Raw genomic sequence first — 143,282 nt, forward strand, 5'->3', positions numbered from 1 at the left:
CCATTTATATCGCAAAAAAAAAAAATCGCAGAGGCAATCAAATACCATCAAAAGAAAGCTCTATTTGTGGGAAGAAAAGGACGCAAATTTCGTTTGGGTGCAATATTGCATGACCGCGCAATTACCAGTTAAAGCAGCGCAGTGCGAAATTGGAAAAAGACCTCTGGTCCTTAAGGTGTTTATTGGTCCGGGGCTGAAGTGGTTAAAAAAAAAAAAAAACCACAGTAAAGTTAGCCCTATTTTTGCATAATGTGAAAGATGAAGTTACACCGAGTAAATAGATACCTAACATGTCACTCTTCAAAATTGCACACGCTTGTGGAGTGGCGCCAAACGTCGCTACTTAAAAATCCCCATAGGCGACGATTTAATTTTTTTTTACTGGTTATATGTTTTGAGTTACAGAGGAGGTCTAGGGCTAGAATTATTGCTCTCGCTCTAACTTTCGCAGCGATACCTCACGTGTGGTTTGAACACCGTTTTCATATGTGGGCGGGACTTACGTATGCGTTCGCTTCTGCATGTGAGCACATGGGGACAGGGGCGCTTTAAAAAAAAATTTTTTTTTTTCTTGTTCATTTTACTTTATTTATTTTAGTTTGACATTTTTTTCCCTAAAAATACATTTTTTGATCACTTTTATTCCTATTACAAGGAATGTAAACTTCCCTTGTAATAGGAATATGGCATGACAGGTCCTCTTTACAGTGAGATATGGGGTCAATAAGACCCCGCATCTCACCTCTAAGCTGGGAAGCCTGAAAAAAAAAAAAAAAAAAAGATTCTGGATTTGATCGTATTGGCGAGTCGGTAGAAGCACTCGGAGGGCGGCGGGAGGGGGGGGGGGGGGGTGTCTATGGCTGGGTATTGCAGGGTATCACCGACTATGGCTGGGTATCTCAGAGTATGGCGTTGCAGAGTATTGCATTGCAGGATATTGGAGGGTGTTGCAGAGCATTGCAGAGTGTTGCACGGTATTGGCGGGTGTTGCAGAGCATTGGCGGGTGTTGCAGAGCGTTGCAGGGTATTGCAGGGTAATGCAGTGTAATGCAGAGTATTGCAGAGTAATGGAAGGGTATTGCAGAGTATTGGCAGGGAATTGAGGGGTTAATTTTCAGTGAGCAGCGATGTGGGCACTGCAGATGCAGCCCACATCGCTGCTGACACCGATCTCTTCCCCCTCTGCTGTTCCGATCGGTACAGAGAGGGGGAGGGAGGAACCGGCGTCATAACATGACGCCGGTTTGTTTACAAGTGATCACTCCGTCATTTGACGGAGCGATCACGTGGTAAACGGCTGACCTGGCGGTCACGGATGCTCTCGAGTGCGCGCCCCAGGGGGCGCGCGAGAGCGGGATTCTGGGAGGACGTCATATGACGGCCTCCCAGAGTTAAGAAACCGCCCTCTCCCTCTCTCTCCCCCTCTCTCCCTCTCTCTCCCTCTCTCCCTCTCTCCCTCTCCCTCCCCCTTCTGGGATGACAGACATGCAGACCAATTTGATGTAATGTGCGACATATGGTCTGAGCACTGACAGGATGACCCACCCCTTAAACCTCTGCAGCAACCATATTTCTATTTCCCAAAGACAACCTCTGGCTATGGCGCTGAACATGTGTGCTCAACTTCTTTGGTCGACTATGGCGAGGCCTGTCCTGTTAAACCACTGTATGGTCTTGCCAATTGTGCTGCAGCTCAGTTTCAGGGGCTTGGCAATCTTATTGCCTAAGCCATCTTTATGTAAAGCAACAAATATATATATATATATATATATATTTATTTTTTCAGATCTTCAGAGTTCTTTGCCATGAGGTGCCATGTTAAACTTCCAGTGACCAATACGAGAGTGAAAGCAATAACACTACATTTAACACACCTGAGACCCTGTAACACTAATGAGTTACAGGACACCGGGGAGGGGAAAATTACCTATTGGGCCCAATTTGGACATTTTCACTTAGGGGTGTATTCACTTTTGTTGCCAATTTACTTTCCTTCACTTTACGTTGTAGCAAAGTGCAATTTCTTCAGTATTGTCACATGAAAAGATATAATAAAATATTTACAAAAATGTGAGGGGTGTACTCACTTTTGTGAGATACTGTGTATCCTATACTATATATAAATCCACTGCCTGCACTGTATATATATATATATATATATATATATATAGTCTACACTGTATATATAAACGTCCACTAGATAACGTGCTCTCAATTTCCACGTTAGTATAACACGATATGCGTCCGCCGTGTAAGCAGCCTTATATAGTGTGGGGCGTGGACTTAGCCCACTGAGCCATGAATGGCTAATCAAAGGCATCCTGCCTTTGGCCAATCATGGCTTTCACAGCAGAGCATGCTGTGATTGGCCAAAGCTTGCAGGTCAGGTGCATGGTTTGACCAATCAGCAGCCATAAACCCCTGATGACATTACATATATAACAAAACGATCACAGAGACGATGCGCAGATGCTTTTTGAATTGATGACTGTTTGAAGGAAAGCACTGGCTATAGTGGAGAGATTTACAGTCAGCAGCATTTTTGTTTTATATGTATGTGCATTGATTTTAAAATAAAGCAGTTGAGACCATACTACACCATGAGGAGTCTCCGTGTTTTTTTTTTTTTGTTATTTTTAACTGTGGATTCATCCATCCAATCTTAGATGGTGAGCTGGATCATCTTGTCACAATAAGGGGAACACATGGAGGATGGTGGGGGAACATTTCTAGATTTCCATTTGAGGATCAGAGATCCCAATAAGCGCTGAATGATCTTCCTAAATAAGGTGGTCTGGTAAGCCCCCATGTGATTTATGGCAAAGGTGTCACAGCAGTGAATGTCTGAGCATTGCATCTTCAGGATCGATATATCCAGTTTGGAACACTGGCATGCATGAACTGTTTGCACAGGAGCACTTTAGTGATTAATTTATGAACGTTGCACTTTATGAATATAATATATGTTGCACTTTTTCAAAAGGACATTTTTGCTTTGAATAATATTTTGATTGGATTTTCTGTTCAATTCAAATGTTTTGTCATACATAGTGTTTTGCACATGGTAATTTTATTTAACGCTGCACTTTTAGGACATACATACGGTATTTAGGTTTTAGTGCACAGCTGCTCTATTTATTTTTGATAACACTAGTGAGGATGTTTTTCTACATAGCAGCCATCAATGCACTGTGATCATGCAGTGCATTATGGGGTGCTCGGCGGCGCTTGAATTTGCAAACGCCCCATATGTTTGTTTTTGGGCGTTCGCAAATTGCGAACAAACACCCGATGTTCAAGTCGAACTTGCATTCATCTCAAACATCAGGACCATCCCTACTATTAGATGTAGTGATGATATCACTGTTTAAAGTTTGCATTGTTTAGGGTAATGTGATCAAGCTCTTATATGATTTTATATGGTATATATTTTGTGTATATTTACAATAAAGGGTCAGTTCCAGTTTGCACCTATGCTAGTATCACCTCATTTTTGGGTGCTATTCCCAGCTATAATACCTTGTTCCTATGTTCCAGAGTGAAGGAAGCTGTATCTTGGCTCCAGCATAAAACAAACACTCTGCTTTTTCCATTGGGGGGTGATTACCTCACTGCTGACCTCTGAGCGAAGCTTTACATTGACATCCCTCTTCCTGCCTGTGCCTTCAGAGACCCGGAACCGGAAGTCTCGGCACACAGGGATGACACAGTTCCGCCGGAAATGATGCGTCGGTGTCCCGACCCCCACCGCTAACAGCGCAGAGAACAGGGGAAGACACAGACCTGCCACACTGCTCTCAGGGGGAACTGACACCATCCTGACCTTGGCCACCTCGGCACTAATAATACCTTGTTCCTATGTTCCAGAGTGAAGGAAGCTGTATCTTGGTGGAGGCACTCCAGCATAACACAGAAACACTCTGCTTTTTCCATTGGGGGGTGATTACCTCACTGTTGACCTCTGAGCGAAGCTTTACATTGACATTATCATGCCCACTGGAGAAAGCAGGGAATTTCTGTGTTATGCCGGATGACTTTGCTGGATCGCATGTTTGTGGACAATATAATTTCTCTTATATTCATCGACCGACACAGCTCCTCTCGGTAACAAATGGGTTGTTAGCCTTATCACTAGGAGAATACTAGGCATTGGTTGTAATACAACACTCAGAACTCTTGGTTCCGCCCAGGGGGGTGGTCCCTTGGGTAACAACCCTCCCGTCTGCAGACAGACCTCAGTTTTATTTTGCCTAGTCAAGGAGAAGGACCTAGGAACCCTGCGGGCCCATCGGTCCGTGCTTTTTTTATGCAGAAGGTTGGCTTTTTGCGCAAGATGAATGATCCTGTGATCTGCTATCAACAGCCGGCTGGGTGAGAGGCTGGATACCCTTATCCTTGTAGTCTCCCCAGTCCAGCCATCGAGCATGTGCAGGCCGCAGCTACGCGTCGGTAGGCCACGACGAAACCTCAGTTCCAGAGGTGGTCGGTGAGCTTTTATGCTCTGGGGCATACATATGAGTGGGCTACTGATGTCTGCGTCACAGTATGCTGGGCCAGCAGGTACCCTGTACTGGTCAGTAAGAAATTCTGCAATGGAATGTCTCCCAGCTCTTCAGGACTGGTAAGTACAGCTCTCCCTGCCTCAGTAGGGCTGAGCAGTTGTGCATTCCCTGGTGGGGGTTCAGTCGGCTCAGGGCCTCTGGTCGACGGAAGAATCCAAGTTGCTGATCAATCTGCTCGAATTGAGAGTGATCAGGCTGTGCCCCTCCACATGGTCAATGAGACTGCAAGGGCGTCCGATCAGGATCCAGTCAGACAACGCAACGGCTGTGGCATACGTCAATCACCAAGTGGGAACAAGAAGCTCAGCCGCTGCACGGGAGGTCGCTCACATACTTCGGTGGGCAGAGCGACACGTACCGGCCCTGTCGGCCATTTACATCCCGGGAGTGTAGAACTGGCAGGCGGACTATTTGAGTCGACAGATGCTGGACCCAGGAGAATGGGCATTGCATCCGGAGACATTCAGATTACTGTGCCTGAGGTGGGGCACACCAGACGTGGATCTGCTGGCCTCCCTTCTCAATCGAAAGGTGCCAAGATTCGTGTCCAGGACAAGAGATCCCTGGGCCGACGCATCAGATGCGCTGGTGGCTCCGTGGGATCAGTACCAGCTGATCTACGCCTTTCCTCCACTGAAACTGTTACCACGTCTGCTTCGCAGAGTGGAAGCCGAGGAAATCCCGGTGATACTGGTTGCCCCAGATTGGCCTCAGCGTCCCTGGTATGCAGACCTGGTGCGTCTGGCGACAGACGCTCCCTGAGGACTGCCGCTGCGAGAGGACCTTCTGTCTCAAGATCCGATTCTCCATCCTGCTTTACCATTGCTGGCTTTAATGGCATGGCTATTGAGAGCCAGGTGTTGAGGAACCGGTGTCTGTTGGACTCTGTGATCCCAACTGTTGAGAGCATGGACATTTTCTTCTCGGAAGATATACTATCGTACCTGGAAGGCCTACATCTCCATGTGTGAGGAGAAAGGATGGCATCCGCGCTCTTTTTCCATATCCAGGATCCTGCTGTTTCTTCAGAAATTGGCATTAAGCACCATTAAAGGGAAAATTTCAGCCTTAGCTGTCTTTTTTTTTTTTTCAGTGACCCCTGGCATCTCACTCTTTAGTGAGTACCTTCGTTCAGGGGGTACAACATGTAGTCCCTCCGATGCGTCCACCGTTATCCCCTTGGCATCTGAACCTGGTGTTGTCGGCGCTTCAAAAACCGCCATTTGAAAATATCAGGGAGATTCCCCTGTTGGCTCTTTCCCAGAAAGTGATCTTCCTAGTGGCCATCACATCGGCCAGGAGGGTTTCGGAACTGGCAGCCTTGTCTTGCAAGTCGCCCTATCGGGTTATCCACAAGGATAAGGTGGTGTTGCGTTCGCAACCATCTTTTCTACCGAAAGTGGTCTCGGCTTTTCATATAATGAGGACATTGTATTGCCATCTCTGTGTCCTAAGCCGAAGCATCCTAAGGAGGTGGCCCTTCACGCTCTGGTTGTGGTTCGGGCTCTTAAGGTGTATTTGTCTGCCACAGCTCCCTTTCGGAAGTCAGACTCACTGTTTGCTTCGGTGGCTGGTCCAAAGAAAGGCATGGCGATCTCATCGGCCACCATTTCTAGGTGGATCAGACAGATTGTAGTACAAGCCTACGCCTTGAAGGGGCAGGTGCCCCCCTTTCTGGTCACGGCCCATTCCACAAGGGCAATCGGAACGCCTTGGGCCTTCCGACACCATCCGTCTGCCGCTCAGGTGTGTAAAGCGGCGACCTGGCCGTCTGTCCGCACGTTTACCAAGTTCTACAAGGTAGATGTCAGTGCATCGGCTGGTGCCTGTTTTGGCCGCAAAGTTTTGCAGGTGGCCGTGTAGTTGCAATTGAATATGCAATATATATTTTCTGTTTTTCCTGGTTTTTCGATAAAAATGCAGTACTGTTATGTTAATGCACTGTTGCATTACTTCCGCAGTTTGGTGCAGTTTTGGGTGATCACTCCTGTTGAGGATACCCTGATTTTTGTGGTGGGTTTTCCACGCACTGTTGTTTTTTGTGGGTAAAGTTTCACTAGTTCCCACTTGCCATGGTAGATTAAGTTTTCTGCTGTTTTCCCACCCCTTGTTTGGCACTGCTTAGGGACGTCCCATTTGTTACAGAGAGGAGCTGTGTCGGTCGGTGAATATAAGAGAAAATAGGATTTTTTTGTACTCACCGTAAAATCCTTTTCTCTGTAATTTGCCGACCGACACAGCACCCGCCCCTCCTTTTTATCTTTACGTTATACTGCTTGTTCACATACTGAGGTCTGTCTGCAGACGGGAGGGTCCTTACCCAAGGGACCGCCCCCCTGGGCGGAACCAAGAGTTCTGAGTGTTGTATTACAACTAATGCCTAGTATTCTCCCAGTGATAAGACTAACAACCCATTTGTTACAGAGAGGAGCTGTGTCGGCCGGTGAATTACAGAGAAAAGGATTTTACGGTGAGTAGAAAAAATTTAATTTTTACATGGCACTTTCTATATGGAGCACTATGGTCTATGGTGTGATAAAGCTGATTGAGATGACTCACTTAAGTTGCACTGAATGAAGGATTGGCATTCATTAGAAATATGAATTTAAAGTGACAGCGTTGAATAAAGACACCAGGAGGTGCCTAGTATTCTCCTAGTGATAAGGCTAACAACCCATTTGTTACAGAGAGGAGCTGTGTCGGTCGATGAATATAAGAGAAATTATATTGTCCACAAACATGCGATCCAGCAAAGTCATCCGGCATAACACAGAAATTCCCTGCTTTCTCCAGTGGGCAAGATAATGTCAATGTAAAGCTTCGCTCAGAGGTCAACAGTGAGGTAATCACCCCCCAATGGAAAAAGCAGAGTGTTTCTGTGTTATGCTGGAGTGCCTCCACCAAGATACAGCTTCCTTCACTCTGGAACATAGGAACAAGGTATTATTAGTGCCGAGGTGGCCAAGGTCAGGATGGTGTCAGTTCCCCCTGAGAGCAGTGTGGCAGGTCTGTGTCTTCCCCTGTTCTCTGCGCTGTTAGCGGTGGGGGTCGGGACGCCGACGCATCATTTCCGGCGGAACTGTGTCATCCCTGTGTGCCGAGACTTCCGGTTCCGGGTCTCTGAAGGCACAGGCAGGAAGAGGGAAGCCCACGCTGTGCCTGCATGATCCTGCCAGCGTCCAGCTATACCGGACTAGCGGCAGGATCCGGATCTCAAGGGGGACCGTGGAGGCTAATCCCCAGGATGCTCCAGTGGAGACAGGCATCAGTCAAGTCCAGGTAGGCTGCTGTGCATGCCATTACTCTGGTAGTTGGTGGTGGTAGTAAGGCTGGGGTCTGTAGTACACCAGGGTGGTGGTCACCTAACAGGCGGGAGATTGTTTGCGGTGGTGGTGCAGCACAGGTGTTCCCTAGGAATTAAAGCTAATCACTAAGGATGCCCCCTTTTTTCTTGTTTCAGACTAAGGAGGCCCCAAGGGAAGACAAGTCAGGCCGCAAAAAATGCCCTAATTGTGGAAATAGGCTATCTTCAGGCTCTGGTAAAGCCTTATGCAAACAGTGTATTGTAGGCATTCTTAAAACAGAAGCAGATTCCCTCTTGGCTAAATTCCTTGGTTCCTTTAAAGAAGAGATGGCTTCAACCTTTAAATCTCTTCAGGATTTAATTATGGATGTAGGTACAGCTGCTTCCACCGCTAGGGCAACTACAATCTCCTCCTCACCAGGCTTTACAACACCCAGTTCCGGGGAGCCCCATATGGTCAGGGAGCATAGCCCCACGTTAATTAGCCCTGAATCCTCTGATGTAGATTCAGACCAGGATGAGGATCAGGCTGTAGCTAACAAGAGCGCAAGATACAAGCTATCTCTGGAGGAGCTATTAAGCGCCTTTTATGATACGCTGGAAATTGATGAAAAAGAGACTCAATTAACCAGGCATGATTTAATGTATGAGGCTCTGGGGAAAAAGAAGGCGAAAAGTCTTCTTTCCCAATTCTTTAAAAAGAATATTCCTTTTTGATGAGAGCCCAGAGGCGGGCTGGAATAAGAACCCAATTCTAGACGCCCCTCTTTCCAAGGTCTCAAAACAGTCTGACTTACCCTTCGAGGACATGGGTCACTTAAAGGATCCGATGGATAGAAGGACGGATGTAGTCCTAAAGAGGGCCTGGGATGCTTCCATGGCCGGGTTAAAACCAGACTAGCCACATCCTGTGTGGCTAGAAATTTGGAGTTTTGGCTATCGCAATTGCAGGAGCATCTTAAAGCAGGCACTCCTAGGGCTGAGCTATTAAAGACCTTTCCTATGCTCTTTAAGGCCACAAATTTTATCTCGGATGCCTCCACTGATTCTATAAAATTTACGGCTAAGACGGTCGCACTCTCAGTGGCAGCTAGGAGAGCTGTATGGAGGAAGACATGGGGTGGTGACACGGCATCCAAAACTCGCCTGTGTAGTGTCCCTTTTACAGGAGATCTGGTCTTTGGGCCTGAATTAGATACCGCCTTAGAAAGGATGGAAGAAAAAGACCTTTCCCATTAAAAAGAAAAATTTTCCAAGGACATTTTTTTCGCCCCTCAAAGGAACCCGCAAAAGGGGAGGAGGTCAAGCCCAAGAAGCACTGGATGGGTCAAAAAGGGAAAGGAAAAGGGGGCTTACTTTTTAACCGCCCCAGTCAGACCCCTAAGCCCCAGTGACATCAGGCTCCCTGTGGGGGGAAGGTTATCAAATTTTCTTCCACAATGGGAGAAGATAACCTCAAACAAGATTGTTTTAAACATAATAAGAAGAGGGTATGCGCTAGAGTTTCACAGCTGCCCACCCTCAAAATTTCTTGTAACAAAGCTCCGAGTCACTCAGAGAAGGCCAGGGCTTTACCTTTGCTGATAGGTGAAATGGTAGATCAAGAAATATTGACACCAGTCCCCATTCAGAAGCAGGGGGATGGTTTTTACTCTCATATTTTTGTAGTAAAAAAGCCGTCCGGGAAGTTCAGACTGCTCTCTATCCGGTACAAGAAGTTTCGGATGGAGTCGATTTATTCAATAAAGAATCTCCTCCAAAAGGAGGTATTTATGGCTACCCTGGATTTAAGGGATGCCTATCTGCATATACCTATAAGGAAGGAATGCCAGAAATTTCTTCGGATGGCTATTCAGATAGATGCAAAAATTTACCATTTTCACTGCAGAGCACTTCCATTCAGACTGTCGTCCTCCCCGAGAATCTTTACCAAGGTTCTCGGGGAAGCACTAGTTCCATTAAGGCTTCAGTCGGTCTCGATCATCCCATATCTAGACAACTTACTTCTGACTGCCCACTTGGAGAACAAGCTCTCTCAGGACTTAGAGTTAACACAGCTCAGTCTAAGTCAGCTAGGGTGGATTGTCAGTCAGGAAAAATCCAAGATTGTCCCTACTCAGGAGATAATTTAGTTAGGCTACAAAGTAAGCTCAGTGGATCAGACAATAGTGCTACCGGAGGAAAAAATTTTGAATCTGTGGCACAGAATCTCTTTTCTCCAAAGTTGTCCCAAGTGTACAGTAAGAGAGATCATGTCAGTACTAGGTCTCATGACAGCAGCCATTCCAGCTGTGCAATGAATGGGCCAGGTTCCATTAAAGGGACCTCCAGAGGTTCTTGCTAGAACACTTAAAGGACAGGGATTTGGAGGAAGAGGTATCGATCCCCAAAAAAGTAAAACAGTCCCTCTGGTGGTGGAAGGACGCAGGGAACCTAAACAAGAGTGTTCTCGGGGTCTTACCTATCACCTCCACTCTGACCACAGATGCGAGCAGTTGGGGTTGGGGAGCTCATCTCAACTCAGACTGGGTCCAGGGCCAGTGGACTCAGGAAGAGAGACTTCTCTCCTCCAATTGGAAGGAGCTAGCGGCAGTCCACAGAGCTATACTAGCTTTCCAGACGATGTTACAGGGTCACCATCTACAGGTCCGCTCAGACAATATGATGGCTGTAGCATATCTAAACAAAGAAAGGGGGAACCAGAAGTTCTCGTTTAATGTTAGTGGCCAAGCACATTTTTCAGTGGACAGAGTCAAATCTAAAGTCCATTTCTGCGATACATTTGGAGGGGGAGCTGAACAGCACTGCAGACTTCTTGAGTCGACAACGAGTTTCGAATCCAGAATGGTCGCTACATCCAGAAGTTTTCAATCTGATAGTAACTCACTGGGGAAGGCCAGTAGTGGATCTTTTTGCAAACAGGAAGAATGCAAAAGTTCAACATGTTTGCTCTCTATGCCCAGGGGATCACCCTTTGGCAGTAGATGCTTTACAAACTCCATGGACTTTCAGCTTGGCATATGCGTTTCCACCACTTCACCTTATCCCGATGGTTCTAGCAAAATTCCTTGCGGAGGAAACATGCTTAATCCTTGTGGCACCATTTTGGCCCAAAAGGCTCTTGTTTACAACGCTGCTGCAGCTGTCAGACCAGCCTCCACTGAGACTCCCCTGCAGACGGGATCTCCTGTCGCAGGGACCTCTTTTTCACCCTCGAGTAACTTGCTGAATCTCTCAGCGTGGTTACTGAAGAGGAAATCCTGAGCAGTAAAGGCCTGACAGACAGAGTAATTCAGACCCTGTTACAGAGTAGAAAACCAACCACCAGGGCTATATATGAAAAGGTCTGGAAAAAATTTAATAGTTGGTTGGATGGCTGTGGGAGAAAGGACATGGACACAGCTAATGTCCTTCAGTTTCTACAAGAGGGGATAGTCAAGGGGTTAACCCCTAGTACTATCAAAGTTCACATAGCTGCCCTAAGTGTGTACCTAGAAAAACGGTTGCAGGAAGATCCTTTCATTTCTAGGTTTGTAAGGCAATCTCTAGACGTAAACCAGTCAGAGTCAACAAAGCTCCATCCTGGGATCTAGCTGTCATACTGAAAGCGTTCTTAGGATCTCCCTTTGAACCTATATCAGAGTCCTCTCTAAGACTGATCACACTCAAGACGGCTCTGCTTGTAGCAATCACCTCAGCTCGTAGCATAGGGCTGTCCTGGAAGACAACTGGGGAAAAACGGAGATGGACTTTTTTCAACCTAACTATGTAACTATGTGTGGACAGGGAGCTACTGTGGGGGAGCCCAAACTGTCTTAAAGCCAAAAACCCAGATAACTTTCATGGTTGTGGTTTTGCATTAGAAGAAATATTATTTCACTGACATTTCTGCCTGTACACTGCCCATCTATGGAATCATTGCAAATGCCTTCTCCATAATATAACATCAATAAAAATCCTACAGGTAAATGTATATGCCTCACAATGGCTGTGGTTTGTGGGTTAAAATGCCCAGAAGGTAAAAAGCCATTTGAGTTTTTGTGCAAATTCACCATTTTGTCGTCAGCATTGGAATATAGCAAAGACAAACTAGTTTGGTCCTAGTAAGAGTAAACCCTGGTCTACCAATGCTTTACATGCCATGAGAAACATGAAGACTGCCATTGTAACATACAAGTTCCCTGGCTACCATGCTAATCCACAGATTTCAATATTAGACTACAGAGTCTAGAACATAAATTAATTGGGTGGGTGCAGCCCTGGGCTCTGCTGAGGTTCTCTTCTAGAGACACCTTTTGTGCAAACTGGTGGTTAGCCAAGAAGTGATATACAGATCCATGGCCTTTAGTGCACCTGTCTAGTGGAACACTGTCCCAGAAAACTCCTTGGGAGTATGCCCAAAGGGAGAGTGTAAGCTATCTGGATGGGGCATTTCCCCTGGTTCCTGCCTTTTTCCAGCTTGAAGGGGACCGCAGGATGTCTTAGAACCACCACTTGTGGGCCCCTACTGAGTCTGTGGGGTTTCTATTTGGGATGTCTTTTGCAACTTTGCCATTTTTCAGGACACCCCATCAGCCTTCCCACCACCTGCTCAGCCACACCAGTGTCCCCCAGGATGTATATGTGGAATCCCTGCTGCCTTACAGTGACAAAGACACATCCAGCATTAACCCTTCATGCTTCTGCTGAGTGTTTATTAGTACCCCTTGTGGAAATCCCTCACTTTTATACTTAGTATGACAGATCATAGGTGCAAGGAAATGATACTATGGGCCTTGCCAGCTTCCGATCCACTGGTTCCAACGGTTCTAGGGTGTTGCAGTGTACCTCCAATAGGGGCAAAAATAAAGTGATATTAAATCCTCGGTTTTTAAGCACTTTTAGCAGCTGATTTGATAACATCATCTTTTTAATACTTGCCTATGTTTTAGTTTAAGCAGGTGCTATGATCTTTGCTTCAGGTCTCCTGTTTCATTGTGGTTCCTTTCTCTAGCAGCATCTTCTAGCCACCGTGCGTGCAGGGACTAGAGTTATCTCTACCTATGCTGTGTTTGCCAATAGAAACATACAGCCCTGTATCCATGGCACTACCCTGTTTCTCCCCCCTCTTATTTTCAAGCTAACAGACTGGCTGGAGACTGGCTGTCCACTGTTAACTCTTTCCTGTGAAAACCTGAAGTTCGAGGAGGTGTCAATGACAGCTGGAGCAAGCAGCACTGAAAGTTGTAAACTGCAAATTCTAGGTTAAGAATTTTACCAAAGTGTCCTCGGCATGAATACTGAAAGACTTATTCTGGATATTAGGCAAATAAAATCCGCTAACCCATCAGCACAGTAGAGTAGGGCCACAAGCATGAGTTCCAGTTGTTGGTGGACACAGTGATCTTGAGATATATCCTCTGACAAACACCTAAGATCACAGACGTGGCAACAAATTTGATAATCTTCATGTACTAATTCATGAAACAAGGGTACGTTCCTCTTCATCCTCAGCTGACTGTGCAGATGCAGTCACAAGGTAAGCAAAGATGGACTCTGGAGGAGAGGGTATGGGTGTATAGTTGCTGTCCCTGCTTTCTCGGTAAACGAACATGGCTGAATTTTTGCCTATAAATTCAGGCACAGTAGCACAGAATTTTTCCTCTGAATAATAGAAGAGGCAAGCACTCCTGAAGGTGTTTAGAATCACTGTGAGTATTGTGATTTGGACAGGAGACAATGGACTGTGCTGTTGGAGTCAAGTCATTTTGGATGTCCACCTCAAGGCCCCTGGTACTGGTACTGTTAGTGGATCATAAGCATGCAGGACTACTGCAATTGAGCCCATGATCCTAAATACTACGTATTAAAGTAAGGTCCCACAAGGGGTACTCAACATTTCATCCCAACCATGACACTACCTGCCTGGAGTTTGCATGTTCTCCCTTTGCCTACGTGGGTTTCCTCCGGATACTCCGGTTTCATCCCACACTCCAAAGACATGCAGGTAGGTTAATTTGCTTCTGTCCAAAATTGGCCCTAGTATATGAATGGGGACCTTGGATTGTGGGCTCCTTGAGGGTAGGGACCGATGTGAGTGTGCAATGTACAGTGACGGGGACAATTGTAGACACTCACTCAGGATGGACTGGTGTCTTTATTCAACCTTACTAACTATGTAACTATGTAACATTTGGTAGAAGCAAGAAGTATTAGTGATCTATGGTCATCATTTAAAATTTTTGATTTCCATATTGGATTTCAGTTATTTCTAGCATACTCTTATTAATCTGAACAATTTTGAGGTTTGTAAACTTGCTATGTGATCTCCACGCAAATTACTTCCTTGAATTCTGTGACACATATTCATTATGCCCTGTAAGTACGCACTGCTGTGTCACACATTTCACAGAGCCTGCCTTCTGAACTACAGAGGTGCCGAGCAGGGGAGTTTCAGGAGGTGGAGTTACAGGAACTGTTTCTTAGAGGCAGCAAGGTACAATATTAAATTTAGTATTTAGAAAATGAAGACGGCAGAGGAGAAGCATGCAGGGAATCCAAAAAGGAGTGGAAAGAGATTACCAGCAGACATGCAGCACTCATAAAAGGAGATTTTTCAAATAAGCTTATATTGGATTGTCAAAAATAAATATTGTTTGTTTTGCTATTACTATGATAATGCAAAATGAAAGTGTATGCTATCACTATAAAACTTTTTTAATGCTGGATGTGATTTTGTCATAGTCATCATAGTCAAAAGAAAGACACTTCATGGTCAATAGAATTTTTTTTAACCCTCATATCAAAGAAAAATGCTGTCATGGATGCCAGACTGAGGAGGGATTTTTCCCCCTCCCTCCCCGTCCCCCTCTATGAAGGAGTATCATTTTGCACATGACAGTGAATAGATGTTCCAAATTGAAAGTTTAATATAATATCCCCTATGAACTCCCCCACCGGGGACAATTTTGTTTACTTGGGGACTACAGGAGAAAGCATACTTGTGCAAAACGTGTTAAAGGGGTGTTTCTCTTGCCACTTTATAAATGGCTAATGGATAGAACAGTCTATTATATTTTATAAGAGTTTTAATACTGGCAATGCAAAAGAACAGTGGTGACAGTAGGAAATCAATATATGTAAGATTTTATAACAGCTTTATCCTTTATAAGTTTTGAATATCTAGTACTTTTTATTGTGAACTAGTTTAGAAAACTCCAAGATCAAATAGGCATGTGTATTCATCCAAGAATACAATCCAGGAACACCGCATCCAAGAATACTCCTTGTGGGAGGGCGAAACACGCTGTCGTAATTTCCGGTGCTGAGTCCATACAACGTCACTTCCAGTCTTGGTGGAATGCATGCTGGATGCAGAATTCCTGATTGTATTCTTGTAGTAATACACATGCCTATTTGATCTTGGGGTTTTGTAAGTAGGAATCCATGTTTGCTCAATAAACACCTATTTTACAGTACTTCACTATTAGTTCCCTTTCTTTCCATTTATAAACTGCTGCGCTGGGGGAGATAGTTTATGGACCTGTTCAAGCCATCAGCCGCTGCTGGATTTCTGCATGTTTGACCCTTAGACTGAAAACCTAGGGGTCCAATAGATCTGGTGAGTGGGAACACAGAAAGGGAGTGTGTCACACCACAGATTGGAAATTTGGAGCATGTTGCATGTAGAAGATCGGAGCATAAGAGCACTTTTTTGGGACGTTATTTGATTTATTACCATCATTTTTTGATTTGTTTATATATACAATTGGTATACCTGTACACTGTTGCAAATGTTATGTATTAATTTGTAGCTTAAGAGCACTATAAAATAATATTTCAGTGACACAATTGTACACTATTTTGATGAGGCAATTTTGCACGGTTGCGAGCGCTGTAATATATATTTTTTTTTTTTATATCCTTGTTAAGCTTGTTGCACATAGGGGCAGCCCATTCAAGTGAATGGGCTGCTCTCTATGTGAGGCATGAAAACACAAGTGGGAACGCATGTTCCTACTATGCACAGTGTGAATGGGGCCTTATTGGAGCAGGTATGCAGATTGGGAGGTCAGATTTTCATTGCTCAGTCAGCCAGGCAACATTTTCATAAGATGGTAAGCAGTGGCAGTCTGCATTTCTCTCAGTACAGCTTTCTTTTAATTTCAGAATAGGCAGAAAATATATTTTTCCCTCATGATATTAGACAGTGGCATCACTAGGATTGGTGTCACCTGGTGCGGAAAACATTGGTGTCACCCCCCTCCACTAACTATAGCCCCCCCATCAGTACAGACCCCCCCACTAAGTACAGACCCCCCTTCCTCAGTACAGACCACCCTCCGTCAGTATAGACCCCCACTAATTACAGACCACCCTCTGTCAGTATAGACCCCCCCCACTAAGTACAGACCACCCTCCGTCATTATAGTCCCCCACTAAGTACAGACCACCCCTCCCTCAGTACAGACCACCCTCTGTCAGTATAGACCCCCCCACTAAGTACAGACCCCCCTCCCTCAGTGCAGACCACCCTCCCTCAGTACAGACCACCCTCCGTCAGTGTAGACCCCCCCACTAAGTACAAACCCTCCTCCCTCAGTACAGGCCACCCTCCATCAGTATAGGCCCCCCACTAAGTACAGACCACAATCCATTAGTATAGGCCCCCCTCACTAAGTACTGCCCCCCTCCCTCAGTACAGACACCCCATCAGTGTAGAATCCCCCCTCTTAGTGCAGACACCTCCCTTTAGTGCAGACCCCCCCATCAGTATAGAATCCTCCCTCTTAGTGCAGACCCCTCCATCAGTATAGAATTCCCCCTTAGTGCAGACCCCCACAGTATAGACACCCCCCTTAATACAGACCCCCCAATCAGTGTAGACCCACGCAGTATAGACACCCCCCTTAGTGCAGACCCCCCCATCAGCATAGGCTCCTCTCTAATAGCGCCCCCCCCCACACATGTCCATCTACTTATAATAAAGTGTACAGTACAGACCTCAGAAAAGTGCGACCACGGACGTATACACACAGCGGTGTGTGTCCCTCGGGCTCCTCCTCCTCATTGGATGTAATCAGAGAGGAGGAGACGCCGGCGGCTTTAGTCTGCTCCACTGACATAGAGTGAGGCGCAGATCATCAGGGCAGCAGCTGGCGGTGTTAGTGGTGCCGCAATCCATGGGTGTCACCCCTCTGGCGAATGTCACCCGGGTGCGGCCCCACCAAGCAACGCTACTGATATTAGGAAATATAAGAGCACAATGTATATGAGATAAAGTGCCAATAGATTATTTTAAGATCATGGCTTGCTTACATAAGATACAATTATGTATTGATCTGTATGTAAAATAAAATTAAAGACTTAAGAATGTGATGTACAATAAATGTGATCTATTTTATTATTATATGAAGCTTTCCTTAGTGTTTTTTTTTTTTTTTCGAGATACCCTGTAGATGATGTTGTCTACCATGTCCCCAATATTAGTTTGAGGGCAGGTATGTCCACATGTCATGGAGGTGTCCCAGCCTCAAACCAGCACCGATATAGCAGGCACCAACCAATACAGCCTTGGCTGAATAATATAATTGCCATAAAAGGCAAATTTTATAATATTGGTCCAAATTGATAGTCATAAGTATGGAAGGAAACGCACCATGAATTGCAATAACGGACTCTTACAACCTTACCTCTGATATCTATAGCATGTAATTTTATTTATATATTATGTAAGATACAGGTTATGTTTTTCATATATACATTCATATTATAATACATACATTTTTATAACGTACTGATGGGAGTTTGATCAATCATGATGAATCTGTACACTCTGAATTTTTCTCCATATAGAATATTGTATCCTTTTAGAGTCAACAGATTGTATTGGTTTTTCATTTTGATGTGGCTGATGATGATAGGGTTTACAGGCGAAGGAGCTTGTATCACAAATCTGGCTCTTTATCTTCAGTGTGAGGTCTGTCTGCTAATCGGAAGGCTTCTAGGAACTCATTGATGTCTATGTTGCCATCTTTATTAAAATCTATGCTCCTGGCCATGTTAGCAATAGCGTCATCGCTGACCTCTATTTTCAAGTGGGAGCTCAGTAGCCTCCAAGTGTGATGAAACTCCTCAAATGAAATGAGGCCTGAAACAGAAAGAATGAAATAACCTAATCATAATGTAGAGCTAAATATGATGCTTAATTGCTTTTGTTATTGGTTATATATGAGTATTTACTGTAAGGCGGGCCATACATGATTATTTTTTTAAATTCAAGCAGCAGGTGGAACAAAAAAAAAGTAGCCAATTCCCTCATCCAGACATTTGAGGTGATTAAGGTAATTACTTCTGCTGTGGTATTGTATTCTGACAGTGGGGAGCCTTCCCCGCCGTCAGAATAAAATGATCAGTGTTGCCAGCTATAACAGGTGGCGCTGATTGTATACAAGTCGATCAATAGATCAACTTAGTAACAACCAGTCAGCTCAAACATGGATCAAAATTTGTCTGATCAATGCTGAACAGGCCAAATATCGATCCATGTATGGCCGGCTTTAATTAAACTATTCACAATCGTTTATTTTATCCATTAGACAAACTATTTAAACATTTCCTGTAGTACAGCGATCACATTGTGCATTGCTTGTGCTATTTATTTCGTTTTTAAAAAAAGGACTTTTAAAATTTTAAAAGAGAAGTATGGACTTACATACTGTATATATTTATACTCACCTAGGTGGATGCAGAATCAATCCGATGCTGCTTCTGTCCTCTGCCGGCTTTTGGAGTAAGAACTAGGCAATCAAACACCATAATTACTCAGTTCTCCTCCTCTGCTCTGAGCAGAGACCCGTGACTGTCAGTCACTGGCTTTCTGCTCTGCCCCTCCAGTGCTTACTGGAGCGCTGGGCTGTGGAGAGACTGGCTCAGACTCTTACCGGATCCCTTGGAGGCTGAGCCTGGTGCCGGTCCAGGCTTCTGGGTGGATCCTGACCATATGGTTGTGATCTTTTCTGAGCCTGGGCCAGGTGAGTGACATCAGCCGACAGCGGACTTTTTACTCTTTTTTTTTTTTTTAACCACTTCCCCCAGGTTGATGTAATTTTATGTCGGGGACTTGAAGTGGAGATTACTGAATGACGCCTACAGCAACAGGCATCATCCAGGTATCTTTTTTTTCAGCTGGCGATTCCCTGCAATGTTCACTTATACCAGCATAAACACTGAACATTTATTTAGTATCATTTAAATCTAATAGAAATGGTGATATTGCATGTATGAGTTGCACATGAGATATAGACACAGGTGCACTGTATAGATATATTCATTTAGTAATACTAGTGTGTATGTATATGTATATATATTTTTTACAGTGGTGTATAGTTTGATTTTAAGATATATAATATAAGAGTTAGCGCAGCCAACACACTTTTTTCGTTATTACAGAGTTTAATGAATATATACATTTTAAAAGTTAATTATTGTTTTGCTGTTTATTTTTCGTGTAATTTAACTGCACTTACCTGAGCTATCACTGTCTATTATCCTAAATATTGTTTCCAAATCTGATCGGTTTCTGTAGAGGGCTTCTAACAAACTTGACTGTATATTCTACAAGTGATGAAAAGAGAGAATTATACAATTGACATATTTAGTTTAAAGGCATAATACTTGAAATCAAAAATAGACAACAAATAAATTCTTATCCATAAAAAGGAACATTAAAGGTATTGTACCTTTTCAAATGTTTTCATTGATTTTACTAGGTATTAGTATAGTTATATTTCTCTGTTGTTTGTTTGCCTTTCCTTGAAATAATGGCCTCACATGTTGTGGCTGAAGTTTGTAGTGTCTTGGCTGATCAATTCCCCTATGTCCATCCAATAATGCATCTGCCTTGTCCCTATTCACCAGCAGGCAAGCAACTTCTTGTTCTGGGTCACATGCATGTCTAGCTATTTCTCTGTGTTGGATCACAAATGTTATGTGAAACAAACACATCTTCTCCCAGCATCGTAAGCTCTGTTGATTGCTTTCACCTTGACCAGAACTAGACTGCCATGCTGATTGCCTCATGTTTCAAACAGAATGTGAAGATTTACTCTACTATAGACTGTGCAAAAATGGCGTCGCTTTGGGGGTGAGGACCGCACCCGGGTGACACCCGCTAGAGGGGTGACACCATCCCGAGGGTGGTGAGGGTCCTGGGTTTCAGAGGCAGGGCTTTTTTTCAGCTGGAACATGGCAGAGTTCCACCACTTTTGCCGCTAGCCCTGTGTTTTCCTCTCACTGCTGCTGTCACTTCTAATACAGATACCTGGCTTCTGCATTTAGAGTGACAACACAACTCTCTGGGCAATGCTGCTGCCCTGAATCTTCGCTGCCCGGGTGTGGCTGAGCTGAGCTGGTGTGGTGGGGGGGAGGGCCAATCACACTGCTGGTTTTGGCCGTACGGGCATCCATCCAGCCATGTTGCCCGCTGCGATTTCCGGGAATTAACAGCATCTTCCCCATGGCCATCCAGGTCCCAATTCCAGTGGGGATGCAGCTGGTTAGATCCGATGATGTTTTTGTGTAAGCATCAGGATTCCCCCCTACTTCCTGCTGGCTGACCTTAGGAGGTACTAGTGGATTGGTGATAGGAAGAAGACTGATGAGGTCCTGTCTGTTGATTGAGGGAGCATTATGAGTGGTGCACATTAGTGAAACAGCATGAACCTTTGAATATATAGGTGCTATCCACCACTGCTGTCATGGGGTGATAGTGGGGAGCATCTGGTGTATTGATTAAGATCTTGCTTTGCCTTTGTAACCCCTCCTCTCTCTTATGTAGTAGCTGGCCTCTGAACCCTCTATTACATGGTGTTGGGGGCGACACCATGTTTTGCCACATCAGAAACAATTCCTCTATGCACGCTATATAGCATGAATGGACAAAGCTCCTGCTGCCCCATGAGCTGAACCCGAACAGCAGCTGCATCTGATTGGGTGCAGCCGCTCTTCAGCCAACTTTCTACCCTGCTCTTTTGATTTTCTAAATCTAGGGATGTTAGGCAGGAGGTGGACGACAGGACCACCCACTGATCAAAATTAGGTTTGGTTCATCAGTAACACAGACAAAATTCGAACAGTATATGGCAGCTTTCGAAAATACTGAAGCCAAAGGTTCAGTATAACTGCCAGTCAACTAGCATTTTAAAGTGGAAAAGGTCAGAAATGTTAAAGCATTCCTTTGCTGCCATAAAAAATAAAATAAAAAAAGTTTAAAGCTGACCTTCACTACATACTATACTTATATTGCTCCGACCTGAACCATATTACCTCTTATACTTGAGGGCCACTGGAGAAGCTGACAATCACTGTAGTTATCGGCGCTACTACAGTAATCAATGCAATCTTCCAGGTGCTGTGCGGCTGCACCACTGCACACTAACCACAAGTTGGTCTCTTGTTGACTCTGAATGAGGTGGATAGGAAGAGAAATGACATACAGGACCTGGAAGTTTGTGGGAATCACTGTTGTCACTCTGATTATTACAGTGTTATCTATTTCCATAACGTCCCTCTGATATAAGATGTGCACAACTACATTGGTCCAGGCTGGACCAGTGTACAGTAAGTATGCAATAAAGATAACCTAGAGTTCAACAAAGTATGCTTGCTAAAAGAAGCTAAATGTCTTTAAATATACAGTCCCTCACAGGGAGAAGTTCTAAACCAGTAGACAAATAATTGTTTTACATTTACAAACATATTTAAAAGCTTTACCTCTCGCGTTGTCTGACACACAGAGAGTTCATCAAACCATTCTTTATATTTTAGTAGACCGTCTGTAGCATTGCGGACAAGTTGTGGCCTGAGCATTCTCCATGGCAGTCCTAGTTTTAAGACAGACTCTAGTGCAGTTGCCCAGTCATTTAATGTTATGTATCCTGTATAGAAAAGTTAAGCAATGTAATTATGTCTTGAGATAACATAAAATCCATCCTTCCTGCCTCTAGCTTGCACAGCCTCTGTGGTGTGAGAACTCCACTATCTGGCAGCTGAAGGTTTCCACTATTTTCATCAAGATCCTTCACATTTGTTTGGCAGACATAAAGCCGCAGCAGAATTAGAGGAACAGTTTCTGCTTTTTTTTTTAAATATATTTTATTGAGATAGCAACAAGAAATACAAAGACCCTGATATAATCAATTTGCGTTAACAATCAAACCATATATGGAAAATATTATATTAATCGACAAGAGAATTTTCTCTGTTTTCCTAAGTTGAGGGGGAGAGAGGGAGTAAGGAGGGAAGGGGTAGGTTGAGAAAGTAAAGTGAAGGTATGGATGGTGGTCTCTTCTCATAAATCCTGAGGAGGGTATAGGAGGGGGTATAAGGATGATACGGGGGGGAGTACAGAGTGGGGGTGAGAAAGCGGTACGTAGCGAGGTCATAGAATGAAAAAAGGGGGTGGGAGATTATGGAGAGAGATGAAGGACAAATGGTATGTTGCATCGTATATTAGGGGGGGGGGGGGGGGTTGACGTTGGTCCTTTATCTCGCTCCTTGCCACGGTGAATATAATAGAAGACCAACTATGTCACAATCGGGTTAATTTGTATCACATACACAATTAGTTTATTTGAACGAGATTGTCAATTCTGAACCATGGAACATATCCAAGAAATTCGGTGAGTGTTGCAATGTCGTATTAAGAGCTAGTTGTGGGTGGTAGGCTTGTGTGGAGGTTGAGAGTAAAGGTTTATTGGCTTCATCATTGGCTGGTGAAGGGAGCAGGATTACTTGATGAAGTGTGACCATTTCTTGTGTGATGGTTTAGTAGGTCTTTGTTTGTAGGTCATTGTGTCCAATTGTTCCTTGTATAATGACAACTTTAGGCCATTGATTGTTTTGATAATCCTGGAGGTGTTGTTGAGATCCAGTGTTTGAAAATGTTTCTTCGGGCTATGAGCAAGGTAAGAAGTATCCACTGTAGAAAGTCTGTAGAAAGTCATGCGGGATTATGCTCATTGGCGGAAGTGAACCATTTCTCTGTGGAGGGAAGCAAAAGAGTAGGAGCATTGGTTCTTTGTTGGTTAGGAAGGCTGTTACGTCCTGGATAAATTGGAGAATGGAATACCAATATGTGTCAATTTGTGGGCATGTCCATTAACGGTGCAGTAGAGAGGGTTTGTGGCTTGAGCACCATGGGCAGGTATGTCCTGCGAGCGAGGGATGTGATGAAGAGAAGCGATAGTAGGCTCTATGCATTAGCCTGAATCGGGTTTCTCTCCATGTTTCACACCTGGTGATTTTCCTGGTCATTTGATATCCCTTGATAATATTGGTTATGTCTATGCCCCGGTAGGTCGGATATCCAGGATGACATAGAGGTGGTATGAAGGGGTCGGTTATATCTTTCGTTGAGAGGATGGTAGATGTCCGATATTGAGTAACATTTTTTTGAGATCAAGGTATCTATGAAGGAGGATTTAAATCATAGCGTTTTATTTGGGCATGACTTGGTAATGAAGCCCGCAAATTGCATGACATGCACAAAGTGGTGGGGTGGCAGACCAAACTCCTCTGCAATACTAGTGAATGGTTTAAGAGTGGTGTGATCCGCTCCCTGGTAAAGGGAGTAGGCTTTGGTCAGGCCTTTGTCTCTCCATTTAGAGAATGGTTCGTATTGTAACCCCAGTTGGAACATAGGATTGTTTTGGATTGGCAAGAATTTGGAGACGAATGGTGATAGACCCAGTTTTTTCCTCCTCTCTCTCCAGGCCACAATCGTGTCTCTGAACAGTAAGTTCTGTTTAAGGTCAGTCGGAAGTTTCTGTAGGTTGCTATGGAGGAGAGCAGCTAGGTCGAACGGGTGTGCCATCGACGACTCTATAGCATAATTGGAATATTTGGACAACTGATCTATCTCATTTCTTAACAGACAGGCTATGTTGTATACTCTAATATTAGGGAGGTTGGCGCCGCCGTCCCTCCTCAGGAGATATAATATAGACAAAGCTATTCTTGGCTTGCCACCCTTCCAAAGGAATTTTGTGATTGCCTTGTTAAGAATTTGTACATCCTTATGTTTTAGCAGTAAGGGTAACGTTTGGAGGGGATACAAAAGTCGAGCAAAGCTGACCATTTTGAATAGGGCATATTTCCTGAAGAGGGGCAACGGTAGATTCGACCAAGTTTCTAGTTCACCCAGAATTTTCATAATCAGTGGAGGGTAGTTTAAAGAGTAGAGAGAGGAAGGTTCTTTACTAATTTGTATACCCAAATAAGCAATATGTTTGTTGTTGATGCGAAAAGGGGATGTTAGAAGCCATGATTTTGGCGGTTTAGTACCTAAGGGGAGGATTTCGCTCTTATTGAAATTTATTTTCAGGACTGAGCATTTGCGGTAGGAGTCAAAAATTTATTGGACGGCAGGTATATCTGAAAGTGGGGAGGTGGTAAAAATTAAAATGTCGTCCGCAAATAAGGCCACCTGTAACTCCGCTTGTCTGGGTGGGATGCCGTGGATAGAGGGAGTAGTGCTGAGGTATCATGACAGGGGTTCAATAGCTAGGTTGAAAAGCAGAGGGGAGAGAGGGCAGCCTTGTCTCGTACCTTTGCGTAGTCTTATAGGGTTGGATTGTATGCCTGCTGCTATCACTGTTGCTGTAGGGGCAGAGTAGAGATTGTGTATAAATTGGTTGAAGGGTCCTGTGATACCAAATTTTTGCATTACTAGGGATAGCCAAAGAAAATTTACATTATCAAAGGCCTTTTCGGGGTTTGTGTCAGAATCGCTATATCTGCCAACGGTTGGTGTTTGGCAAATTCTAGGGCAGCCAGTACCTTTCTAAGATTGGATACCGCCGATCTACCCTTGGTCAAGCCTGATTGTGCGTGGTGAATTATTGATGGCATTATGTTGGCCAGTCATGTGGCCAGGATTTTGGATAACATTTTTGAATCTAGGTTTAGCAAAGATATGGGGCGGTAGGATCCTTTAGGTTTAGCAAAGATATGGGGCGGTAGGATCCTTTCCTTTTGTTGCTATAATTTTTATGTGAGCTTGGTGTCCAGTCGGTAGGTAAGGGCCTCCATTCCAAATTGAATTATACACTGTGAGCAATGTGGGAGTAATATCATGTTTCAGTATCTTATAAAATTCAGACGAATAGCCGTCGGGTCCTGGTGATTTACCATTTATTAAGCCGCTGATGACTGTTAAGATTTCCATCTCAGTTATCGGGGCGTTTAACATGTCTAAATGTCTGGGGTTGATCTGGAGGAGAGGGGTGGAATCAAGCCACTTGGCAGCGGATTGTGGGTCCATAGGCTCCTGGGCATAAAGATTGGTGTATAATTTTTCTAGTGTGAGGTTAATATCTTTGGGAGACGTGGATAGGGTGCCATCTGGGTTACGCAAGTTCGCTATATGAGTAGGGGTGAATGCGTTCCTAGTGAGCCTGGCTAGTAACTTCCCTGCTTTATTACCATGGTTGTGGTAATGCAATTGTGCATATGACATTTTCATTTGTTCTATGTTGTTTACCCAGAAATCAAAAAGATTCTTCACATGTCTCCACGCTTTATGATTTTCTTCAGTATTTTGCTCTTGGAGTCGTGTTTGAGCCTTTTCGTACTAGTGCACTGGCTTCTAGGTACTTTTTATGGGCGTTTTTCCTGTGGGCCAAGGCAAAAGAAATGATCTTGCCTTGCAAAAATGCTTTACCTGCCTCCCAGAATATATTCGGGTTTTCTATATGTGTGCTATTGTTGTGTGTGCATTCAAGCTATGCTGCAGTGAGCATCTGGTTGAATTCTTCGTTACGAGATAGGTATGTAGGGAACCTCCATTGTCTGTGTTCCGGAATATGTCTTAGGTTGTGTAGTGTGATGGTAATGGGAGAATGGTCCAAAATGACCAAGTCATGGATACAAGAATCTCTTACTTTATGGATTAAAGAATGAGAGCAGAAAAAGTAATCCAGCCTCGCAAATGATTTGTGGACTGGGGAGAAGAAGGTGAATTCTTTCTCCAAGGGATGAGAGAGTCTCCATGTATCTATCAGCCCAAGGGTATGAGTCATGTGATAGAGATGTGTGTGTTGGGTTGACTGGGGCTGTTTTGATCGTTGTGTCAAGTACGACTTGTCTTCACCGTCGTTAATGGTCGAGTTAAAGTCGCCCCCTATGAGGTGTGATGTGATAAGGTCTTTCGCTAAAGTGGCCGTCAGTTCATTATGTCTTGTCGGGGTAGTTTGGGGCATAAACGTTCATTAGTCTAAGTTCACCAGAAGTGAGGAACAGTTTCTGAAGTCTACTTCTGAAGAGTAGACCCAGCTATAGGTTTAACAGACTGATTTGAAAGCTGAAAAAAAATAGGCTTTTTTGGGCCAGTAACCACTTCCAACTGTCTACTGAAAATAAGGCTAAGGTATTATTGGCCAATAAATCTGAAGTTTAAAGAAATAAGATGGTTGCTCAGTCTGTGAGTCGAACTGTTAAATATGGAGGATGAAACATGATGGTATGGGGTTCTCTCTCCCTTTTCTGCATCTCTCAGTCCAAAATAAGGAGATCTCTAAAGCTAGGTTCACACTAGTGCAGGTGTTTCCCCCTGCTGGTTCGCACCTGTTCCAACAGCCGAAACCATCCACACAGTTAAACACAGGAGATGTGTACAGGTGCCATTAATCCTAAATGGCACACCACACACACTGGAAATTGCACCCACACTGGGAACTGCATGGCACTTGCAGTTCTGTGCGGGCTGCAATTCCAAAAATGGAGAAGGGACCTTTTCCCTGCTTTCAGGAGGCAGAGCCACATCTGTGTGAACCTAGCCTACAGATCATCCAAGTCTCGGACACTGCAAATGGACCTGATAGTCACCCCTCAGAATACTTGAGGTACATACCTGTAATCCACTGTAGTTAAAAATGTAAACAACCATTTTCCACAAGTAAATTAGAATAATGTGTATTCAAAATTTAAAATGTAATATTAATTTCCAAATGTATTTTTAATTATTTCTAGTCTACTCCTATTAAAGTCTCACATAGCGGGCTTAGAGAGATGGAGGTGGAGAAGCAGCAGTACACTGATCTTCCTAGTGAATGGCCATGCAGGGTTCATGTCAGCAAATGTCTTAGCCATTGGAGGACAGACAGGCTGTTCTCCCATCACAGTCAGAAAAATGACACATATCAAGAATATGAAATGTTGGGTAAAATTCATTAACCTGAATGATCTTGAATTTTTAAAATGTACTTTTTTTTTAAGAATCCCCACACGTTTACTTCCTTGAATTCAATGACACATAGGGATTTATTTACCAAAACTGGAGCGTGCAAAATTTGGTGCAGCTGTGCATGGTGTTCAATCAGCTTCTAACTTAAGCTTGTTTGCGGGCTGCCTTTTCTATGCCTTTATCCCACAAACATTTACTCCTGTTTGAATGCTAAATTTATAAAAAAAAAGAAAAAACTTAAGCTTTGACAAGAAAATCTAGAAGCTGATTTGTTTCTATGCAGAGCTGGACCAGATTTTGCACTCTCCAGTGTTAGTAAATTAACCCCAATATTGACTGTGCCTTGTGATACAGTAACAGTACTGTGTCACACATTTTACAGAGCCTGCCTTCTGAATTATAGAGGTGCTGTAAAATACAGTGGAAACTTCAGTAACACTGCATCCATGGCAATATGTCACTTTTATTGCAGCCCAATCAGATTTTGTCTGAGTCTTCGAGTGGATGGCTCCCTTAGGACTTGTTCACACTTGGAGCAACCATTGAGATGCGATCCACTGCTGAATACTTTTCAGTAAGGTGGCAGAGGGCGCTTGACAGGCAGCTGGGAAGCAATATGATGACACCCCACCTTCTGTTTTAATTTTGAAGAACCTGCACTACCATGTTTGGTGCGACCTGATTCACATAAGGGGTCGTGTTATGGAGCAGTACTGCCTGCCAAATGCAACAACATCCTCCCCCCTTTACTTTTATCTGTGTTTTGGGCAGACCTTCTTACTCTTTACACTTTTTTTTATTTATTCAATCCCAGTTCCTGTTCTACATTTACCTATAATTTTTCAGAAAAGAAAAACCCTGGCATTTATGAGGATTTAGCCAATGGGATAGGTGGGTGCTCACAGTAAATGGCTGGTGTGTACACTTATTATGCACAAACCTGTACTGTACATGTTAACCTGATGGAAATATTCAGACATAAAACAAAAAAATTATTAATATTTGACTTACCTGTTTTATTTTTGTCATATCTTTTAAATTCATTAAGAAGTCCAGATTTATGAGCAAATAGTTTTTCCCTTAAGGCCCTCAGAGCGGATGCTTCTACAGTGCTCACCCTAGAAAAAAGAGACACAGGTGCCGTAAGAACTCACCCAAAGCTGGCCACTCCCCTGACTTGTCATTTGGAACAAAATACTCCTAGTTTGGGTCCAAGACGAACTGTCTGATGCAGAACATATAGGAAGCAGTACCTTTGCCTCATGGTCAGATTGTTGGTAGTTTTGTTTGCTTGATATTGCACAAAATGTGGGACAAGGTCATGCCCTAGTTTCACATATGCCCCTTTGTTGCTGCCAACTTCATAGTAATTAGATGCAGAAAATATTGTCAGAACCTGAAAAAAATAAAGGGACAAACATTTTTATGTCCAAAGTTTTTAAATCCCATTATATAATGGCTGAATTAATTGAATTAAAAATGAAATGGACACCTCAAAGCCAACGGAACAACGTCTACTGGTGGACGTAAAGTGTATGGAGGGGGGGGGGGGGAGCTTATTACTAATGACATCATCAAGCTTGTAGTAGTGAGAACACATTTCGATAAGCAGTCTGTCGGCATATGCCGGCTTATACCTGTGGAAGTATATACTTTGATGCGCTGTATCCATGACCTTTTTATAGGTGCTCACTATTATCAGTGAGCACTATAAGTTCACTTTCCATTTAATGTATCTATGGTACTGTATATGATCATGTAGATACAGTGATATGAATTAGGAAATGTATTTAGTGGAGAGTGAAGACCAGACCACCACATCAAACCCTGCTGGGGAATACTCTATGTTGACTTCCCATTATTATTGAGGTCATTACCCTGAGGTGAGCAGGTTTAAGTATCACTGGGTGGAGTGTTTCTTCACATCACACAGTAGGAATTCTGGACCAAAGATCAAGGATGATTCACTCTGGGATCTGATCACTGTGGATTTATTTGCATATTATATATAACACCTGTTTGTTATCAGATAAGGACTGCACTGTTTGGGACTGCAGATCTATTGCTCATTTTTAACTTTTCATTTTTTTTTAGCTTTGTACAATTTGATTTCTGGTAATTTTATTTTACACCTGTGTAATACTTATGTAGCACAATCTACCAATAGGTAGGTAGGTGCTAGTATGGGTTTTTGTTTAATAGTGACAGTCAGTACAGGCAAATTTAGGCAGGCCTATGCTGCAAGCTAGGCCTGTCTGTTTTGATCTTGGGGCTGTGAGTGGTCAGAGTAGCAGTGGGTGTGACCACCTGTGCTCTAGTTCTGGGGCGCTTCCATAGAGAAGACCCTGGAAGAGGGGCTGGGCCTGGAACTAGAGTGGCAGGCAGTTCATTTGGGAGCCCTGACCGATCCCCAATTGATATTGGCAGGGGGCGGGCCTCCTACAGAAGCTGAGGTGATATGCCACTGGGCGGAGAAGTCGGCTGAGTGAAGTGAGGAATGGAATGCTAGGCAGCAGCAGGAGGACACCCCCATCTGGGGGGGCGGGGTGCCAATCACAGGAGTAGGCCCAGGGAGACCTGTGAGGGACGATGGTAGAAAACTCCTGGAGCAGAGGGGCAGGTGAAGCTGTCGGAATGCATGGTCTGGTCAAGTTCCTCATCAAGGACTCAGGGCAATGGAAGGTTGGTGAGTGTTACCACAGTGGAGGGCTGGATGTGCGAGGAAGTCTGTGAGGGAACTCTGCTTCTACATGGTCATTAGCAGAGTCTTCATCATACACACGATGGATGATGAGGAGTCCTGGATCAGAGAAGAGACTGCGGGGATCTGAGTCAAATCGATGTGGCCTGAGGGCACAGGATTTGCAAGTTGGGCTGGCTGGGAACAGTAGTCCACCACCTAAAGTAATGCTTTTAAACTACTAGGCACCCGAGGAGAGGTTCTGCAGGTCTAGTAGCAGCGAGCAAACAGAGCCGGTTTAGGGACTTGTTCAGAGTGAGTCCTTATTCCCTAAAAGAAGAAGATGTGACATACTTTAATTCAGTAACTTTAAGTTGTGCAGAAGGAAATTAGTTTGTGCAGGAGAGTTCTAAGAAGAGATAGTCTGCGGAGGTTGAGCAGAGGAGGAGTAACAGTCTGCATGGAGATGCAGGAGGAGATTTGTTCAGTCTTAATGCACATACAATCTTCTGCTTCTAACTTTGTGCCTAAATATTAAATATGATGGCAATTGTAAATCTTATGGGCATCCCATATTCCAAATCACTATCCAAGTTGTACCCCCCAATAAAACAACAAAAACAAAATCAGCAAAAGACTTTTCATTGTCTCTGGAGGTGATGTATGAAGTCTGGCAGTGGGGTGAATTGGTGGTTTGTTTGTTTTTAGCTGCAACACCATGGCTACACTTATGATTTTTATACAAGTATATTTGTGGGCAGGACTACACAGTTTTTTTTTATTATGTTATTGTGGAGGTGTAGCAAGATTACCTTTTTAGCATTAGCTTGCAACCCTGGGTATATTGGTTTTTGATTGCACAGACTGATTTTTGGTTACTTATTACGAATGATGTCTAGTTAATGCATCTGTACCCAAAGGTTTGTAGGCACCCTTTCAAATTATTGAGTTATGATATTTACTGTGAAGGGTACTGCTAATCCTACTGCATTTAGGGGAAGGCTTTTTTTCTTTTCCAGAATGACTGTGCACAAAGCTATGTTCCTAAAGGCATAGTTTAATAAGTTGTGCGGGGGGGGGGGGGGGGTGGCTGCATAAACCCCTACCTCAACTCTATTGAACCATTTTATGTTGCATTGAAACATAATTTGAGAAGCAGGTCTTTTTGTCCAACATCAGTTCCTGACCTCACAAATGCTCTTTTGAAACAAATTCCCACAGGCACACTCCAAAATCACATCTGGCTAAGATGTACTGTATGTCTGAAGGCTTCATCAGTTAAAGGGTTAGTTTACCTTTAGTGGCATATTATCCATGTGTGTGTGTGTGTGTGTGTGTGTGTGTGTGTGTGTGTGTGTGTGTGTGTGTGTGTGTGTGTGTGTGTGTGTGTGTGTGTTGACACTTTCCTGGCTTGTAGTAATGTGACTACTACAAAATCTGATAGACCTCCTGCCCTTATCTTCTCCCACTCAAACTCCAGGCTGACAATTTTAATCTCTCTGGGCATGTATTAACAAACTGCCCTTGGGCCAGAAGGTCCTTCACAGAAGGATTTGGCCAAGGATCCAAATTTTTCATCCTCCACAATAGCAAAAACCATGCCCTGTGAGGCCAAAATACAAGGATTGCAATCATTTTCACATTCTCAATCTCTTAAAATCAGAGGCACCAGGTAGAAAATAAGTAAACTAGTGGAAAAATCCACTCCTGCATCAATGTGTCTTTGCCTACATTCTGGTGAAGTAAATAATTGTAACTATTGCCATCAGATCCATTGTTAGTAATTCATATTTTTGGAAGACTTTTATTAAGTACTTAGTGTTCAGTGACCATTACTTTGCATCTGGAAAACTGTGGCTCAGTGAAACTGCTAATGAGTGGTTCATACAGTAATGTGGTTTGCTGACAGACTGATTAAGTAGTTTTCTGCCCATTGAAATTAAAACTGATTGCAATAGAAGATTCAGACTAGGAGTGCCACCTTTGCAATTTATTTAAGTGACAGCCGTGGTGTTTTCTAGCTGTGACTTGACTCACTTCCATTGAATAAAAGGATAAAATGCTGAAGGGTAAGAAAAGCTCCTCTCATTTTGATTTTGAGGACATTGGATGATGTGTTTGGGGAGTACCTACCATTTTCCTGTACTGTTTGATCACAGGAAAATATACCCAGACACTGCCACTGGAAGTGAATGTGATCCAGTCTTCTGGGTTGAAGGACAGCAGGATCCATAATGCCAGGTTGTTTTCCCCTATGAGCTGTGATCCAATTTGATTGGAAAAGGGTCTTTCTTTGCCTCTGATGGAGAAAATTCAATTGGAATTTTCAGCGATGCCATTTTGCTTATGCAACTAGTGGGATTGTAGCTGCTCGAAACCCCAATATATATACATTATATATATATATATATATATATATATATAATATATATATATATATATATATATAAAATACACAGTTGTGCTCATAAGTTTATATACCCTGCCAGAATTTATGATTTATTGGCCATTTTTCAGAGAATATGAATGATAAAACATTTCTTTCACTTATGGTTAGTGTTTGGCTGAAGCCATTTATTATCAATCAACTGTGTTTACTCTTTTCAAATTATAATCACAATAGAAATGACCCTGATCAAAAGTTTACATACCCTGGTGATTTTAGCCTGATAACATGCACACAAGTTGAAACAAAGGGTTTGATTGGCTTTTTAAAGGTAACCATCCTCACCTGTGATCTGTTTGCTTGTAATTAGTGTGTGTGTATAAAAAGGTCAATGAGATTCTGGGTTCCTGGTAGGCCCTTGCATCTTTTATTCAGTGCTGCACTGACGTTTCTGGATTCTGAGTCATGGGGAAAGCAAAAGAATTGTCAAAGGATCTGCGGGAAAAGGCTGTTGAACTGTATAAAACAGGGAAGGAGTTTAAAAAGATATCCAAGTAATTGAGAATGCCAATCAGCAGTGTTCAAACTCTAATCAAGAAGTGGAAAATTAGGGGTTCTGTTGAAACCAAAGGTAGACCAACTTACATTTCAACCACAACTGCCAGGAAAATAGTTTGGGATGCAAAGAAAACCCACAAATAACTTCAGGTGAAATACAGGACACAATAAGGAGGCACTTGAAGAAAGATGGGCTGCATGGTCGAGTCACCAAAAGAAAGCCATTACTACGCAAATGCCAAAAAAGTATCCCACTTGCAGTATGCCAAACAGCACAGAGACAAGCCTCAAACCTTCTGGCATAAAGTCATTTGGAGTGATAAGACCAAAATTGAGCTTGTTGGCCACAACCATAAACACTACATTTTCAGAGGAGTCAACAAGGTCTATGATGAGAGGTAACCATTCCTACTGTTACACACGGAGGTGGATCGCTGATGTTTTGGGGATGTGTGAGCTACAAAGGCACAGGAAATTTGGTCAAAATTGATGGCAAGATGAATGCAGTATGTTATCAAGAATACTGGAGTAACAGGAAGCTGCGCATGGGACTTACTTGGACATTCCAACATTACAATGATCCAAAACACAAGGCCAAGTCGACCTGTCATTGGCTACAGCAGAATAAAGTGAAGGTTTTGGAGTGGCCATTTCAGTATCAATATCATTGAGCCACTCTGGGGAGATCTCAAGCGTGCAGTTCATGCAAGACAGCCCAAGAATTTACAGGAACTGGAGGCTTTTTGCAAAGAGGAATGGGCAGCTTTACCATCTGAGAAAATAAAGAGTCTCATCCACAAATAGCACAAAAGACTTTGAGCTGTCATTGATGTTAAAGGGGGCAATACACAGTATTAAGAACTGGGGTATGTAAACTTTTGATCAGGGTCATTTGGGTAGTTTCTGTTGTGATTATGATTTAAAAAGAGTAAACACAGTTGATCGATAATAAATCGCTTCAGCCAAACACTAACCATGAGTGAAAGAAACATTTTTGTATTATCATTCGTATTCTCTGAAAAATGGGCAAGAAATCATAAATTCTGCCAGGGTATGTAAACCTATGAGCACAATGAGCACAACTCTATATATATATATATATATATATATATATATATATATATTATCTCACAAAAGTGAGTACACCCCTCACATTTTTGAAAATATTTTATTATATCTTTTCATGTGACAACACTGAAGGAATGACGCTTTGCTACAATGTAAAGTAGTGAGCGTACAGCTTGTATAACAGTGTACATTTGCTGTCCCCTCAAAATAACTCAACACACAGCCATTAATGTCTAAACTGCTGGCAACAAAAGTGAGTATACCCCTAAATAAAAAATTTGGTGTGGCCACCATTATTTTCCAGCACTGCCTTAACCCACTTCTTCCACACTTTCATGACAACATCACAGAGCTGGTGGATGTTAGAGACTCCTCCACCTTCTGTTTGAGGATGTCCCACATATGCTCAATGGGGTTTAGGTCTGGAGACATTCTTGGCCAGTCCATCACCTTTACCCTCAGTTTCTTTTGCAAGGCAGTGGTCATCTTGGTGGTGTGTTTGGGGTCATTATCATGTTGGAATATTGCCCTGCATCCCAGTCTCTGAAGGGAGGGGATCATGCTCTGCTTCAGTATATCACAGTACATGTTGGCATTCATGGTTCCCTTGATGAACTGTAGCTCCCCAGTGCTGGCAGCACTCAGCACTCATGCAGCCCCAGACCATGACACTCCCACCCCCATGCTTGACTGTAGGCAAGACACACTTTGTACTCCTCACCTGGTTGCTGCCACACGGTTGACACCATCTGTACCTAATAAGTTTATCTTGGTCTCATCAGACCACAGGACATGGTTCTAGTAATCCATGTCCTTAGTCTGCTTGTCTTCAGCAAACTGTTTGCAGGCTTTCTTGTGCATCATCTTTAGAAGAGAATTCCTTCTGGGACGACATACATGCAGTCTAATTTGATGCAGTGTGCGGCATATGGTGTGACCACTGACAGGCTGACCCCCCACCCCTTCAATCTCTTCAGCAATGCTGGCAGAACTCATACATCTATTTCCCAAAGACAACCTCTGGATATGATGCCAAGCACTCAACTTCTTTGGTCAACCATGGCGAGGCCTGTTCTGAGTGGAACTTGTCCTGTTAAACCACTGTATGGTCTTGGCCATCGTGCTGCAGCTCAGTTTCAGGGTCTTGACCATCTTCTTATAGCCTAGGCCATCTTTATGTAGAGCATCAATTATTTTTTTCAGATCCTCAGAGAGTTCTTTGCCATTAGGTGCCATGTTGAACTTCCAGTGACCAGTATGAGAGAGTGATAATACCCAATTTAACACACCTGCTCCCCAGTCACACCTGAGACCTTGTAACACTAATGAGTCACATGACACGGGGAGGGAAAATGGCTAATTGGGGCCAATTTGGACATTTTCACTTAGGGGTGTACTCACGTTTGTTGCCAGCAGTGTAGACATTAATGGCTGTGTGTTGAGTTATTTTGAGGGGACAGCAAATTTACACTGTTATAGAAGCTGTACACTCATTTCTTCAGTGTTGTCACATGAAAAGACATAATAAAATACTTACAAAAATGTAAGGGGTGTACTCACTTTTGGGAGATACTGTATATGTATGTGTATATATATATATATATATATAGACAATGACTGGTTGATGGGAAGGATTGACTCCTTTAATGAATTACAACTGTTTTGTTGGGGAAGATACACTCTTCCCATCATTCCATCAAACCGTACTCTCAGGTACATTATAGATTTTGTATAGGATCTAGCTGCTTCGTTGTAGTTTACCAGCCACCTGAATCCTTACAGCTTTTAAAGCATCTGATTTTGGTTGGCCAGAACCTTTTCTCTTGTCACTGTTGTGGACAAGCAATAGACAATATCCAATCACATTATTGACACTCAAAGATGGATCCTCAAACTCCTGGATTTAGGTAAGAATTTTGAGCTTTGAATATTTTTTTTTTAAAAAACAAACAATGTGATTAGTTGGGGTAAATCGTGGCGGAGGAGGGATTGTGTGTCTGTATATACTAAGATATATTGGTTTCTTTTTAAATCTTCTTAATTATATGCAAATAATTATAATTTGTAAATTACCTTTCCGTTGTGGCAAAACTCATATCCTTCTTGCTTACACTCGTGAGAGCGGATGAGCATTTGTAATCCATGTTTTCGCAGGATTTTTTCAGTTATATCAGGACCAAAATAACATCCTCCTCCACGTACTGTGTTTGACTTGCAGCCATCTTGAGCTATAGGATCACTCCACAAAATATCTACAATCTATTAATGGGTTAAAGAGTTATTAAATGCATTCGTGCAGCCTTATGGACTGCTTTAATAAATGTAAAGAAATAGAAATACAGTATACAGTAATCAATTAATTCTGAACTGTAGCCATCTAGAAAATATAATGTTATGAATCTGGACTAGTGTTTTTATCAAAATATGTCACCCCCCCAAATAGTAATTCTTTACCATTTATTGGCTTCAGCTTCTGTTCAAGTACTGGCTCCTGTCAAGCTGCCTTGCTACGTATAGATAAAACAGGCACATGTCTAGGGGAGGAAGTCTATAAATGTGATATTGCAGTGGATAGTGTCCATAGCTGCACGAGTGGTTAAAGACATCCCCTGCTTATAACATTAAGATTTTGGTTTAGTTTTTAGGTAGCTACAAGAACACTGGAATTTTGGCAGGATTAATAGGTATCTTTCTGCACTTGCATGAAATATACTTAACGCTAAATAAGAAAACAAATGCAGACATTACATCTAGGGACTGATAAGTTAGTTAAGTAAGTTATTATATTGCATTTTGATGCAGGGCATACAGCATGCAATGTGGTTGATTTACTAAAACTTGATAGTGCAAAATCTGGTGCAGCCATGATAGCCAATCAGCTTCTAACTTCAGCTTGTTCAATTAAGCTTTGACAATAAAACCTGAAAACTGATTGGTTTTTATGCAGAGCTGCACCACACTCTGTGTGCACCAGGTTTGACAAATCTCCCCCAATGTGTCTTTAAAGCGGGAGTCCGCCGGGAGTCCGCGTTTTTTTTTTTTTTTTTTAAAAGCCAGCAGCTACAAATACTGCAGCTGCTGACTTTTAAAATAGTGACACTTACCTGTCCAGCGCGCCCGCGATGTCGGCACCCGAAGCCGATCTCTCGATCGTCTCTCGGGTGCTGCCGCCGCCATCTTGGATATGGGAATTAGGAAGTGGAGCCTTTTGGCTTCATTTCCCGGTTCCCTACTGCGCATGCGCGAGTCGCGCTGCGCAATAAGGATGGACCCGCTGCCTCTGGGAGCTGTGTGTTTCCCAGCAGGCAGCGGGGGACTTTCGGAAAGGGGTGTAATCTACGCCCCTTTCCGCAGAGAGCTATCCCGGAAGTGGGTGCAGATACCTGTACTGTACAGGTATCTGCACCCCCCTCCCCCCTGAAAGGTGCCAATTGTGGCGCGGGAGGGTTCCAATGAGCGGAAGGTCCACTTTAGGGTGGACCTCCGCTTTAACATCTTAAAGAATAATTCCAGGCATTGGTATGCTATACATAGTTACTTTGGTCTAGTTTGGCCCAATGTAACTCTGTATATAGTATACCTGGCCCCGGGAAGTTGGAAATCACTGAAATAGACACCGCTACTCCAGTGATCATCACTTGCTTACCGGTGCTGCAACGAGTGGCTGCTCTCCTGCATTTCAAACACAGAAGGTGGGCCGCTATTCTTATGCCCTTCAGAATGCTTTGCCTTTTTTGTTGAATGACTGCAAAGTGTTCTCTGATTGGACAAGGTGGATAGTGTGACATTACTGCCCCCACCTCATCCAATCCAAAAGCACTTTGCATTCATTCAGGAAATGCAAAACATTCTCTAAATAGCATCCGTGCTCAGTAGCCAACTTTCTGTCTTCAGAAGGCAGCAGGGCAGCCACTCAGGACGGGACCCTGAAGCAAGCGAAGATCACTGAAGTAGCTGATCACTGAAGTAACTTCCAGGAGCACTGGCCATGTATGGTGCATACATAGTTACATTGGTCCAAGCGACCATTGTAACTATGTATAACATACCAATGCCTGGTGCGATTCTTTAATAATATATAATATAAAAGTAGCTTGAAAAATCAATTCTAAATAATGAAGCAGAGAGTTCAATTCATGAAAAAAGAGGTAACAACACTGTTGTGTGTCATGTACACTAGCATACACTGGCAGCTCTGAAACTTGAGTTTAGGAGCTTTTCGTGTTTTTTCGCCAAAGCTTCTATACTCAACTCCATAAAAGTCTACCTGTCACACAGAGGATTTTAGCAGAGTTTAGGAGCTGCATCGATTAGGTAAGCTTCAACCTCCCTCTCCTAAACACAGAAGAATCATGTTCAGGATAGGAAAGTTTTGACCATTGGCCATTAGCCATGACAAATGTAGGCCAGTGTACATAAAGCATTATCTAGCAGCATTGTCCAGGCAGGGATATCTTATTCAAATTATACTTCAACTATGTAATAATACACATCAGACTTCATAGCATGTGTTTCAGACTATGCTGACCTCCTGTTTGTTTAGCTCCTTAATAAATCTGATGTTTTGGAGCCAATAGGGTACAAATGGCACTATAGGGGTTATGGTCAGGGATGACCACATTTATTTGATGATTTAAAGACTAAAACTATCTTCTGTTTGAAAGGAATTGTAAAATATGTGGAAATAAGCTACATTTACCTGCTTTCTGTCTTCATTGTCCATGTCATACTCTTGCATTTCTCCAGATTCTGATTCAGAATCAGAAACAGACACTGGACTGCCTGGCTCACGAATGGTCTCAGTGAAACCCACTTGTCTTCGACATTTTACTAGTTCTTTGTCCACAGCTTGCTTCACTCGTTGAGAGATCTCTTTTCTGTCAGTTGTCATGGTGGTGGGGCTACTAGCTGATCGTTTCCCCTTATAATTGGGTAGGAGGCTTGGACTGGAGCTATAGGAGAAAGAACCACTCCTTGGGGGCTGCCAAGATGATGCCACTGTTAGCGTGTTTTCTCCATTTGTACATTTACCCTGATCAGTCTTTTCTTCTATCTTGCTCATCTTGTCTTTCTTTTTTCTAGGCCGCAAAGTAGATGCAAACTAAACAAAAGCAGTTTAATAGTCACTTATGTATTTTTTTTCATTTCTGTGTTGTTCTATGATCATATTTTACTTTTTCTCACACTTATGCCACGTACACACGACCGGACTTTCCGGCAGACTAAGTCCGAAGGGATTAGTCCGTCAGACAATACGATCGTGTGTGGCTAAGTCCGTTCCTTTGGAAAGTCCCTCAGAACTGCGCCGAAAGTCCATTGGGAAGACCGTCAGACCTAGTCTGCCGGAAAGTCCAGGCGCGTGTTTGCGGCATAAGATGGTACAGTATATCATTTTTAAATATTGCTCTAGTTTAAATTGAGGTGCAGCAATAGCAATTTGTTACTGGTCTATTTCAAGCTCAAATCAAGTCTTTCCTCAGTTTTTATTGCTGTCTGTGGCCTTGTTGGTCAGATTTCTCCTGACTTCATCTCAAGACCTGATCAGAAATGTCCCCAACAGTGAAACATACAATACATTTATTGTAGATTTGGGAGGGGAAATACATTCTAATGCCCTGTACACACGATCTGAAATTCCGATGGAAAAAGTCAGATCGGATTATGTTGTCGGAAAATCCGATCGTGTGTGGGCTCTATCTGACTTTTTCAGTCGGATTCTCCGACGCACAAAGCTGAGAGCAGGATCTAAAATTTTCTGACAACAAAATGCGATCGCATAAATTCTGATCGTGTGTAGACAATTCCGACGAACAAAGAGCCACACATGCTCAGAATAAACTAAGAGACGAAAGCTATTGGCTACTGGCACGTTTATAGTCCTGACGTATGTGTTTGACGTCACCTCATTTAGAACGATCGGATTTTCCGAAAACTTTGTGCGACCGTCTGTATGCAACACAAGTTTCGGAGAAAATCCGTCTGAAAAAAATCTGACGGATTTTGTGGTCGGAATGTCCAACCGTGTGTACAGAGCATAACAATGCTGGTATTGCTGCCTATGTCTTATCGCCCCAGTGACAACCACATCTCCCATTTCATGTCCTGGTGTCACAGAAACAGGAAGTCAGGGGCTATTTCTGCTATGAGGTCATAAATTATATATATATAAAAAACCTTCCTAATTCTTTCTCTTTGTGAAAGTTCTAATTTATCCAGGTTATGGTATAGCTGGTATTAAGTATTCACATTCAGTTGGACTTGTTCAAGTCCCTCTTTGTTCTATCCAAAATAAATAAATAAATAAAAATAAACCACTACATTTTGGCTATAATAAAAGCAATTCAAATTCTCAAGAAAGGCTGGCAAGACATTAAAGTGTAAAGCTGGCCATAGATAAGACCAACCACTTTGCATATTAATTTATATATACCGTGAATGTGCTTTGTGGCTTGTGATGCGGTGCATAAAAATGCAAAACATGCTGTGTATAGAAGTTAAAAAAAAAAGAAAAATAATTTAAACTGTTCCTTACATTGTAAGAAAACAAGGCACCACCCCTAAATATTGGACCCCTGCCTGCATGTAAAACATCCCATTTTAGCGTGCAGGCTAGTCTGAATAAACCCTGTCCATTAATGAGACCTACCGTACATGCTTGCATTCTTGTAACCTCACACAATGGAATCTCACTCAGCTGCATTTTCTATATTGTAAGGAAAAGGTGAGTTAAACCTCCTTGAAATAGTGGTCAGGGGTAGACCTAAGAAACTGAGGAGCAGAGATCGCACCCCTTACAGGTATAACCCGTTGCAACCCACTAGAGAGATAACAAAATCAGTGGGTAGGAAATCAAATCGCCAATAAATTCTGTACCAAATAAAGAATTATCAGTTTTGGGTGGACTAGATTCGGTTGCATTTACTTATCCATTGTCTCCAAATATTTGTAAGATTCTTTCTTTGCATTAAAAAAAAAGGGTAAAAAGAAGACAGAATTCTCCAACAGCTTGCACTTAAGCATTATCGTCTGATACATTGAATAGTTTGGGGAACAGCAATGGGATCCGGTAGTTTGTGGCAATGGTCATAGTGCAATTAGTCATTTTTCAGATAATGATAAATAGAAAGTGTACATATCTTACCTTGTGTCGTTTTATTTTAGATAGCATCTCTAAGTCAGTAGAATCTGACACTCCTCCATGGGTAATTAATATTTTTTGATCAATTATAGCTGCTAAAGGAAGCCAGCTAAATACACTTTGCAACATTTTGAGGATTTTCTTCCCATGAACCTTTAATATCAATATTAAAGGAAAGTTATAAGTAATTGCTGTACTTACATATCGCTTACATATCAATAATGGAGCACAAACATACACTATATTACCAAAAATATTGGGACACCTGCCTTTACACCCCTATGAACTTTAATGGCACCCCAGTCTTAGTCCGTAGGGTTCCATATTGAGTTGGCCCACCCTCTGCATCTATAACAGCTTCAACTCTTCTGGGAAGGCTGTCCACAAGGTTTAGAAGTGTGTCTATAGGAATGTTTGACCATTATTCCAGAATCGCATTTGTGAGGTCAGGCACTGATGTGGACAAGAAGGCCTGGCTCGCAGTCTCCGCTCTAATTCATCCCAAAGGCGTTCTATCGGGTGGAGGTCAGGACTCTGTGCAGGCCAGACAAGTTCCTCCACCTCAAACTTGCTTATCCATGTCTTTATGGACCTTGCTTTGTGCACTGGTCCAAATTATTTGGTGGAGGGGCAATTATGGTGTTTTTAAGGTGTTGGGCTTGGCCCCTTAGTTCCAGTGAAGGGAACTCTTAATGCGTCAGCTTACCACATTTTGGACAATTTCATGCTCCTAACTTTGTGGCAACAGTTTGGGGATGGCCCCTTCCTGTTCCAACATGACTGCGCACCAGTGCACAAAGCAAGGTCCATAAAGACATGGATGAGCGAGTTTGGGGTGGAGGAACTTGACTGGACTGCACAGAGTCCTGACCTCCACCTGATAGAACACCTTTGGGATGAATTAGAGCAGAGACTGCGAGCCAGGCCTTCTCGTCCAACTTCAGTGCCTGACCTCACAAATGCGCTTCTGAAAAAATGGTCAAACATTCCCATAGACACACTTCTAAACCTTGTGGACAGCCTCCCCAGAAGAGTTGAAGCTGTTATAGCTGCAAAGGGTGGGCCAACTAAATATTGAACCTTACGGACTAAGACTGGGATGCCATTAAAGTTCATGTGCATGTAAAACATGTGTCCCAATACTTTTGGTAATATAGTGTATGTTGCTTCTACTACCTACATAGAACACACTTTACAAATAAAAAATAAAAATGCAATAAACTATTAACCTTATACAGTCAATACTGTAAGGCTCCATTCACACCTGAGTGACTTTTATCATGGACAGAATCGCTATGACCCTACATGTGATTGCAGAATCAAGAAACGCAGAATGCATTTATTTATTTTCTAATGACACCCCGAACAATGTGCGATCTTGCTGCAAATGTCAAGCGATAAAACGCGCTACAATCGCAGCAAAAATCGCAACCGCAAACACTCCTGGCTCTGTGGCAAGATTTAGTACATGAGCTTCTTTGAAACGTTTTTGGAGCCAAGGGGGCTCATAAAAGAACTAAAAAAACACGTTGCAGCAGCTTTTGCTGCGCAATACTCAGGTGTGAACGGAGCCTAATTGTTAGAAGTACTTTTGATATTTTTTGTTCTTCTTCCTCTACCATTTAGTAAAAAACTTGCATGTCACATTTTTATCTGTAATCACAAGGTTCTGTCAATTTAAATTTGGTTCCACATCAATATTGAGCACATGCTGATCACCCTGAAAACATAGCTAGCAGAATTGACTGCTGCCCCCTGTATGCTTAAAGCTGATCTCCTGGTAGCTATAAAAGACACAAATTAAAGTTGTATTAAACCCAAAACCAAAAATGTATTGCAGCTTACAATCATTAGATGTGGTGGCTGCATACACTTTCTTTTGTTTTGTTTTTTCGACTCCATTTTCGCCTGATGATCTGGCCAGTAACTAGGGTTGCCACCATTTTTTCAAGCCAAACCCGAACACTTTAGCGGCCTGGGACACCTTTGGGTGCCTCAAGAAAAGTAGTCATGCAGTGCGCAGTGGGTGTAACCAGATTGCTCTTGCTAATATCATCGCCCTGCCCCCCCCAGTGGTGCTGAACCTGCCCCCAGACAGCCGCCCGCAGCTCCCGGATGTATGCGACTATCCTGGTTACTTGGGGAGCCACAACCTAAGCTAAATAATATGTCCGGGTTTCAGTCCACCTGAAACCCGTACTTATGTTTCAAAACCCGGACTGTCCGAGTGAATTCTGAACAGGTGGCAACCCTACCAGTAACATACCTCCTGTATTAAGGAGACACAACTCTGGATGAATGAGAACAGGAGGCACAGCAGAGACAGCAGCATTATCAGTCGGGGGAGGGTAGTGTTAAGTGTATTAGCATATTAAAATACACTTAACCCATTGAAGCCAAACTCCAGCTTACACTTAATAATCAGTTACAGTTACACTTAGAAAAAAAAATATTCAGCCTGTAGAACCACTTTAAAGTAGAACTATAGGCAAAACTGTCTTTCTCATTTTAGATTAATGCCTTGTACACACGATCAGATAATCAGAAGATACATTTAGGAATAATTTTGCGATAGTCTGATCGTTCGTACACAGCTTTTGGCAGCCAATCAGTTCGTCCAACAATATCCAAAGGGACAAACGTGAAAACTTTGCTCGGACGAAAAATATCTTTTTGGTTTAATACTGCTTTAATGCAGCTCTGTATTCGTTAACACATTAAAGTGATTGTAAACGATCACCTTGTAAAACCATTATGTTTATAATAGAAGTAAAAAGCAAATAATTTTTGTATAGATATATATATATATAAAAATAAAACATTATAAACACCTTTTTTCCCCTTTTTAATAAGTGAGTACTTTCCCTCTGTTCTTGGCTGCATAAGAGCTGGGGGAGGAGAAGCAGCAGCACACTGAGCTTTGCAGTGAAAGGCTGTGCAGGGGGGACATGTCAGGACAAGTCTGATCATTGGAGGAGAGTAGGCTGAGTTCCCAGCATAGCTAAAGTGTGCTCTCCTGCATAGTGTGGTCAGTATTTAATAGGAAAGCAGAGGGACTGGCAGGAACACCAGGGATTTCACATAAAGGAAGCAGTACAAAGAGACCAGTATACTTTCTCATACAAGTACATGGTACAGCAGGCACATATCAGGAAAATGAAATGTTGAGGTAACAAACGCTTTAATAAAGCAGACCTTGCGGTACAGATGATAACATCGGCTTTCTTGGACAATTACTGGGCAATTGCAAAGCAGGCAAAATCCTGTAAGAAAACATTTCAGTTCTTTGCAAGAGTGTTTATTCGCAAGATTTTGGCTGCTATGTATTCCCCAGGAACTTGCTGGAAGGAGTGTGACGCCATTTTTCTTAAGGCTCAGTTCACACCTAAACCCGCCACAGACCACACAGCAACACTGTGCGTCCATGTTCTCCGATTCAGGGACCAATCAGGGCAGAATTTTTGCCTGAATTTGGCCCTGAAATGGAGCCAAAGACGCACAGCGTTTTTGTGCAGTGCGCTCCACAGCTGCCCTGGAGATATATGAACTGGGTCCATAGAGAGCCAATCACATTTTGGATGCGGCTGCCCGCATCCAATTCTCATAGGTGTGAACCCAGCCTTAAAGTTACATTTTTCATTTAGGAACATCAAGTGATTTTCAAAGGGGGAGGGGTCTTGGACAGTATATGTGGACCTTACATTTGAAAGGTACACTTGAAATTTATTTTGTTAAATGTAATACATTTCACATGCATACCTTATATTTTTTCATTACTTCTTTTGTAAATCCATACCTGAAAAACACAATATAAATCACTATTTTATTGCAAAAACATATATATCTGTGGCATAAATTACTTATTTGCTGTTTTGTAGACCCTACCTTAAATTGACTATATAGTCTTCATGATTTCCTCGGTTTAAATGGACAGACTTTGGGTAGACCAGCAGGAATGCAAAAAGGATCATCAAGATCTCAATCGACTGTTTCCCTCTATCTACAAAGTCTCCATTGAATATATAAGGCTTCTCTGCTGATGGAAGACCATTCTGAGAACACCAAGAGAACATTTTTTTAGGTTACAACACAAAACACTTTTATGTACAGTTTCCTAACATTTCTGATTTAAAGTGGTTCTAAAGGCAGGGCATTTTTTACCTTAGAAAGAAGAAGTTCCTGGATGGTCCCACTTCAGAAAGGCATCTTTATTTAGTTGAATAAAATCCAAAATCATCAGCTACGATTAAGCGCCGTTGAGGCGTGAAACGCGTTAGAATATCTACCCTGTCTGCCATGCTCTGATGATGTGACTGTATTTTAGATTGTATTCAACTAAATAAAGATGCCTTTCTGAAGTGCGGCCATCCAGGAACTTCTTCTTTCTACTTCATTATGAGCAGAGCCAGCACCGGTGAGGTCCAATTAAGGTGGATATTTCTATCGTGGGATTGGAGACTAGAGCGGTATCTCTGCACTTGGCATTTTTTACTTTATTGCATTCCCTGCATTAGGATAAAAAATGTCTCATTGGTTCTATCATCCCCTCACTTCCCTTAGGCTACTTTCACACTGAGGCAGTTTTCAGGCACTTTAGCGCTAGAAATAGCCTCTGAAAAGTGCCTGCAAACCGCCTCCCATTCATTGCAGTGTAACTTTTCACACTGGGGCGCTGCGCTTGTGGGATGTTATGAAAAGTCCTGCAAGCATCATCTTTGGGGCTGTTTGGGAGCCCTGAAAATAGCGCTCCCAAAACGCCCTGCCCATTGCAATGGATTGCAAAACGCCTGAGAAGTGTTTTGAAAGTGCGGCCAAACTGGACTTTTCCCATTTTTTGGGAAAAAAGTGCCCCGCTAGTGGCTTAAAAGTGATGCTAAAACAGTGCTAAAGCACTGCAAAAACGAGTGGCGCTTTAGTGCTAAGGGGCTGGCACTGCCAGTGTGAAAGGGGTCTAAATACTTACCCGAGACCTATCTGGATCCAGCGCTGTGCCTGAGTGCAGCAGCGCTGCTCTCTTTTTCCCTCCTCATAGGACTCATTTGCTCCTGCTGCTGTCAGATCCTGGGAGGAGGAAACGGGGGGCAAGTTGCTCAATAGGTACAAACACAGCCTGGCTTCGGAGCGAACCCCGTAAGTGTGCCCTGTTAGGATATGAAGCAGCTTTCTATGCTGGTGCACCGAGAAGAGGATGAGCCGACAGTGCTGTCTTGAGACTTGACAAGAAGAGGATCGGGATTGGGGCCGCTTTGTGCAATACCATTGCACAGAGCAGATGAGTATAACATGTTTATTATTTTATTTTACAATCGCTTTAATGATCTACTTTCAAATATGGCTCTTATTCAGGGGTGTCCAACCCATGGCACACTTGCGGAGTTTAGCATGCAGCCCTGGATTCTGTACTTGTCAAATATGCTGCAGAGGTCTCCCTCTACTAAGTCTGGCTGTATCCATTTTAACTGTGGGCAGCTGAAGCTGCTGCCTGTTCACTTCCTAGATTTACACAGACACACAGAGGCACACCTCCAGCTCTGCAGCTATCTTTGGCCCTCTTATGACTCATCCCCACTCCTTTCCTGGCAAACTCTTACAAGAGAGAGCTATGCATGATGTCATAAGCCTAGGCTTTTTTCCAGATAAGAAACCGGAAGTGGGCTGTATAAGGTATTTACTGGCAGAAAAAAAATTATTTACTATCCAAAGTTAAAACAACAAGGGCAGAAGATTTAATAGACGGAAAGATGAAAAAATGACTGAAGTTCTGCTATCAGTACATTCAAGGCATGCCTCTGGGGATAGCTGTCACAGTTGCTAGTGTGCGTTTGTCAGCTCTCAGTTGAACTTTCAAGCCCTCAAATATCTGCAGGCATACCCCACTTTTAAGTACACAATGGGGTTTATTTACTAAAGCTGGAAAGTGCAAAATCAGGCTCACTTCTGCATAGAAACCAATCAGCTTCTAACCCCAGATTGTTCAATTAAGCTTTGGTAATAAAACCTGGAAGTTCATTGGTTTCTACGCAGAAGTGAGCCTGATTTTGCACTTTCCAGCTTTAGTAAATAAACCCCATTGTGTACTTAAAAGTGGGGTATGCCTGTATTGTGTTAGCTATCCATGTGTGCTACACTATGGCAACTCCAAATCTAAATAAAGGCTAAAATAGTGGCTCATTTTGCTGCAAAAGAGTGCAGAGTTTTGTTCTGCTTTAGGTATTTCTTTTCACAATCTATTGAACATTTTTAACTTGACTTTTTTGGGAAACAGTTAAACCAGTGGGTTTAGCTCAGATTTAAAGAGGATCTGCAGTCTGCTCACATAATTTGTAATAAAAACATCTTTGCCATTCTGAAGCTTGCCTCCAACCACTTTGCCTATTATTTTATATATATTCTGATTCTGTACTTTACAAATATGCTACAGAAATCTCCCTTTATTTAACCTGGCTGCATCCATTTTAACTGTGGGCATCTGAAGCTGCTGTCTGTTCACTTCCTGGATTTACACAGACACACCTCCAGCTCTGCAGCACTCATTGGCCCTCTTATGACTCCCCCCCCTTCCTGGCAAACTCTCACAAGAGTGAGAGAGAGAGCTGTGCATGATGTCATAAGCCTAGGCTAATGACCGGACAAGAAACAGGAAGTGGGCTGTATAAGGTGTTTACTGGCAGAAAAAAAATGTTTTACTATCCAAAGTTAAAACAACAATGGCAGGAGATTTAATAGATGGAAAAATGAAAAATGAGTGAAGTTCTGCTTTAAAGCAGAATTAACCCTTTGCCAAGCTGAAAGCTTTAGACCCTTTTTGGAGGGCTTCTGCTCTGGAAAAACTGATGAAAAAAGCTACACAAATACAAGTATGCTATGAATAGGCTTATACTTGTTCTCTATACTTCATCAAATGTATTATTTGGGATAATATCCGTCATATGCTGTTTCTCTTTTCTTTTTTCTCTTTTTAAATTTTTTCTTTTCTTTTCCCATGAAGATTACTCTTAAATTCAAGGACTAGTGAATAGGAGAATAGTACTTTTAGACACCTATGGGGTTAATCATTTGAAATATTACGCTTGCTAACCAGTGCGCGACGGTATACGTTGGCAGAATAGCATGGCTGTGCAAATGGGCGTACAGGTACATCCCCTTTAAGATGCAGCATTGTGGGTGGGTGCGCCCGCGGCCACGTGCTCTGTGACCGCGGCCGCAGGACCCGCGGACTCTATGTCCATCGGTGTCCTGCAAACGTGTCACGCAGCGGCAGAATGGGGAGATGCTTATCTAAACAAGGCATTCCCCCGTAAACAAGGCATTCTGCCTAGTGACAGGACAGAAATCTACTGCTCCCTGTCATCGGGAGCTGTGATCACTGTCATGTCCTAGGTAGCCCACCCCCCCACAGTTAGAATCACTCCCTAGGACAGACTTAGACCCCTGAGCCCCCTAGAGTTTAACCCCTTCTCTGCTAGTGTCATTTACACAATAATCAGTGCATTTTTATAGCACAGATCGCTGCATAAATGACAATGGTCCCAAAATAGTGTACGATGTGTCCGCCATAAATTAATGTAAAATTAACCACTACAATACAGGGCACTTTCGCCCCCTTCCTTCCCAGCCCAATTTTCAGCTTTCATCGCTCTAGCGCTTTCAGTGACAATTGCGCGGTCATGCTATACTGTACCCAAATGAAATTTTTATCATTTTGTTCGCACAAATAGAGCTTTATTTTGGTGGTATTTATTCACGACTTTTTATTTTTTGCGATATAAGCGCAAAAAAGCGGAAATTTGGAAAAAAAACAATATTTTCTTTTTTCTATTTTAAAAGAAATCCAATAAAATCAAATTTTGTCATAAATTTAAGCCAAAATGTATTCTGCTACATGTTTTTGGTAAAAAAAATTCCGTTAAGTGTATAATAATTGGTTTGTGTGATCATGGACATATGTACGCAAATGATCATGTACATATGTGTGCAGGTGATCACGTATATACGTGTGCAGATAATCATTGGAACATGAGATTTTAGTGGGACATATGTGGGGGACATGTTTTTATTATTAGGGACATGTGTTTTTATTATTTGGGGACATGTATGTTTTAGGGACATGTATGTTTTGGGGACATATGTGGGGACTGTGTTTATACTGTGTGGTGTGTTGTGTATTACACTAGACTGGTGATCAGTGAGTAAAAAGCTGTAAAAAACAGCTCATACTCACTGATCATCAGCAGGCTGCAGCGATCTGCTCTCCTCTCCTCAGCGATGACTTCTGTGTGAGGAGAGGAGGAGCCGATTGCCTAGCAACCGGCTGTTTGTTTACATCACATGATGGCCGTGATTGGACACGGCCGTCATGTGATCAGGAGGGCCAATCAGAGAGCCCTCCTGACGATCTGAGATGCACCATGTCCGGGTGACACGGGCGCATCGGGATCGCGCCGCTGCGTGGGCACGCGCGCGCGCGATCCCGCTCCTTCTGATGGACGTTCCTGAACGTCCTATCAGAAGTAGACGGCCGTTTATGTGCATTGGCCGGGTGGGAAGTGGTTAATAATAAAATGCACATAAATCTATCCCTTATATTGTAGTTGCTATAACTTTTGCGCAAACCAATCAATATACGCTTCTTGCGATTTTTTATTTTTATTTTTTACCAAAAATATGTAGAAGAATACATATCGACCTAAACTGCTTTTATTTAAAAATTGTCGCCATTGTTTTGTTTATAGCGCAAAAAACTAAAATCACAGAGGTGATCAAATATCACCAAAAGAAAGCTCTATTTGTGGGGAAAAAAAGGACGTCAATTTTGTTTGGGTGCAACGTCGCACAACCGCGCAATTGTCAGTTAAAGCGACGCAGTGCCGAATCGCACAAAGTGCTCTGGTCAGGAAGGGGGTAAATTCTTCTGGGGCTGAAGTGGTAAATAGAGTTGATTGCTGTATATTGGCTAAGACTTTCTCCCATTTAGAGTGCCATATTGTTTAAGCACTGTTGTCACTATGGCAACACCTAGCACAGGAAGACCCCTGTGTTCTCACAGGGGTATTTGTTCATTGTCTGCTATGTGGATGGGGGCATGTGCATCTCTGCCCCATAGCTGGACTGGTTGTGGAGTGGAAATCCATCCACAGCATTAGACCACACCAGCCGCCATTTCTCCTTCTCCTCTGAACGATGTGGGCAGATAATCGCTCCACAAAATAATTGAAGGCAGTCGTTTTTTATCCATGGGCTGCCAGTGGATCTCTACTGGGACACAGCCCAACAAACACAATACACCTTATAAAGGCAATTGGAATTTCTCATCCCTAATGCCGCGTACACGCGACTGGACTTTCCATCAGATTAGGTCCGACTGAAACATTCCACCAGACAATCTGATTGTGTGTGGGCTAATCCGATCATTTTTCATTTAAAAAATCAGACGGACCTATAAAAAGAACATGTTGCAAATCTGTCCGACGGACCCAATTCCTATTGTGAAAACCGTTCATCTGTATGCTGGTCCAATGGACCAAATATGACGCAAGGGAAGCTATTGGCTACTGGCTATTGAACTTCCTTTTCTAGTCCTGTCTTACGTCATCACCTTCAAAACAAACCGACATTCGAACGGACTTAGTCCGTTTGCTCAGAAAGTCCATTGGAACTGCGCCGAAAGTCCGTCGGGAAGACCGTCGGACCTAGTCTGCCGGAAAGTCCGGTCGTGTGTACGCGGCTTTACAGGATCTTACTTGCACGTAAGTGTTCCTTTTTAAGCATGTGAAAGTGTTCCCAGTTTGATGTCTATCACTTATAGTTTAGTGATTGTCTTTGAACACTTTATGCTGTACTACCTAGGAGAGGCTGGTTTGTTTTGTTTTAATTGACAAAATTACCTCTTTATATTCCCCTTTATATGTTGTAGCAATGTATAGATTCTAAACAAAGCTGTTCTATGTTGCAGAGTGGAATTAATATCCCTTAAGAAGATTTCATATGTATTTTGAAATGCGTTTGCCATCCCCAACATTTGGAACCATCTATTGCCTATACACATGGTGGATATCAATAACAAGTAGCTGGGGAAATACCACCCTTTGCATCCAGACTCTTATACATCGTGTATCATGATATACAGAATATGTGTCGTATAACGATCAATCCTAATGTGTTTGATGTTTTTTATGAATATTAAAGAAATGTCTTTTTTTTTTATTTAAAAATATAATAATAAAGAAATTATTATTATTATTTTTTTTTGCATCGCCCCTGCCGTCATCTTCACCACTCAGCCTGGCCGCTGATTGGCTGGAGTGGATGGATTGAAAGCAGCACAGCCTTTGGCTCGTGCTGCTGTCAATCACATCCAATGACGCGGAGCGCTGGGGGCGGGGCAATGTAATACAGTGAGCGGCTATAGCCGCCGGCTGTATCACAGGAGCGCGCCTGTAGGTGCTTCTCACCATGTGAGGGAGCTCGCATGAACGTGAGAAGTACTTGCGGGAGGAAGCAGAGACAGAAGAGCAGGTTCGGGGCCACTCTGTGCAAACCGAGCTGCACAGTGGAGGTAAGTATACCATGTTTGTTATTAAAAAAAAAAATTTTACTTTACAATCCCTTTAAGGAGGAACTGGTCTCAATTTACAGCTTACAGCTATTGCAGTAATTGCTTTATCTTGCCTTACTCCGACCTCTCTTGCTTGCAAAGACTGCTTTGTGGACTGTCCTTACCTGTGTATCTAAAAGTTTTGAAAATATATATTGAGCGGATATATCATTACAGGCCTTTGGTTAAATAAGTTTTATAGATCTGTCCTGTCAGTCATCATGTGCTCTTCTTAAATACTTATTATTTACTTACTAATTAGATTACTATATGCTTTATGAACTGTGTTGCTAAAGGTGTACATTAAGCTGTACATTAAGCTGTACATAGGATTTGATAATAATAATAATTTTTCCTTGAGACAGTATGTGCCCAGAAGGAACTACAGTTGAGAAAAGAAAATATGGGGAGAAAGGGGATAAAAACCAACCAAGAACCCAGAATTGTGATTCTATAAAAATGTACATGTTTCAGGACAAAGCTGATCAAAGATCAGAACAAGTAGTAGAAAGAGTAGAGGGAATAATCTCCTCCCCAGAAGATCAAATGAAGAAAAAGAATGGAACTGGAGAAGAAGAAATTCAGCAGAAAGATGAACAACAACTGCTAATGGAAAGAGAAAAATATATGGAGAACGTACAGGTGTTTCCTACAAAGCGAGATATGGCTGAGATGATGTCGCATTTAGAATGCATGATTAAAGGAGAACTAAACGCCACCAGGATGGACATACAGAATGTAATACTAAGACTAGAAAAATCCGAAATACATCTAGATGAACATAAAAAAGCAATTATGGAACTGCGGGCAAGGGTTGAATTGGATTGGCTGGAAATGAGAAATATCCGATATAGGATGGAAGATCAAGAGAACCGCAATAGACGGAATAATGTAAGGATTTGCAAACTACCAGAGTCCGTTAAAAGTAGCGACTTAGAAAACAGTTTGTGAGGTGTTCAATAAAATACTGAACAAAGAATTAACATCTCCCAGACGATTCGAAGGAGTCCAGAGAATACAAAAGACAAATATGTCATCAACAGAAACGGCAAGAGATGTCATAGCAAGATTTTCTCACTACGATATAAAAAACAAGTCTCATGTGGCATGAGAAGCGATGCACCGATTAAATTAAACAAGACCGAAATTCTTATCTTCACGGACTTATCGCAAGAGACCCTGACCCGTAGGAGAGCTCTGAAACCCCTAATAAACCAGTTACTAGTAAAAAATATTTTTTATAGATGGGGTTTTCCAGCTTCTCTGGTGGCTAAAAATCAAGGTGTATCAGCCACACTGCAATTTCCAGTGGACTTAAAAGAATTTTGGAGCAAATTAGATCTGCCATGCATCAATTTGGAGAATCGGGTAAAGAAACCCCACGAGTGGGGGGAGTTAAGTGATCAGCAATGGAAAAAAGTCTAGAGTTTTATCAATAGAATACAATACGGTTTAAGTAAACAATCAGCATAAGGAAAATAAGGCGATATTCCCCTGAATTTGGGATGAGATCTCGGGGTCCACACAGGCATGCTGAAACCCCCAGGGGATGCCCTGCCTGGCTGGGTGCCAATAAATTGGGCAACAGCAAGGTAGGTCATATCATTGATATTCAATGGAAGGGGGTATTCAATGGAAGGGGATTGGGAGGGGGAGCTGGGGCCTACAAGAGGATGTATATTGGGGATAAATTAGAAGGGGTTGTATTGTGTTGTGTTGTCTTTTGTTGTTAAATTTTGTATTAGTTAAATGGATCATCTCTGGAAAATTAGAAGCTTTTTATTTCCTTTACATGATTAAGGGTCTTAGGATGTTTATATTTCACAGGTCTGAGAGATGGCGCCCCTGAAGGTAGTGACATATAATGTTAGAGGTTTAAATAGCCCCAATAAACGGCATCAAATATTGCAGGAATTAAAAAGCTGGTCATCAAATATTGTATTTTGTACAAGAAACCCATTTTAAATGGTCATCAAGGGTTGGACTGAGTTTTAAAAAACTTCCTAGTTTGGTTTCATGGATATTCCCCTGATAAGAGATCCAAAGGAATAGCGATAGATTTTGACAAAAACACACCATTTAATTTAAAAGCAATGAAAATGGAATCTGAAGGAAGGTACTTGCTTATTATTTGCTGTTTAATATTGAATATACATTTGTTAACATACCCAAATATTCAGCCATGCCTCTTTTTGAGAAAAGTAATGAATAAATTAGAATATTTTAAAGAGGGTAAAGTAATTATGGCAGGGGATTTCAATTTTGTACTTGATCCAACTCTGGATACCCAACCCCTCTCTTTACATTCAGAGGGTAAATATCTCAAGGCTATTAAACAAAAACGACACCAACAGCAGCTCGTGGAAGCATGGAGAATCTTTCACCTTAAGGGGAGGGACTTTACATATTATTCTCAGGTACACTCCTTGAGAATTGATTATGTTTTCTTAGACCATCAGCTTCTAGAGGGGTTATTAAAGGTAGAAGTGAAATCCTTTACCCTCTCGGATTATGCCCTGGTTATAGCTAGCCTGGATTTAAAGAATATACCGGATAGGCAAAGATCCTGAAGGTTGGATGAATCACTTCTATATGATCATGGTATAGTGGAGGGTCTGGAAAGGGACTTGAATCTATTTTTTAAAGAGAATAATGTAAAAAATATTGCGCCAACTGTACTGCGGGGAACACACAAAGTATTTATGAGAGGGAGATTGATAGCAGGAGTTCACTCGTCTTCAATGGACACAAGGATGAATGAAATGAACTATAAATGACTAATTAAGTGGTATTATGTCCCTAAAACTGCATAAAATCAGCCCGGACCTGTCCCCTTTATGTTGGAGGGGATGTGGGGAGAATGGAACGCATGCACATATATGGTGGCAGTGTCGCCTTATTCAACCTTACTGGACGGAAGTACTGGATTGGATAAAGAAGATCAGCGGGAATGAAATTGGTCTTGATCCTTGGTAATGCCTGTTCCATGCAACAGGGATGCCAAGGAAAAAATACAGGAAGAAATATAGAGTAGCAATTATCCCATTCCTACTGAATGCAGCAAAGGTATTAATTCCGAAACAAGGGAAGTCAAATATAACCCCAACGATAAAGGATTGGATGAGGGAGGTAGAAAAAATTAGGTTAATGGAAGAAGTAATACATATGCAAAATAACTCGGAAAAAAAATTTGTTAGTATTTGGAAGAGCTGGTTGTAATTTAGACAAACTCAGGTTTATGTGAACTATATGGGAAGTAACTAGATATTCTGCCATTCCCCGCCTATGACCCCCTCCCTCCTCCCCCCCTTTTTTTTTTATTGTTTTGATATTGGTACACAGTAATTAGGTACACCTTATTGGAGAAATTTTCGATGGAAATAAAAAATCGAGAATTTCTCCTCTTTATAAACATATATTATATATATATATATATATATATATTTATATTTTTTTTGGGGGGGGGGAACTAGATGGTGGGAGACGGTGAGATATCTCTAACATGATGGAGTATATTAGGAGATAGATCCATGTTTGTGTTATGTTTATTGTATTTTATTTTTTGTATATTATGAATGTTGCATATGCCTATATATATATATTTGGTTTTGAAATTAATTGAAATGGAAGGTTTTTATGTGTATAATAATTTAATAAAAATAATTGTAAAAACAGAACTCAAAGCGAATAGCAAAATGCACAAGTGGAACCCACATATGTGATCTTATCAACAACTGCAATAAATAATATTAGTTAATCACCACTTTTGTTGCAGGTAACCTCCGCCCCGTCAACTAAACAATTCCAGGAGCTTACACTCAATTTGCGTGCTTGTTATCTGGGGGCTGTGCAATTTTTTAGTCTATTTCTAATTAGCAGCTGTTTTAAAAGGGATTTTAAGCCTGCACAAATACAAAAACAATCTATAGAATGAATAAATATATCGAACGATAAATCAATCCACCAATAGAAAACAGTGCGTATCACTACGTTTGCAATAATGGTAAGGTGCAATCCTCTGTATCAAATCCTACATATATATATCAACAGATATGGCAAGCTTACATTTTATTTAATAGCACATGGACAAACTTGTTATACCATGCACAGAATTGGGGACTTAACCAAGACTTATATTTTAGGTAAAGATACATTTTTAACCACTTGCTTACTGGGCACTTAAACACCCTTCCTGACCAGACCAATTTTCAGCTTTTGGTGCTCTCACACTTTGAATGACAATTACTCAGTCATGCAACACTGTACCCAAATGAATTTTGTGTTCTTTTTTTCCCACAAATAGAGCTTTCTTTTGGTGGTATTTGATCACCTCTGGGGTTTTTATTTTTTGCGCTATAAATGAAAAAAGACCGAAAATTTTGAAAAAAAACGCATATTTCTTTGTTTCTGTGATAAAATTTTGCAAATTATAATTTTTTTTCCATAAATTTTGGCCACAATTTATACTGTTACATATCTTTGGTAAAAATAACCCAAATTAGTGAATATTATTTGGTCTTTGTGAAAGTTAGAGAGTCTACAAGCTGTGGTGCGAATCGCACAAAATTTATCACACCTAATGTACTGGTGGCCTATCTCATTTCTTGCGACCCGAACAAGTCAGGAAAGTACAAATACCCCCCAAATGACCCCTTTTTTAAAAGTAGACATTCCAAGGTATTTACTAAGATGCATGGTGAGGTTTTTGATGTTGTCATCTTTTTCCCACAATTCTTTGCAAAATGAAGATTTTTTTTTTTCTCACAAAATTTTCAATGTAATAGGTTATTTCTCTCACATGGCATGTGTATACCACAAATGACACCCCAAAATACGTTCTGCTACTCCTTCTGAGTATTACGATACCAAATGTGTGAGACTTTTACACAGCCTGGCCACATACAGAGGCCCAATATTGAAATAGCACCATCAGGCGTTCTAGGAGCATAAATTACACATTTCATTTCTCAACCACCTATTACATTTTTGAAGGCCCTGGAGCACCAGAACAATGGAAATGCCCACAAAGTGACCCCATTTTGGAAAGCTAACACCCCAACGTATAATTTATGAGGCATAATGAGTCATTTGAATGGTTCATTTTTTTTCCAGAAGTTTTGGGAAAATGTGGAAAAAAAATGAAAACGCATTTTTTTTACGCAAAGTTGTCCATTTATAAGATATTTCCAACACATAGCATGTACATAGCAAAAATGAAACCACAAAATACGTTCTAGTACTCCTCCTGAGTATAACGATACCAAATGTGTGAGACTTTTACACAGCCTGGCCACATACAGAGGCCCAATATTGAAATAGCACCATCAGTCGTTCTAGGAGCATAAATTACACATCTTATTTCTCAACCACCTATTACAGTTTTGAAGGCCCTGGAGCACCAGGACAATGGAAATGCCCACAAAGTGACCCCACGTGGCACTGACAACACGTGGCACTGACGACACGTGGCACTGACAGATGGCACTGGAGGCAGATGGCACTGGAGGCAGATGGCACTGGAGGCAGATGGGGCTGACAGATGGGGCTGACAGATGGGGCTGGCAGATGGGGCTGGCAGATGGGGCTGGCAGATGTCACTGACAGATGGCACTGGGGCTGGCACTGGGGCTGGCACTGGCAGATGGTGCTGGCTATTTGCTCTGGCTAATTGCTCTGGCAAATGGGGCTGGCAGATGGCACTGCGGCTGGCAGATGGCACTGGCGCTGGCAGGTGGCACTGGCAGGTGGCACTGGCAGGTGGCACTGGCACTGGCGGCACTGGGGTTGACGGCACTGGGGCTGACGGATGGCACTGGCGCTGGCAGGTGGCACTGGCAGGTGGCACTGGCACTGGCAGGTGGCACTGGCAGGTGGCACTGGCACTGGCAGGTGGCACTGGCACGTGGCACTGGCGGCACTGGGGCTGACGGCACTGGGGCTGACGGATGGCACTGGCGCTGGCAGGTGGCACTGGCGCTGGCAGGTGGCACTGGCAGGTGGCAGGTGGCACTGGCAGCACTGGTGGTGGTAGGTGGCACTGGCGGCACTGGGGCTGACGGATGGCACTGGCGCTGGCAGGTGGCACTGGCGCTGGCAGGTGGCACTGGCAGCACTGACGGCACTGGGGCTGACAGATGGCACTGGCGCTGGCAGGTGGCACTGGTGCTGGCAGGTGGCACTGGGGCTGACGGCACTGGGTCTGACGGATGGCACTGGGGCTGACGGATGGCACTGGGGCTGGCAGGTGGCACTGGCGCTGGCAGGTGGCACTGGCGCTGGCGGCACTGGGGCTGACGGCACTGGGGCTGACGGCACTGGGGCTGATGGCAGGCACTGGCGCTGGCAGGTGGCACTGGCGGCACTGGCACTACTGGCAGATGGCACTGGGCTGACAGATGGCACTGGGCTGACAGATGGCACTGGGCTGACAGATGGCACTGGCACTGGGGCTGACAGATGGCACTGGGCTGACAGATGGCACTGGCACTGGGGCTGACAGATGGCACTGGGGCTGACACAAGGCACTGGGGCTGACACAGATCGCTCTCCCTCCTCACACGCTGTCTCTGTGTGAGGAGGGAGAGACACGGCAATGGGAGATGATCTCATATGTTTACATATGAGATCATCTCCCATTGGCAGCTGCGATCGCGCTGTGAACGGCCGATTTGATTGGCCGTTCACGGCGATCTGCATTTGCCTGTCTCCGGGAGACACAGCGAATACAATACTTCCGCGATGCGTACCCCCGGCGGCGCGCATTGCGGAAGTAAACACCAGGCCGTCCAGGGACGGCCAGGCGAAGGAACCCGCCTGCTCTAAGGCCGTCATTCGGCTATAGAGCGGGCGGGAGGAGGTTAATAAATTATTTTATTTATACATTTTTTGGCTTAAAAATTTAATGATTTTTGAGAACATGAAGATATGGTAATGGTTTTTCATTTACGTTACTTTGAAGTGTCCAGGGGACAGATGTGGGACCCCTGGCGGCCTGTGACTATATGACACAGCTGTTGTCATCTGAGTATGATTAGCAGGGAGATAATATTATGCAATATTATTTATTACAAAAACAATCTATAGAATGAATAAATATATTGAACGATAAATCAATCCACCAATAGAAAACAGCGCGTATCACTACGTTTGCAATAATGGTAAGGTGCAATCCTCTGTATCAAATCCTACATATATATATATATATATATATATATATATATATATATATATATATATATATAATAGTCCTGTGTAAGTCCTTAGTGTGCTCATTTCATAAAAGCAGCACATGTATCCAACTTGTGGTTCCACTTCAATATTCATCAATTATATAGCCCTTCTACCAGGAATACACCTCCACATGTGCACAAGTATACACAAAAGCCGCACTAGGGGATATGGGAAAGAGAAGGGATCCCCCTTTGGATGTTGCTCTTACCAGACTCAGCTGGTTTCACAGGCCTTTACAGATCACTTTTGCTGGTTCCAAATGCTGGGTTCCATCAACATCATAGACCACTGGTGTTCAGAATCTGTATACTGTATACTGTATACTGTATATAAAAAATGATTCCTGGAACACCATACGATACAGATCGTTGAAACAGTTGTAGGGCTGCTGCGGTACTGGGGGCTCTCTTTTTTTACTTGCCATAATGGGGCTAACTTAATCATCTGCAGGCTACAAAACAAGTGCAGCAGATAGAGTATACAGATTCTGAACACCAGTTGTTGATGGAACCCAGCATTTGGAACCAGCAAAAGTGATCTGTAAAGGCCTGTGAAACCAGCTGAGTCTGGTAAGAGCAACATCCAAAGGGGGATCCCTTCTCTTTCACATATCCCCTAGTGCGGCTTTTGTGCACGTGTGGAGGTGTATTCCTGGTAGAAGGGCTATATAATTGATGAATATTGAAGTGGAACCACAAGTTGGATACATGTGCCGCTTTTATGAAATGAGTGCACACTAAGGACTTACACAGGACTATTATATATATATATATATATATATATATATATATATATATATATATATATATATGTAGGATTTGATACAGAGGATTGCACCTTACCATTATTGCAAACGTAGTGATACGCGCTGTTTTCTATTGGTGGATTGATTTATCGTTCGATATATTTATTCATTCTATAGATTGTTTTTGTAATAAATAATATTGCATAATATTATCTCCCTGCTAATCATACTCAGATGACAACAGCTGTGTCATATAGTCACAGGCCGCCAGGGGTCCCACATCTGTCCCCTGGACACTTCAAAGGAACGTAAATGAAAAACCATTACCATATCTTTATGTTCTCAAAAATCATTACATTTTTAAGCCAAAAAATTAATAAATAAAATAATTTATTAAAAATGTATCTTTACCTAAAATATAAGTCTTGGTTAAGTCACCAATTCTGTGCATGGTATAACAAGTTTGTCCATGTGCTATTAAATAAAATGTAAGCTTGCCATATCTGTTGACTGAGAGGTCACACCTGCTGTGCTACTGATAAGCTAATAATTACTTTCAAGGAGTTACTCAGTTTTGCTACATTGATATTTTGAAACAATATCCCATGGTTATTTTCTCATCATCTGTGTTATCCATATTATTGAAATTTTGATCCATATTCTTGGTTTGTCACCAGTTATATTTTGATATTATTCTGCACTCATTTTTAGTTAATAAATATATATATTTTGCACACTTTTGTTTTAATTTTGTCTGCAGGTTAGCGCAAATAAACAAACTCAAGTTATTTTGTTGGTTTGTGGAAATAAGTTGGGAATCTCCTTAATTATAAATCCTTGCTTATTTTCAGAAATATAAAACTTTAATATTTCAGTATAAACATTCTGACACAGCTAAATATCTTCCAAGTGCATAAGAAATGTTTGAGTATAGCCTCAAATAACAAGGCCTAAACATAGGCATAGAAAAGTACCATCATCCAAAAAATGATATAGGAGGAAAGGGAGGGGATAGAAGCGTGAGGACAGTTTCTGAGACTGGCCAAACATATACTTCAACCCACAAAGTTTTGTGGTGGACTATCTCGGTACTGGTACACAGAAAAATAAATCTTGAATAAACATTAATTCATTTATTACACATAAAAAGACATACATATACCAGTATTATAAAAGTAAAAAAAAAAAAATATATAAATACTCAAAGGTTTCCCCAAGAGGATGGATGGAGTTTTTCATAGATTAACTATTCCTCTATTAGTTTCACAGTACATAGACCGCTTCATCAGGAAGAATAATCTATAAAACAAATAATCAAATAAAACACAAGAACACATAATTATAATTACAAAAGCATAGTATATACAAATAGAGCTCAGCGGTAACGTTGGAAAGTTGCTTACCCAACAGGTCAATCGCCAGTAGGGTTGAGCCGAACACCCCCCGGTTCGGTTCGCACCAGAACTTTCGAACGGACCCCAAATTCGAACGAACGTTAGAACCCCATTGAAGTCTATGGGACTCGAACGTTCAAAATGAAAAGTGCTAATTTTAATGGCTAATATGCAAGATACTGTCCTAAAAAGGGTTTGGGGACCTGGCTCTTGCCCCAGGGGACATGGGTCAATGCCTAAAATGTTTTTAAAAATGGCCGTTTTGGCGGGAGCACTGATTTTAATGACGATTAAAGTGAAAAAAAAAGTGAAATATTCCTTTAAATATGGTGCCTGGGGGGTGTCTGTAGTATGCCTGTGAAGTGCCACGTGTTTCCCGTGTTTAGAACAGTCCCTGCACAAAATGACATTAAACGGAAATAACACCATTTAAAACTGCTTGCGGTTTTAATGTTATATCTGGTTCCTGCAATATGGTTGAAAATCATTGAGAAAAATGGCATGGGTAGCCCTCCCTGCCCATTACCAGCCTATTTGGGTCTTGTACGCATATTAAGGGGAACCCTGTACCCATATTAAAAAAAGGAAATGCGTGTGGCCCCCAGGCCCTATATACTCAGAACAGCAGTATACAGGCGGTGCAAACAAGACAGGGACTGTGTAGATTTGTTGTGTTAAGTTGAATCTGTTTGTAATTTTCAACTGGTACATTTTTAAAGTGTAGCTCCAGTCAAAAAAACTATTTTTAAGCTTTTTGGAAAACATAGGGAAGGGTTATCACCCCTGTATAATTTGTTTTCTCGTCCATCTTTTTTCATCTCACTTGCTGTTGTCTCCTTCCATTTGCAAGTAGGAGAGGTTTGTAAGTTGGATGTTTGAAAGTAGGGGCCTGCCCTACATGCTCTGCAGAAATGGCGGAACAAGGTGTTGGTTTTGCCACAACATTGTAAGCCCTGAAAGTGACTCTTGGTGGGCGCTGGAGCGCCCTGCTGTGAACGATTATATCAAGAATTGTAATTACATGCCATTGTTGAACAGTGGTAGAAAAATTGACCTTTGGTGGTTGTGGTGCTGGTGCCACAACACTATAAGTCCTCACCGTTACTCTGGGTGGGCACAGGAAGGGGCCCTCCTGTGAAATATTATATCAAGAATTGTAATTACATGTCCCTGTTAAACAGGGGCAGAAAAATTTGGCCTTAGGCACTGGTGCTGGTGCCACCACACTGCAACCTCTTCCATATACTCTAGTTTTATTGCAGGAATTAGCCCTGCTGCAAAGCATTGCATCAAAAATTGTACTTAAACGCCCCTGTTAAACAGGGGCAGAAAAATTGGGCCTTAGGCACTGGTGCTGGTGCCACCACACTGCAACCTCTGCCATATACTCTAGTTTTATTGCAGGAATTAGCCCTGCTGCAAAGCATTGCATCAAAAATTGTACTTAAACGCCCCTGTTAAACAGGGGCAGAAAAATTGGGCCTTAGGCACTGGTGCTGGTGCCACCACACTGCAACCTCTGCCATATACTCTAGTTTTAATGCAGGAATTAGCCCTGCTGCAAAGCATTGCATCAAAAATTGTAATTAAACGCCCCTGTTAAACAGGGGCAGAAAAAATGGGCCTTAGGCACTGGTGCTGGTGCCACCACACTGCAACCTCTGTCATATACTCTTGTTTGATTGCAGGAATTAGCCCTGCTGCAAAGCATTGCATAAAAAATTGTACTTAAACGCCCCTGTTAAACAGGGGAAGAAAAATTGGGCCTTAGGCACTGTTGCTGGTGCTACCACACTGCAACCTCTCCCATATTGTCACGGTCGTTCCGCTACCCCGATCGTACAGAGGAGACGTACCTGCAGGGTTCCTGTACGAAGGGATCTCCGACGCCCTCGGACGCGGGTTGGCGCGAACAAACACGCGCGGGTGCACGCAGTTTCCAACAGACGTTCGCAGGTACGCGTCGACACAGGCGGGCGCTCGCACCGTACGGACGTGCGCGGGGTCACGAGCGTAACCACGGCCATCCGCGCAGGTACGTGAACGGGCCGTACGACCAATCCTGGCGCCCAATTGACTATTTAAGGCCACAGCTCCTGCTCCTCGGTGCTGTTCGGTCTACAGCGTTCCTGAGACTTCTGCTATTTGTTTGCGATCGTGTTCCTGCTATTATACCCAACCTGTTCCTGGACTTTGCCTGCTTTCCGCCTGCCTTTGACCTCTTGCCCGTTTGACCACGCTTCTGCCTTCCGCTTCTGTACCTCCGTTGCCAGACTGTTGCCGACCCTGCCTGATTGACTACGCCTCTGCCTTCCGCTTCTGTACCTCCGCTGCCAGATTGTTGCCGACCCAGCCTGATTGACTACGCCTGCCTGCCTGAAGTCCGGCACCAGTTGCCTCTGCCACCTTGCCGGTCCACTCGTGCCAGCTGTTCTGCAGTCCTAGACCGACATCCAGTGCCGGTTGCACCTGCCGTTCCAGTCTACCATCTGTTCCGGCTGCACCCGCTATCTGCTATCCGGCCAGGCACTTGTGTCCTCCGGGCTCCTGAACCCCTGTCTCCATCACCAGGGGCTCGAGAGCCGGAGGCTTACGAGGCGCCGCTCCCTGCACGTTGGGGCTCTCTAACCAGGTACGTGACACATATACTCTTGTTTGATTGCAGGAATTAGCCCTGCTGCAAAGCATTGCATCAAAAATTGTACTTAAACGCCCCTGTTAAACAGGGGCAGAAAAATTTGGTCTTAGGCACTGGTGCTGGTGCCAACACACTGCAACCTCTGCCATATACTCTAGTTTTATTGCAGAAATTAGCCCTGCTGCAAAGCATTGCATTAAAAATTGTACTTAAACGCCCCTGTTAAACAGGGGCAGAAAAATTGGGCCTTAGGCACTGGTGCTGGTGCCACCACACTGCAACCTCTCCCATATACTCTTGTTTGATTGCAGGAATTAGCCCTGCTGCAAAGCATTGCATCAAAAATTGTACTTAAACTCCCCTGTTAAACAGGGGCAGAAAAATTGGGCCTTAGGCACTGGTGCTGGTGCCACCACACTGCAACCTCTCCCATATACTCTTGTTTGATTGCAGGAATTAGCCCTGCTGCAAAGCATTGCATCAAAAATTTTACTAAAACGCCCCTGTTAAACAGGGGCAGAAAAATTGGGCTGATGGCATCAACCAGAACCAGAAATGTTCTTCCAACATATCAGCGGAGGAGGAAGAGGATAGACAATCAACATAACAGGACAGTCACTCAGCATCAGCATAGGCAGTCTTGAAGGGATGTGGTATTTCAAAAAAAATTATTTGGTTACATCAGCTTCAGGTGCTTGGTAGCTGTGGGTGATCCAAGACTGATTCATCTTGATGAAGGTCAGTCGATCAACTGATTCGGTGGACAGGCGCACCCTGTGATCGGTAACAAAGCCACCAGCAGCACTGAAGGTGCGTTCCGAAAGAACGCTGGATGCAGGACAGGCCAGTAGCTCAATTGCATACTGTGCAAGCTCTGGCCAGTGATCCATCCTCAAGACCCAGTAAGCCAGAAGATTTTCGGTGGGAAAGGTGTCCAAGTCTGACCTTGCCCCTAGGTATTCCTGCACCATGTAAATCAGACGCTGGCGATGGGTGCTGGAACCGATCATACCTTGGGGCTGCGGACTAAAAAATTGTCTGAAAGCATCAGTCAGACGGCCACCTTCTCCACCGCTCCTTCTGACCGATGCCTCAGCAACACGTTGTCCAGGACCAGGAGTTTGTAACCTCCCAGTCTCTGGGAACGCGTTGCACAGACCTTTCTGCAAGGCCTCCCGGAGATGTCTCATCCTCTGCTCCCTCTGCGATGGCAAGATAAGGTCGGCAACCTTACCCTTGTACCGTGGATCAAGGAGAGTGGCCAGCCAGTAATGGTCCCTCTCCTTGATCCGAAGAATACGAGGATCCTTCCTCAGGCTTTGCAGGATCAGGGAGGCCATGCAGCGTAGGTTAGCTGAGGCATTCGGTCCGGAGTCCTCTGGGTCACTAAGGACAACATGATCCGCAGCTACCTCCTCCCAGCCACGTACAAGTCCACGTGTTTCTTGGGACTGTAAATCATCCCTACAAGACTGCTGCTGCTGATGCTGAGTGCCAGCCTCCACCTCCATGCTGACACAATCATCCTCCTCCTCCTCTTCCTCCTCCTCATCCTCTTCCTGTGTGATGGGTGGCACAGCAGGAACACTGTCTGGATAAAGGGGGCCTTGAGAGGCAAGGAAGTCCGCCTCTTCCTGCCTCTGTTCTGCCTCAAGTGCCCTGTCCATTATTCCACGCAGCGTATGCTCCAAGAGGTGGACAAGAGGTACAGTGTCACTGATGCATGCACTGTCACTGCTCACCATCCTTGTGGCCTCCTCAAACGGTGACAGGGCAGTGCATGCATCCCTGATCATGCCCCACTGGCGTGGTGAGAAAAAACCGAGCTCCCCTGACCCTGTCCTGGTGCCGTAGTCGCACAGGTACTCATTGATGGCCCTCTGCTGCGTGTGCAGCCGCTGCAGCATGGCCAATGTTGAGTTCCATCTGGTGGGCATGTCACATATAAGGCGGTTCTTGGGCAGGTTCAACTCCTTTTGGAGCTCAGCCAGCCGAGCACAGGCATTAAATGATCGGCGGAAATGCACACTGACTTTCCTGGCCTGCTTCAGGACATCCTGTAAGCCGGGGTACCTGCCCAAGAACCGCTGCACCACCAGGTTAAGGACGTGAGCTACACAGGGCACATGGGTCAGTTGTCCCTGTCGGAGGGCGGAGAGGAGGTTGATGCCATTGTCGCAAACCACCATTCCTGGCTTAAGCTGGCGTGGCGTCAACCACCTCTCGGCCTGCCCCTGTAGAGCTGACAAAACATCCGCCCCAGTGTGGCTCCTGTCTCCCAAACAAACCAGCGCAAGCACGGCATGGCATCGTTTTGCCTGCGTACTTGCGTAGCCCCTGGAACGCCTACGGAGCACCGCTGGTTCTGAGGACAGAGCACTGGAAGAGGCCATGGAGGAAGAAGAAGAGGAGGGGGTGGAGGAGAGAGGTGTGTCACAACCAATAGTAGCATTTTGGAGGCGTGGTGGCGGAACAACCTCCAACACTACTGCACCTTGTCCTGCATCCTTCCCAGGTGCCAGAAGAGTGACCCAATGGGCCGTGAAAGACAGGTAACGTCCCTGTCCATGCCTGCTGGACCATGAGTCAGCGGTAATATGCACCTTGCCGCTGACCGCCCTGTCCAGCGAGACAAGGACATTGCCTTCCACATGCCGGTAGAGAGCCGGAATCGCCTTCCGTGAGAAAAAGTGGCGTTTGGGGACCTGCCACTGAGGAACCGCACATTGTACAAACTCACGGAAGGGGGCCGAGTCTACCAACTGAAAAGGCAGCAGCTGAAGTGCTAGCAATTTAGCCAAGCTAGCATTCAACCGCTGGGCATGTGGATGGCTGGGAGTGAACTTCTTCCGCCGGTCCAGCAGCTGGGGCAGGGACATTTGCCTGCTATAATCGGACGTGGGTGTACCGCTAGCAGAGTTCCCGGAAGCACTTGGCTGTGACACACCTAATTCTACACCTTCATTCCTCTCAGAGCAGGTTTCAGAGAAGACTGAAGGTCTAGTGGGGTTGGAGATGCCAGCTGATGAGGAGCAAGGAGAGGTTCGCTTTGTTCTTTGGTGTGGGTCTTTGAGGTACGCTTGCCAACGAGCTGCATGGCAGGTCAACATATGTCTGGTCAAGCATGTGGTGCCCAAGCGGCTGATGTTTTGGCCACGTGAGATACGCTTGAGACATATGTTGCAAATAGCAACGGTGCGATCTGATGCACTCGTCTCAAAAAAGGCCCACACCAAAGAACTTTTAGAATAACGCGCAGAGGCAGCGCTTTGCACAGGCGGAGCTCTGCGGTGTGATTCAGTCGGTGTGCTGCCCCTAAGCTGGCCCTCGGAGGGCATCCTGCCTCGTTGGACATGTGCCTCCTCCTCCTCCTCCTCCTCCTCCCTCCTTCCAGGCACCCACGTGGAGTCAGTGCCCTCATCATCCCCTCCCTCTTCATCGCTGTAGCAAACCTGGCAGTATGTTGCAGCTTGTGGAACATGACTGCCAGATTGCTGCCCTTCTTGAGCATCCCCTTTCTCTGCGCTCACGCTACTGCCTTCCTCTAGCTGAGTGTCATCATCAGAGCCCACAAAACACTGGGCATCCTCCTGGAACATGTACCCAACACTGTGCTCAAAGAGTTCAGGAGACTCCTCGGGAGGACGTGGTGGGTCTAGGGAAGGAGTCACTGATGATGACATTGAGAGGAGGGAAGACAATGCGTTGGCAGCTGCTTTGCTACTACCCTGAGACTGGGTGAGAGAGGATGAGGAGGATGAAGAGGGTTTGGTCATCCACTCTACCAAGTCATTGGCATGTTGCAGTTCAACATGTCCAGCTGCCGAAAAGAAGGACAAGCATGTCCCATGGCCACGTGCTGATGACAATGCACCGCGTCCACGACCAGCACTGTTGTCTTTAGACACAGAGCCTGCTTGCCCTCTTTTATCGGCTCGCGCCTGTCTGCCTCTCCTTGCTGGCCTTCCAGACATGGTAATGGCCTGAAGGGAGTTGGGTGAAACAGCAGTTGGGTAGTGTATATTGTGCTGGAGGCACACAACACCCACTAACTCCTGCAGATGCCTTTATTATAGAACACCAGAGATGAAGGGGTATATACAGATGTATACTGTGCTGTGCTGGAGGCACACACAACTTCCAATAACTCCTGCAGATGGCAAGTGGGCTCAAATAGAGAACAGCTATGTAGGTGGATATAGCGGTATGTACTGGGTACAGAGCACGCAGACAGCACGCACTATCTCCTAACACTACTGACTGCAAGCTCTATTATAAAAGATAGATCACTAGCTATATAGGTGAGGTGAATATAGCGGTGTATACTGCGGTCAGGGCACGCAGACAATAACCAGAGAACACCAGAGATAAAGGGGTATATACAGATGTATACTGTGCTGTGCTGGAGGCACACACAACTTCCAATAACTCCTGCAGATGGCAAGTGGGCTCAAATAGAGAACAGCTATGTAGGTGGATATAGCGGTATGTACTGGGTACAGAGCACGCAGACAGCATGCACTATCTCCTAACACTACTGACTGCAAGCTCTATTATAAAAGATAGATCACTAGCTATATAGGTGAGGTGAATATAGCGGTGTATACTGCGGTCAGGGCACGCAGACAATAACCACTACACAACAGCAAGATAGAAAATCGGCCGAAAACGATCGGTGTGTACTGTGTTGAAGGTACACAGAACACCCACTGATTCAGACGCCAACACACTACACGAGGCCGCCGCTATGGTGGCCTTATATAGTGTGGGGCGTGCACCACACAGCCTGAGCTATGATTGGCCACAGGCATCCTGCCTGTGGCCAATCATGGCTCTCCTCGCTGCTGGCGCTGCGATTGGCCAAGCATGCGGGGTCACAGTGCATGCTTGGCCAATCATGAGCAAGCAATGCACTGCGCCATCGCAGTGCATTGTGGGCCGTGAGCGCCACACGAATTTGACGCGAACGGACCAAAATGTTCGGACTTCGCCGAACGGACGAACAGCCAATGTTCGAGTCGAACGTACGTTCGACTCGAACACGAAGCTCATCCCTAATCGCCAGGTACAAAGCCCAGCTGTTCAAAAAGCTCCATCCGCGGCGGACAAGGGAGATAATGCAGAATTTAATCTAAATAGGGGTAGGAAAAGATATGTACAGAGCAGTTGATCAAATGTTACCCATAAAGGGATTGTATAGTGCACTGACATGAGATTCAATCCAACCTCAATATTAGACAAATGAAAGAACTTAAGCCCTTACAAAAATACTCCAAGCTTGTTATCAAACAATCGGACAAAGGTGGTAATATTGTCTTAATGACACATACACAGTATCAATCAATGTGCCTGACTGTCTTGAATAATCATAACTGGTACAAACCCATTGCCCCTGCCCTCCTTTCTACCTTTGCCTCAGAACTCAGGGATCTTTGCACTGGGGCCTTCTATGAGGGCCTCATTGACAAGGATAGCCTAGAGTTCTTGGTTCCTATATTTCTATGTGTCCCTACCTTCTATTCCCTTCCTAAAACCCACAAAAATATCTAGACACCTCCTGGTAGACCAATCGTCTCTGGAATAGGATCACTCACAGACAATGGCAGCAAATTTGTAGATGCTTTCTTAATGCCTCACATACGGATCTGCTATATACGTGACATTACTGACATTACTGACCTCTTGAAACATGTTGAGGGGATCCAGATCCGGACACCCTGCTCGTGGCTATAGATATCGAGGCTCCTGAACCAATGAATTTTGCGAGTACTACATTTCATTTTGACAAAAAATTACTTTACTTTCAATGATCAACTGTATCTACAGACTCAAGAAGTTGCTATTGGGACTTCTTGTGCCCCGGCATATGCTAATTTGTATCTTGGGTGTAAATTTGGGTGGATGGGAGAGACATATAGCTACTGACGATCGTTACACACATCTCCTTGAATATGTTCTGTTAAGGTACAGGTACATATACGACCTCTTCATAGTATGGACCGATACCAGAAATAAACTGTTGGAGTTTATTTAGACCTTGAATGACAATAGTTTTAACCTCAAATTTACATTTCGTTTTGACAATAGTCGGATCCCCTTTTTGGATCTCTCTATTATCAAACAATAGGACAGTACAATAGGCACAGCCTTTTTCCGCAAACCAACGGCTGGTAATACGCTTCTTCATGCATCTAGTGCCCATCCACGTCCACTACTGCGGAGCATTCCGTACACACAATATTTGCACCTGCAAAGAAGCTACTCTTGAGACAGATTTCGGGATTCAAGCCAATGCTTTCCGTGACCGTCTGTTACTCAGAGGTTATTCATGTACTAATCTAAGAAAAGCTTGTAATCAAGCACTAGTACGCACCAGGAGCTCTTTACTGTATACCCCACCCAAACCCCCATCAACAGATGCAGTCAAACTCATCACTAAGTACTCTGCCCATAATAAACAACTTGGAATGATACTATTGAACCAATGGCATTTACTGACTGACCACCATGTCTTGAGCAGATATGTGAGATCTACTCCAGAACTGATGTTCCTGAAAGTATCCACGTTAAGAGACCATTTGACTAACAGCCATTACCAACCATCCAAGAGATCTGTTGCAGGACACAGTAGAACCTCCCTGCTGCCCCTGGATTTTCAAGGGGAGGAGATTCCAGTTACCCAATGGTGAGACTCTTCACCTCGTATCTTTTCCAGCTGCAGCACTATGGGGGTGATTTACTTTATGCTGTGTAAGTTTAAGGCCTTCTATGTAGGCAAAACAGTACAAGAACTCTGACAGAGAATTGGGGACCACCTATACTATTCCAGAAATGGTAAACTGACCATCATAGGCTGACACATTGGACTGCACCACCGCCTTGATGTTACAGCTGTCAATTTTTTGGTCCTTGAAGTGGTCCAACAGAGCCCTAGAGGGGGTGATTGGGATAGGATGGTTTTACAGAGAGAAACTCTGTGGATCGAACGTCTCAATGCTACCACCCACCCCAGGCCTCAACTAGATGATATCTTATAAACTGTTCTTGTAGGTTCTTCGCAATTCCCTTCTCTCCCCCTCCCCCCCTCCTTATTCCGCCCCCCTTTCTCCTTCCCCTCCCCCCTATCCTTCCCTCCCCTATCCCATGGGTTCCCTCTGTGTACCCCGTCAACCATTGCAGCAATTCTCCACTGGCCTATTACACCTCAGATTACCTGGCCATCCATACCTGCCCTTGAACTAGGTCAGTAATAATCAAATTTCCAAAATGTTTTATATTTAAATAAAGTTCTATTATAGATTTGGGACTATCTGCCCCCTCATTATTTCTTGTAAATAATGTGTTTTTTCTATGCACTACTGTCCTGTAAATTTTATGAAATTGATTTGGGTTGTTGCATCCCCTGCACACCTAGCCAGTCTCTCCCTGGTTGTTTGTTTTTTCTCCCCAGCAGCGGACATGTGACTCCCCTAGTGAGGATGGTTTCCCCTGTGGGAACCACCCTTCTCTTGCACTGCCTGAGTTTTGGGCTTAAAACAGGGGGAGGATGGAGCGCTGGTAGGAGCTACTAGTGAACAGTCATAAGATGGTTGGTAAAAAATGGAAATGAGAAAAGGCTGGGGGGGGGGTTTGCGTGGCGATTCAGAACAGTTATTACAGTTCAGACTTATGTTAGTAAGTTCTGGTGAATGTTGTGAGTGGCAGCTGGCTCCAGAGAGCAGAAGAGACTCTATAACATGGAAGAAAAGAGAGGTAGAGCAGCGCCAACCTCTGAGAGAAGTATGTCTATTAAAACATGGCTTTATTTATAATTTAAAAGATGTGCAATCAAATTTGAGTAGATACAAACAGGCATAATAGATCTCCGTGGCCGTCCTCAGCTAACATCCGATGTTTCTTGCTGGGCTTGTAGTAAGAAATCAGAACCCGGTCGCTTCCGGTGGCGTCCGTAGCTCCGGGGTGTGTGTGTCCCACAATGAGCACGTCAGCAGGTGGAGAACGCCAGCCACTTGAGATCGAGGGGCGTGGTTACAGCGATCGCGTTCAGAGCATGCGTGCTCCTTCATCAGGCATTGGGTGCAGCCATAGCTGGCAGTGTTTATAAATGGAGTGAAGTGGAAAAGAGAGGAGGGGAAGGGGCGGTATCAGAGGGGTGTAACTTTTGGCCGACCAGCATTGTAATCCAAATGCAGGCCATACACAGGACGAGTTGAATGATCGTTATTAGAAACAAAAACATTAGTAATCTTGGTAAAACAAAACAAAAAGTAAATTAAAAGAAAAATGAAAATAAGGATAAAATTAAGATTAAGAAAAAATACGAAAAAATATGGGAAAAAATATGGAAAAAATGTGGGAAAAAAATATGGAAAAATAACCCCCACTCCAAACATATTGTCTATTTCGGTAGATATATAGATGACATCGTCATCATCTGGGACGGCTCCCGTTCCCAAGCAGATGCATTTGTAGTTTATTGCAACACCAACAATCTAGGCTTATCTTTCACTTCAGTCTGCGACCCTAATACTCTAGCTTTTTTGGATCTAGAACTAAGCCACTCAGACAGACAATCTCATTCACGCAAAGAACTACACAAAACCAACTGTTGCCAACTCCTACTTCCACTTTCAAAGCTGTCACTACCCTAGATGGATTTCCAATATACCAAAAAGCCAATTCTGCCATCTGAAACACAACTGTACCTGCTTAGAAGACTATACCGAACAAAGCAAGCTTTTTAAGAAGAAGTTCTCGGAAAAGGGCTACCCCAGCTCCCTAGTTGATGAGGCCTACAACCAATTTCTCAGTGAAGCACCAAGACCTAACAAACAACAACAACCTACTTCATCTTCCAGAGCAACCAGATTCATCACCCAATTTCATACACAACATAGAAAGATGGAAAAAACCCTCCACAAACATTGGGGTATATTACAAGAAGATCCCCACCTCAAAAACAGTCTTGATGAAAAACCAAAAATCACATACAGAAGAGCTCAAAATCTAAAAGGAAAAATAGCTTAGAATAAACTAAAGACACGTAAAACCAAACCAAACCGCACACCAACTTTTCTAACAACGTCAAAGGCATATACCAATGACGCAAGTTCAATTGCTTAACATGCAAATTTGTTCTGCACAAACAAAAACAGTTACCACAAAGGACAAAACTTACCAACTCGACAAATTCTATAACTGTTCCACAGAATTTGGGATATATTGCCTTTCTTGCCCATGTCACCTACTGTATGTAGACCGAACCACCAGAACACCAAGAAAAATATTTGGAGAACACAGACGTTCTATCGAAGAAAAGAAAAATCTGATGATTCCAAGACACTTCACGGAGTTCCACCAAGGGTCCACCAATGGCCTGCATGTTTGGATTATAGAGAACCGTGAACGCGGCCGAAAGTTTGCGAACCGCAAAGTTCGCGGTGGGCCCCATTGACTTCAATGACAGACGAACTTTAAAAACCTACATATTTCCAGCCACAAAATAATTACTAGCTGTGCACACATAGTCCCACCACATGGCCACTGACATAACACATGTATGAAGTGAATCTGGGAATCGACAACTACAAGCATTCTTTTTTTATATGTGAAATTTTGACAATTCAGGATGCAGGAGCGCTAGAAGGCAATGGAGGAGAGGAAAGGTCAGGGTAGGCTATGAAGAGGGTGCAGGAGATGATCACCAGCACCGTGATATAGAGCACTGACACCAGCACCGTGATATAGAGCACTGACACCAGCACCGTGATAGAGTGCACTGACACCAGCACCGTGATATAGAGCACTGACACCAGCACCGTGATAGAGTGCACTGACACCAGCACCGTGATATAGAGCACTGACACCAGCACCGTGATATAGAGCACTGACACCAGCACCGTGATAGAGAGCACTGACACCAGCACCGTGATATAGAGCACTGGCACCAGCACCGAGATATAGAGCACTGACACCAGCACCGTGATATAGAGCACTGACACCAGCACCGCGATAGAGTGCACTGACACCAGCAACGTGATATAGAGCACTGACACCCGCACCGTGATATAGAGCACTGACACCAGCACTGTGATATAGAGCACTGACACCAGCACCGTGATAGAGTGCACTGACACCACACCAGCATCGTGATAGAGAGCACTGACACCAGCACTGTGATAGAGAGCACTGAGACCAGCACTGAGACAGAGTGCACTGACACCAGCACCGTGATATAGAGTACTGACACACGCACCGTGATAGAGTGCACTGACACCAGCACCGTGATATATAGAGCACTGACACCAGCACCGTGATATAGAGCACTGACACCAGCACCATGATATAGAGCACTGACACCAGCACTGTGATATAGAGCACTGACACCAGCACCGTGATATAGAGCACTGATACCAGCAACTCGCTGCTGGGCCCCAAAAATATGACACCGCTCAACCTCTTCAAACAGGAAGGTACGGGCATATAGTACAGTGTGCTTTTTTTGTACAAGGAAGTGAGCCAAATGTAGAAAAAAGGTCTGTGTGCTCGTTTAAATAAATTGTTTATAGAGATATACATGGTCTACTGGTCACATGTGTTGAATTCCTCCGAGATCCATGCATCATTCATTTTCAGAAATGTGAGGTAGTCAACACTGTCGTGAGCTAGACGAGTGCGCTTATCGGTCACGATCCCCCCTGCTGCGCTGAACGTCTTTTCGGACAGGACACTGGACGAGGGGCAAGCCAACAGTTCCATTGCAAATTGGGAAAGCTCTGGCCAGAGGTAAAGCCTGCCCACCCAGTAGTCCAGGAGTTCATCACTCCTCAGAACGTCCACATCGGGCGTTAACCCGATGTAGTTGGACACCTGTCGGTCTAGGCGATCCCTGATGCTGGATCCGGATGAGACCTGTCGATGGGTCGGCTGAAAGAATGACCTCATATCAGAAGTCACCAACACATCTTCAAACCGACCTCTTCTTGCAGGCGCTGTTGGATTGGTACCCGCAACTCTTTTTCTGGGAGTGGGAATTGCTCCTCTGCCAGCGCACGCAAAAGCAGAATGCAGCATTTCTCGAAGCAAGGCCTATAAGTGCTCCATTCTGCCAGCCCTCTGTGATGGTGGTAACATTTCCACCATTTTGTGTTTGTACCGGGGGTCTAAGTACGTTGCCACCCAGTACTGGTCCTTGACTCCTATGCTTTTTATACGAGGGTCCTTGTTAAAACACTGGAGCATGAAGGCCCCCATTTGCACTAAACTGGAAGCGGTGTGGTGGCCAGGCTCCTGCTCATCATCCAGGATAATGTTGTCCTCCTCGTTCTCCTCTCCCCATCCTTGCACAACAACAGGGATCCCAGAAAGGTTTAAAGCATGCTCTTCTTGCTCCTCCTCATCCGCCCCGGCACCATCCTCCTCTGACCTCTCTTCAGACTCCTGTTGTTTCAGATAGAGTAGCCCCCCCTGGGAATTTATCCAGCATTGCGACTTCCTCATCTTCCTACTCCTGCTCCTCCATGGCTTGATTTGATCAATGACACGACGCAATGCACGCTCCTTAAAGAAGGCATAAGGTACCATGTCACTGATGGTGCCATGGCTGCGACTGACCAGTTTGGTGATCTGCATGCGTCACACATGAGCAGCCACTGGCGCGGTGAAAAAACCCCCAGCTCCCCAGAACCTGTTCTGCCGCAGAGTTCATACAGGTAGACGTTAACTGCACGTTTCTGCTGGAGCAGCCTATCAAGCATATAGAAGGTTGGGTTCCACCGCATCAGGCAATCACAAATAAGACGTCTGACCGGCAGATTGTGTTGCTGCTGAATGTCAGCAAGGCGAGCCATGGGCGTGTAAGATCTTCTCAAATGGGCCGAGATTTTCGCGCAAGATATCCTGGACGCCAGGGTATTTGACAAGGAATAGCTGCAAGACCAAGTTTAAGATGTGTGCCATGCATGGCACTTGCGTAATTTTGCCCTGTATCATTGCGCTAAGCAGATTGGCCCCGTTGTCAAACACCACTTTACCAACTGTCAATTGAGCGGTGTTAGCCACTGATCTGCTTGTGAACGCAAAGCTGAAAGAAGTGTCTGGCCAGTGTGGCTCTTGGCTTCCAGGCACAACAGACGCAACACGGCATGGCAATGTCTCACCTGGCATGTCGAATAGGTTCTGGGGAGCTTGGGCGGTGCAGCGGAAGATACGCTAGCAGGGGAAAAGGAGGAGTCAGCTGAGGAGGAGAGGGAGTACGATGGAGTAGGAGGAGGAGGAGAAGAAGAGCCAGGCCTGCATGCAATCCATGGCGGTAAAACCAAATCTACATGGGTGCCACGGGTTACATGCTTGACGGCCGTCAGAAGGTTCACTCAGTGGGCAGTAAAAGTGATATACCTTCCCTGCCCGTGTTTGCTAGACCACGTGTCTGTGGTCAGATGTATCTTGGCACCGACACTGTGTGCCAGAGATACATTCACTTGCCGTTGAACATGGCCATATAGCTCTGGGATGCCCTTCTGTGAGAAATACTTCCTTCCTGGGACCTTCCATTGTGGTATTCCAATCGTCACAAATTTTCGAAAGGCCTCCGAGTCCACCAGTTTATATGGCAGTAGTTGGCGGGCTATGAGTTCTGAAAAGCCAGCTGTCAACTGTTGGGCAAGAGGGTTATCTGGCGTCATCATTTTTTTACGCTCGAACATTTGGCCCACGGAAGCCTGCCTTTTTGCAGAAAAACGTGAGCTTGCCGTGATGGAAGGTGGAGTGGAGGACAATTGTGAGGAGAGAGGAAAAGGAGAAGTAGAAGACGAGACTGGACTGTGAGAGCCTGGAGTGTGGCTTTGTGTGTTCCGTTGCTCCCACTGGGCTCGGTGATGGCAGCTCATGTGCCTTCTTAAGGCGGTCGTCCCTAGGTGAGTGTTGGGCTTACCACGACTTATGCGTTGACTGCAAAGATTGCAGATAGCAACACTATTGTCATTAGCGGACACGTTAAAAAAAGCCCACACTGCGGAGCCATGTGTCGGCGTCTTGGGAGCGCCAGATGTGACCATACATGGTTGATGCCTTGCTCCTGATACATTCGCATTCTGCTTTGTCTCTCCTGCACAATCTAAGTTCTTCCTGCTTCTCCTCCCTATTTGCTGGTCCATATCTCCCCCTGAACTCCCCTCCTCTTCCTCTCTTGTGGGCACCCACGTGGCATCACTAGACACGTCATCTACGTCACCTTCCCCGCCACTATAATTAGAGATCTCGGAGTAGGCAGCAACAGTGGGAACAAACCTCCTCTTTGGGCTGATCTGGGTACTGTCGTCAGACTGCTGAGCGGCGGTTGCTGCTACCTCCTCTTCCTGATCCAATGCCAAGAGTGGCTGCGCATGGGAAATGTCTTGATATGGATCAGAAAATAATTCCTGTGACTCAAGCGGAAGGTATATGGTGGTGGTGGTGTTGGTGGTAGTGTCTTTGGGGGTGCACATAGCATAGAGTGAAGAAGAGGGTGCAGATCGAGAGGATGAGGAGGTTGCAGAAGAGTAAGGCTGAGTGAGCCACTCAACCAAGTCTGGTGCGTCCTTTGACGTAATCGCACGAAGAAGGTATATAACACCCCGCTTCAATCTGTTGTACTTGGGGGCCACTGGTCTATCACACCAGTTATAATACTTTTTTTATTGCGTTTGTCGCTCTTTGTAGTATCGCTGCAGAACCGCTCAGCAGTCACAATGCTGCACAGTGCAAATGCACTATACTATTCTTTCTTTATGTGCAAGTATTTTATACGTGTATTACACACCTATATACTGCACACCAAATAGTACACCTATACCAGTCCTTACAAGGACCTTTGTGGACCAAGTAGCTAGTGATTTGCAGACTGTACCTCAGTCCCTACACTGATAAAGGACTGCTGCAGAATAGGGCAGCAATCTGCAGCAGTGCACCACAACCCTCCAAATAGTACACCTATACCAGTCCTTACAAGGACCTTTGTGGACCAAGTAGCTAGTGATTTTCAGACTGTACCTCAGGCCCTACACTGATAAAGGACTGCTACAGAATAGGGCAGTAATCTGCAGCAGTGCACCACAACCCTATATATTGTACACCTATACCAGTCCTTACAAGGACCTTTGTGGACCAAGTAGCTAGTGATTTGCAGACTGTACCTCAGTCCCTACACTGATAAAGGACTGCTGCAGAATAGGGCAGCAATCTGCAGCAGTGCACCACAACCCTCCAAATAGTACACCTATACCAGTCCTTACAAGGACCTTTGTGGACCAAGTAGCTAGTGATTTTCAGACTGTACCTCAGGCCCTACACTGATAAAGGACTGCTACAGAATAGGGCAGTAATCTGCAGCAGTGCACCACAACCCTATATATTGTACACCTATACCAGTCCTTACAAGGACCTTTGTGGACCAAGTAGCTAGTGATTTGCAGACTGTACCTCAGTCCCTACACTGATAAAGGACTGATGCAGAATAGGGCAGTAATCTGCAGCAGTGCACCACAACCCTATATATTGTACACCTATACCAGTCCTTACAAGGACCTTTGTGGACCAAGTAGCTAGTGATTTGCAGACTGTACCTCAGTCCCTACACTGATAAAGGACTGCTACAGAATAGGGCAGCAGTCAAGTATAATATTCTTTCTAGATTTGGAAGAAAGTATATTATACTTGTACAACCCTATATACTGTACACCTATACCAGTTCTTAAAAGGACCTTTGTGGACCTAATAGTAATAGCTAGCTAGTGATTAAACTGACTGTCCCTGCTGCACACAGCGTCCTGTCCCTCCCTGCACTGACAAAAGACAGGCTGCTGCAATCACCAACACAGCAGTGCACTTAACCCTATATACTGTACACCTGTACCAGTCCTTAAAAGGACCTTTGTGGACCTAATAGTAATAGCTAGTGATTAAACTGACTGTCCCTGCTGCACACAGCGTCCTGTCCCTCCCTGCACTGACAAAAGACAGGCTGCTGCAATCACCAGCACAGCAGTGCACTCAACCCTATATACTGTACTACACTTATACCATACCAGTCCTTAAAAGGACTTTTGTGGACCTAATAGCTAGCGATTTGTGTCACTACAGTCTCTCTCTGCTCCACACAGCGTCCTGTCCCTACACTGAAATAAGAATGTAAAATGGCCACCAGATCAGGTCTATTTATAAGGTAGGGGGAATGTCCAATTGTCCATGTGCTGAAATGTCTCAATTGGCTGTCCTGTACCCCATGATGGATGTGTCATCATGGATCAAAGTTCTTTCACACTGTAAACACATATGTCCGCCAGGCGAACAGAGGCAATAGTTCGCCGATCGGGCGAATCGCGAACACGCAAAATTCGTCGCAAAACGACCGCCGGGCGAACAGTTCGGCCATCCCTAATCTTAACATTCAATCTGATATCACCTATGGTATTCAGTGAGTATATGATAGTCAAAACTAACCCCATTCTATAGCGATACTATATCCTGCTCTTTCTATATATATGCATATATGTATGCACAACATTAGTGTCTGCATATTTGCATAGCTGTATATCCTCCAGTTCTATTCTTATGTTTATGTTTAGTCCTATTTTTATTATTATTTATTTTTTTATTTTTATTTTTATATTTATTTTTATTTTTATATTATATATTTATATTTATTTTTATTTTTACTAATTATTATCTATTATTTTTTATTTCCATTCCAATTTCTATTTTTGTTTTTATCTTTATTATTTTTTATTCATTTTTCATCTCTACATTTTTTCCATATTTTTCCCCCACATTTTTTCCATATTTTTCCCAGATTTTTTTCGTATTTTTTATTAATCTTAATTTTATCGTTATTTAAATGTTTCTTTTTCTTTACTTTTTACTTTATTTATCATTTTTCCACTCACTTCCATCTTCATTTCCATTTATTGTTTTTTTAATATATTTTTTACTATTTTTTCCTATATTTTTTTCCTTTCATTTTTTCTCCGTCCCATGCCGAACTTACATACTCCCGCCCCCCCCCCCCCATTCTTTATTGTTTTGTTTTACCAAGATTACTAATGTCTTTGTTTCTAATAACAATCATTCAACTCGCCCTGTGTATGGCCTGCATTTGGATTCCAATGCTGGTTGGCCAAAAGTTACACCCCTCTGATAACGTCCCTTCCCCTCCTCTCTTTTCCACTTCACTCCATATATAAACACTGCCAGCTATGGCTGCACCCAATGCCTGATGAAGGAGCATGCATGCTCCGAACGCGAGCACTGTAGCCACGCCCCTCGATCTCAAGCGGCTGATGTTCTCCACCTGCTGACTTGCTCATTGTGGGACACACACACCCCGGAAGCGACTGGGGTCTGATTTCTTACTACAAGCCCAGCAAGAAACACCGGATGATAGCTGAGGATGGCCACGGAGATCTATTATGCCTGTTTTTATCTACTCAAATGTGAGTGCACATCTTTTAAATTATAAATAAAGTCATGTTTTATTAGACATACTACTCTCAGAGCGACGCTGCTCTACCTCTCTTTTCTTCTGAGGTTTGGGCTTTCCAGCCCATTTGACATAGACGGCGCACACTTGCGCAGTAGCGCGTTAATTCGCACCTGCGCAGTGTGGTGAGCCAGACCAAATGACGTCACACGCCGCCGTCAGGCTTCCGGGTTGGGGAGTTCATTTAGCAGGCCTCGGCCCACTGGTGAGCACCGCGGATGTTTCTCTCCGGATAGAGGGACCCCTTACCAGGAATTACTTCATATTTAATGAACCTTCAGCTTCCAGCTACCCACCGATGATTTCAAATTACGACACATTCCAGCCACCACAATCTGAGATACCTTATATATGGTCTTGCTGCTTGCATTCCTTTTTTCTGCCTGCCATGCCCTCTTCTTTTCCCCTCTGGAGCTTTATACATATTTTTTGAATAGATCTTTAAAGATATCAAAGCAGGTAGGTTTTGATTTTCTAACTATTAGGTATATATGCACTTCCTTTCCTTCACTACCCATTCCTCTCGGCCCCCCTTTTCTCCCCCCCTCACATCCTAACCCAACAACCTACCCACCCTTCCTTACAACACTTCCCCCCCCCCTCCCCTCCTCCCTTCTTTTTCCCCCATCCATCCTCTCTTCCCCCCTCCCCCTTCTCCTTTGCCTCCCTCCCCCCCTTTATTCCCCCCCGGGTGTTTCCCCTCTCCTTCCCCCCCCTTTCCCTCCTTTTCCCTCTTTCCCCCTTGTCTCCCCCTTTGCCTCCCTTCCCCCCTTCCCCCTCCCTTTTTCTGTCTTTTATTTATGCCTTTTTCTGCCTTTTTCATTTGTCCCTTTTCTCATTTTCACCCCCCCCCCTTACCCCCGGCCATAACAACCCCCCCCCCCCTTCCCGATGCACTATACAATCCCTTTATGGGTAATATTTGAACAACTGCTCTGTATATATCTATTCCTACCCCTATTCATTTCTGCATAGCCCCCCTTGTCCGCCACAGGGGGAGCTTTTTGAAAAGCTGGGCTTTGTACCTGGCAATTGACCTGTTGGGTAAGCAACTTCTCAACGTTACCGCTAAGCTCTATCTGTACATGCTATGCTTTTGTAATTATGATTATGTGTTCTTGTGTTTTATTTGACTTTGTTTTATAGATTATTCCTCCTGATGAAGCGGTCTATGTACCGTGAAACTAGTAGAGGACTGGTTAATCTATGAAAAGCTCCATCAACAGGTCACTTGGGGAAACCTTTGAGTATTTGTATATTGTTTTTTGAAACTTTTTAAATGTGATTTATGTATGTCTTTTTATATGTAATAAATTAATACATTTTTATTGTAGATTTATTTTTTGTGTAACAATACCGAGATAGTCCACCACGAAACTTTGTGGGTTGGAGTATATGTTTGGCTAGTCTCAGCAACTGTCCTCACACTTATATCCATTCCCTTTATTCCAGGTACAAAAGAACAAAACGTGTACAAAGTCTTACTGTTAATTTTCTTTTGTCTTTATTGCTTTCATTTCCTAATCTTTCTTTAATTATATTTATTAAATAAATGATTAAAGGCAAAATATTCTTCCTATTTTTATTCAGGTAAATCACCTTTATCTGTAGACACTGCTTGAATAAAAATGTTATGCTTGCTTGGGTTGGAACATTGTGTGCCTATGTATGAGCTCATCGATAAAGCATATTTTAGAACAGTACCATAAAAATGCTTATTCTTACCACACACCTTGTAAAATATCAAAAATAAATCATCCAGACGCCCATGCAGGTCTCCTTGAGACAAAACAGAACATTAAAATTAACATGCATAGGATGAAGGAATTAATTTTTTTTGTTTCTTTTGTTACAAATATTGAAGTAAGCAATAATAAATCTATACAATACAATATTATGCTTTTTCCCTTACCCATTATTTAGAAAATATATAGTTCATGCGCTAAAAAGAAAGATTAAATGCAGAAAACATTTCAAGAATTGGTGATAATATTTTTCTATGATATGATTTGCCTTTTTACATGTAACTGAGACATAACTTACACCCAATTACAATATACAGTGTACATATGCACATAATACACATATACTAATATATACACATGCCGGATACTGTATATAATTTACAATGTAGTAAGGTCTCCTTCTCTGTTAAAGCCTCTATGGAGCTTTGTAGAGGAGGGAGGGATCTTGTGATTATTGGCTTTGGCTTGACCATGATGTTTCCTGATTGTTAAGGAGCGCCTGCTCCTAACGACCGGTACACATTCCACAAATAGTGCATGCCGGGAGCACTACTTAATTTCTGCATGTATTTAATTATTTTTTTCCTTCTGTGAATGGAGTTTAATGCCTGTTCATACAGTATTTACACAGTGTTTTCAGCCTCTTTCGGTAAATACCGCACAAACGGTCTAGTGAATTGACAGTTTAAGGATCTTAATGTAATTGTCAATAAAAACCTTTGACACTTATGAAATGCTTGTAATTATATTTTGGTATACCATAGTAACATCTGACAAAAAGATCTAAAAACACTGAAGCAGCAGACCTTGTGAAAATTAATAATTGTGTCATTCTCATTTGGCCACGGCTGAATTCTCGGAATGCAAGGATCAGGAGTGCATTGCGCTCAGAATGCAGTTATCAGGAGTGTCAGAATGGAGGAATCAGGAGTGCATTGCTCTCAGAATGCAGGGATCAGGAGTGCGTTACGCTCATAATGCAGGGATCAGGAGTGCGCTGTGCTCAGAATGCAGGGATCAAGAGTGCATTACACTCAAAATGCAGGGATCAGGAGTGCGTTGCGCTCAGAATTCAGGGATCCTTCCCACTGCATCCTAACTGTGCACAAAGGAGATCGAGAGGCAGCACAGTTCTGGACAGAGGGTGGGAGCAGGAGCTGGCAGAGTGACTTTTCATATTAACAAGCTGGTGATTGGTTTCTTGGGACCTAGCAACCAATCACCTGTGGGTTAGCTTGAAAAGTTAACTTGGCCAGCTCTTCCCCTCGCCCTCTGTCTTGAGCTTTGCTGGCTCTTGCTCTCCGCTGTTCACTGAAGATGGCGGTGGAGGCAGAGGCAGGGGGAGAGAGAGAAGGACTGAAGGCGTCGCAAGGGAGGCTCAGGGCAGAGAGAGAAGGCAGGAGTCCCCGGGGTTTGTCCATTGGCAACGTTTTTTTTCCCTTAACCATTTCAGTCTCGGAAGGATTTGCCCCTTCATGAGCCATTTTTTGCGATACGGCACTGCATCGCTCTGACAATTGCATGGTCATGCGACGTTGTACCCAAACAAAATTTATGTCCTTATTTTTACACAAATAGAGCTTTCTTTTGGTGGTATTTGTTCACCTCTGCGTTTTTTACTTAATATCCCAAATTAAAAAAAAAAAATCCTTCCTTAGTTTAGGCAGATATACATACTTCTACATATTTTTGGTATAAGCGTATATTGATTGGTTTGCACAAAAGTTATAGTGTCTACAAAATAGAGGATAGATTTATGGCATTTTTATTATTTTTTTTTACTAGTAACGGCGTCGATATGTGATTTTTATCGTGACTGCCACATTGCGGTGGACTGATCGGACACTTTTGACACTATTTTGGGATCACTGACATTTAAAGACTGCCGTTGGATGTGAGGAGCTGGACTGCTGCCTGCAGTACACTGCGCCAAAAAGCGGTATACTCATGCCCTCTTACATCCACCTAATAAATCTACTGAATGTATGGACCGAAGACCAAGTTGCAGCCTTGCAGATCTGTGCCATGGAGGCCTTACTGCTCTAGTTGAGTGCGCTTTAACCTGTAAAAGGAGGAATTTTCTTTTCCCAACCATAGTCCTGAACAATAACTTGTCGAATCCACCTAGCTATAGTTGACTTTGACGCTGCCTGGCCCTTTCGTGGACCGTCTGGTAACACAAACAGAAAATCAGTCTACCATATCTGAGCAGTTGCTTCCAGATAGATTACGCCTGCTCTAAAAACATCTAGAGAGTGTAACAATGTTTCCTGGCGGATCTGGAAAAAAGTATGGTAGGACCACATGTTGGCTTAGTTGGAACCCTGATACCACCTTAGTTAAGAAAGCCGGGTGAGGACACAACACCACCCTGTCTTTGTGAACAATTAAGTATGGCTCTTTACATAAAAAAGCCGCTAATATGATACCCTCCTGGCAGAGGTTATGACAACAAGAAAAAAACAACTTCTTGGTCAAAAGACACAAAGATACATGGTGTAATGGTTCAAAAGGCTGTTTTTGTAGGACAGACAAAACCAAATTCAAATCCCATGGATACACGGAAGGCATGACTGGTGGATTTAAACACGGTGCCCCCCAGATAAAGGTCCAGACTAGGGAATGAGAGGCAAAAAATACAGACAAGGCCGAGATCTGCCCCCGGATAGTGCTCAAGGCCAACTTCATTTCTACTCCTGATTCAAGGAAAGTGAGAACTCTGTCAATGGCATACCTCCTAGGATGCTATCTCTTGGACTCACACCAGGAGACATATCCTTTACAGATTCTATAATAGATGAGCCTAGAGGGTGGTTAGGACTGGATCTGAGATCCCACCCTTTTTTAGGATGTGGGTCTCAATAGCCAAACCGTCAAATTCAGTTTTTGTAAGGAAAAATTGAATATTGGCCCCTGTGGAAGAACCCATGGCCTTCCAACTGCCATTCACACAATCTCTGATACCAGGACCTTCTGGGCCAAGCCAGGACTACTAGAATTACTGGCTTCCTTTCCCGCTTGATCCTATGAAGGAACCGTGCAAGAAACAGAACTGGAGGGAATGCATTGATCAGAGAAAACTGATCCCAAGGAATTATCAAGGCATCTGAGCCTAGTGCTTGACACAAAGTTGTCTAGCTTCTTGATGAACCTGGAAACTAGCAGATCTACATCCAGGGTACATCATCTCTGGCATATGGCCTGAAATACGGTGGGGTGTAGAGACCTGGGTACAGCTGCTGGCGGCTTAGGAAATTCCGCCATGCAAAATGTTTCTACCCCTGGAATAAGATTGCAGATAGGCAAGGAAACATGTCTATCTGTCTAACAAACAAATGGTTCACCTCCCTCTGGGCATCCAGACTCTTGGTGCCCCCTTGGTGACTGATATAGGTCACTGCTGTAACATTGCCGGATTGTATCCAGAAAGGGACCCCCTTGTGACCTGTATGTCCAGGCCCTGGGGGCCAAACGTACTGCCCGGTAAAGACACCCTGCTTTGGGCTGTGCCTATGACTATACCCAAAAAACTCCAGCCTCCAAAGGGGCTGCAAGATGATTTCTCTAAGTTGAGGACCCAGCTTAAGTGCTCTTAAGTTTTTACTGTATTGAGCACATTGAGTCTCTTTGGGCTGAGAATGTACCTTAGACTGGGATCCTAACCCAGGAGTTCCAGATACTTGACCATGCTGGACGAACCTAGGTCCAGCCATGCAACAGACTGATCTCTCGGCAGCAGACTGCCTTTGGCATGCCATTACTGCTATACCCTGGCCTCTTAGACCCGCTAGAGGCGGGGCCTAGTATTCTTTAAAACTCAAGCATGGTGGCTAACCCAAGGGTAAGCCTAATAACTGGAGGAGGTGCTGTTTCCCTGTGAAACGCAGACAACCTCTGCAGTGTCATGGAAATAAACACATATGCAAACGGCTCGTATGTGTATGTGGCAAGAGTAAATGCCCTAGGCCTCAATAGAAGCGTGCATTCATGGAAGCATGAATTTCTTACAATATGTTTAAGGCAAAAACAAAAAGCATGCATCTCTGAATGTGTAATTTACACATCATGTATCCAGACAGACACGTATTCTTATGTGAACATAAGCTAAATTAACATGCCTCATTATGAAACCATGAAAATCTAGGCGGTCATGCAACTTATGCGATTCAGCATTTTTTATGCGATTAAACATTTTATGCATTATAAGCACTACTGTGTGACCAAGGACTCTTGTGTGATCAAGCACCCCTGTGCGATCCAGCATCTTATATGCAATCAAGCATTTTTATGCGATTTTTAGGCATTTTTGTAAACCAAACTTCTTTGTGTTACCAAGTATCCTTGGGTAATCAAGGACTCTTGTGAGATTAAACACCCTTGTGTGATCTCGCATTTTTATGCAACCAAGCATTTTATGCAGTTTATGCCTTTCTTGTGAAAACAAGCCTTTCTGCGTGACCAAGCATCCTTGAGCAAACAAGGACTCTTGTGAGATCAAGCACCCTTATGTGATCCCGTATCTTTATGAAAAACAGGCACTTATGCGTTTTTTGGCAATTATGCGATTTTAAGCATTTATGCAATTTTTAAGCATTTCTGAGCAAACAGGCACCTAAATGATCAAGCATCCTCATGCGACTATGCAAGTCCACTACAAACAGAAAAACATTTATCTCTATATGAATAGCATGTTCTACCACATGCATCTTGTACAATCCAACTCATGTATTTATGCAAATATGTGGATTGATAACCAAAAAAGGAAGTTATCCTCCGCTAACATGCATTCCTGCACTCATGCAATTGATTGCTTGTGTCTTAGCAACAATGTGCACAGAACTGTGCATCTCAGTAGTTGTGCGTTTGGCGGAGCAAGCACCTGCATGAGGACCTTGTGGAGGTTTTTCACCTCTTAGTAGCAATGGACGGACTGGAAAGATACAAGAAACCTAGGCAGAGTAGGCTGAAGTTAAGTATCCATGTCCCATGCCAGCCAATGAAGAAGGCCACAGACTGCCACCCAGAAGAAGCTGGGTAGAAGATGCTGATGTTGGCGAGGAACATTGGACTGTTGAATGAGAACTAAGTATCGTGGACTTTAGATCCACTTTAATACTTGAGCTAAGCAAGCATACTAAAAGCAATTTTTAAAGAATATTTTCTTACCACAAATAGTTATTTCTTTGCTGTAACTTGTCATGATGCGTTTTATATTTGGCAGTTGTTTAAGATGCTTTCTTGTCTCATTTAAAAGATGTAGCACATATCGAGCGTGGAGCTGCTACTGGGAGGAAAAGTTTGAGAATCAGATAATAACAATACAACCAAGAACAGTTTCTCAGTTTCAAACACTTGATTTCAGAGGTGAATGATTTACTAAAGGCAAATTGGCTGTTCACATTACAATAGAATTTTCCTTTGGCTTAGTTAAGTGATAATTCACTTCAAAAAGATTTTTTTTAATGTTATTTTAGGTTTTGCTTGGAGTTTGCAATTTACCATTTGGAAAAAAATCCATATGTCTAGTGCAGCAGTACGTGCTATGTGATATCTCAATATAGTGGTATTCAGTGACAGTACAGTTGAATACTTGCTTACTGGGTACATATACTCCCTTCCTGCCCAGGCCAATTTTCAGCTTTCAGCACTGTCACTCTTTAAATGACAATTGCGCAGTCATGCGATGCTGTACTCATATGACATTTTTATAATTTGTTTCACTCAAATAGAGCTTTCTTTTGGTGGTATTTAGATGGACACTACTTAGCAGCACTGGTGGTCACTGCCTGGGACCGATGTCCCTCTTACAGAAGCCGGAAGTTGGCTTTATTCTTTTCTCCTCATGCTGCCAGCGTGAGGGAAAAAAAATGCAGATGATCGGCTTCTGTTTACATCATGTGATCAGCTGATCTGCCCTTTACTCCGATCTGTGATCAGCCGAGTCCTAAAGGGGGATGCAGGAGGTGCGTGGGCATCTCCCGGCATTTTAAGCCTGTGCTGTAGCTGTCTTTGGGCTATATCCTGGGGCGCCAAGTGGTTAAAAAAAAAAAAAAACACTTTACAAAGAAAACATTTATTTTCCTGTGTGAACAGTGTCTACTCCTTTAGTAAATCAGCACCACTGCCTGTCACAGATTGGCTGCGGTGCTGATCTGTGTCTTACCTGTTACTGCTGTAGGTTGTCTGGTTCCTGTTGTTCCACAGCTTGTGTTCAGATCCTGCTGCACTCAGCAGTTATGGTGTTGAAGGCTTCACCTGTTGTCTTTTATATACTTCCTTACTGCTAATTCCTGTCCAGCCTCCCATGTGCTTCTCTATTTAAATTTCACTCAAACCAGTTTCTGGTTGCTTGAGCAACACTGCTTTAACCTGACCTCTCGTGAACTGATCTCTTGTGTACCGACTGGGCTAGTTCTCTTGATTACATTGTCTGCTGCCCGCCTTGACCTTGGCTTGCTATCCAGCTCTCCTTTGCTTCATCCACCCATCCATTTGTGTCTGACAGTGTCTTCTGGTACTCCCCTAGCGAGCAGGGTGAACCCGGAGGTCGTGACCTGGGGTCAGCACGCAGCTAAGCCCAGACCCTCGTGAGGGGGTCCCTGGCAGAATACCGGCTGGTCCTTACACTCCACACCCTGGAGGATCCTGTGTCACCTGCTTGCCTGTGGGCTCACTGTAGTAGTACCGTGACACTGCCTTCTTATATCTCTAGGGACTTAAACTGTTACTAAACCCAGGGCCCTGCATTCACTATATCTGGTATCCAATAGTACACAGAACATGGAAATGCAATAGTTTTAGTAAGCAGAAACTGCTAAATAATTTTTTTCATCAGCGGTTAGAGCAGTCTTGTGACTTCTAGCAGTGTCTAGTTAAAGCTGCAGTTCCCCTGACTCTCTGTCTGGACAGTGCTGATTGGCCTGGTGCTGATCACATGCATCCTCCCAAGAAAAAAAAACTCTAGCAATACACACCAAACTGAGCATGTTCAGCTTGTCCTCAATGCTCTGTTCTGTCAGGAGATGGTTTAGGGACTATGGCAGAAGGGGAGGGACAGAGAAGACAGGATAAACAGCCTTTTTTACACAATGCAGAGGATTAACCCCTTGGGTTCTACAGTGAGTAAAACAAGCATGGTTTACTGCATACACAAAATAAAATTAAAATAAAAGTGTGCTGTCAGTTAAAAGATATCAAACTCTATCAATAGTGACCACAGTGATAGTCAAATCAATGGGGTGAATTATCATGCTCAAACTAGCAAATTGGTAACAGTGAATAAAAACAAAAATATAACAAACCTGTGTCATCCACATAAAATGTGTCACTTAGTGTTCATATTGTTCGTTACTCAAAATCTACTGTGCAATATGTCTCAAAGACACCGATGTGATATATCAACATAAATGTCCAATATTGAATAAAAAATGTTTTAAAAAAATGGTGTCCAAATCAATAAAAAAAAAAAGACACACAGATGAGTAAAGGTGCACCGTTACCAGTTTTCCTTCATATTGGCATCCAATAAAATGCTTCTGTGTTCCACTAGTGCTCAAAAATAGAAAAAATGGCCTCTTATCAAATCTCCATGATCTCTAGATTATAAGAGATCATGAACAGCATGAATTCCGGAGCTTCCTTCAACCTTCCAGGTTCAGCTGTACACCGACACTGTGTAGAAGTGGATCATATGTTCAACCATAGATGCCTCGATCTGCACACCAGATCTCGTTGTGAGCCTCAAGCCAGCTATTCTTAGTATTGGGCCATGTTGTATATATATATATATATATATATATATATATATATATATATATATATAAAATATAAAGAAGGAAGCCGTGTAGTATGTCCAAAAAATAAATGCACTTACAGCAATTAGATAAAAAATAAGCGTTAGAGAGATGAGTCTGACTACAGCTTACACCGCCAAGTACAGAGCACAGTAACATCTCCGCTCCTATCTCCTTCCAACGCGTTTACCCGTATAAGGCTACATCTGGGATTGGAGAGCACTGGTGGAACACAGAAGCACTACTGGATGTCATTATTAAGGAAAACTGGGAACAGTGCACCTCATCTACTCATCTACATCATACTGTTTGTCTTTTTGAGTTTGATATATTTTAACTAACAGCGCACATTTTATTTTGATAGAGTTTGATATCTTTTAACTGACAGCGCACATTTTTATTTTGATAGAGTTTAATATCTTTTAACTGACAGTGCACATTTTTATTTTTGCCTGCTTTCCAGTATTCAGGGAATTTTTAAGTGCAGCAGTCGGTTGTTTTTATATTTATTTTAGTGCATACACAGACTGAATTTACTGTTGTGTGTACTGTTTAGTAGCACTTTGAGTGGAATGATTTGTTCGGTTGCAGTCCTCCTATGCTGCAATTGGAGGACTGCAACCATTCATCCATAGCTGAACTCTTAGAGTAGGCTAAAGTAACCCCTTGTGAGGTTGTTAACTTAGGTTTCAAAGATCTTGTATCCTTTAATGTATCATACAATAATTAATACAGAATAATACAAATAAATGTTGAAATGGCGCATTCTGAGATGCACTAGACTAAGTGATCAAGTTATACTTACTTGCTTCTGTTTGAAAGACTCCACTAAGGCCGCTGCATGGCTTGGCTTTAAAGGAAAGGTCAGTTTAGGACCCATGTAAGACTCTGGCACCTCAATAGATTCATAATCACAGTATTTCTCCAACTCAGTGTCTTTCAAGTTTTCTTCTTCAGTGAACATACGGCAGATAAAATTCCCTTAAAGAAGTTAGAATGTCACATAACAATTTAGAAACCGGGTGCATTAAGGCAGGATAGCACATCAATACACAAAATATTCTGGCTATCCATTGTTATTTTTAATTAGAATGTATTTATCAACCCATATGTATGAAGATGGGAGTGTCAAGAGTTCATTGTTGTTTACTGGAGAATGATCCAAGCATTAGAACCCCAATAAAGCTCACTATATACAAGAACCATGCACCATTTAAAATGGTTGCATGGCAGCTTATTATTTCTCTCTCGTCCGTCGAAAATATTTCTATAGATACAGCATAATCAGCCATGTCCTAGAGTTCTTAGAGGATATTGAACCATTCACACCAATCTCTGCTTTTATATATGAGCCCCCATCCCCACATGTACCCATATTACATGGAGCACAGAAAGCTATTGCTACATATTTTTCTTTCCAAGGCTCGCCATTGACAAGAGGCACCAAATGTAGGATGCCTCCAATAAAAGGTTTTTCCCACAAAGCATATAACAATTCACAAAGGTTTCTGCAGGGACCCTCTACTTAACAGATCTGGGGAGAAAATATCTTGCTTGTTGCAGTCACAAACACTTCAATTTAATTGATTAGAAACTTACTCTCCTTGCTATCTGGAGTGAAATGGTCCATGAGAAAGTTGAAGAAATCATAAAGCTGTATAAAATTAAAACAAACGTTAGAGAAAACGAGCAGGAAGGAAAAAATTAACATGAACTAGAATATAGACACATTTTATAAGTTCCACGTTTAATTTAGTACTTATCTTAATGCTTTACCAAATAATAATAATAATATTAATAATAATAATGAAAAAATAATACACTTTCAAAATATAAAGTTACACTGTGTCATGGGGGTGTTTTGTAGTGAGATTAGTATGAATTTTTTTAATGTTTGCATTTTTGTATTTTATTTTGAACACATAGCACTGTATTGTGTGGAGATTTATTATTCACATTTATGTTTTTTTTTTTTTTTTACATTGGAGGCTTTTAATGCAGCAGCAATGTAACACTAAAGTATATAATCTTATTTTAATTTTCACATTTATAATTTCCCATTTATGCTATTCTCTACAGCAAGGAGTGGGTTTTATAATTAAATAATATACATTACATTAATCTAAGCCATCTTGATTCATTTTAAACTGGCTACATACTAATTTTTTTCTGTTCAGCCAACAGATTCCTCCATCCTGAAGGAATCCTCCCTTCCCGCCGTGGCATTGTATGCTGACAGCAGGACCCACAGCTTTGGGTGATAAAAAAAATGTTGTCCCTTCAAAAGAGGTCATTAAATGGCCACACGCCGATTGAAATTTGGCTAGTCCCAGATGAACCAGCCACATTTCGAACAGGGTATATGACCAGCTTTGGCTGAGCTCAGAAGTGTGTTGACAAGATTAAAGTCTCTTGAATGAATCATACCTGGAAATCTGGGTCATCAAGGCATTAATAAGGCTTATTGCTAAGTAAACAATGATAATGATAAGGTGAGCAGGCACATTCACCTTAACATGTCTACTTCCTAGATAACACAAATATCTGGATCTAGGGCAAAAGTATACTTATAGTGAGTGGTCCTACATAAAATATAGACATATGAAATTAAATAAATATTCATATAGGCATATCTGTATTTGATTTCGGATATATTATTATCATATTGGTTTTGAAAATAAGGCCCCTTTTACATGGGTGCCTCCGCTTAACGGAATCTAGTTGCTCAGTCCGATGATCCCTGCTGAGCAGACGGTGGCCTGCGATATATTCCATTTTTTGAGGTTTACATACACTTTATCTAGTAAGTGTTGATTCATAGCATACCACTGAAAAGTTCCGATCTTTCTCTATTACCTTGATTTGGTCTTGCTCTCCTGTGTATTCTATGGACTGGAAGATACTCCAAGTACATCTCCTTCGGACTTCTAACTGGGCCACATAACGCCTGTACCAACGCTGGATGAGGACAGCCGACTTGAAAGCTTCAAAATTTAAGAATGCCCATTAAAATGTTTCCTACTGGACCATCACTGCTAGATATCACCTCTACACTATACAGGTGTATAGGAGTGTGGAAGGGTTGCAACCTCTGTCATGTCTTTATTATATTTTAAATTTAAAACGGCAATAGACATGAACACAAGTAAGGATTACAATAGTTACCACAGTATGCAGTGTTCATAGACCGGGGGTCAGCAACCAGTAGATCGCAGCCAGGTGACTGGTAGATCACAGTCTGGGTTTCCTGACCTACCATCCCAGAGCATCGAACAGAGTGCAATGCAGATAATTTACTTGTAAAGTTGGAGCTGTAGAAGGGAGCATAAGCCGTGTAAGCTGATGCTTCCTCTGTAGTGCTGGCTCCTGTCCCATGCAGAGTGATACCAACTGCACTCCATTTGTTATCCTGGCTAGCAGTCTCCAGAGTGGTGCCAGCAGCAGGAAAGAAGAGCTTTTCAGATCAGTATGAAGCTGATTTAAACCCATGATTGCCATGCAATGCATGCAGGCATGTACTGGCCATTGGGACTACAGGGAGTTTCCCGGTGGGCCGATGGCTCAGTGGGCTGGTCAGGTTCAGTGCTGGAGCCACTCCTCTCTGACAGTGAGTGATTGCGATTTCACTCCTGTTAGGTGGAGCAGCTGCCGTCACTTGTTGGAGAGAGCATTAGGCCTTCTGCTCCCTCCAGCCTGCAGGGGGAGATAGACAGCTGGCAGACGTTCCATTCTCTCTCCCCTTATCACTTGTCACTTATCACATGACTGGAGAGAGGAACGAGAAGTTGCCTTCAAAACTGAGTACACGTCGGAGGGGGAGGAGAGGGAGGATACTCTGATGTAAGGGGAAGTGCTGATGGAGACACTCAAAATTAAAGTGGGCCAGTCATGATAAAGTCCAGGGCCAAATTTTTGTCCCAGCCCAGCCCTGAATGCATGTGATTGCTATACAGTAGTATGGCAATTAGAGGTTTTAAATCAGGTGTGAGGAGGTGAAACTGTGCTTGGGGATCTTCAACTTCTCCCATATCCGCCTCTTTAAGGTTGCCTACACCTGTCAGAGACTATATACTATAATAAGCACATGAAGAAGATATTTTCATGGAAAATAAATTATGTCATCTAACTATCAGTAGATAATCTACCATCATATTATACAAAATGTTTCACATGTATTACACAAGGGACATTGAAGCTCCCAACTGTCCCTCTCTGGGTACCAAAACTTTCTGTCCCATTCTCCAACCGCTGTCCCTCTTTCTAGTCTTATACTACTGTAAAAAATGCACAATATAACTACAAAAATGCACCGTAACAAAAATGCAAAAATGCACCGTAACACATTAAAACACGTTAAAAAAACGGATTCAGAAATGCAACGGAAACGGATCTGGAGTGCGTTTTTGTGGTGGAAACCGATCCTAATAAAGGAGGTGTGTTACTGGCCAGATCACCAGGTAAAAGCAGATAGAAAGAAGACTGAAAAAATAAAACTGCTGCAGCCACCACATTTAATGAAAGTTGCAATGTATTACATTTTTAGTTGTGTGTTTAATACCACTTTAAAGCTGCCAGACATCACTTTCACACCGTGCCTAGTATGGTTAGTTGTTCTAGTTGTTAGAGCTCTCAGGGCTGTTTTTTATTACTGGTCCAGCCTTGGCATTGTAAATTGTCTGCAAATTATTTAAAATGCTACATATTGTAACTATAAATTTAGTTTTAAAAAATTAATCTGAACATTGAATCATATACTGTATATTGGTCACAGAGCACCCCGTAAATAATTATACATTATACAGATCAGTATTGCCCATTGAGTAAAGTTACATATTCCTCTCCTGCAGGTGAGCAAAGAACACATTTTCCATTTAGACCTTCATTGCACCCTGCCTTCAGGTGGGCCACAAGATTGCAGCACCTAAAGGCTAGTACATACATGGGCTGGATGTCGGGCGGCATCGGTCGGTTCAAAAGAAACCAGCTGACATTCGGCCCGTGTGTGCAGCTGGTCTGACAGACAGCTTCTGTCGAAGGGGCATGACTGGAAAAGGTCTGCCAGTTGGCATTTGATGGCTGAGAGCGCTGAACCGTGTGTTCTGGGGGGGCATCCCCCTCTGTCAGAACACAATAGCTCAGCAGGGGGTGCCCCCCTCTGTCATAACATAATAGCTCAGCTGGGTGGGGGGGGGAGTCAATCCAATGCCGGTACGGCTGCTCTTCCCAAGCTGTCAGTTTTTTTTTTGTTCAGCCCACTTGGTTGAACGAAAAAAAAATAGTATTGTGTTCCAGGTTTAAGTCTAATCATTTTACTTGATCTTTCTGCATAGTAGGTAAATCTTGCTAAATTGGATTAGGATTAATAAAATATCTTCATGAATATATTTACAACTATAAAGGATGAAAAATATCAGAAAAAAAAGAGAGCAAGCAGCAGGTTAAATTGCAGAACCTATGAATCATTATCTGTTTGTGCTCATCAGCTGCTATATCTTTGGTAAACATGTTTGTTATATTTGTTCTCTATAATATATGCTGAAAACCTACCAGTTCCTGCCGGTGCAATAGAACCTGTAAGGCAATTGATAAAAAGGTATGTTACTTTGTCTAATATTAGTTTCGGTATTCAATCAACTAAAGCTGAGCTGTATTGTACAAGGGAATAAAGAAGGTGATATCAAGTTGATTTTGCTAATTACGTTTGCTAATTTTGTATTAATGAATATAGAGCTGCAATGATTTTTATCTTTTATATCTGTCTGGAGATCAACTTTAAAACACAGACAAAATGGAAAACCTTTCAAAAAAAATAAAAATCTGATCTGTTTTAAGTTGCAGCACTGACTTAAATAAGAAGGTAAAAACAAATAAAGAAATAGTGCAAAACGATACTGTAGTTAGTGATGGCCGAACGGTTCGCCCGGCGGTCGTTTCGCGGCGAATTTCCGACTTTCGCCGTCCGCGGGTTCGAACGCCTTTTTCCGTCGTTCGCCCCGGCGGACTTACGTGTTTAATGTATACAAGAACTTTAACCTTTCGTGACACGTTTATCATGTGTTACAGGACAACCAATTGAGACATGACAGCTCATGGACACTTGGACATTCCCCCTAACCTATAAATACACCCGATCCGGTGGCCATTTTACATTCTTTCTTCTGTCACTGTAGGGAAAGGATCCTGTGTGGAGTAGGGACAGAGAAAACGCTAGCTATTTGGTACACAAAAGTTCTTTTCAGGACTGGTATAGGTGTTAGGTCAGCAGCCTGAGTTTCTTTTGTCAGTTTAGATAAAGGGACAGAGCGCTGTATGCTGCTATTTTAGGGACAGCTCAGCCAGATTAGTCTTTCTTCATCATCATCATCATCATCATCATTAGCTGTTACTATCAGGTCCACAAAAGAGCTGTTCCAGCTAATCGTTCCAGCCTACTCTTTTTTGCCAATTTGTATAGGGACAGGCAGGAAGCAGTGTGTCAGGCAGTGAGGATAATTTTAAAGACTTGCTGTTACTATTAGTTCCACAAAGGTTCTTTTCAGGACTGGTATCAGTGGTACGGTAATAGGCTTGTACACGTATAATATTCTTTCTTCCAAATATAGAAAGAATATTATACTTGACTGCTGCCCTTCTGCTGCAGTCTGCTAATCATTCACAACTCACTTGTTCCACAAAGCTCTTTATCAGGACTGGTAACTTGGTCTGTCTAGGGTGCTACGGTACATAGGCTTGGGTGCGGTACAGTCTGCTGTTCTGTAAGGACCGCTATCGGTCCACAATACATAGGGTTGCCGTGCACTACTGCTGACCGCTGCCCTATACTGCAGCAGTCCTTCATTGGTATAGGGACTGACGTACAGTCTGCTAATCACTAACACACAACCTGCTTGGTCCACAAAAGTTCTTATAAGGACTGGTAACTTGGTATAGGGTGCTACGGTACATAGGCCTGAGTGCGTTACAGTCTGCTGTTCTGTAAGGACCGCTATCGGTCCACAATACATAGGGTTGCCGTGCACTACTGCTGACCGCTGCCCTATACTGCAGCAGTCCTTCAGCGGTATAGGGACTGACGCACAGTCTGCTAAACACTAACACACAACCTGCTTGGTCCACAAAAGTTTTTATAAGGACTGGTAACTTGGTATAGGGTGCTACGGTACATAGGCCTGAGTGCAGTACAGTCTGCTGTTCTGTAAGGACCGCTATCGGTCCACAATACATAGGGTTGCCGTGCACTACTGCTGACCGCTGCCCTATACTGCAGCAGTCCTTCATTGGTATAGGGACTGACGTACAGTCTGCTAATCACTAACACACAACCTGCTTGGTCCACAAAAGTTCTTATAAGGACTGGTAACTTGGTATAGGGTGCTACGGTACATAGGCCTGAGTGCGTTACAGTCTGCTGTTCTGTAAGGACCGCTATCGGTCCACAATACATAGGGTTGCCGTGCACTACTGCTGACCGCTGCCCTATACTGCAGCAGTCCTTCATTGGTATAGGGACTGACGTACAGTCTGCTAATCACTAACACACAACCTGCTTGTTCCACAAAAGTTCTTATAAGGACTGGTAACTTGGTATAGGGTGCTACGGTACATAGGCTTGAGTGCGGTACAGTCTGCTGTTCTGTAAGGACCGCTATCGGTCCACAATAGATAGGGTTGACGTGCACCACTGCTGACCGCTGCCCTATACTGCAGCAGTCCTTCAGCGGTATAGGGACTGACGTACAGTCTGCTAAACACTAATACACAACCTGCTTGGTCCACAAAAGTTCTTATAAGGACTGGTAACTTGGTATAGGGTGCTACGGTACATAGGCTTGAGTGCGGTACAGTCTGCTGTTCTGTAAGGACCGCTATCGGTCCACAATAGATAGGGTTGACGTGCACCACTGCTGACCGCTGCCCTATACTGCAGCAGTCCTTCAGCGGTATAGGGACTGACGCACAGTCTGCTAAACACTAACACACAACCTGCTTGGTCCACAAAAGTTTTTATAAGGACTGGTAACTTGGTATAGGGTGCTACGGTACATAGGCCTGAGTGCGTTACAGTCTGCTGTTCTGTAAGGACCGCTATCGGTCCACAATACATAGGGTTGCCGTGCACTACTGCTGACCGCTGCCCTATACTGCAGCAGTCCTTCATTGGTATAGGGACTGACGTACAGTCTGCTAATCACTAACACACAACCTGCTTGGTCCACAAAAGTTCTTATAAGGACTGGTAACTTGGTATAGGGTGCTACGGTACATAGGCCTGAGTGCGTTACAGTCTGCTGTTCTGTAAGGACCGCTATCGGTCCACAATACATAGGGTTGCCGTGCACTACTGCTGACCGCTGCCCTATACTGCAGCAGTCCTTCAGCGGTATAGGGACTGACGCACAGTCTGCTAAACACTAACACACAACCTGCTTGGTCCACAAAAGTTCTTATAAGGACTGGTAACTTGGTATAGGGTGCTACGGTACATAGGCCTGAGTGCAGTACAGTCTGCTGTTCTGTAAGGACCGCTATCGGTCCACAATACATAGGGTTGCCGTGCACTACTGCTGACCGCTGCCCTATACTGCAGCAGTCCTTCATTGGTATAGGGACTGACGTACAGTCTGCTAATCACTAACACACAACCTGCTTGTTCCACAAAAGTTCTTATAAGGACTGGTAACTTGGCATAGGGTGCTACGGTACATAGGCTTGAGTGCGGTACAGTCTGCTGTTCTGTAAGGACCGCTATCGGTCCACAATAGATAGGGTTGACGTGCACCACTGCTGACCGCTGCCCTATACTGCAGCAGTCCTTCAGCGGTATAGGGACTGACGTACAGTCTGCTAAACACTAATACACAACCTGCTTGGTCCACAAAAGTTCTTATAAGGACTGGTAACTTGGTATAGGGTGCTACGGTACATAGGCTTGAGTGCGGTACAGTCTGCTGTTCTGTAAGGACCGCTATCGGTCCACAATAGATAGGGTTGACGTGCACCACTGCTGACCGCTGCCCTATACTGCAGCAGTCCTTCAGCGGTATAGGGACTGACGCACAGTCTGCTAAACACTAACACACAACCTGCTTGGTCCACAAAAGTTTTTATAAGGACTGGTAACTTGGTATAGGGTGCTACGGTACATAGGCCTGAGTGCGTTACAGTCTGCTGTTCTGTAAGGACCGCTATCGGTCCACAATACATAGGGTTGCCGTGCACTACTGCTGACCGCTGCCCTATACTGCAGCAGTCCTTCATTGGTATAGGGACTGACGTACAGTCTGCTAATCACTAACACACAACCTGCTTGGTCCACAAAAGTTCTTATAAGGACTGGTAACTTGGTATAGGGTGCTACGGTACATAGGCCTGAGTGCGTTACAGTCTGCTGTTCTGTAAGGACCGCTATCGGTCCACAATACATAGGGTTGCCGTGCACTACTGCTGACCGCTGCCCTATACTGCAGCAGTCCTTCAGCGGTATAGGGACTGACGCACAGTCTGCTAAACACTAACACACAACCTGCTTGGTCCACAAAAGTTCTTATAAGGACTGGTAACTTGGTATAGGGTGCTACGGTACATAGGCTTGAGTGCGGTACAGTCTGCTGTTCTGTAAGGACCGCTATCGGTCCACAATAGATAGGGTTGACGTGCACCACTGCTGACCGCTGCCCTATACTGCAGCAGTCCTTCAGCGGTATAGGGACTGACGTACAGTCTGCTAAACACTAATACACAACCTGCTTGGTCCACAAAAGTTCTTATAAGGACTGGTAACTTGGTATAGGGTGCTACGGTACATAGGCTTGAGTGCGGTACAGTCTGCTGTTCTGTAAGGACCGCTATAGGTCCACAATAGATAGGGTTGACGTGCACCACTGCTGACCGCTCACCTATACTGCAGCAGTCCTTCAGCGGTATAGGGACTAAGAGTTTTGTCACAGGGTCATTTAAAAAATGACATGCAGAGGAAGAGGCAGGCCCTTCCGCAGGGGTGGTAGGGGTAGGGCAGGAGCAACAGGCTTGAGCCAAAGTGGGAAGTTGCAGAAGGTGCGTTCAATTACTTTAAAGGATGCACCAGACTTGGTTGAGTGGCTCGCTCAGCCTTACTCTTCTGCACCCTCCTCATCCTCTCGATCTGCACCCTCTTCTTCACTCTCTGCTATGTGCACCCCCAAAGACACTACCACCAACAACACGACCACCACCACCACCACCACCACATACCTTCCGCTTGAGTCACTGGAATTATTTTCCGATCCATATCAAGAGGACATTTCTGATGCGCAGCCACTCTTGGTATTGGATCAGGAAGAGGAGGTAGCAACAAGCGCTACTCAGCAGTCTGACGCCAGTACCCAGATCAGCCCAAGGAGGAGGTTGGTCCCCGGTGTTGCTGCCTACTCTACTTATAGCGGTGGGGAAGGTGACGTTGATGATGACGTGTCTAGTGATGTCACGTGGGTGCCCACAAGAGAGGAAGAGGAGGGGAGTTCAGAGGGAGATATGGACCAGCAGATAGGGAGGAGAAGCAGCAATGACTTACATTGCACAGCAGGGACAAAGCAGACTGCAAATGTATCAGGAGCGAGTCATCGACCATGTACGGTCACATCTGGCGCTCCCAGGACACCGGCACATGGCTCCGCAGTGTGGGCTTTTTTTAACGTGTCCGCTGCTGACAATAGCGTTGCCATCTGCAATCTTTGCAGTCAACGCGTTAGTCGCGGTAAGCCCAATACTCACCTAGGGACGACCGCCTTAAGAAGGCACATGAGCAGCCATCACCGAGCCCAGTGGGAGCAACGGAACACACAAAGCCACACTGCAGGCTCTCACCGTCCAGCCTCGTCTTCTACTTCTCCTTCTCCTCTCTCCTCACAATTGTCCTCCACTCCACCTTCCATCACGCCAAGCTCACATTTTTCTGCAAAAAGGCAGGCTTCCGTGGGCCTAATGTTTGAGCGTAAAAAAATGATGACGCCGGATAACCCTCTTGCCCAACGGTTGGCGGCTGGCTTGTCAGAACTCATAGCCCGCCAACTACTGCCATATAAACTGGTGGACTCGGAGGCCTTTCGCAAATTTGTGGCCATTGGAACACCACAATGGAAGGTCCCAGGAAGGAAGTATTTCTCAGAGAAGGGCATCCCAGAGCTATATGGCCATGTTCAGCGGCAAGTGAATGTATCTCTGGCACACAGTGTCGGTGCCAAGATACATCTGACCACAGACACGTGGTCTAGCAAACACGGGCAGGGAAGGTATATCAGTTTTACTGCCCACTGGGTGAACCTTCTGACGGCCGTCAAGCATGTAACCCGTGGCACCCGTGTAGATTTGGTTTTACCGCCACGGATTGCATGCAGGCCTGACTCTTCTTCTCCTCCTCCTACTCCATCCTCCTCCCTCTCCTCCTCAGCTGCCTCCTCCTTTTCCGCTGCTAGCGTCTCTTCCACTGCACCGCCCAAGCTCCCCAGAACCTATTCCACATGCCAGGTGAGACGTTGCCATGCCGTGCTGCGTCTGTTGTGCCTGGAAGCAAAGAGCCACACTGGCCCGGCACTCCTTTCAGCTTTGCGTTCACAGGCAGATGAGTGGCTAACACCGCTCAATTTGACAGTTGGTAAAGTGGTGTGTGACAACGGTGCCAATCTGCTTAGCGCATTGAAACAGGGCAAAATCACGCACGTGCCGTGCATGGCACACGTCTTAAACTTGGTCGTGCAGCGATTCCTTGTCAAATACCCTGGGGTCCAGGACATCTTGCGGCAGGCAAGGAAAATCTCGGCCCATTTCAGAAGATCTTACACGGCCATGGCTCGCCTTGCTGACATTCAGCGGCGACACCATCTGCCGGTCAGACGTCTTATTTGCGATTGCCCGACGCGATGGAACTCAACCTTCTATATGCTTGATAGGCTGCTCCAGCAGAAACGTGCAGTTAACGTCTACCTGTATGAACTCTGCGAAAGAAACGGTTCTGGGGAGCTGGGTTTTTTTTCACCGCGCCAGTGGCTGCTCATGCGCGACACATGCAGACTTCTGCGGCCATTTGAGGAGATCACCAAACTGGTCAGTCGCAGCCATGGCGCCATCAGTGACATGGTACCTTATGCCTTCTTTCTGGAGCGTGCATTGCGTCGTGTCATTGATCAGGCTGTGGAGGAGCAGGAGCGGGAAGATGAGGAAGTCGCAATGCTGGATGAATTCCCAGGGGGGGCTACTCTATCTGAGACAAGTCAACAACAGGAGTCTGATGAGGAGTCAGAGGAGGATGGTGCCGGGGCGGATGAGCAGGAGCAAGAAGAGCATGCTTTAAACCTTTCTGGGATCCCTGTTGTGCGAGGATGGGGAGAGGAGAATGAAGAGGACGACATTATCCTGGATGATGAGCAGGAGCCAGGCCACCACACCGCTTCCACTTTAGTGCAAATGGGGGCCTTCATGCTCCAGTGTTTTAATAGGGACCCCCGTATAAAAAGCATGAGGGTCAAGGACCAGTACTGGGTGGCAACGTACTTAGACCCCCGGTACAAACACAAAATGGCGGAAATGTTACCGCCGTCGCAGAGGGCTGTCAGAATGCAGCACTTCCAGGCCTTGCTTCGAGAAATGCTGCATTCTGCTTTTGCGTGCGCTGGCAGAGGAGCAATTCCCACTCCCAGAGAAGGATTTGCGGGTACCAATCCAACAGCGCCTGCAAGAAGAGGCCGGTTTGAAGATGTGTTGGTGACTTCGGATATGAGGTCATTCTTTCAGCCGACCCATCGACAGGTGTCATCCGGATCCAGCATCAGGGAACGCCTAGACCGTCAGGTGTCCGACTACATTGGGTTAACGGCCGATGTGGACGCTCTGAGGAGTGATGAACCCCTAGACTACTGGGTGGGCAGGCTTGACCTCTGGCCAGAGCTTGCCCAATTTGCAATCGAACTGTTGGCTTGCCCCTCATCCAGTGTCCTGTCCGAAAGGACGTTCAGCGCAGCAGGGGGGATTGTGACCGATAAGCGTACTCGCCTAGCTCACCACAGTGTTAACTACCTCACATTTCTAAAAATGAATGAGGCATGGATCTCGGAGGAATTCAACACATGTGATCAGTAGACCATGTATATGTCTATAAACAATTTTTGGAATCAAGCACACAGACCTTCTTAATTCATTTGGCTCACTTCCCTGACCCAAAAAAGCACACCGTACTATATGCCCCTACCCTCCTCTTTGAAGAGGTTGAGCGGTGTCATATTTCTACTGGGGCTGCTTATTATGAGGGGTTCCCACCATCCCTGTGCTGTGCTGACTTCCTCCTGGGTGTTCTTATTATGAGGGGCTCCCACCATCCCTGTGCTGTGCTGACTTCCTCCTGGGGGTTCTTATTATGAGGGGATCACACCATCCCTGTGCTGTGCTGACTTCCTCCTGGGGCTGCTTACGGTGCTGCTGTCAGCGCTGTATGTCACGGAGCTGCTGTCAGCGCTGTATGTCACGGAGCTGCTGTCAGCGCTGTATGTCACGGAGCTGCTGTCAGCGCTGTATGTCACGGAGCTGCTGTCAGCGCTGTATGTCACGGAGCTGCTGTCAGCGCTGTATGTCACGGAGCTGCTGTCAGCGCTGTATGTCACGGAGCTGCTGTCAGCGCTGTATGTCACGGAGCTGCTGTCAGCGCTGTATGTCACGGAGCTGCTGTCAGCGCTGTATGTCACGGAGCTGCTGTCAGCGCTGTATGTCACGGTGCTGCTGTCAGCGCTGTATGTCACGGAGCTGCTGTCAGCGCTGTATGTCACGGAGCTGCTGTCAGTGCTGTATGTCACGGAGCTGCTGTCAGCGCTGTATGTCACGGAGCTGCTGTCAGCGCTGTATGTCACGGAGCTGCTGTCAGCGCTGTATGTCACGGTGCTGCTGTCAGCGCTGTATGTCACGGAGCTGCTGTCAGCGCTGTATGTCACGGAGCTGCTGTCAGCGCTGTATGTCACGGAGCTGCTGTCAGCGCTGTATGTCACGGAGCTGCTGTCAGCGCTGTATGTCACGGAGCTGCTGTCAGCGCTGTATGTCACGGTGCTGATGTCAGTGCTCTGTATTACGGTGCTGCTGTCAGTGCTCTGTATCTCCTGCACCCTCTTGTTTGCCTACCCTGGTCCCTGACCTTCCCTCTCCTCCATTGCCTTCATTAGCTCCATAGTCCTGAATTGTCAGAACAATTTCCCAAATAAAAAAAAAATGCTTGTAGTTATCGATCCCAAATTCACCTCATACATGTATTATGCTATTGTCCAGGTGGTGGGACTACGTGCTACCCCCTAATAATTACCCCGTGGCCGCAAATTCGACCTAAAGGTTTGCGAAATTCGCCTCCCATTGAAGTCAATGGAGCCCGCGGCGAACGGTCGTTTTCGCGAACGTTTGTGTCCGTTCGCGTTTCGCGTTCGCGAAACGTCCCGTCGGAAGTTCGTCCATCACTAACTGTAGTTTCCCAAATATCTCAACATCAAAAATATTTGTGCCTTGTTTCCTTATGGAAGCCACCAGCCTTGAAACCATAGGATGGAAGTTGGATATTTATATCTACCTTAGAAGCAAAATCAGTGCTACACTGCTATCAGTGGGGTATAATCCATCTGGGAGACCTATTGTTAGTGGGATTAACTCTGTCACCTCGCAAATTGGTAAATATATTGATGTGTTCTTACAGCCCTTGGTTTACAATACTCCAGCCTTTTTAAGTGATACTATGCAAATAAAAAAATAAACCTCGGAATTGACTATTGGAGATGATGTATTATTAGTGACAGTCGATGTTTCATCGCTGTACACCATCATACTCCATCAGAGTTCCAAGCGGCTGAATATTTTCTGGATAAGGACAACAGGTTGACTCCATCTTATAAACAGTTCATTTTGGACAGTTCAGGTTATGTTAGGGTCTTTGAGGTGCCATTGCGGCTTCCAATATGTCAGTAGAACTACACAGGCACTCAATGTGAGGATAGGTAAACATCTTACAAATATTAAAAGAGGGTTTATAGGACACAGTGTGTCTAAGCATTTTCATCAATGCCACAATAGGAACCCTTCCCTTTTGCAGGTTGTAAGCATTGAAAATTGGAGGGGAAATAACCTTAAAAAATCTATAAGGCCGCGTACACACGGGCGGATTGTCTGCCCAACTTAGTCCGCTGAACCGTGTTTCAGCGGACAATCCGCTCGTGTGTGGGCTTCAGCGGACTTTTTCAGCGGACAGTCTGACGGATTTAGTCTTTCGGAATTTCCGTAATTTTGTCCGTCCAAACTTGGTTTCAGCGGACAGTCCGCTCGTGTGTAGGCAAGTTGGACGGACTAAGTATGGCGCATGCTCAGAAAGGATTTACACGGCCGAAGGTTGCATTGCAGTGTATTGGACGTCGTTTTTCTAGTCCCGTCATACGTGCTGTACACGTCATCGCGCAAGTTTTCAGCGGACTGTCTGTTCATCGTGTGTGGTCAAGTCGGTTCATTCAAAAGTTGAACGGACTGTCTGTCGGATTGTCTGACGAACTTAGTTGGGCAGACAATCCGCCCGTGTGTACGCGGCCTAACGATTGTGAAACCCAGTGGATCTATTATTTACAAACTTATAGACTGCTGGGGCTCAACATAGAATGGGAAAGTAACTGTTACATTGATAACATTTAATCTTCTGTTTAGTATCCAATGAGAGATATGAGTTGGTTCAATTGCTTGCTGCATGATACCCGGCACTTTACAAGTTAATTTGAATTCTACTTTATTCAGAAATAAGGTAAATTGGTACTTAAGTGGAGGTTTTTCCTCTTTTTTGTCCATTCTCCCAGGTTTCGGAGGGGATGTTTTGAAGTTTTTTAGATTTTTATGTACTGTGTTTGTATCATTGATTCATTTAATGTGTAATGTATGTCCAATTAATTAAAATGTTCTTATTTTTTGTTTTTATGTACTTTTATTTGATCCTTTTAAGATATGTATGATCAGTAATGATCTTTTTGATTTTTTGTTTAGTATTGATTAGATATATTGCTTCACGGCATATTACGAGTCAGTGGTGACATGGATATGGAAATATAGATATCTGTGACTTCTGGGGCCACCCGCATCTATTTGTATTTAAATATGGATGGCTGATATCCCAGATTAGTCTCCTTTCCCAGTTGAAGCCTGTTACGTGGAAACGCATCAGGCGGAGCCACTATCTGTGACATCATCCCACACAGGCTGGCTCTGACCACCACCATATTTGTTTTATGCTGACCTTTTGACTGCTTATTTGTAAGTGTTTACTACATTTTTTAGTAAATGTTTTAAAAATATTACACTATGAGGCTTTCCTCTTCTCTCTGCACACATTGGGAGTATTGCTACCGTATTCCCAATCATTGGTTACCTTGGGGTATCTTGGAGTAACTACCATCACCACCCATGAATCAGATCTCTCTTCCAGCCTGATCGCTGAGTCCATTGAAATTTAAACAAGCGCAAGTGATCTTTGTTACCTGAGATCCACTATTTCTGGTAAGAGGCGAGTGTTTGTGGTGATGGGATCTATCTGAACACCATGTTTACCTGGATTGCGTTAGGAATACTGATATTTCATCACAGTTTTTCCTATCACAGAATTGGGTGTTGCTATTAATAACTTTTTCATAAGAGTTTTTTTGGACTTATGTATGGACACATTTTTCTTGAAAGATTATTACTCTTTTTCACAGAGTGTTTGTATTCAATATAAATTTTTATTCACATATATGTCATAATGATTACCAGTTTAGTCATGTGTGGTTACGTTATCAATCATTGTTTTTTTGATTATCACCATTATTATTTGTTTGGTATCAGATTAGCGCGCCTATTTCTTAATTATTACCTATTTAGTCTGGTGTTCTGACTTTTTGTGAATCCGTTTGCATTAATTGGTTTGTTGTGAGGGGTAGAGGGATAAGCGCAGGAATCCTTATTTGTACATATTTAATATCAGTGCTATAAAGTTACAATTGTAGATGACATGTCAGCATAGAGCCAATGGAATGATTTGAATATCTCAATGTTTGCAAAATAATTAATTTATTTTTAAAATATGCGAGTTACATACAAGGTGGTATCATAAAGTTTTGAGACTAGCTCTGTTTAGAAGAAAGTACTTTATTTATCTACATTTACACACTATAACTGCTGCACTGATCGAGGTACGGCGAGCAAAGCAGAGACATGACATCTCTCACCACCCCTGCCCGCATCACTGCTGTTTCACCCTCTCACTCTAGGAGAGGACGGAACACAGTAGCAACTCTGTCCCTACAGGATGGGGAGAGGCTGCAAGAAGAGGTTGTGAGTAAGTTCTTCCACTGCAGAAAAAAAAAACCTTACAAATTGGCCTTAAATGCATATTTTTGGTTACAGGTTACAGAGACATTCTGGTGGCTGGTGACAGGTGGCAAGTGACATGCTGCATCTGGTGGCAGGTGATGGGTGGCAAGTGACAAACTGCATCTGGTGGCAGACGATGGGTGGAAAGTGAAAATCTGCATCTGGTGGCAGGTGATGGCGGCAAGTGACACTCTGCATCTGGTGGCAGGCGACAGTGGCAAGGGACAAGCTGCAATTGGTGACAGGCAATGGTGGCAAGTGACATGCTGCATCAGGTGGCAGACAACAGTGGCAAGTGACAAGCTGCATCTGATGGCAGCCGATAGGTGGCAAATGATGACATGCTGCATTTGGTGGCAGGTGATCATGGCAAGTGACAAGCTGCATCTGGTGGCAGGCGATGGGTGGAAAGTGACAAGCTGCATCTGGTGGCAGGCGACAGGTGGAAAGTGACAAGCTGCATCTGGTGGCAGGCGATGGTGGCAAGTAACACTCTACATCTGGTGGCAGGCGATGGTGGCAAGTAACACTCTACATCTGGTGGCAGGCAACGGTGGCAAGTGACATGCTGCATCTGGTTGCAGGTGACAGCGGCAAGAGACAAGCTGCATCTGGTGGCAGCCGACCGGGGGCAAGTGACATGCTGCATCTGGTGGCTGGTGACAGGTGCCAAGTGACATGCTGTATCTGGCGGCAGGTGACAGGTGGCAAGTGACACACTGCATCTGGCGGCAGGCGAGGGGTGGAAAGTAACACGCTGCATCTGGTGGCAGGCGAGGGGTGGCAAGTGACATGCTGCATCTGGTGGCAGGCGATGGTGCCAAGTGGCAAGCTGCATCTGGTGGCAGGCGATAGTGGCAAGTAACATGCTGAATCTGGTGGCAGGCAACAGTGGCAAATGATAAGCCGCATCTGGTGGAGGGAGACAGTGGCAAATGACAGCTGCATCTGGTGGAGGGAGACAGTGGCAAATGACAGCTGCATCTGGTGGCAGGTGATGGTGGCAAATGGCACGTTGCGTTTGGTAAAGAGACAACTTCTCCTGCGCTCTGGTGTCTTCGTCTTCAACGTGTGATACCGACAGTTTAAGATGGTAGTGTCAAAAAGGTCTTGCAGCCCTCCTTAGAATATTGGGTATTCAAATACTGGAGAAAAACAAAACAAAAAGGAAGGTGCACTGACCTAGTGTATTACCATACACAGGGCTTTATTGAAAACAGAACACATAGCAAAATGGCTACTCACAAATGAGTATTGATAAAAGGCATAATCAATACAATTGGATCCATCGCACCGAACATTGACACATCCAGATCTGATGTCAGATAAATTGATTGATGAATACCCCAACGTAAATGGCTGACGCGTTTCTGGGGAGAACCCTTTTCCTCAGAGCCAGGCAATGGACGATGCATTTGGTGGCATGGTGGCAGATGACTGCAGGAAGTGACACACTCAGGGCTCCCACTGATTCTGCAATATGGTGAGTTGAGCTATTTTATTTTACAATGTAATAATAGAAATAATGCGCTTCAATCATCCTGGCACCATATCAGCCATGGTGTGGTGATGATTGAAGCGCTAACACCTGACATTGCCCCAAAAAATCACCCAAGGCCATGGCCCCCAAACAGCCAAAAGACCCCACGGTCCTTGGCAAAAATTTTCCTCCACAACACTGGTCCCTGATGCCATGATGCTTGCCCAGATGATGAGCTTACTTGTTAATGATTGCTTGTGGATGAACATCAGCAAAAAAACAGAAACTGCAAACAATGACATTGCTCCTACAACAGAATCTGCAGCATTAAAGTGGTTGTAAACTCATATGATTTGGGCTTGCCCCGTGGTACAATGTTATTGGTCAAGCATACTCTCTTTTATTACTGAGCTGACAACGATCCCTATACCTCAGACGGCGGAGATGTGTCTGCTTGGGTTGGTGGATGCTTTGGTTCCCTCGCGGGCAGTCCGCACATTGCTGGGGCTGCTACTCTTCTATGCGAGGAAACTTGTTGTGCTTCGGTGGAGGGCCCCTACAGCGACCCTCACCCTGAGTGCATGGAAATCATTAGTTAACCTTGCAATACCACTGTACAAAGAAGCATATTCCATCCAGGGTTGCCCGCAGAAGTTTCAGAAGGTTTGGAATATCTGGTTGGAGTCTGAGACAACAATTGGGGAGCGGGACAGCCCTGTTGGGTTATCAACCTAATCTATCCAGTAGACAACTCCTCTGGTAAGCTCTCTCTAGGGTAGCGTTTGGGATGCCTGAGTATCCGGTTGACGCCCACGTGTAGATCTCTGTTGGTAGACTGCCTATAGTGCATCACTACACTTAGTGTTAATTACTGGGACTTACATTGCTCCTGTCAATTTTAGCAGCAAGCTATGGGGTTTGGTTGTTGTATGTTCTTTGGGTTAGGCTGATAGTTTTTTAGGTGTTCTGCCTTACCTGTTGTGTTGTATTGTTTGAGCCGGGGAATGCCCGAAGGCTATGTTCTGTACTTTTTCTTTTAAAACGAATAAAAAGAATTTATAAAAAAAAAAAAAAAAGTGGTTGTAAACCCTTACAAACCACTTTGACCTACAGGTAAGCCTAGATTAAGGCTTACTTGTAGGTCCAAGAAATTTCTCCTAAACCTACACGGTATATTATATTATATTTACTAAAACACAGGCACCGCTGTCTACGGGGCATGCGCCGTAGACAACGGCGCACAGGCGTACTGAGCGCGCCGCTGTCAACGGCGATATGCCGCGAGTGGCGGCTCCCATGCGCGGGAGTGACATCATCGCGGCTTCGGCGAATGACAGCGGCGGAGCAGCGAGACCCACCGAGAAGGTAGAGGCTCCGGACTACAGGGGACAGCGGTGACTTCGCTGGCTCCTGTGTCAGGTAAGTGACACATAATGGGCTACTATGCGATGCAATAGCCCACTTGACTTGGACTAAAGTAGAAATAATCACTGTGTGAGCTACAGTGTATGTATGGACATTGCCCTTTAAAAACATGCTTATAGTCATTAACAAATATCCATACCTTGATTGATGGATTGAGCTGTGGAAAGGCAGAAAAGAAAAGTTACATATAAAGTCACACAATAGATTTTTTTTTTTTTTACTTTAATTCAAATTATTCCTGTCTAATTCAGAACTTCCCCTGCTGAATTTCTCTCACACCAGAGTTATGTGCCACTCAAACTGAATTCAGTAATATAGAGGCGAGACGCAGCAAAGGGAGAGATTTCTAGAGGAACTTCACAGTGCTGGAGCATGGACTTTAAATGTGTGAATTACACACAAGCAGCTCCTATTATATTTAACCTCTTACAAAACTATAGTTATGGGTTTAATGAGTAATATATGTAAATTATAACGAAAGAGCTGCACATATTACATTTTGTCTTTGAGACAAGGTTTAAAAATCATCTCTCTAACATGTAAGTGGGCCAAAGGCAAAGTAAAAACAATTGTACCATACAACCTGGAAAAACACCACATGAATAATATTACCTTTATCCTGGGAGTATGCAAAAACTCTACATGTCACACAGAAATTAAAGCTTTTGCACAGTCTGAGACCAAAATAGCTTTTGTTAATCCATATTCATATAGAAAATGTTGTTGCCTCTATGGGTTTGTGAATGACGTACTATAAACCTATCTATCTAGTAAATACGGGTTTGTGCCTGGTCAGTAGGATAAAGGGAGGCCTAAAATGTGTTTTCATACAGAGACCCTTTTACATGTACCTAGTAGTACCATAAAAATATCACTTACATCCTATACTAAAGCATTTCTATTCTACAATCACAAATAGTCATGAAATACCTTCATGATAATGGGTATTATACGTTCTATTTGTAGTTTTGATTCATATAGCCCTTTCAAATATTACATATATTAATTATTTTAAGAAATATTTTTTTATCTATATAAAATGCAAACTAATGAATTATGGAATGATGGCTTGTCTACAGGATACAATGGCTATTCTGATCAGCGCATTCTAAAAATGTTGGTGTTCTGGATAGATTTATGACAATTTTGACAAATAGTATTAGAAATTATCACGTTGACTTTTTCTTTTGCATTGCATTTTCTCATTAAGCTATAAGAACAGAAGTTTGACTTAATTTAACAATATACTGCAAAAAGCAACAGCTAGGTTCCAAAAACTTTGAAGTGACGCTTTGCTCTTCTTTGTATTATATATGAATGCCTCTGTTCCAACCACTAGTCAGTAGTTGTTGTTTATATTCACTAAAAGCTAACTTAGAAAGGCCATACCTAGCCAAAGATACCAGTATTCAAAAGTGTAGTATATTGTTTTTATGGCTTCTTGCTTTGAGAAACTATAGGTTTACGTAACTTCTTAGGACTCATTTACACAGCTGTACTTAAAGTTTATCATTATTATTGAGTGAAAGTGAAAAGAAAATCCTAAATGATGGGTTGTCCCCAGAAAAGTAACAGAGGGAAAAACTTCCCATGGGGACACTAGTTTTTAAAACTTGGGGTTCCCCAAGAAATTCCCTTAATTTTCAGGGATTGCCTCTCGCTGTTTGGCTATGGGACAGGAAGTGAAAGTAAACCTTCCCAATGGGACTCAGATGGAGAAAAAAAATCTGACAGGGGTTATAACCCTCCCTTGCTCTAACCAAAATGAGAACAAAAAGGTTTTGCTCTTTAGTTCTACTTTAAGCATACATTTGTACAAGGGCTGTGTCTGCTCGTATGGGATGCACAAGTGTCCTATATATTCTTGTGCAGGTAGTTCCATTCGCATCTTTTGTGACATAGTGGCTGCACAGACACAATCGCTGCTCCTAATTTGACATCCATGCGGGTGTATGTTCCAAACTCACACTTTCTGCATGTGGGCAACCCAACATAAGCCACGGGTGGTTGTATGCTTAAGTAACCCAATGTCAATGAAATATTAAAGTCCATTTTGTGAGTGTTGTCTTTTCTAAACACCCATTTACATTCTTTCTTAAAAGGTTTCTCAAACATAAAAAGAACCAAAGAGTGAGGTTCAACCATTCCTAAATTGATGTATCACTTCTATTTGTGTAAATACCTACTCAAAGTGAAACATAACATAAAGATATTAAGCTATAACATCTTGGATTGGCCCTGCAATAAATTAACCCACAATTTTAATCTTACAGTATAATATAAGCTTACCTTTTTTAGATTTTCGAATGGAGTGATAGTGTGGAGGAGGGGTACTGGATGTTCCACATCCCATTGTCTTTTCTAAAAATTCACCAAATAACAAAAAAAAGTTGTAGTTTAATCACAGAATATATTTTCTCTTTGAAAATAGTAATGGCAGAGTGAAATTATATGACATTCGACTATGTTACCTCTATTCATTAAACCTTGAAGAGCCAGATTTTTTTTTAATTCCTATAGAACTAGATATTTAAATGGTCAACTGTTCTAATAAGTTCACAATTTTTTATGCTTTTATTGTATTATTCTTGCACCTATTCCTCTGTAAATTGACATGAACACATGTGTTTACACTATATGGCCTAAAGTTTGTGGACACTTGATCATCAAATCTATCTATATGGACACCCCTCCAGTTGTTTCCAGTATGTGGAAACACCCATTTAGGTGTTTTCAGTGAACATTACTGTTAATGTTGCAACATACCAACTTCCAACCTTGTGGCAACAGTTTTAAGGCTATTCTGTTCCAGCATGTTGGTACCACAGAAACCCAACTCCATTAAGACATGTCTTGATGAGTTTTGGGAAACTCCACAGAGACCTGAACTCACCCTAACTGAAAACCTTTGTGATGAACTGGAACAGAGATTGCAAGCTTGGTCTACTCCCCGAACATTAGTACCTGACCTCATAAATGTTCTTTTGGCTGAATGAGCACAAATTCCCACATACACACTTCAAAATCTTGTTAGAAACCTTCCCAGAAAAATGGATAAGGGCGGCCAACTATGTGCTCATGCACGTGGTTATGGATGGGGATGCCCATCAGCCTTATATAGGTGCAATGGTCCGGTGTACATAATTTTTTGGCCATATAGTGTATGCTACCGTATATAGGTAATTATTTTAGCATTCAAACCGGTAAAATATTAATTAACGGAAGAGCGCATGCATGAGAGCCCCAAGATGGCTGCTTAAGCCGGGAGCTCCACGCCACGCCATCCCTATAGCGCCCACAGCTCGCCACCCAACCTTGCGCCAGGGCCATCAGACTGCTGACCGGGACCTCCGCCACCCGGTGACCGCTCCCAGCCATTTCTTTCACTTTACAAGCCAGCCGCAGACTCCCACACGGACGCCGCCATTCACACAGGGTGTACCAAGATAGCTGCTCTTCTCCCCCTCAACCTGCAACAGAAGGGCATAATACGAAGTACCCCATACCCCCCTCCAGAAAGAGTCACCCTGTATGTCTAAACTTGATGTCGGAAGGAGCTTACAGTGGGAATTCTCTGCCGCCTCACAACCCGTGGGGCACCAAGATGGCCACTTTGGCTGCTGCAGCCCCTCAGCCCTCTCATCCTCATCTGGAAACTACCCCAGAACACAGGACTGTCATAGCCCCTGCTCTCCTCCAGTTTACCCCAGGGATCCATGGCTCTGGAACACAAGCCCAGGCTCCCCCCTCCCCTCCCTCCACAGAGTCCCTGCTCAGCCACTCTTTTGGGGATCAGGCCTTATCCCTGGCTGTTCTGCTTAATATGGTCGCCTCTGGCTCTCATGGCCCCTCCACCCAAACCCCCCAGTTCTCAGTGGAAGATTTGTTTCTCAAATTCTCAACACTCCTGGAAAGGGGTCTGGCTGCTACTGCTGCTACCATTATGGGAGAAATTAAAGCGGATTTACAGAACATTGGCTCCAGGATGGACACCATAGAAGACAAATTGGATCAGACAACAGCAGTCTCTCAGCAGAATTCTGACCTAATGCAAACACTGTAAGACCAGCTGGACACTGCGTTTTCACGCATAGAGGATTTGGAAAATAGGTCTAGAAGATTGAACTTCAGGATCAGAGTTCTGCCAGAATCGATTACTGATGTCACAGCTGCCACACAAGACCTGATTAAGTCGCTCATTCCATCTCACCGGCTCACCTTGAGTTGGACAGAGTACACAGAGCCTTGGGCCCCCCCAGGAAGGACAGCTCTCCTAGGGACATCATTGCCAAGCCGCATTACTATGCTGTTAAAGAATCCGTAATGAAACAAGCCCAGGCTCTCCCCCAGGTCACCTGCCAAGGTCAACCCTTTCAAAAATTTGCTGCCTCTCCCCCTCCACCATCAAACGGAAAAGAGCCCTAAAACTGCTTTTGACGGCCATGGCCCAGAGGGACATTAAGTACAAGTGGGCCTTCCCATTTGCAGTAAAGTTCGCCCACAAAGACCAGCAACACTCCTTTTCCACCTTTGCTTCGGGTGAGAAGCTACTCCTTAATCTGAAAATAATCTCACAGGAAATGGAAATGGAGGCCCCTTACTCCCTTTCGGGCTCCAACAAACGTCCTCCCCTAACGAGCTCTCCGAACCCCTGTGGAGCAAGACCAAGTCCAGGAGATCATCTCACAATGGCCCTACTTGAACTGGGGTCTCATCTGACACCTAAAACTGGCTATCGCCAAAGACCCTGCTCTTGGACCGTTTGTGACTTTTTTGGCCTAAGAGCCAGGATGCTTCCCTACATATGGGAATGGCTGTTCCTATACCTCCCTTCAATTGAGGGAGAAACCAGACTTTGATGTAATCCTATTTGCCCCCCCCCCAGAGGACAGTGGACCTGCCCCCCCTCCCCCCTCCTTACCCTTGGGGGGTCCCCCTTTTTTTTCCCTTGGAGGTCCTGGGTATTAATGTTTTTGGGGCTCTATGAGCTCTATGGGTTTTACGTGGCCTTTGATCAAGGGCTAGACAAATCTAGACCTCTGAAAGCGCAACTTACAGGTCCTTCCAACGAAAGCCTCAAAATAGCTAAACTGATACATGCCCAGGGGTTGGCAGACGTCTAGAGGGAGCTGAACCCCAATAAAAGAGACTATACCCACTTCTCTCACCCACACAACACTTATGCTAGGATTGATTATCTCCCAGTTTGTTCCCAATCAATCCCACTCATTCTGAAATCCCACATCGCTGATTCTATCCTGTCTGATCATTCCATGGTAGTTATAAAACTCCATTCCCACTATAACAGACCGGAGCAGAGACAGTGGAGTCTCAACGAGTCCATTCTCTCTGACCCTATCCGAGTATCAATGTTGGAAAAATCCCTTAAAGAATATTTCAGATTCAATGATCAGGAGGATATCTCAGCTGAAACGTTGTGGGCAGCTCATAAGGCCTTCATTAGAGGGGAAGTCATTAGAATGGCTTCCACCATCAAGAGGGAAAGGGAAGCAGATATCAAGAGGTTAGAAACTGAGTATATTAAACTTAGGGCACTTCACAAACTAAATCCCTCTCCCTCCATGATCCCACAACTCGACAAGGCCAGGCTGTAACTCAATCTAGCCCTGACAGCTAAGGTGGAGAAACAAATCCGCTGGTCTCTGGTTTGACAAGATGAGCTCCATGCTGGCAACCAAATTGACACCCCATGTATATATAAAAGGCTCCCGCGCTCTATGGCCAAAAGATGGTAAGAAGGCAAAGATCTATTCTAATGGGAGCAGCAAACACTCTATGAGTTGACTCTCAATAATAAAGAAAAAAAGGGGAGACTCAAGACGCACACAATGCCGAAAATAAAAATTCCAGGCCAAGGCACCACGGCAAATCCCTCCAAGATCTTGGACTCATTCTATGAGTTCTACAACAAACTGTACTCGCCGAGTTCCCCCCTCGACTGACTCCACCATAAGCGCTTTTCTAGACAATCTTCCTATCCCAAAGCTCTCCACAGAACACAAAAACAGTCTAGAAGCCCCTTTCACGGATGGGAGTCTTAGAAGCGATAAAAACCCTGAAGACCAGATCTGCCCCGGGCCGGATTGGCTTATGGAATCCTTATTACAAAACGTATGCCAACCTCTTTGCCACATACTTGTCCAAATTCTTTGACTTTATAACGAAAGGTAACCCACTTGATCCTCAAATTAACGCCGCATTTATCGCAGTCATTCCAAAACCAGACAAAAACCCGGAAGAAGTCGGGAATTACCGCCCCATCTCATTAATTAACTGTGATGTCAAAATTCTGCCCAAAATTCTTTCTAACCGCATTGCTCTTTTCATTAATACATACATCCACAAGGATCAAGTGGGTTTCATCCTGGGCAGGCAAGGCCCAGATCAGATACGAAGGACAATTGATGTAATGTCTATTCTCCAAACTAACTGGGATGGTGGTCCCAAACAATCGGGAATGCTCCTTTCACTAGACCTACAAAAGGTCTTTGATTCGGTTTCCTGGCCCTATATCTTCGCAATATTAAAACGATGGGGCTTTTGCCAATGTTTTATGGGCATAATACAGCTCTTTACTCCAATCCCTTACTCTAAACCCATACTGATAAGACAGGGGACCAGACAGGGATGCCCACTATCGCCACTAATCTTTGCAATGGCGATAGAGACGCTCGCCATATCGATACGTCAAAACCAGGATATTAAAGGTATTTCCTGTGGTCCCCAAACTCATAGGTGCAACCTTTTTGCGGACAACGTTATGCTCTTTCTCACCTCTCCCATAACCACTCTACCCAATCTATGCTCTATACTAGATACCTTCACTAGGATGTCAGGCCTTGAAGTAAATTATTCAAAATCACAAGCCCTCAATGTCTCCCTAGACACCCCTACAGTTGATCTCCTGAAACAGTCCTTTCAGTTTAAATGGAGTGAATCCTCCATCAGATACTTAGGTATTAACCTCACAGCTAAAGTCAAAAACCTGTACAGTCACAACTATCCTCCCATGTACCGTAAACTAGAAACAGATTTACACAACTGGGCACAACATAACATTTCCTGGCTAGGAAGGATAAACGACATTAAAATTACATTACTCCCAAGACTATTGTATCTCTTTCGATCCCTTCCCATTCCCATTCGGAAAGACCATATCAAAACCAAGCAAGATCTTGAATTTCATATGGGATAAGGCAGGGTACAGATTATCCCAGGGAATCCTATAAGCGCACAGGAAAAAAGGGAGCTTGGGACTCCCCCATCTCTATAAATATTATCAAGCGGCTAGGCTAGCCCAACTGTCAATTGTTTATTCCAAATTTGAGAAGCCCGACTGGGTCCAAATAGAAAAACATGCAGTCCCCAACTTCACTCTGGATTTCTTATTGTGGGCCTTTCAGAAACATAGACCTCCGATTCTCGCCCCAACCCTGTCCCACTCCTTTGCCCTATGGGACTCCTTACGCTCTTCAGCCTCACTACATACAAACCCTTGACCCACATATTTAATAACCCAAACTTCCCCCCGGGCAGAAATGTCCTAGCCTTTAAATGGTGGGTTGATAAAGGCCTCTATAGGATAGGGCCCTTCTTCACAGCTGCAGGACCGTTCACTCTAAAACATTGCACAAAAAAGCTAGACCTCCCCAACTCTGAACTATTTTGGTTCCATCAAATTCACCGCTTTCTGCAATCCTTATGTAAAGACAATCCTCACCCCCCAACATTCATGGATTATGAAATGTGGTATGGCCAGGCCATGGACCAGAGGGGGGATCTCCACAATCTACAAGTCACTGATCACTCCTGTCTCTAAATCACCTTTCATGGATGCCTGGGAAACGGACTTTAATTTTCACTGGACCAAGGAGAAATGGTATTCTGTATGCTCTAAATCTTTCAAGGGAATTCTTAATACCACACTGATGGAAGCTAGCCTGAAAGTATTGACCAGATGCTACTACATGCCTTCCAGAATAGCCTCAATGTTTCCTGCTGCCAGCCCTCTATGCTTCAGAGGCTGCCAACTTATAGGCACAATGTCACATATTTGGTGGGAATGTCCGAAGATTCGCTCTTTCTGGAAAAAAATCTTCAACATAATTGATAAATTGGTAGGCTCTTGTATACCCAGGTCCCCCATACTGGCCCTCCTAAATGAACCAATCCCGCACATATCTAAGCTCTCTGGCAGATTGGTTCAGTTTGTGCTCTTGGGAGCTAAACTCACGATTGCTAGGTCCTGGAAAAAAACGGGTGTTTCGCTCCTAATGGCAAAGAGGAAAATATTGTGGGTAATGTCTCAGGAAAAGCTCACCAGTATGTTACAGGACTCATCTTCCAAATTTGAAGCCACCTGGGAACCTTGGGCTAGACTAATGGGAATATCTATCTTTCCCTTTGTGTCATATACATGTAATCTAACTTGATCGGGTAGTGGTGCTCCTCCCCCTCTCCTCTTCCACCCCTCTTCTCTTTCCCTTTCTATATCCTTGACTGCTCTTCTTTTTTTTTTCCCTTCTTACCTATGTTAGTCCATCAAGGACTCAGTTCAGGTTTTTGTATCTCAAGGTTTATATTGAGCTAAAAGCCGGCTCCCTCTGACACAGCTTGATCCCCTTGGGGGTGTCGGAGGCTGCGGGGGTCGATGCTGAACAATTCAATCTCCTCTTCAAGCTTCCTGTCAATCAGCCAAAAATCAAGTCTGAGCTAGGTTTCATAATCCGTGAATAGGACATATCTGCTCTTACCCTGGCCTAGTAATTGTGTCACCTTTATTGTTACCCTACAATTGTTTTCTTTGTTTGGGATACTGTCTCTCTCTATATGAAAGTGTTACTGTTTTACCGATTCTAAATAAAAAAAAATTGAAATAAAAAATAAATAAATAAATATTAATTAAAATTTCTACAATATGTCTCATTTATAAGGGAACTAACTAGTGGTATGTCCTATGAATATTGTCTTAATTTACGATTGTGGACCACATTAAAGCATTTACAACATTAGACAAGCAATAAACTTTTCTCTTTGAGGTTTTCCAATATCTTCTCTTTGCCCACATCATTCATTCTGGTAAGAAACTACTCTAATATCTATGTAAGTTATAGTCTGCAGAAGTACTGTAGGCTGTGCGGCTACAAGGAGACCATGTGAAAACACGTGCTAACCTTGCTTAATTGAAGCCCTTGAGAATGTCATAGAATATTTTATATTTTAATTCACTCTTTTGGGAACTAATCCTATTAAAAAACTAATTTACAACAGATTTAGATTTTTCTATTAATTTTCTGTTTGTTACAGGAGACTACAAATATATTTTATTTTTGAAAGAACTATGTTAATATATTATGAATGCATACGTTTATCTGTTGAATACCACCACCATAAATCTTTTAAAAATTTACAAAAATTGTATCATGTGAGGCTCTGTTTATAAAGACAGCAAAACCAGGACATTTTGCTGCCCTTTTGTTTTCTTGGGGTTGTTTATAAACCAGTCAGGGTCATCCAAATGCCATGGAAAAATACAAATTAATTTTAACTTCACCTTTGAATATAATTCAAATCTAATAGATGATATATTGAAACTATATAATAAATACTGATGAATCCAGAACAGTAAAGTAAATCTAATAAACACTAACTAAAAATGTAGTTTGATGTGGTATATACTTCTTGTAAATGTAGTGTTCATCATTCATTGTTTGAAATTTGAACTGATTTGGTAGGTCACCACAAATGCATTTAAATGGCACTACACAAAAAAAAGATCATAAATAATGCTTAATAAATACACTGCAAATATGACAAAAAAACACTGCAAACACAATACAAATGCATATAAATACACATGCGGAACTGCACACTGAAAGCAGAGATTGTGGTGTAAATAAGCCCATAAGCATTAATAATGCAATTGGCCTAATAATTTTAACAATTAACTATTCTGTTTTTGTCAAGTGCTGTGTCTAAATAAATTACATGAAAAAACATACCTTTCTGTAAGCTTTTCACACCAGCACTATTTTTTCAAGATCCCCAATGCTGTAAGAGGAAAATTGTGTAGCTGAAAGAGAAATATCCAGCATAATCTTGAAAAAGTCATCATTATTGAGACTATGGGTTTCATCTGCTGGGCAAAGTGCATCTTTGGTTCATTTACAAAACTGCAGAGCTATGTTAGCCCACGTGACTCTTAAGACACTGAAAGGATCTATAATGGATTAGGATTATACAGGGCTCTGAAACAAATACTCTGCAGACTTTTCCCTAATAGCTATGTAGTGCCACACTGAGTAAGCGTTGCTTCTACTGGTAATGGAAGAAAATCATTGCATGGCTGAAAAAGCACATTGTAATTTCAACATACGATAACATCCATCATTTGGTTGGTCAGGTTTAACCAGAAATAGTATCAGCAGTTAGATAAGAGGCATATTAAGCTTTTAACGCCTTGTAAGTCTTGCAGCAGAGCTGCAGAGTGTTTTGCCGATCAGTGGCGGCCCATAAAGCAGGGTGCAGGGGCGCCACCCCCCTATCCATGCATCTGGCCCCTAATCTACATGCAGGGTGCCAGACACATGGATTCCAATGGTGTTTTTTTTAAGCACGTGATTAGAGCCAGAGACTCTAATAGGCTTCAAAAAAGTATGGGCTCAGGGCGCAGAGCACTGTGCCCTGATCCCACCCCCAGTTGTGTGACAATAGTGAATGAAGAAGCTCGTTTCCTGATTGGCTGAAAGGAGAAGCAATCTTATTGGCCTAGGTGGAGGAGGGAGGAAATGCACTGCCGCAGTGAGGAGACGCAGGAGAAGCTGATGCCCGCACGGAAGCCCTGCCCGTGCCATAGATGGGGTAAGTATGGGGCTGACTGACCGACCCGCAGGTGGGGTGGAGTGCAGGACACCCAACCAATGGGAGGGGAGGGGTGACTGACTGTGAGTGCATTGTTTGCCCCCCCAAAAAAAACACCAGCTGCCACTCTTGCTGATCAGTAGAAAGTGGTGCTGCTCATTCACACCTTACAGATTGGGTCACTAACCTCTTTGAAAAAGCCACCATAGCAGTGTAGCACACAAACGTTGTTGTCTGTGCATTACATATACCTGCATTACCCTAAATAAATTAAAGCTTCTGCAGTACTGATTTTAAGCCTAAAGCCTGACTCCTACCTATATCACAAAAGGTGCCCCAGCTGGATTAAGATTGAAAAAGCAACTCTAGCTGCAACATCACCTTTCTGGCACTGTCCCTACGGTAATTCTGATATGTCTTTACTCAACATTATCCAACCCAAAAGCGTGATGATATACTGGGAGTGCAGGGCATTGTGAACCTGCCCCCTGATAGGATGTCACCACCGTGTATTTGCCCACAGTGTAATGTGCTGATATAATCACATCAGTGATACTTTCTGGATCACTGAGGACCATTTCCTGATATGAAGACCTCTGGGAAAGGTAACCATAAGTTGACCTTTCATTTCCTGACAGTAGGCTTGATTTAAAAAAGCATATTAAGTACAAAAACATTGGTAACTTAAAAACCATGAGCATCTTAGGGCTAGATGATTTCTGTTATAATTAGTAAATGCCAGTTTTAGTAAGTTTTTATTCCCCCTCACTTTGGAGACATTTTCTCACTTCCTGCTGCTTTCACAGGACAGAAAACAAAGAACAATATCCCAAGTTGGAGACAGATGACAATATAAAACATAAGAGGGGTTTCAACCATACTCTACTTTATCCAAAGTGGAAAACACATTTTTGGCTTTTGATATACTTTAAATGCAAGACATACTGTATAAATAAAATTTACAGACATTATCGTTTTTCCAATCAAAAGAAGGCATACAGGAGAAATTTCAGAAGTATACCATTTAAAGAAAGTTAGAAATAGGATTTTTGACTCACAAGTAAAATATGTTTCTTGGAGTGCAGTCCAGGACAAAGGATCTATAGCCAAAAGAAATTACCACTTTAGGGAGAAGAGAATATTTAAGCCTCAAGACAACCTTGTCAATGTGTATCATTAGCAAGGGCTCCTCACAGGCTAAGGCCACTAACTCAGAGATAGGGATGAGCTTCGTGTTCGGGTCGAACATACGTTCAACTCGAACATCGGCTGTTCGCCCGTTCGGCGAATTCCGAACGTTATGGGCCATTCGCACCAAATTCGTGTGGCGCTCACGGCCCACAATGCACTGCGTCATCGCAGTGCATTGCTGGCTCATGATTGGCCAAGCATGCACTGTGACCCCGCATGCTTGGCCAATCACAGCGCCAGCAGCGAGGAGAGCCATGATTGGCCACAGGCAGGATGCCTGTGGCCAATCATAGCTCAGGCTGTGTAGTACACGCCCCACACTATATAAGGCCGCCAGCGCGGCGGCCTTGTGTAGTGTGTTGGCGTCTGAAGCAGTTAGTGGGTGTTCTGTGTACCTTCAACACAGTATACACCGATCGTTATCGGCCGATTTTCGATCTTGCTCTTCTGTAGTGGTTGTTGTCTGCGTGCCCTGACCGCAGTATACACCGCTATATTCACCTCACCTATATAGCTAGTGATCTATCTTTTATAATAGAGCTTGCAGTCAGTAGTGTTAGGAGCTTGTGCGTGCTGTCTGCGTGCTCTGTACCCAGTACACACCGCTATATCCACCTACATAGCTCTTCTCTATTTGAGCCCACTTGCCATCTGCAGGAGTTATTGGAAGTTGTGTGTGCCTCCAGCACAGCACAGTATACATCTGTATATACCCCTTTATCTCTGGTGTTCTATAATAAAGGCATCTGCAGGAGTTAGTGGGTGTTGTGTGCCTCCAGCACAATATACACTACCCAACTGCTGTTTTACCCAACTCCCTTCAAACCATTACCATGTCTGGAAGGCCAGCAAGGAGAGGCAGACAGGCGCGAGCCGATAAAAGAGGGCAAGCAGGCTCTGTGTCTAGAGACAACAGTGCTGGTCGTGGACGCGGTGCATTGTCATCAGCACGTGGCCATGGGACACGCTTGTCCTTCTTTTCGGCAGTTGGACATTTTGAACCGCAACATGCCAATGACTTGGTAGAGTGGATGACCAAGCCCTCTTCATCCTCCTCATCCTCTCTCACCCAGTCTCAGGGTACTAGCAAAGCAGCTGCCAACGCATCGTCTTCCCTCCTCTCAATGTCATCATCAGTGACTCCTTCCCTAGACCCACCACGTCCTCCTGAGGAGTCTCCTGAACTCTTTGAGCACAGTGTTGGGTACATGCTCCAGGAGGATGCAAAGTGTTTTGTAGGCTCTGATGATGACACTCAGCTAGAGGAAGGCAGTAGCGTGAATGCAGAGAGAGGGGATGCTCAACAAGGACAGCAATCTGGCAGTCATGTTCCACAAGCTGCAGCATATTGCCAGGTTTGCTACAGCGATGAAGAGGGAGGGGATGATGAGGGCACTGACTCCACGTGGGTGCCTGGTAGGAGAGAGGAGGAGGAGGAGGAGACACATGTCCAACGAGGCAGGATGCCCTCCGGGGGCCAGCTTAGGGGCAGCACACCGACTAAATCACACCGCAGAGCTCCGCCTGTGCAGGGCGCTGCCTCTGCGCGTTATTCTTAGCCCCTGTACACACGGTCGGAGATTTTGCCAACCAAATCCATCGGATTTTGCCCGTCGGATTTAGTCCGACGGATTGTTTCCGAAACTGTTGCATACACACGGGCGGGCCAAGTTGGCGAAAAATCCGATCTTTCAGAACGTGATGACGTAATTTCGTTACGATGGGACTACATTCAGGCTAGTAGCCAATAGCTTTGATGTAGGAATTTGATCTGAGCATGCGTGGCACTTGGTCCGATGAAAATGCTCTACACATGATCAGATTAGGTCCTTCCGGCCCAGTTGGTCGGGAAATATTTCCAACATGTTGGAAAATTGGGTCGGACGAAGATTTGGACGGAATCAGTCCGATGCATACCACACACAGTCGGATTATCTGACGACACGGTCCGATAAGACTCATTCCGACAGATTCTCCGACCGTGTGTACAAGGGCTAAAAGTTCTTTGGTGTGGGCCTTTTTTGAGATGAGTGCATCAGATCGCACCGCTGCTATTTGCAACATATGTCTCAAGCGTATCTCGCGTGGCCAAAACATCAGCCGCTTGGGCACCACATGCTTGACCAGACATATGTTGACCTGCCATGCAGATCGTTGGCAAGCGTACCTCAAAGACCCACACCAAGGAACAAAGCGGACCTCTCCTTGCTCCTCATCAGCTGGCATCTCCAACCCCACTAGACCTTCAGTCCTCTATGAAACCTGCTCTGAGAGGAATGAAGGTGTAGAATTACGTGTGTCACAGCCAAGTGCTTCCGGGCACTCTGCTAGCAGTACACCCACGTCCGATTATAGCAGGCAAATGTCCCTCCCCCAGCTGCTGGACACTCCCAGCCATCCACATGCCCAGCGGTTGAATGCTAGCTTGGCTAAATTGCTAGCACTTCAACTGCTGCCTTTTCAGTTGGTAGACTCGGCCCCCTTCCATGAATTTGTACAATGTGCGGTTCCTCAGTGGCAGGTCCCCAAACGCCACTTTTTCTCACGGAAGGCGATTCCGGCTCTCTACCGGCATGTGGAAGGCAATGTCCTTGCCTCGCTGGACAGGGCGGTCAGCGGTAAGGTGCATATTACCGCTGACTCATGGTCCAGCAGGCATGGACAGGGACGTTACCTGTCTTTCATGGCCCATTGGGTCACTCTTCTGGCAGCTGGGAAGGATGCAGGACAAGGTGCAGTAGTGTTGGAGGTTGTTCCGCCACCACACCTCCAAAATGCTACTATTGGTTGTGACACACCTCTCTCCTTCACCCCCTCCTCTTCTTCTTCCTCCATGGCCTCTTCCAGTGCTCTGTCCTCAGAACCAGCGGTGCTTCGTAGGCCTTCCAAGGGTTACGCAGGCAAAACGATGCCATGCCGTGCTTGCGCTGGTTTGTTTGGGGGACAGAAGCCACACTGGGGCGGATGTTTTGTCAGCTCTGCAGGGGCAGGCCGAGAGGTGGTTGACACCACGCCAGCTTAAGCCAGGAATGGTGTTTTGCGACAATGGCACCAACCTCCTCTCCGCCCTCCGACAGGGACAACTGACCCATGTGCCCTGTGTAGCTCACGTCCTTAACCTGGTGGTGCAGCGGTTCTTGGGCAGGTACCCCGGCTTACAGGATGTCCTGAAGCAGGCCAGGAAAGTCTGTGTGCATTTCCGCCGATCATTTAATGCCTGTGCTCGGCTGGCTGAGCTCCAAAAGGAGTTGAATCTGCCCAAGAACCACCTTATATGTGACATGCCCACCAGGTGGAACTCAACGTTGGCCATGCTGCAGCGGCTGCACACGCAGCAGAGGGCCATTAATGAGTACCTGTGCGACTACGGCACCAGGACAGGGTCAGGGGAGCTCAGTTTTTTCTCACCACGCCAGTGGGGCATGATCAGGGATGCATGCACTGTCCTGTCACCGTTTGAGGAGGCCACAAGGATGGTGAGCAGTGACAGTGCATGCATCAGTGACACTGTACCTCTTGTCCACCTCTTGGAGCATACGCTGCGTGGAATAATGGACAGGGCACTTGCCTCTCAAGGCCCCCTTTATCCAGACAGTGTTCCTGCTGTGCCACCCATCACACAGGAAGAGGATGAGGAGGAGGAAGAGGAGGAGGAGGATGATTGTGTCAGCATGGAGGTGGAGGCTGGCACTCAGCATCAGCAGCAGCAGTCTTGTAGGGATGATTTAAAGTCCCAAGAAACACGTGGACTTGTACGTGGCTGGGAGGAGGTAGCTGCGGATCATGTTGCCCTTAGTGACCCAGAGGACTCCGGACCGAATGCCTCAGCTAACCTACGCTGCATGGCCTCCCTGATCCTGCAAAGCCTGCGGAAGGATCCTCATATTCTTCGGATCAAGGAGAGGGACCATTACTGGCTGGCCACTCTCCTTGATCCACGGTACAAGGGTAAGGTTGCTGACCTTATCTTGCCATCGCAGAGGGAGCAGAGGATGAGACATCTCCGGGAGGCCTTGCAGAAAGGTCTGTGCAACGCGTTCCCAGAGACTGGGAGCTTACAAACTCCTGGTCCTGGACAACGTGTTGCTGAGGCATCGGTCAGAAGGAGCGGTGGAGAAGGTGGCCGTCTGACTGATGCTTTCAGACAATTTTTTAGTCCGCAGCCCCAAGGTATGATCGGTTCCAGCAACCATCGCCAGCGTCTGATTTACATGGTGCACGAATACCTAGGGGCAAGGTCAGACTTGGACACCTTTCCCACCGAAAATCCTCTGGCTTACTGGGTCTTGAGGATGGATCACTGGCCAGAGCTTGCACAGTATGCAATTGAGCTACTGGCCTGTCCTGCATCCAGCGTTCTTTCGGAACGCACCTTCAGTGCTGCTGGTGGCTTTGTTACCGATCACAGGGTGCGCCTGTCCACCGAATCAGTTGATTGACTGACCTTCATCAAGATGAATCAGTCTTAGATCACCCACAGCTACCAAGCACCTGAAGCTGATGTAACCGAATAATTTTTTTTTAAATATCACATCCCTTCAAGACTGCCTATGCTGATGCTGAGTGACTGTCCTGTTATGTTGATTGTCTATCCTCTTCCTCCTCCGCTGATATGTTGGAAGAACATTTCTGGTTCTGGGTGATGCCATCAGCCCAATTTTTCTGCCCCTGTTTAACAGGGGCGTTTAATTACAATTTTTGATGCAATGCTTTGCAGCAGGGCTAATTCCTGCAATAAAAATAGAGTATATGGGAGAGGTTTCAGTGTGGTGGCACCAGCACCAGTGCCTAAGGCCCAATTTTTCTGCCCCTGTTTAACAGGGGCGTTTAAGTACAATTTTTGATGCAATGCTTTGCAGCAGGGCTAATTCCTGCAATAAAACTATAGTATATGGGAGAGGTTGCAGTGTGGTGGCACCAGCACCAGTGCCTAAGGCCCAATTTTTCTGCCCCTGTTTAACAGGGGCGTTTAAGTACAATTTTTGATGCAATGCTTTGCAGCAGGGCTAATTCCTGCAATAAAACTAGAGTATATTGGAGAGGTTGCAGTGTGGTGGCACCAGCACCAGTGCCTAAGGCCCAATTTTTCTGCCCCTGTTTAACAGGGGTGTTTAATTACAATTTTTGATGCAATGCTTTGCAGCAGGGCTAATTTCTGCAATAAAACTAGAGTATATGGGAGAGGTTGCAGTGTGGTGGCACCAGCACCAGTGCCTAAGGCCCAATTTTTCTGCCCCTGTTTAACAGGGGCGTTTAAGTACAATTTTTGGTGCAATGCTTTGCAGCAGGGCTAATTCCTGCAATAAAACTAGAGTATATGGGAGAGGTTGCAGTGTCGTGGCACCAGCACCAGTGTCTAAGGCCCAATTTTTCTGCCCCTGTTTAACAGGGACATGTAATTACAATTCTTGATATAATATTTCACAGGAGGGCCCGTTCCTGTGCCCACCCAGAGTAACTGTGAGGACTTATAGTGTTGTGGCACCAGCACCACAACCACCAAAGGTCAATTTTTATACCACTGTTCAACAATGGCATGCAATTACAATTCTTGATATAATCGCTCACAGCAGGGCGCTCCAGCGCCCACCAAGAGTCACTTTCAGGGCTTACAATGTTGTGGCAAAACCAACACCTTGTTCCGCCATTTCTGCAGAGCATATAGGGCAGGCCCCTACTTTCAAACATCCAACTTACAAACATCTCCTACTTGCAAACGGAAGGAGACAACAGCAAGTGAGATGAAAAAAGATGGACGACAAAACAAATTATACAAGGGTGATAACCCTTCCCCATGATTTCCAAAAAGCTTAAAAATAGTTTTTTTGACTGGAGCTACACTTTAAAAATGTACCAGTTGAAAATTACAAACAGATTCAACTTAACACAACAAACCTACACAGTCCCTGTCTTGTTTGTACCGCCTGTATACTGCTGTTCTGAGTATATAGGGCCTGGGGGCCACACGCATTTCCTTTTTTTAATATGGGTACGGGGTTTCCCTTAATATGCGTACAAGACCCAAAGGGGCTGGTAATGGGCAGGGAGGGCTACCCATGCCATTTTTCTCAATGATTTTCAACCATATTGCAGGAACCAGATATAACATTAAAACCGCAAGCAGTTTTAAATGATGTTATTTCCGTTTAATGTCATTTTGTGCAGGGACTGTTCTAAACACGGGAAACACGTGGCACTTCACAGGCATACTACAGACACCCCCCAGGCACCATATTTAAAGGAATATTTCACTTTTTTTCACTTTAATCGTCATTAAAATCAGTGCTCCCACCAAAACGGCCATTTTTAAAAACATTTTAGGCATTGATCCATGTCCCCTAGGGCAGGAGCCAGGTCCCCAAACCCTTTTTAGGACAGTATCTTGCATATTAGCTGTTAAAATTAGCACTTTTAATTTCAAACGTTCGAGTCCCAGAGACTTCAATGTGGTTCTAAAGTTCGTACGAATTTCGGGTCCGTTCAAAAGTTCTGGTGCGAACCGAACCGGGGGGTGTTCGGCTCATCCCTACTCAGAGACCCTGTGTGCAAAGGTGATAGCAGCAAGAAAGGCCACCTTGCGAGAAAGGACAGACAAAGAAATATCCCTCAGAGGTTCAAAAGGAAGAACCAAGAGAATCATATTAAGGTCCAAAGGAGATATAGGAGATTGTTTAAAGGGAGAGATGTGTGTGACACACTACACAAAAGCCTTAACTAGCTAGTGAGAGGACCAAGGGTCTCTGAAACAGAACGAACAAGGCCTAGACTTGATGGTACTTATAGCTAGAGGCTGATCCAGACCAGACTGGAGGAAGGATAGAATAGGTCTTGCTAAGTACTTACACCAAATAAAATAGGCCTTTCAGCTGAGATGGTAAACTTTGCAAGAAGTCAATCTCATGTCAAGTCCAATAGGCCTCTGTCTTTCAGGACCATGGCTTCAACAGTCATGCCATTAAACTAAGGGACGGAGAAGCAGGATGGAACACTGGTCCTTGGAACTGAAGATCTGAATGGGCCCATGAAGAGCCTGCCAGGAATCTGAATATGTCTGAGTAGCCTGTCCTCCTGGACCAATTCAGTGTGATAATAATCACAGGAATTCTCTCCATCCTGATCCTGTGGAGTAGATATGAAATAATCTGGATAGAATGAATGACATAGATGAGGTTGAACTGTTCCCAGGGAGAAGGTTTGGTGTTGATTTACACCCAGCTGTGGCAAAGAGCTTGGAATATCTCTGTACAGAGAGTCTATTCCCTCAGAACCAGACAATGACAACTGAGAAAGTCCACCTGACCATTTTCAAATCTGGATTTTTAATGGCAGATAGGGACAGAATGTGTTACAAAGTGAGAATAATGTCAGCATCTTTTTGAGTGGTAAGACTTCTGGCGCCTCCTTGATGGTTGATTTGGGCAATGAACATGGCATTGTCTGGCTGGATTCTTGTTGGGTGCCTTTGCAATAGAGGAATCCAATGTTGAAGGGACATTTGAATGGTTTGGAGGAGGCCTCCAATGACTACCAAGTCCCTTACGCCAAGAAGGCTTCCAGGATTGCGCCTCTACCTGACAGGCTGGCATCTGTTTAGGGTACTTTCCACATTTTCCTAACTTTCCTATGGCTTTCCTAACTCAGCGCCGGGATGTAAATCCACCATGCTAGGGACTAAAACTGGGAGTACGGCACAGACTCAAAGTGAACTATTAAGCCCAAAATTCTCATGCAGGCATGAAGCTAGGGTTTTTTTTAGGGCCTGAAGAGCCTAGACATGAGGGCAGAGGGACAGAAGTTTGTCTGGGGGCAAGAAGATTCTCTAAAGGACTGTGTCTAAAGTCAGACCCAGGTATTCCAATCTGTGAGATTGGTCCAGCAATGACTCCCTCAGACTGAGGATCCAACTGAAACTCTGCAGAATCTGCACCGTTTGGTGAATGTGGGATTACAGAGACAGTAAGGACTGGTCCTTTAACAAGAGATCATCCAGGTAACCAACAACATCAATTTCCTAAGCACGGAGCAGAGTCATGATGAGAACAAGTAACTTGGTGAAAACTCAGGAGGTCATGGAAAGGGGAGGGTGTCAAATTATTAATAATTCATATTGCCCAATGCAAAACACAGATAGAGCTGATAAACAAGAAAGAATAGAAATGTACGTGATGTACATTTGTACAGAAATGTAAGTAAGGATCCTGTATGTCTGTGGAGACTAGAAAAACCCTTGGTAAGAGGGAAGCACTGACCAACCTGGAAGTTTCCATGTGAAAAAAAAGGAACAAATTGAGAGTCTTTAGTTCCAGAATGGACTTGACTCCTCCATTTGATATAGTAATTGTGACAAGGTTAAAGTAAAAGCCTTGTGAAGCATTATTCTGCTGACACAGGGGTAATGACCCCTTGAGACAGGAGCTGCTGTGCGGCAGTAGGCAGATCCTCCCACCAAAAGGGAGATCGGTGAGTTTGAAAGCATAAAAAAAATGGGAGGCAGAGTGTGATACTGTCGTTTATAGCCCCCGGAAATGGCTTACTGCCATAAAAGCAATCACAGGTTGTATTGGTGGGCCCTCCAAAGAAAAGAGATCTTTAAAGGGGGCCACTTATCTCTTGTCTGCTGGGTCCTTAAACACAGGATTATGTTCCACAAGGGCTGTGAAGGTCTTGTTAAAACCAGAAATGACAGCAGCTACCACAGGAACACAAAAAATATTCTTCGATAGGACAATGGCTGAGCAAAACAATTTGGAGGAGTAAAAATCCTCTCTGGTTAAGGCCAGTCCCATACAGGCTCAACGAGAGAGTGGACCCATAAAGTAATATTTGGTTTAGGCATTTAAAGTGAGAATACCTTGGGGTGAGCAGACCCATGCTGCTCTAATGCTAAGCAGGAGCATAAAATGTCAATAAGGGTAGCTACGGTATCCTTAAGATTGGATGAAATCTTAGCTATAGGCATGTCATCTTGATCCAATTCCCCAGAAGAGGGGGGTATCATCAACAACTATATCACCTTCTCCTCAGGTAAGATGTCTGGCTCAAGGGCAAAGTCAATGACAGATTCAGGAGGGGAGGTTAAAGGGATATGGGTGTGACCCTTGCTATCTGTTGCTTTGATCCACATACTCTATGCACATATATTTATCATTTTTTCAAGTCTTCTACTGTGGTTCTTGGACTCATAAATGTATAAGCGTGATTTCAAGCTAGACTATATTTTGTGCAATATATTTTATACCTGACGAATGTTTTTCTTTTTTACCAGCTTTATTAAAAAAAGCTAATTACAGATCTAAGCGTATAGCCTAGGAAAAGGATATACCAGTAATTATGTAGACTTTTGGACCCACAATCAAGATTTTTTTATTGTTGTTTGGTATGAGGTTGTGAGTAAGCGCTAGCCATAGCGCAAAACGTGTCAACTTTTACTATCTGTGATGTCTTTTGCATGAACGATCAAAAAAGTGTGAAGTGTAGCCGCACATTCAAGATTTCTTTTCATTGTATAATTATGTAGCCTTTTAGATCCACATGCAACATTTTTTATTGTTGTGGGTGAGTTTTGATTAATAATAAAATAGTATCTTATGTTTCTACAACTATCATACTACCTGGAATTCCTCCTTTGTGCTCTCTTTTGATTTACATATATACTACTGTATTTACATATACCGTATATGAAATTAGAAATTTAAATTAAAATATCAATAACCATCAAAGTTTTGGTGCACCCTTTTGCCTGCCTTTTACATGCATTTTTTTCTGTTACACACAGTGCCTATCAGACTGTACCTAAATTTCTGGTCAGTTTGCAGCATGTGTTACAAATGACAGTTTCTTAATAATAGTCTACAGGCCTATTTTCAATACTTTTGAATATACATACTGTACATTCATATACGAAATTTGTCATAAAAACAGTTTTCTGATTTGTGATTTTACAAACCCAGTTCCTATAAAACTTGAACCCCTAGGGTTACAGGAAAGTATTCACTTTCACTTCACAGTATATATTTACCTGTCTGATGATGCAGTGTTCAAAAAAAAAATAGGTCGCAGTCTTAATATCTGTTTATCCATGTGAAGCAAATCATGTGAGTAAGCAGGTAACCGTGCTTAAGACGCTATTAATACTAAAAGGTCAAGCACCGAATGTATCTACAGGTTCATAAATACAGCTGTCCTTTTTTTAAATTAAAACTTTTTATATGGCATGGTTTTTTTTTATACGGTTTGTTATGAAATAATAGAAATCTAGATTAAATTATAAATGTGGATATAACTAGCCAAAATGTACCTTGATTGCATTCAGAAAGTTAACCAACATTTTTAAACCCTGGTTTAAAAAAAATGATCTTTCCTCCTAACTCTGAAAATTATTGTCTATACTCTCAGACATGTCAAAATTCCCCCCTTTTTTTTTTTGCTGCTGTGATCTAACTTCCAGTTAGTGGGTATCTATTTTCGTTCTCCATTGTCCCACTGTATGAAGGAACGTAGCCATCCTCCTGCTTTCAAGATGGACTAACTAGGGACTAGTCTTGGGTAGTGATGGACGAACTTCCGACGGGACGTTTCGCGAAAGCGAAATGCGAACGGACCCAAACGTTCGCGAAACCGAACGTTCGCCGCGGGCCCCATTGACTTCAATGGGAGGCGAACTTTGCAAACCTTCATGTCGAATTTGCGGCCACGTGGTAATTATTAGGGGGTAAAACGTAGTCCCACCATCTGGACAATGACATAATACATGTATGAGGTGAATTTGGGATCGATAACTACAAGCATTTTTATTTTATTTGGGAAATTGTTCTAACAATTCAGGACTATGGAGCTAATGAAGGCAATGGAGGAGAGGGAAGGTCAGGGACCAGGGTAGGCAAAGAAGAGGGTGCAGGAGATGATCACCAGCAGCGTGACATACCGGAATGACACATGCACCGTGATAGAGGCATCTGACAGCAGCACCGTAATACAGAGCACTGACAGCAGCACCGTGACATACAGCGCTGACAGCAGCACCGTGACATACAGCGCTGACAGCAGCACCGTGACATACAGCGCTGACAGCAGCACCGTGACATACAGCGCTGACAGCAGCACCGTGACATACAGCGCTGACAGCAGCACCGTGACATACAGCGCTGACAGCAGCACCGTGACATACAGCGCTGACAGCAGCACCGTGACATACAGCGCTGACAGCAGCACCGTAAGCAGCCCCAGGAGGAAGTCAGCACAGCACAGGGATGGTGTGATCCCCTCATAATAAGAACCCCCAGGAGGAAGTCAGCACAGCACAGGGATAGTGTGATCCCTTCATAATAAGAACCCCCAGGAGGAAGTCAGCACAGCACAGGGATATCATAAGCAGCCCCAGTAGAAATATGACACCGCTCAACCTCTTCAAAGAGGAGGGTAGGGGCATATAGTACGGTGTGCTTTTTTGGGTCAAGGAAGTGAGCCAAATGAATTAAGAAGGTCTGTGTGCTTGATTAAAAAAATAGTTTATAGACATATACATGGTCTACTGGTCACATGTGTTGAATTCCTCCGAGATCCATGCCTCATTCATTTTTAGAAATGTGAGGTAGTTAACACTGTGGTGAGCTAGGCGAGTACGCTTATCGGTCACAATCCCCCCTGCTGCGCTGAACGTCCTTTCGGACAGGACACTGGATGAGGGGCAAGCCAACAGTTCGATTGCAAATTGGGCAAGCTCTGGCCAGAGGTCAAGCCTGCCCACCCAGTAGTCTAGGGGTTCATCACTCCTCAGAGCGTCCACATCGGCCGTTAACCCAATGTAGTCGGACACCTGACGGTCTAGGCGTTCCCTGATGCTGGATCCGGATGACACCTGTCGATGGGTCGGCTGAAAGAATGACCTCATATCCGAAGTCACCAACACATCTTCAAACCGGCCTCTTCTTGCAGGCGCTGTTGGATTGGTACCCGCAAATCCTTCTCTGGGAGTGGGAATTGCTCCTCTGCCAGCGCACGCAAAAGCAGAATGCAGCATTTCTCGAAGCAAGGCCTGGAAGTGCTGCATTCTGACAGCCCTCTGCGACGGCGGTAACATTTCCGCCATTTTGTGTTTGTACCGGGGGTCTAAGTACGTTGCCACCCAGTACTGGTCCTTGACCCTCATGCTTTTTATACGGGGGTCCCTATTAAAACACTGGAGCATGAAGGCCCCCATTTGCACTAAAGTGGAAGCGGTGTGGTGGCCTGGCTCCTGCTCATCATCCAGGATAATGTCGTCCTCTTCATTCTCCTCTCCCCATCCTCGCACAACAGGGATCCCAGAAAGGTTTAAAGCATGCTCTTCTTGCTCCTGCTCATCCGCCCCGGCACCATCCTCCTCTGACTCCTCATCAGACTCCTGTTGTTGACTTGTCTCAGATAGAGTAGCCCCCCCTGGGAATTCATCCAGCATTGCGACTTCCTCATCTTCCCGCTCCTGCTCCTCCACAGCCTGATCAATGACACGACGCAATGCACGCTCCAGAAAGAAGGCATAAGGTACCATGTCACTGATGGCGCCATGGCTGCGACTGACCAGTTTGGTGATCTCCTCAAATGGCCGCAGAAGTCTGCATGTGTCGCGCATGAGCAGCCACTGGCGCGGTGAAAAAAAACCCAGCTCCCCAGAACCGTTTCTTTCGCAGAGTTCATACAGGTAGACGTTAACTGCACGTTTCTGCTGGAGCAGCCTATCAAGCATATAGAAGGTTGAGTTCCATCGCGTCGGGCAATCGCAAATAAGACGTCTGACCGGCAGATGGTGTCGCCGCTGAATGTCAGCAAGGCGAGCCATGGCCGTGTAAGATCTTCTGAAATGGGCCGAGATTTTCCTTGCCTGCCGCAAGATGTCCTGGACCCCAGGGTATTTGACAAGGAATCGCTGCACGACCAAGTTTAAGACGTGTGCCATGCACGGCACGTGCGTGATTTTGCCCTGTTTCAATGCGCTAAGCAGATTGGCACCGTTGTCACACACCACTTTACCAACTGTCAAATTGAGCGGTGTTAGCCACTCATCTGCCTGTGAACGCAAAGCTGAAAGGAGTGCCGGGCCAGTGTGGCTCTTTGCTTCCAGGCACAACAGACGCAGCACGGCATGGCAACGTCTCACCTGGCATGTGGAATAGGTTCTGGGGAGCTTGGGCGGTGCAGTGGAAGAGACGCTAGCAGCGGAAAAGGAGGAGGCAGCTGAGGAGGAGAGGGAGGAGGATGGAGTAGGAGGAGGAGAAGAAGAGTCAGGCCTGCATGCAATCCGTGGCGGTAAAACCAAATCTACACGGGTGCCACGGGTTACATGCTTGACGGCCGTCAGAAGGTTCACCCAGTGGGCAGTAAAACTGATATACCTTCCCTGCCCGTGTTTGCTAGACCACGTGTCTGTGGTCAGATGTATCTTGGCACCGACACTGTGTGCCAGAGATACATTCACTTGCCGCTGAACATGGCCATATAGCTCTGGGATGCCCTTCTCTGAGAAATACTTCCTTCCTGGGACCTTCCATTGTGGTGTTCCAATGGCCACAAATTTGCGAAAGGCCTCCGAGTCCACCAGTTTATATGGCAGTAGTTGGCGGGCTATGAGTTCTGACAAGCCAGCCGCCAACCGTTGGGCAAGAGGGTTATCCGGCGTCATCATTTTTTTACGCTCAAACATTAGGCCCACGGAAGCCTGCCTTTTTGCAGAAAAATGTGAGCTTGGCGTGATGGAAGGTGGAGTGGAGGACAATTGTGAGGAGAGAGGAGAAGGAGAAGTAGAAGACGAGGCTGGACGGTGAGAGCCTGCAGTGTGGCTTTGTGTGTTCCGTTGCTCCCACTGGGCTCGGTGATGGCTGCTCATGTGCCTTCTTAAGGCGGTCGTCCCTAGGTGAGTATTGGGCTTACCGCGACTAACGCGTTGACTGCAAAGATTGCAGATGGCAACGCTATTGTCAGCAGCGGACACGTTAAAAAAAGCCCACACTGCGGAGCCATGTGCCGGTGTCCTGGGAGCGCCAGATGTGACCGTACATGGTCGATGACTCGCTCCTGATACATTTGCAGTCTGCTTTGTCCCTGCTGTGCAATGTAAGTCATTGCTGCTTCTCCTCCCTATCTGCTGGTCCATATCTCCCTCTGAACTCCCCTCCTCTTCCTCTCTTGTGGGCACCCACGTGACATCACTAGACACGTCATCATCAACGTCACCTTCCCCACCGCTATAAGTAGAGATCTCGGAGTAGGCAGCAACACCGGGGACCAACCTCCTCCTTGGGCTGATCTGGGTACTGGCGTCAGACTGCTGAGTAGCGCTTGTTGCTACCTCCTCTTCCTGATCCAATACCAAGAGTGGCTGCGCATCAGAAATGTCCTCTTGATATGGATCGGAAAATAATTCCAGTGACTCAAGCGGAAGGTATGTGGTGGTGGTGGTGGTGGTCGTGTTGTTGGTGGTAGTGTCTTTGGGGGTGCACATAGCAGAGAGTGAAGAAGAGGGTGCAGATCGAGAGGATGAGGAGGGTGCAGAAGAGTAAGGCTGAGCGAGCCACTCAACCAAGTCTGGTGCATCCTTTAAAGTAATTGAACGCACCTTCTGCAACTTCCCACTTTGGCTCAAGCCTGTTGCTCCTGCCCTACCCCTACCACCCCTGCGGAAGGGCCTGCCTCTTCCTCTGCCTGTCATTTTTTAAATGACCCTGTGACAAAACTCTTAGTCCCTATACCGATGAAGGACTGCTGCAGTATAGGGCAGCGGTCAGCAGTGGTGCACGTCAACCCTATCTATTGTGGACCGATAGCGGTCCTTACAGAACAGCAGACTGTACCGCACTCAAGCCTATGTACCGTAGCACCCTATACCAAGTTACCAGTCCTTATAAGAACTTTTGTGGACCAAGCAGGTTGTGTATTAGTGTTTAGCAGACTGTACGTCAGTCCCTATACCGCTGAAGGACTGCTGCAGTATAGGGCAGCGGTCAGCAGTGGTGCACGTCAACCCTATCTATTGTGGACCGATAGCGGTCCTTACAGAACAGCAGACTGTACCGCACTCAAGCCTATGTACCGTAGCACCCTATACCAAGTTACCAGTCCTTATAAGAACTTTTGTGGAACAAGCAGGTTGTGTGTTAGTGATTAGCAGACTGTACGTCAGTCCCTATACCGCTGAAGGACTGCTGCAGTATAGGTGAGCGGTCAGCAGTGGTGCACGTCAACCCTATCTATTGTGGACCTATAGCGGTCCTTACAGAACAGCAGACTGTACCGCACTCAAGCCTATGTACCGTAGCACCCTATACCAAGTTACCAGTCCTTATAAGAACTTTTGTGGACCAAGCAGGTTGTGTATTAGTGTTTAGCAGACTGTACGTCAGTCCCTATACCGCTGAAGGACTGCTGCAGTATAGGGCAGCGGTCAGCAGTGGTGCACGTCAACCCTATCTATTGTGGACCGATAGCGGTCCTTACAGAACAGCAGACTGTACCGCACTCAAGCCTATGTACCGTAGCACCCTATACCAAGTTACCAGTCCTTATAAGAACTTTTGTGGACCAAGCAGGTTGTGTATTAGTGTTTAGCAGACTGTACGTCAGTCCCTATACCGCTGAAGGACTGCTGCAGTATAGGGCAGCGGTCAGCAGTGGTGCACGTCAACCCTATCTATTGTGGACCGATAGCGGTCCTTACAGAACAGCAGACTGTACCGCACTCAAGCCTATGTACCGTAGCACCCTATACCAAGTTACCAGTCCTTATAAGAACTTTTGTGGACCAAGCAGGTTGTGTATTAGTGTTTAGCAGACTGTACGTCAGTCCCTATACCGCTGAAGGACTGCTGCAGTATAGGGCAGCGGTCAGCAGTGGTGCACGTCAACCCTATCTATTGTGGACCGATAGCGGTCCTTACAGAACAGCAGACTGTACCGCACTCAAGCCTATGTACCGTAGCACCCTATACCAAGTTACCAGTCCTTATAAGAACTTTTGTGGAACAAGCAGGTTGTGTGTTAGTGATTAGCAGACTGTACGTCAGTCCCTATACCGCTGAAGGACTGCTGCAGTATAGGGCAGCGGTCAGCAGTGGTGCACGTCAACCCTATCTATTGTGGACCGATAGCGGTCCTTACAGAACAGCAGACTGTACCGCACTCAAGCCTATGTACCGTAGCACCCTATACCAAGTTACCAGTCCTTATAAGAACTTTTGTGGAACAAGCAGGTTGTGTGTTAGTGATTAGCAGACTGTACGTCAGTCCCTATACCGCTGAAGGACTGCTGCAGTATAGGGCAGCGGTCAGCAGTGGTGCACGTCAACCCTATCTATTGTGGACCGATAGCGGTCCTTACAGAACAGCAGACTGTACCGCACTCAAGCCTATGTACCGTAGCACCCTATACCAAGTTACCAGTCCTTATAAGAACTTTTGTGGAACAAGTGAGTTGTGAATGTTTAGCAGACTGCAGCAGAAGGGCAGCAGTCAAGTATAATATCCTTTCTATATTTGGAAGAAAGAATATTATACATGTACAAGCCTATTACTGTACCACTGATACCAGTCCTGAAAAGAACCTTTGTGGAACTAATAATAACAGCAAGTCTTTAAAATTACCCTCACTGCCTGACAACACTGCTTCCTTCCTGTCCCTATACAAATTGGCAAAAAAAGAGAACGATTAGTGGTTACTGGAACAGCTCTTTTGTGGACCTTGATAGTAACAGCTAATGATGATGATGATGATGATGATGATGAAAGACTAATCTGGCTGTCCCTGTAGCATACACCGTCCTTTCCCTTTCTCTAAACTAACAAAAGACACTCAGGCTGCTGCAAGAATCAGCAGCACAGCAAACCTATCAACACCTAACACCTATACCAGTCCTGAAAAGAACTTTTGTGTACCAAATAGCTAGTGGTTTATCTCTCCCTACTCCACACAGGAACCTGTCCCTATCGTAACAGAAGAAAGAATGTAAAATGGCCACCGGATCGGGTGTATTTATAGGTTAGGGGGAATGTACAAGTGTCCATGTGCTGTCATGTCTCAATTGGCTGTCCTGTATCACATGATAAACGTGTCACCAAAGGTTAAAGTTCTTGTATACATTAAACACGTAAGTCCGCCGCGGCGAACGACGGAAAAAGGCGTTCGAACGTGCGGACCGCGAATGTCGGAAATTCGCCGCGAAACGACCGCCGGGCGAAACGTTCGTCCATCACTAGTCTTGGGATTATGGAATTTGTAGTGTGCATAGAGCGGTGCACATGACCACAACTAACGCGCACTGCCATGGGCGTCCGCAGAACTTTTTCCGGGGGCATCATTTTAAGGTCATCCATGCACCCCTTAATGAAGGGGGGGGGGGGGGATTAGTCATTATCACGTAAATCGCAGGCATGCAAAGGTTTGAGAAACCTGATGCAAAAGCCTAATAGAAGGATTAAGCTGCCATCGTCTGATTAGCAATTGCTAAACTGGTTTTATGTTTACAGAGGTTTCCACTACTGACTTTTCTTTCTGAAAATGCCAGCACCATGGCTCTGTTGTTTCAATATTTATATTCATTAACCCAGAGGAGGTATGCAGATAAGAATTTTTAACTTTCCTTAAACTTTTCTGATGTGCATACAGGCTCTGGCTTAGAAAGCATTCAGACTCACAGGTCAGCATTACAGCCAGGTAAAAAGCATTTTTAGAAGGCTAGCAATAATATCGCCCGCATATCTATCATAGAGGTAAAGAGGTCGGGAGCTTGGTCCCCAACCAAGCCTCCTTAGAGAACAGGGGCATATGGACTATCTCGATACGATATAAACTAGAGTAAGTTCAAGTATGTAGGTAGATATGTAAAAAATTGTTATAAAGGTTTAACCACTTCAATACAGGGCACTTAAACACCTTCCTGCCCAGACCAATTTTCAGCTTTCAGTGCTGTTGCACTTTGAATGACAATTGCGCGGTCATGCTACACTGTACCCAAATGAAATTTTTATAATTTTTTTCCCCACAAATAGAGCTTTCTTTTGGTGGTATTTGATCACCTCTACGGTTTTATTTTTTGCTAAACAAATAATAAAATACCGAAAATTTTGAAAATAAATATGTTTTTTTTGTTTCAGTTTCAAAACTTTGTAAATAAGTAAGTTTTCTCCTTCATTGATGGGCACTGATGGGGCTACACTGATGGGCACTGATAAGGCGGCACTGATGGGTACCGATGAGGTGGCACCAATGAAGTGGCACTGATGAGGTGGCATTGATGGATACTGATATGTGGCACTTATAGGCGGCACTGATAGGTGGCACTGATGGGCACTGATAGGCGGCACTGATGGGCGACACGGATGGGCACTGATAGGTAGCACAAATTGGCACTGATAGGCGGTACGGATGGGCATGGATAGGCGGTACGGATGGGCATGGATAGGCGCCACAGATGGGCATGGATAGGCAGCACAGATGGGCATGGATAGGTGGCACAGATGGGCACAGATGGGCACTGATAGGCAGCACGGATGGGCACTGATAGGCGGCACGGATGGGCACTGATAGGCGGCATTGTATTGTTTTATACTGTACTAATGGATGGCAATCAGTGCCAAACAATAATGCATGCCAATCAATGATGCCCATTGTGGGCACTGATTGTCATCCATTGTGGGCACTGACTGGAATCCCTGGTGGTCTAAGGTGGCATACCTTGTGCTGGGCATCCCTGGCGGTCTAGTGGCGTCCCTGGTGGTCCAGTGTGGGCATTCTCGGGGGGGAGGGGGGGCTGCGCTGATAAGCTATCAGCACAGACCCCCCTGTCAGAGGAGCAGCTGATCGGCTCTCCTCTACTCGCGTCTGACAGACGCGAGTGAGGAAAAGCCGATCACCGGCTCTTTATATTTACACTGTGATCAGCCATGATTGGATACGGCTGATCACGTGGTAAAGAGTCTCCGTCAGAGACTCTTTACCCAAATCGTAGTTGCGGGGTATCAGACTGACACCCCACAACAACGATCGCCGCGATGCACGCCCCCAGGGGCGCGCAGCGGCTCAAAATCCTGATCACGTCATATGACGTCCGGTCAGGATGTTGAAACCCCTTTGCCGCCATGCTTTTGTTATAGGGCGGGCGGCAAGTGGTTAATAATACAAAATTAATAACACATAACAAATAATCAGATACAGATTAAAAGCAAGGTAACAATCCATGACAATGATCCCCAAACGGGGAAGATCACAGTGGGATAGTTGATCACGGATAACATCTCAACTAGTTTTGTGGTCTAATGCCGCTTCGTCAGGAGGATATCTGTAATTTGATTGACAAATGATCAATAACAGTACAATTGACCAGAATAGTAACAACATCTAATACAATAATGTCAATAACAATATATAAATGGGGAGAGGAGCAGAGCTGCTTACATCACTGGTTGCTAGATGCAAAGGCGGCAGGCGAGTCTAGCAACCAGTTCAGCGGGCAGCAAGGAGGCAAGCGGACAGAACAATAAGAGAGTCTAGGGAGTCGGGGTGGCGTCAGTGCTGCTGAATGTAACAGTAAGTGACTGCCACAGCTTCGGCTCCCCCCTTCTGCATCAGCTTGTGGTGCCTGGGCTCAGTGGCATCACTAGGTCTGTTGTAAACTGATGCTGTAAAACACAGCGTTACCCCCCTCCGATTTTTAGGCCAGCAGCCCGGCCAGAAGCCCAGCATTGGAGCTTGTTGATGCGTGTTGCGGCTGTCAATAAGTCCTTGAGGATAGCAGGTTAGGCACTTTCCAATGGCTCAGTCCATAAGAGTAGTAATGGATAATGGCCGACATGCCCTCTTACCAGACTCAGCGAAACAGCAGCAGTGATCCCTTCAGCTGGACGTTCACTCACTCTGGGCTTCCCAGGCCGACTCTGCTCAGTAGTGTAGCATGTCTGTACCGTGGCAGTGGCTCAGTCTTTTTCTCTGCTGGTACTGGGCAGCAGCATGGCCCTCTCTCTGGCAGTGCTGGGCAGCAGCATGGCTCTCTCTCTCTGGTGGTGCTGGCAGCAGCATGACCCTCTCTCTGATGGTTATGGGCAGCAGCATGGCCCTCTCTCTGGTGGTGCTGGGCAGCAGCATCGGCCTCTCTCTGGTGGTGCTGGGCAGCATTGTGGCCCTCTCTCTCTGGTGGTGCTGGGCAGGGTGGCTCTTTCTCTTTGGTGGTGGTGGTAGCAGCATTGCTCTCTCTCTGGTGGTGCTGGATAGCAGCGTGGCTCTTTCTCTGCTGGTGCTGGGCAGTGTGACTCCCTCTCTGGTGGTGCCAGGCAGTGTGGCTCCCTCTTTGGTGGTGCTGGGCAGCAGCGTGGCGCTCGCTCTTGTGGTGCTGGGCAGCAGTGTGACTCTCTCTCTGGTGGTGCTGGCAGCAGCGTGGCTCTCTCTGGTGGGGCTGGGAAGTGTGCCTCTCTCTCTGGTGGTGCTGGCAGCAGCGTGGCTCTCTCTGGTGGTGCTGGCAGCAGCGTGGCTCTCTCTATGGTGGTGCTAAACAGCAGCATGGCTCTCTCTCTGGTGGTGCTGGGCAGTGTGGCTATCTCTCTCTGGGGGTGCTGGGCTAGCAGTGGGCCTTACTCTCCATGGTGGTGCTGGGCAGTTTGGCTCTCTCTCTAAAGGTACTGGGCAGCAGCATGGCTCTCTCTCTGATGGTGCTGAGCAGTGTGGCTGTCAGGTCAATTGAGACCAGATGACAGATGCACTGCGTAGGAGTCGGAAGTGCACCGCTAAGGTAGTGGACATTAGGACTGACTGCTGCGGATTGTACCCAGGGAGATTTAGGATGCAGGTCTACTGGATCACTAACACAGATCCCAGTGGGAGCTAGAGCATAGATTCCCCAGGGCGCGGAGTCTAAGAGCCAGCAGGTGTTCACCAGAGCCTCCAGTGGTGAGGATGGACTTGGCTGCAGTCTGGCTCCAGGTCGCAGCCCCCAGGGTCTCACAGCTCACGCTCACGTTAGACTACAGGAGAAGGAAGCAGCTGGGTGGAACAAGGATAGTAAAGGGATAAGGCAACGGCCAGGGCAATTAGCAGACAGGAATAACAGACTACATGCCAAAGGTTCAGGGTCACAGGCAAACAGGAATGGTCGGGGACATGCCAAAAGGTCAAGGTCACAAGCAGACAGGAATCGTTGAGAACACGCCAAGGTCGGTAACAGAGACAAACATAGAGCACACAACAAGCAGGCACCAGGAAGCCAAACACACACAATGAATACACAATGGTTGATCAGCAGGGCTGGCTTGCAGTGCACAGGTTAATATAGGGTTCCCTGATAGGGCCTGGGGTGGAGCCATGCTTAGAGGAGAGGTTATAAAAACCCCCAGGTGGAAGT

General features: G+C 44.4%; 1 protein-coding gene across 1 annotated transcript; it reads right to left on the minus strand.

The window, feature by feature from the left end:
• Positions 1-17,538: 17,538 nt before the first annotated feature.
• On the minus strand, positions 17,539-120,095 carry PPEF2 (protein phosphatase with EF-hand domain 2). The gene is made up of 19 exons (XM_077476508.1): positions 119,877-120,095; positions 112,144-112,215; positions 109,994-110,011; positions 95,118-95,141; positions 92,427-92,554; positions 91,170-91,224; positions 90,376-90,551; positions 86,944-87,058; positions 81,765-81,811; positions 44,804-44,970; positions 44,678-44,714; positions 40,922-41,071; positions 38,480-38,881; positions 35,854-36,039; positions 28,342-28,484; positions 28,100-28,206; positions 21,619-21,782; positions 19,374-19,461; positions 17,539-17,995 (listed from the first exon to the last, which is right to left on the minus strand). Exons 2-19 carry the CDS (start codon positions 112,205-112,207, stop codon positions 17,793-17,795), a joined length of 2,274 nt encoding a protein of 757 aa, XP_077332634.1. The 5' UTR covers positions 112,208-112,215; positions 119,877-120,095; the 3' UTR covers positions 17,539-17,792.
• Positions 120,096-143,282: the final 23,187 nt, after the last annotated feature.

This window comes from Lithobates pipiens, unplaced genomic scaffold (assembly GCF_037356315.1).
Source record: "Lithobates pipiens isolate NorthernLeopardFrog02 unplaced genomic scaffold, aLitPip1_a1.2 Scaffold_13, whole genome shotgun sequence".
NCBI lineage: Eukaryota > Metazoa > Chordata > Amphibia > Anura > Ranidae > Lithobates > Lithobates pipiens.

What these genes read in the sequence shown, in the direction of transcription:
- PPEF2 (XM_077476508.1), bottom strand. Translation starts at nt 112,207, where the DNA reads ATGGGATGTGGAACATCCAGTACCCCTCCTCCACACTATCACTCCATT. An exon ending in GACTATATAGTCAATTTAAG is followed by an intron (nt 44,715 to 44,803) that starts GTAGGGTCTACA and finishes TGTGTTTTTCAG; the next exon opens with GTATGGATTTACAAAAGAAG. An exon ending in ATATGACAAAAATAAAACAG is followed by an intron (nt 21,783 to 28,099) that starts GTAAGTCAAATA and finishes TTTTCTATACAG; the next exon opens with GATACATAACATTAAATGAC.